The sequence below is a fragment of the Geotrypetes seraphini genome, chromosome 15, assembly GCF_902459505.1.
Source record: "Geotrypetes seraphini chromosome 15, aGeoSer1.1, whole genome shotgun sequence".
NCBI classification, from domain to species: Eukaryota; Metazoa; Chordata; class Amphibia; order Gymnophiona; family Dermophiidae; genus Geotrypetes; species Geotrypetes seraphini.
The window spans coordinates 36,719,332-36,845,196 of record NC_047098.1 but is presented as its reverse complement, the minus strand read 5'-3'; the positions used below and the strand labels follow the sequence as shown (position 1 = coordinate 36,845,196).

Here is a 125,865-nt window from a genome sequence, read left to right as displayed (position 1 = left end):
GTTACTGTTGATGAAACATGGTTACGCCACTATGATCCTGAGACAAAACAACAGTCATTGCAATGGCAGCATTCTGGTTTTCCAAGGCTAAGGAAATTCAAGACCCAAATGTCAGCAGGAAAGGCCAGGGCCACAGTGTTTTGGGATCAGGAAGGTATTGTAATGACTATCTTCCAAGGGGCCAAATAGTTAATGCAGAATACCACTGTAACTGGCTGTGCCGATTAAAGGAGGCATTGAAAGAAAAGAGAAGCTGCAGAAAGGAGTTCTTGTTTTACAAGACAATGCACCTGCTCACAAGGCTGGCAAAACGATGGATGTTTTGAGGCAGATGCAGTTTCAGTTCATAGACCATCCACTTTAATCACCGATCTTGCTCCATTTGACTATTTTCTATTTACAAATCTTAAAAAGAGTTTGAAAGGGTGATCATTTTTGAGTGAGGTGTTTGCAGCAGCAGAGCAGTATTTCAATGACCAAACATAAGAGTATTTTTTTGGAAGGGTTACAGAAACTTCAGACATGATATGCCAAGTGTGTTGAACTTAGGGGTGAATATGTGGAATAATTTGTAAGTTTCATGGCTTCACATCATTCCCTTCATGCTTATTTATCCATTATCCTTGGCATGATCATGGCAGCTTGAGAGTCCCACACATGATAGTATTTCTGCTTGTCCTCAGAGAAAAAAAAAGATACTTACCTGCAGCAAGTGTTCTTTGAGGACAGCAGAAAAAATATTCTCACAATCCACCCACCTCCTCTTTTACTTCTGGCAGAACTAGTCTGCAAAAATTTTTTGAAAATTCTAAAAAGTTTATTTGTAGTGTTTTGTATAGAATTTCCCCCCCCTGTTCCCTCTCTCACTCCAACTGCAGTTTTGTCTCCCTCAGCACTAAGAATCTTTTCCTCTTTACCCCCCACTTAAAGACTCAGCATCTATCTTCCCTCCAGCATCCATGTCCCTTCCTCTCCCCCCCCCCCCACCTTTGGTCCAATATCCATGTTCTGTCCTCTCTCCACCCCCAATTGCAATCCATCATCCATCTCCCTACCCCCTTCTATGGATCTCCCCTCACCCCCCCCCCCCCCCCCAATGGCATCTCACTGCCATTCTGCTTCTGACCTGACAACCCCTCTTCCTCCCTGCATGGTTCTGGCCTCTGATCGACCTCCTCACATGTGGAGCCGGTATCTCTTGCCCATGGGCCCTCCCAAAGCAGCAGCAGCAGCAATCATCCAGCAGAAGTAGTGCTGTAAACAGGCTGCTTGCGGCCAGCTCTGTCAGGGTCTTTCCTCTGCCACTTCAGAAGTGACTTGGCAGAAGAAAGGTCCAGGCAGGGCTGGCCACAAGCAGCCTGTTTACAGCACTGCCTCTGCTGGCTGCTGTTTTGGGAGGGCCTGTAGGAAAGAAAAATTGGTTCCACACAAGGAGGTTGTCGGGTCGAGAGCAGGACCAGGGGCCTACTGCGCAAATTCTGCACTGCACAATAGCACAGAATTCTAGCAGGAATAAGGCTTTGTTACTGAACTGATGGTCAGCGTTGAGTGGAAGGACACCAGCACTCACGCATTATGAGCACTGCCTAGAAATGTAAAGTGACAATGCACTTGGTAGTTTCCTTACCAGGTTCCATGGATGACATCACCCACATCTGAGAATATACAGTATACCCCGCTGTCCTCCGAGAACACCTGTTTTCAGGTAAGTGTCTTTGTTTTTTCTCCTATTAATACTGTTAAAGAAATTGTGTCAAAAGAGCAGTGGCCACAGGATGGCAAATTTTTATCAACAGGTATCTAGTTATTCTCAAGCTTTGATAACAAGAATTCCAGGGAATTGCACTAGTAGAGGTAAAAATAGTAAACTTCAGACTATTAACTTTTGAAACTGCATGCCCAATGACCGTTCAAATAAGACCATTTACACCATAGATATTTTTTTTTAAAAATCACAATATGCCTTCATTTTGTATGTAAATAACAGTACATTACAATATCATATGAGTCAAAGTAGCAATTATGACATGTTTAAGCAGAATACTAGACAAAGGAAGTTAAGTCAGAAACATGATTACCATTTACTGTACAAATTCACATTTTTGAAAACCTTCAGCTTATATAGATTCCTGCAGTCCATGTTCTTCCCTATGAGAGCAGACAACCTGTATATATCTACATGCTCATCAGGACATTTTATATCTACTCCATTGTTATATAAATACAGTCAAACCTTGGTTTGTGAGCATAATTTGTTCCGGAAGCATGCTTATATCAAAGCGAATTTCCCCATAGGAAATAATGGAAACTCAAATGATTTGTTCCACAACCCAAAATACTGTCCTGTATAAAATACAGTGCAAAAGATATGCACACTTGTACAGCACGCTTGAACTGCAGGGAAATTAGGTGCGATGCTTTTATTATGTTCAGCTGCGCTCAGCATGAGATGTGCATATGTTGTGCATGCTTGAACTCTTTCTCGGGAGGGAAACCCCCTTGTGTGCACCTTACCATATTTGGTCAACAGTCACAAAGTGTGTGAGATTGTCAAACGTTATTGGCCTATGTTACAAGTGCATCCCCATTTAAGGGGTTTACCCATGTTTGCATTAAGCCGCGCTCAGCAATGCGATGAGAAGTGCGTATATTGTGTGTGCTTAATGTGATGTGCATATACATGCCCTACTGCAAGACAATGCTTGTTTATTGAGTTAAAATTTAATATTTTGCTCATCTTGCAAAACACACACACCACGTTACTCGCTGTCCAAGGTTTGACGGTACTCATCCCAAGCAATATGGGAACTTAGTTATTTTGTTCCTCTAGGGCAGTATTTCTCAACTCGGTCTTGGAGTATCCCCATGCCAGTCAGATTTTAAGGATATCCACAATGAATATGCATGAAAGAAATTTGCATTTAATGGAGGCAGTGTATGCAAATCAAGTTTATGCCTATTCATTGTAGATATCCTTAAAATCTGACTGGCAAGGCGGTATGCCAGGATCAAGTTGAAAAATACTGCCGTAGGGAAAGCAAATTATTGAGCCCCACTCAAATGTGATGGGAGGCACTAAAAATTCAAGATGTCATCCCAATGGCCATAGAAGCATATTATCACTCTAAATTAAAAGATACCACACACATATGTCACCAGGGACACAGCTAAAGCTGGTCTTTTATACCCCTGATGAATGTATGGTTTATGAACCCTGGAGTTTTATGTAATAGTTACAGGGAACAAAAAGCATTAATAAATAAGGTAATTAACTTGTTCTATAGAATAAATTAGACTTTACTGTAGAACTGACTACTTAATTGTAACAGTTGTCTAGTTACAAAGCTCCATTCAGTAGTTCATTCTATATGACACTGTCATTAGTGCTAAAATTCTTCAATTAAATGATGTCTAAATAAAAAATATCCTCTTGGTATTCAGGCATACCAAGATTCTGCCCTCTTTTCATCCTTTAGGAAGTCTCTTGTATGCACTTTTGTGCTTTTAAAAAGCTGATTTGCCTCAGCTGCCACTTTGTCTATTTCTGGATTGGCAACACCAGATTTCAATCCCACAGCAACCATTCTAGTGTTCATTTTTCACTGGTGGCACATTCGGAGTGAATTGGAAAGCATCTAACAGTTGCTTCATCCATCATTCAGTAAAACATGCTGCAGAAGAGAGCTTCAATGCATTTAGTGTCCTGTTGATTTAAGCCCTGTCATTGCTAGTGCAGAAAAGGCATTAGTCATTTGGTGATAAGTGTAGATATGGAAATGTACCTAACCCCACAAAGCAACAGATATAGGGGCTCATTTTCAAAGCACTTAGACACACAAAGTACCATAGGTTACTATGGTACTTTGTGTGTCTAAGTGCTCTGAAAATGAGCCCCATACTATATTAAGTAAAGTTTTCTATATACCTTAAGACATTTTAATGCTGGCAATTCAAAATATGTGCTTATATGTAAGTGAATAGTGTAACATTCTGCATTTTTTTAAACCTTAGTGCAAAATATCTTTAAAAATCCTTCATTATTTCTTTCTCTACATTCGTCTCAGTAAAGCTCCTAAAAAGAAGTGGTTAAGGGGGGCTCAAAAAAATGTCACAGGTTATTCCTACACCACACCTTGACCAAATATTGTAGCAAAGAACTGTGATGGTGACAACAGGATCCATCTCCTTTGAGATTGCTGCTCTTGGCCTGTGGCACTCTCCCTTCTCACTTGCTAGGGCTGTGTATCGTTTAGCATCAACCCCCAGCCCTGGCTAACCTGAGGAGCAGGAGCCCCAAGCTGGGAATAAACTCAGGTTTCCTACTTGTAATGCAGAACACTAGCCACAGGGTTGACCTGTGCAAAATTAATATTAAAAAATTGTAAAAGCAAAATTTAAGTAAAATGAATCATTGGGGAGACTTGTGATGTAATACAAAATGTATTTTCCCAGAGTAGACCAGAAACAAAAGGAAATGTGTTTCAGAACACTTAAATGCCAGGTTTACTTTTCTCTGCTTCAACTGAAGTTCCCCACCTGACATTATCCCAAGTTCTCCTCTACTGTCTATTAACTGGCTCCAGTTAGGAGGTTGTGGTTAGCTACTGTTATCTTTTTTTCTTAGCAGGTACACTGGTCCAGGTACTGGGATATACTTTTTCATGTACACAAAAATCCTTGTTAGCTTGCAAAATGGGACGTGATAATACCCTCCCCTCCTCTTTGTTTTAAATAGCCCCCAAGTTGCATGTTCTTAACAATGAAAACTAAATTGTTGCCTCCTCCCCCCAAATATGAGCCATGATTTAAGATGCGTTGCTTTTTTTCTAAGGGAGCAATTTTCACATTCTCCACACTGGAATAAAGATCATATACATTTTTACCCTTATGTTTGCTTTTAAATGTGCTACAGGTAGAAAAGAAGGTACACATAGGCACTTCCTCTACTTTTTCTGTAGGTAGATTTTTGCTAGAATAGTATGGTGAAAATTTGAAAATGCTATTTACATTTACACTTTTTCCTAGTTTAGAGACCATCTTGCTAGAATCTTTACCTGCACTTAACATGTGAGCTAGATAACTGTTGTGGCACAACCACCAGTGTTGAGTAATGACTATGTCCTCCAAATGCCAAAATTCATCATGCATAGTGTTTTGTAAATATAGTTTCCTTACAGAAAGAACTAGATTCAATAAAAGGTGGTACTACTACATGTTAAGTTGCTACAGGTCCCACTTTATCTGCATTAACACATTTTAGTAAATCTTGCCCAAAGAATGCTGCAAAGGATGGTTTACCATATGACTCCAGAAAAGAGGACAGATTGAGATATCCGGGTTTTACTTCCATGCTTTCAATGGAAGTAAAGCCAGACTTCTCTATCTGTCCTCCTTACTTCCATTGCTTTCAGTGGAAGTTAAACCCAGATGTCTCAATCCATCCTCCTTTTTCTGGAACCATATGGTAACTCTAACTTTATGTAAATCACTCTCATACGCCCTGTGGAAGGCTGCATAGCAAACTTTGCACTAAACATTCATCAGATTCTAATATTTTAGGAAGATGTTGACAGAATCCAAAACAGTTTGTACATCTAGGAAAGCCGAGGACTTTACAAAGTATTAGCAAACAAGTTCCTGACAGGCAATAGGATCCATTCTAAACACTATTCTCCGCTTCAATAAAAACTTTGTGCAATACACAGCCAGCCATCTAGAACTAGAGTCTCAAACTTGGAAAAGAGGCAAAGGGCATCAGTACTGGAATATTAAGGCAATGTATTAGGAAGAGCGCATCACAAGCAGCACTGTGGGAAGCTGATAAACACAACAGAATCAATATTGGGCCTATCACTGGTGAGGTAATACGTCAGTTATAAGTGACTAGGGCAACAATCACAAAATTACATAAGTGGTACCCAATGTATGGCAATAAATCCATCACATTGAAACACAGCCTAAAGCATACAAAACATCTGAGGGAAAGCCGACATGGAGCAAAAACAGACAGTCCAGACTAAATACAGTTAAAGTTATTTGAGCATTAAGTAAAGTTTGAGATTAATAGTGGTTTGATTTTTTTTTTTTTTAACTCTTGTCTGTGGAAATCCTCATTTTGTAATCTTTGAACCCTTTATAATAAAAATGAAATACGAGTGTCCTTAGGACCTTTTGAATGGGTGTACCACCCAACTAATTTTACCGATCTAGTACTAACTAAACAGAAAATTTTAGAATACTGTTCAATACTTCCCTGCCCCCACCTGGCTATTGCTTCAGGCTGGCAAAAATTTCTGGGGCGAATGCTAAAGTATTTGAACAAAACAATGGAAAATATAGTTAACCTGTGCAAGATTCTCCCTAATAATGAAATACAAATAGCATGACATAGACCAAGGCTCATTTTAAATCCTTAGGCTGAAGGCTTTTTTCTTTTCTCTCTCTTTCAAACATAGTAGGACAATGCAGAGATTGAACTGGCAAATCTGGCTGTATGACTATTGATATCTGTCTTGTGGAGATACACCTGCAATAGGACCCATTTATGATTGTAATTACACCAGAGCATAAAACGAGAGATCAAACTAGCCATATATTCTTAAGTAACTTGCTGATGGTAGAAGTCCGACAATTGTTGGACTCAAAGGTTACAAACTGGACACTCACCTACACCTACCACTCCTCCACAGACAATGTTATTTTTTAAATATAATGCGTTTCAGATTTTATCTCTGATATTTAATTGCACAAATCAGAAATCTGCAATGTTATCTAAATAGTTCTGTTATAAAGATATTATTCATTTGCCATGGTAGATGGTCTCTCGAATCAACAAGGATAACAGATGAATATGTACATTTACAAGGAGAGGCACATGGGGTAAATTTTTTCTGTAAAATAAACTGAATGACCAAGTGTGTGCTGATGCCCTTTGCCCTTCTTGGCATCACAAAAATGTATTGCTTGTGGCTACACTGCTGATGTGCAGTTCTTTGCCTGGGTTGCCATTGGTATTAGGGCACTTTGAGAAATTGTCTGCTTTGCAAATAATGTACTTGTAAAGGATTTTACGGAATGTGTAGCGAAAGTCTCTTATCTTGTAAGCATAAATGATAGGATTAACCACAGAGTTAGCATGGGACAGAATGATAGCCATGTTCATCAACCATTCATGTTTTGTAGTGGAATGTGGCCAGCCAAAGAGAGTAATGCAGTTTAGGATGTGAACTGGCAGCCAGCAAAAAGCAAAGAGTCCCACAATAATAGCTAATGATTTGGCAGCAGTCACCTCTTTCTGCAGGGTGGTTCTGGAGTTATCCACATTAATACACTTCATCTCAATCTGCCGCAGCTGTTTTCGGGCCACCATGAAGATTTTAATGTATATCCCAAGCATGATGAACAGTGGTGGCAAAACGCAGCAAAAGAAGTTAAAATATACCATGTACTTCATGTTCACTACGGTCTCAAACAAGCATTGGACAGAGCAGCTTTGGTTGTCCATATAGGCAGTCATGTTGGCTGTTCTGTTCCTGTAACAAGCTTGGTCTTGACCATTCCAGCCCATAAGTGGTGTTAGTCCAATCAGAAATGAGAGGATCCAGAAGATGGTAATCGTTGTTCTTGCTCGTTTTCCTGTCACCAAACTTTTGTATCTACAAGGACAAAACCAACAAGAAAAAATAAAGCATGAGATACCCAGAATGTAAAAATCTTCAGAAAATCTTGATAGCCAAGCTTGTCAGTAAAAGTACACTTACTATATTACTTGCACAATTAAGTTTTTCACGTTTCAAAAGTATCAGCTAACTACTAATGCAGCCTATTTTGCCATGAGGTGGATTTTGGAAGACTTACAAACTAGAATTGACACATCTCAGGTTCAACTAATAGTTTAGAAAGGTTCTGCCGACATAGAGTGTTTGTTTGCTTACAAGTTGTTGATATACTGTGAAGGCTAAAACAATAGTGTCTACACAATTTACAATGCTAAACCAACCAAACAGAGAAGCAGCAAGAAAGGAGAATATCTGCCTGCTGTCCCCAGATAACACCTGTTACGGTAAGTAACTGTGCTATATAATTGGATTGTGTTCTGAAAACAACTGCCTCTTCTTTGTTCTAAGTAGAAGTAAAATTGGAGTTTTGGATTTACCTACAGTGTGGTCTGCATTATTCTGAGAAGAGAGTGAAAGTCTGGTGCTTGCTTGTTCTGGGATCCAGTTCCATGAGTGGGTCCCAGCTCTAGTCCTAACAAATAAATGATATTTGTGTGCCTCTTCCCAGCATCCAAGTAAGCAAGGGATTACACAAGTAACAATCTAAACTTGCCAAACCATAAGAGTTCAATTTAAAAATCTCTAGAATAATTTTGTCTTGAGAATTTCATCAATCATCTTTTGAGATATCTCACATCTAACAGAGAGAGGAAAACCATTTCACACATCTATAGCTTTGTGGGAAAATGCTAATTTGAGTAATCCTTAAAAGAGGGAAACATCAATGTTAAGGTGGACTGTATCTTTAATGTTCTTCCAAATGGGATTTGAATTAATTTTGTCACACTTTCTAGTGCTAGACCACATAGTATCTTAAACGTCAGACATACTGACTTATGCATTATATAAGCTTTTCCTGGAAGCACAATGCAGAATTGCATCAGTTGCACAGAATTCCCTTTTCCCATGCAGCATCAGCAGCAATTCCCAGTGGCTAACCTGGATGTCTCAGCGACAGAGAATGACGTGACAATTTGGATACCATCCCCATATCATTCTTTAAGAAGAGAGGAGAGAATCTGAGTATGAATGAACACAACCACTAACCCTAAAGCCTTGCATTGAAGAATGCTGGTGTAGAAGGACTGGAGTTGAGATAGACACTAAAGAATGACATGGGATGGTTTCCTATGGGGACGGTGACAAATTCTGTCACCGTGTCATTCTCTAGAGGGGAGGCTTCTGCGTTAGCAGCAGGCAGCATGTGAGAGTTGCTGCCGATACCATGACCTGAAGAAGCAAGCCTTGGAGGATAGAAACAAAAGTTGTTGACACAGGAGGAGGGAAGAGGTGAGAGGAAGGAAATTAGATGGCACAGGGGGGCGGGGAGGATGAGAAGAAAGATGCTGGCACAGGGAGGAGAGGGAGACACACATGGAGAGAGGATGAAATTGCACATAATGGAGGGAAGGAAGGGAAAGATTTACACATGGCACAAGAAAGGGAGAGAGATGTTGGACATGGGGTGGATGAGAGGGAGGGAGAGATACGCATGAGGGTGAGAGGAGGGAGATGTTGGGTCTAAGAGCAGAGTGGAGTGATGCCTGGAAATGGAGTGAAGGAAGAGAGTGGGAAAAATGCTGGACCATGAGGGAGTACAGCAGGGAAGAGATAGGGAGATGTCAAGCTTTGAGGGTGGGGAGGGAAGGGAGAGAGCAAGCAGATACTGGGCTATAAGGGTGAAGGAAGGAAGGCGCTGAGAATGGTAGAATACGGGGGAGGAGAGGGTGACAAAGAAACAGATGAGAGGATAAATATAACGGTAGAAATTTGGTAATGGAGGTGCATTGACGATGAAAGGGAATGGAGGGCTGAGGAAGGAATGAGATGGGGAATGGAAGAAACAATAGAAATTTGATAGGTAGCTGAAAAATGTAAAAGGAGAAGGCAGAAAAGAACTAAAAAGAATGATCAATATATCTTAGGCAGGTGTAATAAAGGAATAGACAGGAGAGAGTAGAAAAGACAAATGAATAGCTGTCACTTTCCCCTCCCACCTACACTCTCCCCTCTTTTCTCTCCCTTTCCTCTCCCACCTACCTATTACACCTCCCCTCTCCCTCGCTTCCTCTCCTTACAATCGCCTTGAGCCTTTATAGGTATGCAGGGATCTCAAAGTCCCTCCTTGAGGGCCGCAATCCAGTCGGGTTTTCAGGATTTCCCCAATGAATATGCATTGAAAGCAGTGCATGCACATAGATCTCATGCATATTCATTGGGGAAATCTTGAAAACCCGACTGGATTGCGGCCCTCAAGGAGGGACTTTGAGACCCCTGGGTATGAGCGACGCACAAATAGAAGATTAGATTAGAATTAGCAGACAATAGGAAAATGAAACTGGAACCAATATGATAGAAAAATAAAACATCCAAACAAAGGTAGAAGAAAAATGAAATATTGATAATAGCAAAAATATTGTTTAAATTTTGACAAACTTTGCAGAATTTGCTAATTGTGCAGAAATTTGAAATTTTTTTCACAGAATTTTAAATTTTTTGTGTGTAGAATTCCACCAGGAGTAGTGGATGCACTTTTCAAGTAACGGACTCACCATGTTACCTGCAGTGGCAGAAAGTAGGAGTGCTCCTACACTGTCTATCCTGCAGGTAACATGCTGCCTGTGCAACAAGTGTCTTGTCGTGTGGTAATGCAGGGCTGTTCTGGGCACAACCCCTGTATGTACTGCACAGACTGTAGGTTTTTATATCAATTTTATGTTACCACAAACTTGTATGCATGTTCCAGCATTTTACAAGTGTTGGTTTCTTTTGCGGTCCTTTTTCCGCATTGTGTGATAGCAATTATTTGGAGTGTAGCATTGTTATTGGTGTATCCATTACAAAGCTCTTTATGTGTATGTACAATCTGACACATTATATGACTTGAATTGGACTCCTGATGAAGGCAATTGGCCGAAACACTCCATGTGTTGAGTCCATTATGTGAAAAAGCCATAATAAAGAGCATTTTTATCTAATCACCTCTGCATGTGCTTTGCCTTGACTTCCACTTGTCTCTTACAAAAGAAAGCATTACTAAATATAGAACTTATACTGTTCATACTTTACTTGAGAAATACAAGGCTTGTATAGATTTCATAGAGAACAAGTGATGAGGAGTGCACTGTTGAGCAGAAGATACCAGTAAGTAAAGAACATTACAATGCATACTAGAGAATGACACAGTGAGAAAGTTTGTTCCTGTCCCCACAGACACTGTCCTCATCCCGTCCCCACAGGCCCCATCTCCATCCTCATCCTGTCCCTGCGAGCTCTGTCCCCATTTGCACAAGTCTCGAACACTTATGATTTTATAGTTAAATCTTTTTATTAAAAGTATATAAAGTATGAAACTCTTATTCTGCGTTCCTCTAATCCTAATATCATTCCTAATAAAAGTTTTTAAACATTCTGCTCACTACTGCCACTCGCCTTATAATCTGTAACTGGAAGGATAATAGCTTAATTTTAGTGAGTGGTGGAGTTTTGTGTGTTCTATACGAAAATATGAAAGTATCGCTTTAAAATCTTGTAAAATAATACACTTTCATAAAACTTGGGCGCCCTTTGATAATTTCTGTTGGTTTTAATTTCTGTTGCTTTTTTTGCCTTGTGTATAGTTTGCAGCTTGACTGCATATTTAAGTAACTATCTATATAACATATATTGCTTGTAAATATGTTTATGTGCTTCTATTATTAATTTTAAAAATGCAATAAAATTATTTTTTTTTTAAATATAGAAAGGGACAATATTCTGTACAACTGTTTATAAATCACAAATAGAGCCTTCCATTTCTATCTGGTTTTGGTACAAAGATTCAGTTGCCTATGTTTTTACATCACCTGGGAAGGTAATTGGATTGTCTTTCAGACATGGGTGTAGAAGAACACCTAAAATGTGCAGTGGATGAACAGGAAAATAAGTGTTTATTAAATGTTCCTTGATGCCACTAACGATGGATGAATCTGTTGCAGTATCAGTAAGATGCTTGAGCAGTTGGACACATAATGGAAGGACACTGCAGATGACAGACAATATACAAATGATGTCATTTAACAGTAATTCATTGAAATCCAAAAGCAGCTTCTGCAGTGGTTTTTTTTTAAATCATTTCATTGAATTGCCAGTTGCCTAAGATGTGTTGTCTCAAGTTTCTAGAGAATGATACAGGGACAAAGTTTGTCGTGCCGACTCTGTCCTCGTCCTCATGTCATTTTCTAATGCATGCAGTGCCCTGCAGACCTCTGTAGTCTTTGGTTGAGAAATGTTAAGTTGGTCACTCACACACTGAAGTGCACAATGGAGTGTTAAGGTTTCTCTTCAAACTGAATAACATGAACTATTGTTCTCTACCTCTTTTTGGCTGAGATCTAAAAATCTGAGCTTTGAGTGGAAAATCTATATAACGTGGGAGCTGAAAGCTTAATGTGCCATCTGATCCCACTGGGGATCTGAAAAACATTTTCATAACAGGATTAAGGTATTTTGCAATAAAGGGAACCACAAGCACTTAATGTATCCTTTTGTGTGTTAAAGGCATGATCTTAGTCAACAGGGTTTTTCGTTTGTGCCACATAATTACAAACAAAAGTAGTTAATAAATACAATGGGCACCATTTTAGGTATAGGTGGTGCTTGACCAGCAGGAAAATTCAACTAGCCAGACTTAAAAAGAAATGATGCCATAATAAATAATGAATGCAATCCAATTACTTTCTAAACCATAAGTTTTCTGTTGGGGGAAGGGGGTGATTTTTCAATTGCAAATGTCAATTCAGTTGTTTTTCCAATGCTATAGATAGGACATTTTAGACCAGACATGTCAAACTCTGGCCCGAGGTGTAATAAAATTTGGCCTGCCAAACAATTACAAATTTGCACTTAAGCTGGCCCACTGTAGGTTCACACGGCTTCCTGGTCTCACATTAAAGTAGTCTGAGGATCGCCGGTCGGCCGTAGCGATCCTAGCAGGCTTCTGTAGCCTCCGCAGCACATTCCCTCTGCCGCAGTCCTGTACGTCAGAGGAGGGGCAGGACTGCGGCAGAGGGAACATGCGGAAGCCGACAGCAGCCTGCTAGGATCGCTACAGCTGATTGGCGATCCTCTGCAGGCTGCTTTAATGTGAGGCCAGGATGGAGGGAGGGAAGGAACAGAGGGCCAAATCTTGGGACAAAAGAAAATATGCCAGACCTTCAGGGGAGGAAGGGAAACGGAGACCCTGATAAGCGAGTTATCAGAAGACAACCAGAGCCTGGGATCACAACATGAATAATGATCAGACAACAAAAGATAGGAAAAAATCATTTTATTTTCTGTTTTGCGATTACAATATGTCAGATTTGAAATATGTATCCTGCCAGAGCTAGTGTTAGACAGCATGTGTGAACGAGGACCTAAAAGAGAGAGAGGAAAAGTCTTTTTTTTATTTATTTTTTTTACATCACAGAGCCGGCGTGAGGTTGGAGGGGTTGTAACCCTATACTAAGACTAAGGGGTCCTTTTAATAAGGTGCGCATTTAGCGCTCACTAAATCGGCTAGCCTACCTTAATAAAAGGATCCCTAAGTATCTTAATAAAAAATTCAGGCCACGACTTAGCCTATGTTTTAGATTTCAGCCCCTTATGTGATTGAGTTTGACACCACTGTTCTAGACCGATAGGTAGTGTCCCCATGGCCATGTGCCAACTACAGAAGGAATCCATTCACTCTGGATTTTTCCTTTTGCCTCTGCTGCATTTCACTGGGCTGCTTAGTTCCACCTGCAGTTCTTCCCTTCTGCGCGCATGCCTGCAGGAGTGTTTCTTCTCTCCTCACTTTATTATATATATGGGGGTTTGGCAAAGCTGCTAGTTCTGTGCAGCTGGCTGAGGGCATTCCGCAGCCTAAGAAACGCAAAGTTAAGTCATCAGAGACTCCAAGGCGTCTCTTAGTGGTGTTGCTCTTTTGGATACATCTTTGGCTCAACCAGTTGCTGTTCTTGCGCTGCCTGGTCCTGATCTGGGGGGTCCTAATGATGACCAGCTTGCTGACCCCTTATTTACAGGCACAGAGCTTCCCGGGATGGGAGATCAGGGACTGTGTGCTGGATCTGCGGATCCCTCTGGGGTTTTGGAACCTGGGGATGATCTCATGGTTCTGTGTTTATTTAATTTCTGAGTCTTTGCAGGAGTTGAATTTAGTCATTCAGCCTGCTCCGTCCACATCTTCTTCCTGCTTTGTGGTGTGCACTCGCAGTCTGCCACATTTCCCTGGCACCCTGATATGAGCATTCTGGTCTCGGAGCAGTATGACCCCTCTGGAAGGTGCTCTTAAGATAGCAAGAGCTAGGTCACACTTGTATCCTCTGGCACAGGAGTGTCAGCATCTTTTAGGTCAGCCCAGGATGAATTCTATAGTTGCACAGGTGACTAAATGCAGCTGCTTTAGGCATCAAAGCTGTTCTCCTCAACTTCTTTTGGCTGGGACAGATTATATTGCTAACGCATTGTAAGACCTTATGTGAGTTTTGGCAAAGGTGTCAGCGTACTCCATCTCTGCTCACAGGATGCTCTGGATCAGACAATGGGCTGGTGATTCCACTTCCAAGGTTACTTTGTCTAGATTTCCCTTTAAGGGGCAGTTATTGTTTGGCAAAGGCCTGGACAACCTCATGGACTCTGGATGGACTGTCACTCTAAGACTCGGCCTGATAGCAGACCCAGGACCTCTAGAGGATCTGGTCATTCTAATTTTTGTGGCTCCTGGCAATCCCACCCCTATGCAAGTGCCATGTCGCAGAGATTTTCCTAGTGCTCCTGACGATATGCTGATTACAGGCGATCCCAACCTTCCACCTCCCGTTATGTGCCCGCTGCCATAAAAGCACAATGATGCCAGGCTGAGCGATACTCCTCTACAGATAGGGGGCAAGCACTCAGCATTTCTTCCTGCCTCGATTCGCATTTTGTCCAACCACTGGTCTTGGACTTTATTTGGTTGAGTTACAAGCTGGATTTACCTGGCCTCTGACAGATTGGTTTGTGGACTCTCCCACAGGTTGTCCGGACAAAGTGCTCAAGGTTCAAACCACCATTCTGCACTTGCTGGATATTCAACCTATACAGCTGGTGCCACCTGAATGCTCAGGCAGATACTCTATATACTTTATTATGCCAAAGACGAGGCCTATTCTGGATCTTCAGCATGTGAATGCAGCTCTCAAGGTTCCACACTTTCGCATAGAGACCGTGCACTCAGTCATTGCAACAATGGCCCCGGGAGAGTCTAGAATGTCTCACCTATCTACTGGAAAAGAGCTTACCAGGGTAAGTACATAATCTCTTTATAACTCTAACTGTAAAATGGAACTAACAAAAACACACTTAAAACCAGATTACAAAGTTCATTTTGTATTATAACAGAAACAGAACTCACTCCCACCTAGGCAGAAAAAGGCCACTTTTAATAAGCAAGAATAAAATCCCTTTAGAACAGCAGAGCTCTTCCAATGTGCTTTTTGCTACGAGCTAGACATGATTTGTTGCCTGCTAGTCTCTGAGGTAACAATTTCTGTAGCCATTCATTTCTTCATTCTGTCATAACTTTCTAAGTTTGACAGGTTTCCCTGTAGCCTTCTGTGTCATCTACCACATAAATTCAGATCTTGGATTTTAAATAGTTGCTGCCACTACATTACTTTTCAGCCATAAAAAAAATAACTGATCCTAAATCATAAACCCATCTTAGCCTGTTATTTAATAATAAACTGTTCTCTAGCCTGGCTGAGAAGACAAACTGCTTGTGCATTGTGCTGTATTATACCACTAAGGGCTGACTCACATTCTGCTGAACATGTGAAATGTCAGGTTTGGATTAGAATTAGTAATTTCGATTACAAAGAAATGGGTATTGATTCTCGGTATGTATCACATTAGGATAAAAACTTATATTGAAAAATTTGCACTGTAACTGACAAATTTAACCTGTAAACTGCATATTTAATTAATTAATTTGTTTTCTATCCCATTGTCCTCAGAACGGGTTACAGGTTTAACATACAATACATAATTTCCGTACAAATTTTTATCCTAACTTGATAACATACTAGGGTCTAATATTAGTATACATAATATGGAGTTTACTGGTTACAGTTTGCTATAGTTATCCTTACGGTGCAAAGTTTTCAGTACAAGTTATATCCTAATTTGACACACAGAAAGTTACAGTATATGATACAAATTATCCTTAAGTGACACATACTGGTTCTGATACCAATATACATTTCTTTGTAGTCTAGGGTCAAGGGCAGGGATTTAGGTGAAGAGATGTTTTTATTGCTTTTCTAATGCCGAAAAGTCCTTCAAAGGATCTGATCTGCACGGGCAGTCGATTTCAGTGGCTCGGTATGAAGTAGGAGTAGGACCGTTGCTTTGCGGATTGCAGTTGAAGGGCATGACCAGGTGGCATTTTATGTATATTGGTTTTCAAGTTTATTAAAATTTTGATGAAACGCAAATCAAGATTTCTAAGCGTTTTACAATTTGTATTAAAAAGGGGAAAAACAATGAACAAATAAGTACCAACTAAACCTGAAACAATAGGAAAGTGGGGAGAGCTACAATTTAAAAGTAAAGCGAACAAGAAGGAGCTGTACTGGAAAAAACTTGTACTGTAACTATGGCAAATTATAACCTATTAATTGTGTATTATGTATGTTAGCCTGTTACTCATTCTGAGCTCTTTGGGGAGGACGTGATGAAAAACTAAATAAATAACTTAAGTACCTTATTGATTTTGGAGGGAGAAGTGACAAGGGTGCATTTGTAAAAATTTCTTTCCATTTTAAAGGACTGTTCATGGTTCAATACATGGAATGTTGCTACTCCTTGGGTTTTGGCCAGGTACTAGGGACATGGATTGGCCACGAGAATATGCTACTGGGCTTGATGGATCATTGGTCTGACCCAATAAGGCTATTCTTATGTTCTCAAGTCTCCATAAATTCTGTATAAAGTGACTTAATTTGTACACAGAAATTTTTCTGCAAAACGTAATAGGCCTAATTGGCACTGATAATTGGCAATTATACCTAATTACTACTAGATATGATAAGACAAATTTAAATACCTACATAGCATAAATGCGCATGAGACAACTTTGGAATGAGAGGGCACAGGATGACGTTAAGAGGTTACTCCTGAGCCTATCACCTAAGGAAATACCATTTTACAGAAAGGGTGATAGATGCATGGAATAGTCTCCCGGTAGAGGTGGTGGAGACAAAGACTGTGTCTGAATTCAAGAAAGCATGAGAAGGGCACATGGGATCTCTTAGGGAAAGAAGGAGAAGCTGCGGATAAGCTGACTGACTGGGCCATTTGGCCTGAAAAGACAGCCTGAAAAGTCAGCCATTCCCTCCCTTATGTATCATGCTCTACTATCCTATAATATTGTAGTTCACCTCCCTACTCAGTCACCATGTCTGACCTACCCCCTTTCTCTATCTGCTTTTTGTATATTTAGATTGTGAGCCACCTGTCTTTTGTACAATGGGTGGGATATAAATCCCAACAAGCAATTGGGCATGATATTATTTTATCACTGCACACTTCAATCTATTCTCTTCTATTGGGAAGAGGTAGCATAATATCAATATCCAAAATTGGAGAAAAAAATAGTTTACAACTATTAAGGAGCTCATCATAACAGCTAAGACTGAAAGCCAGTAAGCTCACTTTTCATCATAAGTCATAGAAAAAAACTCCACAAGAATCAAAACTGGAAATGCTCCTCCTTGACCAATAGGCCAAAGACACACATCAATATATATTAAATCAGTTCATCCAAATATATTGCAAAATATGGGATTCTGAAGAATACAGTACATTTAGTCCGTATGGTTCAAAAGAGTATTGTCTCTGGACAGATTAAATTCATATACTTACCTCTAATCTGGCAGTTCTTCATTATGAATAAATCTTCCTCACACATACCAATTCTAGGCTTTCAAGAGAATCTTGAAGAGGGCAGGAGCTGGAAGGTCTTGAGCATGCACAGATGCTCTAGGCCCCACAGCGGCCCAGCACAGAACATTGGCGGCAGGCTCTTTCAGCACCAGCACGCCTATGGTTAGCACAGTAGTCAGTGGGAGAAGGTGGGCAGCAACACTGATCATTTTGTTCACGAAAGGAGGAGAGCAGCGCTGGTGGCCTTGGGGGGGGGGCAATTTGCAATAGAGGATAGCAGCATTGGTGACCTCGGGGAGGGGGGATTTGGATTTGAGGGTAGCAGTGCTGGTGGTCTTGGGGAGAAGGTTTGGAGTGGAGGGTAGCAGTAGTAAAGAGGGGATTTTTTTTTTCCAGTTGCTTGAGAATTCCAGTTAACTGGGATTCTACTGTGATTGAGGTGGAAATCAGACACAACCTTAGGCAAAAATTTAGGATGGGTGTGAAGAACCACCTTGTCATGATGAAACAGTAAAAGGTGGATCCGCAACCAAAGCCTGCAGCTCACTAATCCGGCGAGCGGACGTGAGCGCAAGCAAAAAGACCACCTTCCAAGTGAGAAACTTAAGATGAGATTTGTCGATAGGCTCAAAAGGAGGCTTCATCAGTTGAGCTAAGACCACATTAAGATCCCAAACTACAGGAGGAGGTTTCAGAGGAGGGTGAACATTCACGAGACCCCTCATGAAACGAGTTACCAGAGGATGAAGAGAAAGAGACCGACCCTCGAGATGCCGATGGAACGCCGCAATGGCACTGAGATGCACCCGAATGGAAGTCGTCTTCAGCCCAGACTTAGACAGATGGAACAAATATTCCAGCACCGAAGACACCGGAACTGAACTCGGGTCCAGATGGTTCGAGGAACACCAGGATGAAAATCTGGTCCACTTCTGGGAATAACAAAGCCTAGTCGAGACCTTGTGCGAGGCTTCCAAAATCTCCCTCACCGACTGAGAAACAGGAACCGAAGTCAAGGGGAAAGGAACCAAGCGGTCAGATGTAAAGACTGAAGATTGGGATGTAACAGCGACCCCCGACTCTGAGACAGCAGAGAGGGAAAAACAGGCAGAAGCAGAGGCTCCCTGACACTGAGTTGAAGGAGCAGGGAGAACCAGGGTTGACGAGGCCAACGAGGCGCAATGAGAATCATAGTGGCTCTGGTCAATTTGAGATGTACCAACGTTCTCAAGATCAGAGGAAAAGGAGGGAACGCATAAAGGAACCTCCCCCCCCAGTCAAGAAGGAAGGCATCGGCCTCGAGACGGTCCCGGGAGTACATCCGAGAACAATAGAGGGGCAGTTTGCGAGTCTCCGGGGAGGCAAACAGATCCACCTGAGGAGTCCCCCAGCGGTCGAAGATCTCGCATAGAACCCAGGAGTTCAGCGACCACTCGTGCAGCTGGAGAAGACGACTGAGTTTGTCTGCCAGACAGTTCCTTTCTCCCTCAATGTAAACCGCGCGTAGGAAGATGTTCTGGGAGACCGCCCATTCCCAAAGGCGGAGGGCTTCCCGGCACAGGGACCAAGAGCCCGTTCCCCCCTGCTTGTTCACATAATACATTGCCACCTGATTGTCCGTCCGCACGAGGACTACCTGATCGTGTAGTAAGTGGCAGAAGGCTCGAGCCGCCAGAAAAATGGCCCGAAGCTCCAACACATTGATGTGACAAAGACGGTCCTCTGCCGACCATAGACCCTGAGTCCGCAGACCGTCGCGCAAAAGAGCAAACCCCCTGAAAGATTGGAAGAGTTGGTCCACCAACGGAGCAAGCGTCTCAAAGAAGGAGTCACCGTTATCGGACAAGAGACTGAGTCGCGATCCTGACGCCACTGCGAGGCCAAAGTCCACTGAGGAAGCCTCAGATGCAACCGGGAGAACGGAGTGACGTGGACCGTTGATGCCATGTGGCCCAGGAGCCTCATCATGCGCTGAGCCGATACTGCGGGCATCAGTGAAACATGGCGACTCAATCGAAGTAGGGCCTCCAACCAAGGAGGAGGGAGGAACGAACGGAGGCGAACCGTGTCCAGCACGGCTCCGATAAACTGAAGGGATTGAGCCGGGCACAACTGAGATTTGGGAAAATTCACTTCGAACCCCAGACGTTGAAGGAAGGTGATAGTCTGTCGGGTCGCTGAGATAACTCCCTCCCTGGTCGATGCCTTGATCAGCCAATCGTCCAGGTAGGGAAAGATCTGTAGCCCCCGAGATCGCAGGGCTGCAGCGACTACTACCATACACTTCGTGAAGACTCGAGGGGACGAAGCCATTCCGAAGGGGAGGACCCGATATTGAAGGTGCAACTCCCCCACCTGAAACCGTAAGAATTTTCGGAAGGCGGAATTTTCGGAAGGCGAGGAGCCCCCGGAGGACCTCGAGGAAGAGGACGTGGAAGAGATCCTCCTAACCCGACGCACCTTGTCCCGAGGCCTGACACTTCTCTCAGGCTGGTCAACCGAGGTCGAGGTCGAGGGCAAGGTCGGGGTCGAGGTCGGCAGACCCCCGGGGGCCGAAGCCGAGGGCACAGAGACCGAGGCCGCCGACGCCGGGGCAGTTGAGGCCGGAGCAGTCGAGGCCGAAGCCTGCTGTAGGTGCGCTAGGGCCCCGGACAGCTCCGAGGCAATCAGCGCTCGGAGCAAGTCCTGGAAGGCCGGAACCCCCATCATGGCTGGCAGGTCCGGGGCCGAGGGGTGCTCCCTGGAGGGCGACCTCGGTCTCAAATATTCCCTCGGGGCACTAGGCTTTGCCACTCGGGGCGGGGCCCAGGACGACCCACCCACAGTCGAGGAGCTCGAGGATGGCTTCTTTGCCGACCCTGGAGTCGAGGATGGAAGGGAGGACTTACCCGAAGCAGGCTTGGTCGAGGCCGCAGGCTTGGAGGAAGTCGAGGGTTGCGGCGAGGTTGAAGGACCGGAGGCCGAGGCCGGGGCCGAAGCCAAGGCTGACGTCGAGGCCTTCCCCGCCGCGGGGTCTGCAGAGAAGAGCTCCGCCATCTGGGCACGGCGTCGGCGGAGCGCTCTAGTCTGAAAAGTTGAGCACCTTTCACAGGAGTCCGTAGGATGCTCAGGACCCAAACAAAGCAAGCACCACCGGTGAGGATCGGTAATCGAAAGCAACCGATCACACCGGGTGCACTTTTTAAAGCCCGTCAAGGGACGGGACATGAAAGCCGAAAAGGCCGGGAATGAGCGATGTCCCGCGGCCGCGGCACCCGGGAGCCCCCGGAGCCGAACGGAAGAAAAATAAAAGTTTTTTGTTTTTTTTTAACGACAAACGGCCGACTAAGAAAGAAAATAATCAGAAAAGCACAGCGACCGAGCGAAAAGACCCAGACGCGGTGTCAGAAGGCCAAAAAATACGAGCACAATTTCCACAGGGCTTCTGGCTCCGCAGAAAAAACTGAACTGAGGACCACGAGGTGGGGATGCGCCCTCTAGTGGGCAGGAAGGCTAGCACATGCGTGGTGCAGTGTGCAAACTTGAAACTTCAATCAAGTTTGCTTGAAAAGCTGTCCGCGCTGGGGCTCCGTAGATGACGTCACCCACATGTGAGAATATCATGCCTGCTTGTCCTGGGATAACTGTGATTTTGGCTTTGGGCACATGTCTTTAAAGAGCGGAAGGTAGATGATGTCCTCCAACACTGGCTTCCTCTTAGTGTACCCTGGAGCATGAGCAGGCTTCTTAATCTGTCCCTGGTGTGAAATGCAGGCCATATGAAGACTCGCTTCCATTAGATGGGGGAATAGTTCCCAGGGGACATATAAAAAGTACCATATAAATGATTTTTTTTAAAAATTAAGAATGTGGATAATTATTTATAAGTCACTCGCTGTTAGTTGTCCTCTACAGATCAACTATAAAATGTAGAAACTAAGCCTGGGAGGCCATGAGAGGCATGAGAACAGCAGGACCACAATTGTTGTCACATGAACTTGGCCTGACCCATCAATTCTTAAATTAATTCCTCCTTGAGAAATTCTGATGGCTGCTTGAGTAAACATCATCCAACCTTGAGGGTCACACTGATCCTCAGTATGCTGACCCTATCGCTAATGACATCAGGACTGACAGATGGACTGAAATATCTGATATATATATAGTATGTTTTCTGATCTTGATCACATAATAAAATCTTCAAGATCTTGAGTGAGGCTTGAGAAGAAAGGGATGAACACACTGTTTATCCACTGCCACTTGCAGTCACAAAACAAAATATCAAATACTTAAGCAAGGGCTTCTATCTCCTAAGACAAGGAACAAGCCTTTTCAGCTACTTTGTTCTTTTGATTCTGAATGATCTGAAAAAGAATGAAGGGACTGAAAAGAAGCAGCTAGACAAGATGATTATTCTGTGATGCACAGTTCAGGCATATGCTTGAATGAGTTGTCTCAGCAGCTCGTACTTCCCCCATATTTCCACTCTATGACTAGGGTAGTATTTAAATAAATTATACTCAGCAATTCAGGTTTACATAAGAAAAAATAAAACATTTTATTAAAGCAGACAAGCATAGCAAGGACAAAATGCTAGACTTATTATAAATAACAAAATTATTAAACATAGGCATAGATTAATAGTTCAAAACCAACATTGGTTTGGTCAAGGGGAGTCTCACCTCACCAACCTGCTATATTATTTTGAAGGGATGAATAAAATATTTGAATAAGGGTGAGCCAGTTGATATTATGTATCTGGATTTTCAGAAAGCATTTGACAGAATACCTCATGAACTATTCTTGTAGAAATTACATCATTGGAAAGGAAGCAATGTGAAACCCTCAGCTCAATGTGCGGCAGCGGCTAAGAAAGCAAATAGAATGTTAGGAATTATGAGGAAAGGAATGGAAAACAGAGATGAAAATTTTATAAGCCCTTGTATCACTCTATGGTACAGCTGTACCTCGAATACTGTGTGCAGTTCTGGTTGCCGTATCTCAAAAAGATATAGCACAATTAGAAAAGGTACAGAGAAGGGCGACAAAAATTATAAAAGGGATGGATCGACTTCCCTTTGAGGAAAGGCTAAAGCAACTAGGGCTCTTCAGCTTGGAGAAGAAATGGCTCAGGGGTAATATGATAGAGGTCTATAAAATAATGAGTGGAAAGGGTAGATGTGAATCACTTATTCACTCTCTAAAAATACTAGGACTAGGGGGCATGCAATGAAGCTACTAAGTAGTAGATTTAAAACAAACTGGAGAAAATATTTCTTCACACAATGAGTAATTAAACTCTGGAATTTGTTGCCAGAGAATGTGAAATCAGTTAGCCTAGTGGGTTTTAAAAAAGGTTTGTATGATTTCCTAAAAGAGAAGTCCACAGGCCATTATTGAGATGGCTTGGGGAAATCCACTGCTTATTCCTAGGATAAGCAGCATAAAAAGCACAGTTACTTACCGTAACAGGTGTTATCCAGGGACAGCAGGCAGATATTCTTAACACATGGGTGACGTCACCGACGGAGCCCTCGGTACGGACCTTTTAACTAGAAGTTTCTAGTTGGCCGCACCGCGCGTGCGCGAGTGCCTTCCCGCCCGACGGAGGAGTGCGTGGTCCCCAGTTAGGATAAGCCAGCTAAGAAGCCAACCCGGGGAGGTGGGTGGGACTTAAGAATATCTGCCTGCTGTCCCTGGATAACACCTGTTACGGTAAGTAACTGTGCTTTATCCCAGGACAAGCAGGCAGCATATTCTTAACACATGGGTGACCTCCAAGCTAACAAAGAGGGAGGAGGGATGGTTGGCCATTAGGAAAATAAATTTTGTAACACAGATTGGCCGAAGTGTCCATCCCGTCTGGAGAACGCATCCAGACAGTAGTGAGTAGTGAACGTGTGAACTGAGGACCAAGTGGCCGCCTTGCAGATTTCCTCGATGGGCGTGGAACGGAGGAAAGCCACAGAAGCAGCCATAGCTCGGACTCTGTGGGCCGTGACAGATCCTTCCAGTGAGAGACCGGCCCGAGCATAACAGAAGGCAATACAGGCAGCAAGCCAATTTGAAAGTGTCCGTTTGGAGACAGGACGGCCCAAACGGTTGGGATCGAAAGACAAAAAGAGCTGAGGGGATGTTCGGTGAGCTCTGGTACGATCAAGGTAGTAAGCAAGGGCACGCTTACAATCCAGCGTGTGCAACGCCTGTTCTCCAGGATGCGAGTGAGGCTTAGGGAAGAAGACGGGAAGCACAATGGACTGGTTGAGGTGAAAAGCTGAGACCACCTTGGGAAGGAATTTAGGGTGGGTACGCAGAACAACCTTGTCATGGTGAAAAACAGTGAACGGGGGGTCGGCAACCAGTGCATGCAGTTCGCTAACCCTCCTGGCAGAGGTGATGGCAATTAGGAAAAGCACCTTCCAGGTAAGAAGCCTGAATGAAGCTGTGGCAAGAGGCTCAAACGGAGGTTTCATGAGAGCAGAGAGAACCACATTCAGGTCCCAGACGACGGGAGGAGGCTTGAGAGGCGGTTTGATGTTGAAGAGCCCTCTCATAAATCTTGAAACCAGAGGATGAGCCGTGAGGGGTTTTCCGAGAATAGGCTCATGAAACGCAGTGATGGCACTGAGGTGGACTCTGATGGAGGTGGTTTTGAGGCCAGCGTTGGACAGCGAGAGCAAATAGTCCAAGACAGTTTCCACCGCCAAAGAGGTGGGTTCTTGATGATGCCGGAGACACCACGAGGAGAATCTGGTCCACTTCTGATGGTAACATTGGAGAGTGGCCGGTTTCCTGGAGGCGTCCAAAATGAGGCGGACCGGATGAGATAGATTCTCCGGAGAGGTCAGCCCGAGAGAAACCAAGCTGTCAGGTGGAGGGAAGACAGGTTGGGATGTAGTAGAGACTGATTCTGCTGTGTAAGTAGAGTAGGAAACACAGGAAGAGGAATGGGCTCCCTGGAGCTGAGTTGAAGCAGAAGGGAGAACCAGTGTTGACGAGGCCACCGAGGGGCGATGAGGATCATGGTGGCATTGTCCTTGCGGAGTTTGGACAAGGTCCGCAACATCAAAGGAAGTGGAGGGAAGGCATAGAGGAACCGATCCCTCCAGTTGAGCAGGAATGCATCCGGGGCCAGACGGTGAGGAGAGAAGAGTCTGGAACAGAATTGGGGCAGCTGATGGTTGTGAGGTGCTGCAAAGAGGTCCACCTGTGGAGTGCCCCATCGAGCAAAGATGGAGAGTAGAGTCGGAGGGTCCAACGTCCACTCGTGAGGTTGAAGGATGCGGCTGAGATTGTCGGCCAGAGAGTTCTGTTCGCCCTGGATATAGACCGCCCTGAGAAAGAGATTGCGGTCCGTGGCCCAGGTCCAGATGCGCAGAGCCTCCAGACAAAGGGGGCGAGATCCGGTGCCGCCTTGCTTGTTTATGTAGTACATGGCGACTTGATTGTCTGTGCATAGGAGGAGGACTTGAGGACAGAGAAGATGTTGGAAAGCCTTGAGGGCGTAGAACATGGCTCTGAGTTCCAGGAAATTGATGTGATGACGACGCTCCTGAGGGGTCCAAAGTCCCTGGGTGCGTAGATCTCCCAGGTGAGCTCCCCACGCGTAGGGGGACGCATCTGTGGTGATGATCATAGAGTGGGGGGGCAGATGGAAAAGAAGACCCCTGGAAAGATTTGAGGAGTTCAACCACCATTGGAGAGATTGCTGAAGAGATGATGTCACAGAGATGGGATGAGAAAGAAGATCCGTAGTCTGTGACCACTGGTTGGCGAGCGTCCACTGAGGTGTACGAAGGTGGAGACGAGCCAGAGGAAGGACATGCACTGTCGAGGCCATGTGACCCAGGAGGACCATCATCTGTCGAGCAGGAATGGAGGGATGCATGAGTACCTGACGGCAGAGATGGAGCAGGGTCTGCTTGCGATCGGAGGGGAGAAAAGCCCTCATTAGCGTGGTGTCCAGAACTGCTCCAATGAATTGAAGTCGCTGGGTGGGAAGCAGATGCGACTTGGGGTAGTTGATCTCGAACCCCAGGAGGTGGAGGAGAGAGATGGTGTGATGAGTAGCCTGAAGCACAAGTGGAGACGTAGGTGCTTTCACCAACCAATCGTCCAAATAGGGGAACACCTGGAGGTTGTGAGACCTGAGGAAGGCCGCTACCACTATAAGGCACTTGGTGAAGACCCTGGGTGAGGAGGCGAGGCCGAACGGTAGCACCTTGTACTGATAGTGGTGGTGCAGTACCTGGAACCGCAGGTAGCGGCGAGAATGTTGATTGATGGAGATGTGAGTGTAGGCCTCTTTGAGGTCCAGGGAACATAGCCAGTCGTGTTGAGAAAGAAGAGGGTAGAGCGTGGCAAGGGAGAGCATTCTGAACTTCTCCTTGACCAGACACTTGTTGAGGTCCCTGAGATCGAGAATGGGACGGAGGTCTCCCGTCTTTTTGGGTACCAGGAAGTAGCGGGAGTAGAATCCCTGCCCCCTTTGATCTGGAGGTACTTCTTCGATGGCGTTGAGAAGGAGGAGGGATTGAACCTCCCTCAGGAGGAGGGGGGTTTGAGATGAGTTTGAAGCAGACTCTACGGGAAGGTTGTCCGGAGGCAGAGTCTGGAAGTTGAGAGAGTAGCCGTGGCGGATGATGTTGAGGACCCACTGGTCCGACGTGATGACTTCCCAACGGCTTGAGAAAATGGTGAGACGACCCCCGATAGGTTGTGGAAGAGGCAGCGAGGGTGGATGACTGGCTATGCCCTGGAGAGAAGAGTCAAAAGGGCTGAGATTGTTTAGCAGGCTGAGGAGGCTTGGAGGGTTGAGTGGCCTGAGACCGAGCCTGGGCATGGTGCTGCTGTTGACGGGGTCGCCGAGATTGTTGGGGAGGCGGATTGAGTGGCCTGGCTGAGAACCTCCGCTGGTAAGATGATTGAGGCCGATAGGGTCGAGCAGGCGGAGCCTTCTTTTTCGGCTTGATCAGGGTGTCCCACCTGGTCTCATGGGCAGAGAGTTTCTGGGTGGTGGAATCCAGTGACTCTCCAAAAAGCTCATCCCCGAGACAGGGGGCGTTGGCCAGGCGGTCCTGGTGGTTGATGTCCAGGTCGGAGACTCTGAGCCAGGCCAAGCGACGCATGGCTACAGCCATGGCAGAGGCCCGAGAGGTGAGCTCGAAGGAGTCGTATATCGAGCGGACCATATACTTGCGCATTTGGAGAAGGCCAGATATGTGCTGCTGGAATAGCGGGACCTTGCGCTCAGGTAGGTACTTCTGGAGGGCAGACAGCTGTTGGACCAAGTGTTTGAGATAAAAGGAAAAATGGAAGGAATAGTTGTTTGCCCTGTTGGCAAGCATGGCATTTTGGTAAAGTCTCTTGCCAAACTTGTCCATGGTCTTACCTTCTCTGCCAGGAGGGGTAGAGGCATAGACACTGGAGCCCTGAGTCTTTTTTAAAGTGGATTCCACCAGAAGGGACTCATGGGGTAATTGAGATTTGTCGAATCCTGGAATAGGGATGACACGGTAAAGGTTGTCCAGTTTACGGGGAGCTCCCGGTACCGTGAGGGGATTTTCCAAGTTTTTGTAGAATGTCTCCCGTAAGATGTCATGTACGGGAAGCTTGAGGAACTCTTTAGGAGGTTGCTCAAAGTCTAAGGCTTCTAAAAAGGCTTGGGACTTTTTGGAGTCAGATTCAAGGGGAAGTGACAGAGCAGCAGACATTTCCCTCAGAAATTTAGAAAAAGAGGACTGCTCAGGTTTAGAGGTGGCATCAGGTGCCGATGGTTCCTCATCAGATGAGGAGGGATCCTCCTCGGTACCGAGAGGAGTCTCCTCCCATAAATCAGGATCCCTGACCTCTGGTGCGTGTCGGGACACCGGGGTGGAGGGTGCGGTGTGGCGAGTCTTGGACAAAGATTTACCAGAGCGCACCGAAACGGTACCAGGGGAGGACGATCGGCGTCGTTCTCGGTCCCGAGAAGAGTGCCGTACCGCCTGGTGCCGAGCAGGGTCCACTGTGGGTTGAGAATGAACCACAGGATCATCAGGAAGTTGTTGGGCCGAAAGGATCGGCATCGAGATGTTTACCGGTACCGAAGGAGTGGACACCGGGGGCTCGGTGCGGGGCTCGGGCCGGTCTGGTACCGGAAGGAGCGGTGCCAGGATAGAGGGTAGCAGTTGTTCAAGTTGTTTCTTTAACTGCTCCTGAAGCTGAGTTTGTAGAATGGCCGAGATACGGTCATCTAGGGGTGGCATCGGAACCGCTTTCTTTTTCTTCGGTTCCTTGGATGCCGCTCCACGCCCCGGCGATGAGGAGGCCGATGACGAGGCACTCACCGTTATCGGGGCGGAGCGTTTACGGGACCGGTGCGATGCCGGTATGGACGGTGTCGTCACCGTAGCTGGAGGGCGCTCGAGGGAAGAGGAAGGCTTCTTAGCCGGCTTACCTGGCGCCAGTGGCGCCGATGCGGGATCGGTCGGTGTCGAGCTGGACGGTGCCGATTTCTGCGGTACCGCCGTTGAAGGTGATGAATCCATCGCCGACTCGGAGCCGAAGAGCAGGGTTTGCTGGATTCTTCGGTTTTTAAGAGTACGTTTTTGTAAAGTGGCACAGCGGGTGCAGGAATCTGCCCGATGCTCCGGACCCAGGCACTGCAAACACCAATTGTGTGGGTCAGAAACGGAGATCGGGCGTGCACACCGCTGGCACTTCTTAAAACCGACCTGCGGGGGCATGAAGGGGAAGATAGCCTCCGCAAAATCGAAGTCCGAGGCCTGTATAATGGCAACAGGCCCCGCCGGGGCAAAAACGAAAGAAACAATAAAAATCAAAGTTTTTTTTTTTTTTTTTTTTTTTTTTTTTGCAATTCAAAGAAAAAAGAAAACCCGAAGGTAGAGGAAGAAAAAAAATAGAACAAAAGCGCGAGCGGGAAGGCAAAAAGTGATTTCAACGGCCGTTGAAAAAATACACGCGTCTTCTTCGCTCCGCGGAAACGAAGAAACTGGGGACCACGCACTCCTCCGTCGGGCGGGAAGGCACTCGCGCACGCGCGGTGCGGCCAACTAGAAACTTCTAGTTAAAAGGTCCGTACCGAGGGCTCCGTCGGTGACGTCACCCATGTGTTAAGAATATGCTGCCTGCTTGTCCTGGGATAATATGTTTTACTACTTGGGATCTAGCTAGGTTTTTTGGATCTGGGTTGGCCACTGTTGGAAACAATATTTTGGTGTTGATGGAGCTTTGGTCCCAGTATGGCAATTGTTAAGTTCTTACTGTAGATTAAGGACTGGTTAAGATAGAACGCAGAAATTAGGGTTAAATGGTAATTCTCAGTGGAGAAGGGCAAATAGAGGTGTTCTCCAGGGATATATCCTGGGACCATTGCTTTTTAACAAATTTATAAATGACCTGGAAACAGGAATAATGAGCGAGGTGATCAAATTTGCTGATGACACAAAGTAGTTCAAAGTTATTAAATCATAAGAAGATTGTGAGAAATTGCAAGAGAACTTTACAAAACTGGGAGACAGGGCATCCAATGAAATTGAAATTTAATGGAAGCAAAAGCAAAGGAGATAGCTATAAGATACAAGGTTCCACATTAGGAGTCACCACCCAGGAAAAGGATCTAGGTGTCATCGTTAATGCATTGAAATTCTCTGCTCATTGTACAGTGACAGCAAAGAAAGTAAACAGAATGTTAAGACAGAAATGGAAAAAAATGATTAGAATAATTCCTCCATGATACTACTGCACCTCGCTGGTCAATACAATGAGGGGCTCATTTTCAAAGTTCTATAGAATACAATGGAACTTTGTAAGTCTAAGGGCTAGATTCTCAAAACTTTGCGTTAAAAAACGATGGGCTGCTGTTGCAGCCATTATTGTAGCAATTTCAAAAATGCATTCCCCCAAAAGCATGCATGCAAATGAGATTGGTGGAGAGTAGTGAAGTTTCACTAAATTTGCACGTGCCCATTGCTGATAGCGATCGGCACATGTGCAGAATAAAAGCACAGAAAAAAACAAAAAAAATCAAATATCAGCAGGAGGGATGCCCATTCCTCACGTCGAAATCAAGCAACCCCACCCCCCCTCACACACACACACACAGCAGCAAGAGAGATGTCAATTCCCTCCTGCCACCAAGCAATTCACCTCCCCCCACTCCCCCCAGCAGCAGTAGAGATGCCCACTCCCGCCACCAAAGTCAAGCAACCCCCCCCCAACAGCTACAGGAAAGATATCCACTCCCACCCATCGCCAAACAATGCCCCCCCCCAACACTCCCCTCAGCAGCAGAAGAAATGCCCACTCCTGCTGCCATGCAACTCCCGACACCCCCCTGCTTCCAAGCCTCTCCCCCTTATTTACGATGGCTGGCTGGAAGAATGCCTATTCCCTCCAGCCAACAGGCCCACCTTTTCAAAATGGTGGACCTTCCCCTTCCCCGGTACATCCTGAAGGTTGTCAGAGGCATGGGGGTGTCAGGGGTTGCATGGTGTGGGAGGAAGTGGGCATCTCTTCCGCTGCTGGGGGGGGGCTGCTTGACGGCAGCAAAATTTTCTGACATGTATGAGCTATCAAGCCTTACTTTCCTGTCAGTGCCTGAGTCAATCAGCGCTCAGGCACTGATCAGACAGTAAAGCAACAACAACTCAGACCTGTCGGCAAATTTTGGCCACAAATGTGGCACAAGGTGAAAATTTACCTTGGTGGAACAGAGAAGGGTCATAATGGAGATGGAACAGCGTCCCTATTAGGAAAGGTTAAATAGGTTAGGGTGCTTCAGCTTGTAGAAGAGAAGGCTGAGGAGAGAGAAGATAAGAGGTCTCTAACATCATGAATAGACTGAGAGCAGGTAGACATGAATCACCTAGGTTCCTTCTAATCGGAGCACACGAGCAATCACTCAGAAATTTTAGATGGTCACTGACAAAAATAGTGACCTAACCCAACTTGCAAACCAAATTAACCTCCTCCTTTACAAAGCTGCACTAGCATTTTTAGCACCAGCCGCCGCGGTATCAGCTCCAATGCTCATATAATTTCTATGAGTGTCCGAGCTGTTACCACTGCGAAAGCACTAAAAACGCTAGCATGGCTTTGTAAAGGAGGGGGTGAACTATAAAAATTTAATTAAACTAAATCGATTGCCTTATGCTTGATGGCTTTTTGGTGCTATATACAGAAATGCATTGCTAATACCGAGATCAAAAATTGTTGGTTTTTAAGAACATGTTGCTCACTTGCAAAAAACTTTGCATGCACCCAGCAACTCCTTAGAGGGAGACTTGGAGGTCACGTGAATACATTTTGAAGAAATATTTTTTCCAATTTGTTCTCTCAACATGTAATTAAGCTCTGGAATTTGATGCAGAGAATGTGATAAAAGCGGTTCATTTATATAAGATTTGGACAAGTTCCTAAATGATTTGGGATGAAGGTGGATTTGGGAAAATTCATTACTTATTCTTCCAACGAGCAGCATGAAATCTGTTTTATTCTTTGGGATCCTGCCAGGTACATGTAACCTGGATTGGCCACTGTTAGAAACATAATACTGGGTTTGATGGACCTTTGGTCTGTTTCAGTACAGTGATGCTTATATAGTTATGTAATCTGTCCAATTTCTTGGGGCAATGTTATAAACTAAACCTTAAATTTATAGACCGGGTCATCATAAAAAAAAAGAAAAAAAAAATGAAGCTCGACTCATTTAACAATCATAAAGTGAGCCAATAATAATAAAACAACAAAAAAATCAAGTAAACCCAAATATACAAGTAAAAAAAAAATGAAATTTTAACAGAGCAAGTTGCTAAATGCTTAGAAAATAAAAAGGTTTTTAATGCTTTACGAAATAATTGAAGGGAGTTCAGGTCTCTTATCATAGATGGGATTGAATTCCAAACTTCCGTTAATTTAAACAAGTAAGAATTCATCAATTTTTCTTAAACTAAACTATAGATCCCTAAATTGATCTATGGCTTCTCTTTCATGCTTATTCCAGGCTTTCCTGAATTAGACTATCGTTGCCTGCATTTTGTCTGCTTCATGCATCCACTACTTTCTGTGAAGAAATTTTCCAGTGTTGCTCCTGATTTAGCCTTCAACGTCAATAAAAGTTTTATTTTTTTCTTATGTAAACCTGAAGTGCTGAGTATACAGCATATTATCTAAACAGTGCCCTAGCTACAGAATGGAAATACCTTTTGTAAATCTTCTATCTAGTTCACAAAGCTTATTTTTAGGTGTCCTATCATTTTTAGCCTCTCACACTGTTCTCTACATGCTAACGAGGGTTCTGAGATCTTTAGACTCCAACCGTTTGGTTTTACCGTCCCCTCTAGGCAGGTACATTTGGAATCAAGCAGACATGCTGCATTTTATGTTCTTGCCCCAAAACTATGGAATGATTTGCTGCCTTCCATTCACTTGGAGATGTCATGTCAAAAATTGCAAGTATATTAAAAATGCACTATTTTCAAACTGGACATATTCCAAACACTAGAATTAAAATAAAATGATTTCTTCTCTATTTGTTGTCTGGTGACTTTGTTTTGTTGATCATCTTAGTCCCAGTCTCTAATCTGTCTTCTTAACTCTCTTTCCAGGGCCTCCTATCCATTTATTATTTCTTTACTCTCCCCCTTTCATCACTACTTTCTGCCCTACGTCAGTCTTTGGCACTGACCTTTCAGCTTCTGCTTTATTCCATTTTTCTGTCCCTTTCTCAATTCTAGATTTCTAGCTTTTTCCTTCACCCCATGTGTGGCATATCAAGTTTCAAGATTATTAAAAGTTTGTTGTACTCCCCAAGTTCCACCAAGCTAGTATTAACTTTTTCAATTTTTTTCAATTGGTTCTTCATCAGATAATGAAGCTTGAGCAGTCATTTTGGTGTTTATCTCATATGATCACAAGGCCAAGGGTCTGAAAGGGATCTTGGTGTATGTTCTAGGGCTCATTGCAATATCATTTTCCTAAGTATATGCTTGTGTGAGTTTGGAAGTTGGTGCTCTTATGAAATAGATTTGCTCAGTAAGCCCGAGTAGCTTTTGGAAAAAAAAAGAAAAAGAAATGCACTATTTTACACAGCTATTTGGTTAGTCCATTGCCTATAGGATTGCCAGATTTACAATCGGAAAATCCAGACCCCCCCCCTAGACCCACCCCCAGGCTTGTCCAGTTCCGTTCTCACTGCCTGCTCTTGTATGGCAGGGAAGTCCACGCATGCACGGATGCCATACGATGACAGCACATGCACATGCATCCACACATGCACAGACTTCCTCCCTGCCCAATGCGATTTGAGGAGGCTTTTCAAAACCCAGACAAAGAGTCCAGGGAAATACAGACATCTAGTAATCCTAATTGCCTACCTAAAGATTTTCCTAATCTATTTTGTTATGTATTGGATGAGTGATCAAATGCTTTTACCTGTCCTCTTTCCTATTTTATGCTTTTTCTGTAATCCACCTAGCCCAATTCTCTAGATTAAGCGTGCATGTATTATCTTTAAGCTTCTCTATGGAATATTTGATCCTTTAGTTCCCTTATACTGGAACCCCTTCAGATCTTGCCATTTGAGGAATAGCTTGTGAAAAACCCTCTTCCATTAATACTATAGCATCTATTTCACTCCATATATTCAAACAGTGGGAGGCAGCCCAGCTAAGTCAATGCTGGGCCATTGCCATTGACCAGCACTGAATATCTGGGATGGTTGGGCCGTTATTAACTGGCTAAGTCAATATTCACCACTAGTCAGTTAATAATGGCCACTAAACTTAGCGATCGAGCCCTTGAATATTTGTGGGTATCCAGCTAAGTCATGTACCATAGGCTGCTAGCAGCTAGATACTAATTGTGAATATTAGTGGTTATCTGGCCAAAGGTTATTTAGCTGGCTAGGAGCCATTCCTAGCTGAATATCGTGTTTAGTGTCTAGTCCTTCCACTTTGATTTCTTATCAGCTTCCATACAATCTCTCTTCCAGCTACTATGAGGTAATGGAAGAGAACTTGGATCTGGAATATGCTTGGTTCCTTCTCCCTCGTCATAACATAAGAGTAGCCATACTGGGTCAGACCAAGTGTCTATCTAGCCCAATATGCTGTTTCCCACAGTGTCCAAACCAGGTCACAAGTACCTGGAAAACCCCCAAATAGTAGCAACATTCCATGGTATGGATCCAGGGCAAGCATAATGTACATTTCTTCCTCATGCTCAGTCATGTTTTCTACACACCTCCTCCTGTAAGTCAAGTCATAATTTATCTTTATCTGTTATCCACAACACTTACATTAGGGGTTCTTAACCAGTCAGGTTTTCAGGATATCCACAATGAATATGCATGAGAAATTTGCATGTACTACCTCAATCAATGCAAATGTATCTATGCAAATATTCATTTTGGATATCCTGAAAATCTGACTGGCTAGGTATTTCCCCAAGGGCTGTGTTGAGAACCCTAACTTACATCGATTAAAATTTTTAAAAAGGTGGGGGGAGGAGGAAAGAGGCATAATTCAAATTCAAAGTACAAATCTAATCTAATCTAATCTAAATCTTGGGTTTATATACCGCATCATCTCCGCAGATGGAGCTCGACACGGTTTACATGGTTAGGGAAGGAACGGAACTCCAGTGGAATTATATAAGTATGAGAGAAGAGAGGTTGGTGTGAGAGTGCCAGGAGCGGGACGGGGTTACGTTCTGGAGAAGAGCCAGGTCTTCAGATGCTTACGGAATGGTAGAAGGGGGCTCAAATTGCGGAGAGGGGAAGGGAGACTGTTCCAGAGCTGAGTGATTCTGAAAGGGAGGGAAGAGCCAAGTTTACCAACAAGGGAGATGCCTTTTAAGGAGGGGTAGGATAGTTTTAATTTTTGAGTGGATCTAGTGGAGGTTGGATTTGAGGAATTCCAGGATAGAGGGATAAAAGGAGGAAGGATACCGTGGAGGATCTTGAAGGTTAGGCAGGCACATTTAAAGTAGACCCTGGAAATAACGGGAAGCCAGTGGAGTTTGGATAGGAGCGGTGTGACATGGTCAAATTTACTTTTTGAGAAGATAAGTTTGGCCGCGGTGTTCTGGATTAGTTGGAGTCTGTGGAGGCTTTTCTTTGTTAAGCTTAGGTAAATGGAATTGCAATAATCCAATCTGGAGAGGATAATGGATTGTACGAGGACGGCAAAGTGTTTTTGGTGGAAGCAGGATCTCACTTTCCTCAGCATGTGAAGGCTGCAAAAGCATTTTTTTATCAGGGAGTTGAGGTGGTCGTTGAAGGATAATGATGAATCTATGGTGATGCCCAGAACTTTGCTAGAGAATTCCAGCTGTAGAGAGGAGCCTGTGGGCAGTGGGATGGAAGTGGGTAATTGATCAAGTTTAGGGCCGAGCCAAAGTAGTTTAGTTTTGGACTCGTTCAATTTCATTTGTACAGTGTGAGCCCAGGATTGAAGTTTGGTTATGCAAGAAGAAATGTTAGCTGCGAGATTGGTGAGGTTCGCGTCGGTCTCGATGAGGACCAGGATATCGTCGGCGTAAGTGTAGAGTGTTTCTAGGGGGGATAGGTGGAGAAGATTCAGGGAGGACATATAAATGTTGAAGAGGATGGGAGAAAGGGGGGAGCCTTGTGGGACTCCACAAGTCGGTTTCCATGGGGAGGAAGAGGAACCATGTTTGGTGACGGTGTAAGAGCGAGAACGTAAGAAGTTCGAGAACCAGTCAAGGACTGTAGAACTAATGCCTATCTCGGAGAGTAGGAAGATTAGAATGTCATGGTGGACAACGTCAAAGGCAGCAGAGAGGTCGAATTGAAGGAGAACGGCAAATTTTTTGTGAGAGTGAAATTGTTGGATCTTCGAGATTAGGGAGGCCAGGAGGGTTTCGGTACTGAAGTTGGGTCTGAAGCCGTATTGATAGGGTAGGAGGACAGAGAATCTTTCCAGGTAGGCTGAGAGTTGGGAGGAGACGATGGACTCTAGCAATTTGGTTAGGAGCGGAATGTTTGCTATTGGGCGATAATTGGATGGGGAGGAGGGGTCTAGGTCAGTTTTCTTCAGTAGAGGGGTCAGTGCAATGCGTCCCATTTCAGGGGAGAAGAGGCCCGATGATAGGGCAGAATTTATGAGTATGGTGAGAGAAGAGATGGCCTGTGTGGGTATTTTCTCAAATAGATAGGATGGGAATGGATCCAAGGTGCAGTTACAGGATTTCAGTTTCAGGCAGAGTTTGAGGACCTGCGAATCGGATACTTGCTCAAAGGTAGTCCAGGATCTGTTGACTGGGACGGGGGTGGGGACCTTTGTAGTAGAATCGGGGGAGGTGGGCACCAGAGGATTGTAGGAGACTACGGGAGGGAAGGAGCTTCTCAAGGCGGTGACCTTTTCATTGAAAAAGTTTGCTAGTAGGTCCACTGATGGGGAGGAGGGAGGTATAGAAGGGTTGGTGTTGGGAGTTAAGGAGCGCCAGATATTGAACAGCATACTGTTCTGGTTTTTTGAACTGGAGATCTTGTCACCATAGAAATTTTTCCTAGCTCTTTTGAGTGTATTGTTGTAGAGTTTAATGTTGACTCTCCAGATTTGTTTATCTGCGGGGGATTTAGATTTTTTCCAGATGCGTTCCAGGGATCGACATTTTTGTTTTAGCATCCTGTGTTGTGGGAGGTACCAGGGGGCCTTACGGGAGTAGGAGATGGTTTTGGTGGACAGCGGGGCGAGAGATTGGTAGGTGGATTCTGAGAGAGTGGTCCAATTGTGCCAGTTGGTTGCAGAATCTGATGGCTTAGGATTGGATGAAAGAGTGTCAAGAAATTTGGACCAGAACTGATCACTTGAAATTTTCTTGCGGAAAGTAATGGACTTAGAGGGCTGAGGAGAGGTTCCAAGGTGAGACATGAAGATGGGGAGACAGAAGGTTCCTAGGTAGTGGTCGGACCAGGGAACGTGGTCCCAACGGATGTCATCGGTTGAAGTTTTGTAATCCGTGAGATCGAGGAAGCTGATGAGGTCTAGTGTGTGGCCTTTTTCATGGGTTGGAGAGGGGGCAGGGGGGGAGAGGCCGAGAGAGATGAGGAAATTATTGAAATCGGATGCATCTTTGCTGGAGGTGTCATCAAGGTGGAGATTGATATCTCCGATGATCAGTAGTCTTTGGAACTTAAGGAATGCGTTAGATATGGTCTCGTAAACAAGTTCGGAGGAATTGCTCCAGGGGGTGGGCGGGCGATAGAGTAATAAGATACCTAGTGGGTGTAGATGGAGCTCATCATTGATTGAGGCTAGCATATATTCTAGTGAGTGGTGGCTGCCTTTTTCGAGAAGTTCAACATTGAAGAAAGATTTGTAGAGGAGTGCCAATCCGCCTCCTTTTCGGTTTAGTCTAGGAGAAAAGAGGCCTTGGTAGCCCTGGGGGCAAATCTCGTTTTGTGTAAAATAATCATCTTTTTTGATCCAGGACTCTGTGATACAGAAGAATCCAGGATCGGAATCTGTGAGGAGATCTTTCATAATTTGGGTCTTGTTACATACGGATCTGGCGTTGCAGTAAAGTATCGGGACTGGGGTTAGAGAGTCAGGGGCATGGTTGGGAAGGTTGGCGGGGGGCACAGGCTTTAAATAGGCGAGGTTGGCTTTGCGGGGTTTATGTTTGTGAGAGTGATTTCTAGTGCGCAACAGCGTGGGGATTTTGAGGCTGGGGCAGGTATTAGTGACATTTGGGGAGTCTGGTAGATTGGGGGAAGGGGGTTTCAAGCAGAGGGTGATCTTAAGAGAAGAGCAGAGAAGGAGAAATAGGAGCCAAAAGGGAGGCTTCATGTTTGAGCTTGGGGAGCCTTTTTTGCTGGGAGGCAGGGCTTGTTTGAATCGTGTGTGAAACAGTTTGCTAAGTAGGGAGAGTCTTTTTTTTTTTTTTTTTTGGATAACACTGGGGGGAAAGAGTGGTTAAACCCGAATCCCAGCAGTGAGAGCGGATTTACCTCTGAAACTATTTATCTTTTGGAACCTGAGCAATGGGGTATTCCATGCGGAATCGTATGCAGAGGGGGCTTAATCGGAGGGGTTTAGCAAGGGGAGGCTGCACTATCGGGAAGCCAGGACTGGGCGGGGACTTAAATGAGTTAGTGGGAGGAAGGGTGAGCGGGGAGGGGGTTCAGGTACTGATCACGGAAGGAGTACAGTTTAGCATCTAACAGTTTCCAGTAAAATACAGTACAGTTTAGCATCTAAACAATTTCCAATAAAATATAATGAAATACAATGAGTTCCAATGAAATACAACTTTGGTGGTTGAACGGTATAACGCTAAGGCAGGAACAAAGGGAAGAATACAGTTCGGTATAGTGGCTAGCTATTAATGTGAAGGGGACGGGCAAGGATCACAGTAATGGGTGCAATATAAGAACAGACGATTTGAGTCTAACAAAATTCAGAGAGGGAGGGGGGAGGAGGAACTTAGAGCAATGAGGAGGGAGGGGGAGCAAGAAGATGGAAAGCTATCTCTTTCCTCTGTTTTTGTAAAGTCGCTGGGGGAGGAGAGATTGTTCGGCGGACCTTGGGGGTTGAAGGAAAAGGTCAGGCGCAGTGGCAGGCAGATCCGCCCGAACCGAAACTGTAAAGGCAGGAAGGCTTTCGACGGTCACGCAGTGGGTTGGAAGGGCGCCTTCGTCGGCACGCCGAATTATACAAATCAAGGTATAAGTAATTAAACAACTAAAACATCCAACCCTCCCCCCCCCCAAAAAAAAAATAGGATACAAAACAAGACAGTAAAGCAGAACAGACAAATGCTGTAAAGATGCCAAAAGATCAGCTCCAACAAGGATAGCTAAAAGCATTCCAAGGGGAATGCTTATGTAAAACTGTATGTCTTCAATACAGCTTTAGTGACTACGGAGTCTTGGAATGAATATAACTGAGTAAAGCATTGCAAAGTGTTGACAATGCTAAAGAAGGTGATGTGTCCAATCCTAACACACTTTTATTAATGATTATTGGAAACTGCCTACCTAGCATTTCAAGCTATTAATACATTTGAATCCAGCCACTGTTCTTTCTTCTGTCACTGTCACACATGACAGAGGCAGATGCAGCATCCTTGCATTACAGCTGTGCACTAAAGCTCAGCACATGATTTACTAACGCAAGTATAAAGAAAAAACTTTATTCTCCAATGCAATAATCAAATAGTAGGCAAATGAGTTGTGTGCTACAATGTGCACTAGTATGGGAGAGCATACCAGAAAGATGTGCACTAGCAGCAGTTATAAAGTAAGTTGTGTACATAAGAAGTTACATCAGCACTCATGCACATGTGCTGGAATGACATTCTGGAATAATATTCTACACATAGATATTGTTAAGTGTTTTGCATAGGGTTTTATTGCACATATGCTGGAATGCTATCTTGTGCATAAACATTAATACCATTCTATGCAGAAATATTATTGCATTGGGTTTATTTAGTTATTTAAAACATTTATAGACCGCTCTATATCTAAGCGGATTCCAGCAGCAAACACACATAAAAATTTACCATAAGACATTAACATAGAAGACCAACATTCTCAAAATCTCATCTTATAATGATCGGCAGTCTAGCTAGTTTCTGCTTGTTCCAGCACTCCTTTTCCTCAGCCTTTTTTTTTTTTTTTTTTTACTCAGAAATAAGCTAAGGGTAACTTCATCCTTTCAGGAAAGAGAACAGGTATGAGATCCTCATTAACACTGACCTTAGAATAGTCATTTTGGTTTTGGTAGGTCAGTTTATGTTTAGGTTACAAATACGAAAAGATGAATGCTGATATGTTGAGGACATAGCAAATTATTTAAATTTGTTTGGGGTCCGTTGACATCCTTTGTTACTTCAACATAGTTGTCTTTGTTTAAATTTTTTGTTTATTTTTATACATATCCAGGACGGGGTGGGGGGTGGATATCTTTCTGGTTTAAATTGTTGGATGGGAGGGGAGGGATATTTTTCTTCTGTATTGTTATTGATGGAATTTAAGTGCTTATTTTGTTATTAATGTCTGTATAATTCCTGGCACTTTGTATTAGCTTTGAAAATTAATAAAGAAAAAGAAGAGCAAGCTAACCTTTTACTCCTCCTCAGACCTGGCATTAAACAAGCCCTATGCTCAGCCTTCTGCACACTCAGTGCATCTGGGTTGGGTTTAATAACTATTAGCTTCATTTCTATGGCATTTAAATGAGCCACGCACTGATGTCATATGAAAAACACCTTTTTTCACTGCAGTTGCAGTAGTGCAGAAAACTGCTGGATTCTGCACAAAGCCTCCCATACCTTATCCTACAATGTCTTGTCTCTTCTTTCTTGCCAAGACTTTTCTTTTCAAGGCACTTTTGCCATTCTGCCCACCTTCTCTCCTCTCAGCGTTACTACACTATTCTTCCGTCCTCCTGATATTTCGTGCAGTTCAGATCTTTTTTGACTGTAGGTTTTTAGGTTGTCTCTTTGGAAAACTATACTGGGTCTTTTACCTACTACTTTCCTAACAAAGATTTGTGGTTCTTTCTATACCTTTTTTCTTGTTAGTTTAGTCCTTTGTTCTACTTCAGGGGAAAAAAAAGGGTCAAACAAAACAAATTTAGGAGCTTCGGTTATTGAACAAACTTTTTCGTTAATCTTTGAGCATTAACACTCCCTCAATTCAGTGCAAAGAATACTCCATCCTATCAGAACTCTGCAAGATATACCCCATTTTAATAATTATTTTGGCTCTTTAAATAAACCATCCTTTAATATTGGAGTGCTACCCTTCCCCTTTTTCTGCCCAGCGTGTCCATTCTGAAAAAATTATAGCCCAGAAGGCCTATATCCCAGCCATTAGACCCACTGAACAATGTTTGTGGCTATCATAATATCTAGATCTGCCTCTACCATTAAGGCTTGTGAGACTGAAATCCTATTGCCTAGATGATTAGCTTATGCACCCTTCTGCAAGTATTCCTCCTTTTCTTGTCCTCCACCTACATATCCTTATTCTTGTCCACTTTTATATATGGTGACTAAAGTTGCATGTGCAAATGGCCATTCTGCCTAAACGCACATGCAACCTAATTGTTTAATGAGCCACTCAGTGCTGATGTTGGCCACTAAAAAGCAATTACTGGCGCTAATTGAAACCAATTAGAATTTATACAAGCAAATTTCTAAGCGTATTCTATAAAGTGGTGTGCGCAAATTCTAATGCATGGATCTGAAAAGTGGGCATGGCCACAGGAGGGGCAGGGGTGGGCCATAAGCATTCCTAAAAATTACATGCACCATTATAGAATATGCCCAATCCACGCTGAATTTAGGCATGAGTATTTCCACCAGGTTTTAGCTGGTACAAAAGGTTGCATCTAAATTTTAGCCGCAGGGCTGACCACTACATGTGTTCTATAAATCATGCCTAACTTTAGGTGCGGTTTATAAAATAGCGCTAAGCGTATTTTTTTCTGTGCCAATTTTTTTGGCCCAGATTCTGTAAATGGCGCCATTATCAGGCAGTGCCTCCAAACACGGTGCCATTTGCATGCTGATTATGCAACAGCACCTTTTGCAGAATTGCAACTACTTGAAAGGTTGGCGTCGGACATGTAGGCCAAGGTTTTAAAGGCTTACACTTTCATGAGAATTGCATCTAGAACGGCACCTAAGGCCACACCCAGCATTAACCACACCCATTGTGGCCTTAGGCGCTGCAAGGCGCCTCCTTGGACGGAAGAGTGGGACTGGGTTTGGAGGCACCCTTAGGTGCCTCCACTTTTTTTAAACACTGTTTTAATTGGTTTTTAATGAACGCAGTCAATTACTGCACAAATTGAATCAATTAAAACAATTAAGTTTAGGTGGCATTAAGACACCTACTACCACCTAACTTACAGCGCCATTATTAGAATCTGGCCCTTATAGATGTTGTCTTGAAAGACATTCAGTTTTGCACAAATAGAACAAATAAAATTGATATTAGAACACACTAGAGCAGTGGCCTCAAACTCAAACCCTTTGCAGGGCCACATTTTGGATTTGTAGGTAGGTAGGGCCTCAGGAAAAAATAGATAATATCTTATTAAAGAAATGACAATTTTGCATGAGGTCAAACTTTATAGATAATAAATCTTTCCTTTTGGCTAAATCTTAATAATAATATTGTAATTTATAGCTAAAGAGACATATGATCAAGAAATTGTTGTATATTACTTTTGTGATTATGATAAACATACCAAGGGTCTCAAAATAGTATCTGGTGGGCCGCATGTGGCCCCCGGCCTGCAAGTTTGAGATCACTGCACTAGAGTGTATTAGCAACGATCAGTGCACTGTATATATCAGGTGCAATATTGGTTTATAAAGGTTCAAGAACACACAGATAACATATAGACAATACAGTGCACTAAAAATATTTAAACATTCTGGCCATCGGTCTTTAATAAAGGAATAAAATAAGACCACTTGATCACTTATGTTTGTTTTCTTTGGTATAGGCTTCCCAAGCCTGCCTTTTTCTTCCTTCTATTTGTGAGCTTGTATCAGCTCAGAAACTGGTAAATTGATTTTGTGCAATCTGAGCTGTGAAAAGTAGACTAAGCACAGTTGGATATGATACTTCCATCAAGAGAATCAGATCTGGAATCTGGTGTGTGTGTATGTTTGAGGGGGGGACTCAGGTTCTGACAGCCCAAGAAATACTGGAGCTAGAGGAAGGGATATGTACATGAGGGGGGGTAAGTGTGAGAGGTATAGAATACTGGAGTGCACCTATCCAGTCCTGGTTTGGGTTTTTCTCCGGGGGGGGGGGGGGGGCTTCAGCTGCCTCATTTCCCGTTTAATGTGAATTTACAGCTTGTTCTGAACTCAAGCATTGTTAAAGCTGTCATGTCCCTGCTTATTATGTCGTAACTAACCAACCACTGGAGAACTGGCACAAATAACATGTTTGACAAAATTCACAAGGCTCACATTTTCTCAGCAGGTCATAAACATCTCGTCAGGGCTCAGTGCAATCAAGAGCAGTTCTATTCACAGGGCCCAGTCTTAACAGACAATATGCCTTTACACATTTATGGGACCAGAGACTGCCAGGAGCATGTAGCAAACACATCAGAGACTTGCTTGCTAGGCTCAAGATCAACATTCGCTACTTCCTCCATTTTGTATTTGTATTTAGTTTGTTTCAATCACATATCTGCATTTACTTTGCCCAGACATCAACACTTGAAGCCAAATAAATTTTCTGTGGGCTTCACCTACATAGATAAATTCACTCTGACACTATATTTAAAAAATCCAAACCTGCTACAACTACTCTTTCAAATTTCCCAAAAGGCTGCAATCACAACACACTGGTTTCTAACTCTCAAAGAAAAACTACCTCCAACTACACAACCGAGGCGAATCAATCAATGGACTACTACATAGGGAAGGAAGTCCTGGCTGTAGAGGAATGGGCTGGGCTTCGACCATCCCCTTCATCTTTGTGTGCAACATAACTAAAGAAACTAAAGCAGCAGGTAAACCAAAATATCCAAATGCCAACCAACTTCATGCAGCCATCTTGACTCTACCCCTCCTTTTTGCAGCTTCCGATATCATTGACCACACAATTCTAATTAAGCAACTAAAAACTACTGGACTGAGCGGAACTGTTCTGAATTTGTTTTTTGCGTTTCTTCAAGATAGACAATGTTGTGTTAGTAGGAATTCTGACATATCTGAGGATGTTTATTCATTGACAAGTGTTAGAACATAAGAATTGTCATACTGGGACAGACTGAAGGTTCATCAAGCCTAGTATCCTATTTCCAATAGTGACCAACCCAGGTCCCAAGTACCTAGTTAGAACCCAAGTACTAAAACAGATTTTATGCTGCTTATCCTAGGAATAAGCAGCAGATTTCCCCAAGCCATCTCAATAAAGACCTATGGACTTCTCTTTTAGGAAATTTCACAGCCTTTTTTAAACCCCGCCAAGCTAACTGATTTTACCATATTCTCCGGCAACAAATTCCAGAATTTAATTACACATTCTTATGTTATGTTCTTAAAGACTAATTTACCGGGTGCTTTTCTTGCAACTGGAGGCTTTGTCTGTACTTGGTATACCACATTTGCAATCCAAGGTGCCAAATGGCACAAAAATAAATTGAATTACTACAAGCTTGAATAATGTCAACAATACCATTGTTAAGGTTTCAGCTCTTTACAATTGGTGCAAAACTTACAAGTTTTTATCAGAGATGCCAAGTTACCCAGTTCCAGGGGGGAAACTTTTTATCCAGTCCTGATTTTGATCCCCAGGGATCTTATTTTTCAGCTATTCTGATTAATATTTTTCTTTTCACTTTGAGATTGCTAAATTGCTTAAATGTACAGTTCAAAATATACGTATGCTGATGATATTCAGTTTTTAATTCCAATTACTAAATAAGTTAAAGCAACCTTGGATGAATTAAGCCTATACTTGCAATCAATTCAATATTAGATGAAAGCCGAACATCTAAATGTGATTATAGCTAAAATTCAGATTCTGATCTTTTCTGATTCCCTTTTATTACAGCCTCTTACAAATTTGAAACTGATACTGAATGATGTGTTATCTGATGGGAAGATGCTTGACTTTTCACGACTGCAACAATCATTTGGTATTGCAAAATCTCAAGTATTTAAGTGGTTGCAGTTGAAGCAGGCCATTCAGAAGGGGTTCCCTGATTGGCAAAATTTAAAAACTCAGTATAGTTTGCCGGGCCTGTGCTTCCAGACCGATTTATTAGGGCAAAAGGCCGCCAAGTGGTATAAATTAATTTTGGAATATTGCAATAAGAAACAAAAAACTAGTCTATGAGACATTTGGAGCATTGAGACAAAGCAGCAAACTTCTGCTACTCAATGGCCACGAATTTAGACTTGGAGGATGAGATGCACAGCATCAGCATCTATGAGACAAACCTGGTTATTTTTGTTATATAGTATTTTTTGGACCCCTGTCCGGCTAAAAAAGGTAGATAATTCTAAGTCTAATAGATGCTGGCATTGTCATCTGGATATAGGGACATTGGATTATTTGCTTTTCTTTTGTCAATCTTGGCAATCCATTTGGAATCAAAGTAATAAGATACTGGAAGTCCCAATGGCAATGGCATTGACATACAATGCAGTATTGTTTGGGACGTTATTAATGCCCAAGAGTCTGATAACTCCAAATAACAATAAATTATTTCTCATTATGACAGGAGTTGCCATACAACTTATCATGAAGAATTGGAAAAACTGGGACCGGTTAAACTATTGCTTCTGGTGGGAAACCTTATGCCAAACCTATAGGTTTGAACATATGAATTCAATGCATATGGGACATTATAAGAAGTTCAAGGAAATTTGGGACCCATTAACAAAATTTTGCAAGAAGTGAATATTAGTCTGAAAGAAAGTTATACACATCCAGGATGAGTGAGTGGGAGGGGGGGGGAGAATATGTACTTATTTTGTCATACGATTGTTATTTTATATGCCCTGATCATTTGTATTATCCTTTGATCTGTATGACTGTTTTAACACTCTCGGGAAGGGTAGGAGGAGATGTACGTACATTTGATGAATTTGAGTGCTGTTTATTCTGTTAACTGTATGATAATATGTTGTACTTTGTTTTGGCTTTAAAAATGAATAAAGATTTAACAACACAGAAACTGATACTATTCCCTTTGTAGATAGAATTAAAAATTTAGGGGTAATTGCGGATTCATCGATTAGTATGAAATTTTGTATTCAGAAAATTAAGGATGTATTTTTCAAATTAAGAATAAGATGACAACTGAAGGATTTGTTAAAGCATGATAGTTTTCTAATGGTTGTTCAGGACTATAATATTACCTTTCTTCGACTACTATAATAGTTTTTCAAATCTCTATCAACTCTATCTTAGAGTTCTTCATGTGATGCAAAATTTGGTTGCTGGGTGTTAATCTTACAGGTTGTAATCGACATAAGCACATCTCTCCTGTGCTGAAGGAATGTCCCATTGACTACAGGATAAGATTTAAGGTTTAACTGGTTTAAGACTATTTGAACAGGTCAAATACCTGCAATTTATTGCTGCAAAGCTCTATATTTTCCAACCATCATGAGCTCTGAGATCAGCTAATAAATCTTTATTATTAGTTCCATCATATCATACCATCAAAGTGGAGGAATACTGTATATCTATATTTTATATTGTTGGGCCCTATCTTTGGAATTTACTGCCAATAAAAATGAGGAAGATGCAAAATTTGAGAGAATTCAAAAAGAGCTCAAAACAATCTATTTAACCAGCATATGAAAGAATATAAGAGAATAATGAGATGAGTTATAAAATATGGAAGAGTTTTATAAAGGAGTTGAAAATAGTGGTAGGAGCAAGATTACCAATTGATGAAGTTTAGAGACCATGAGGGCATTTTCACAAAAAAGTCTTCAGTCAAAAAAAAATTTTAAAACATCCTGCTCATAACATCCAAAAAAAGAGCATCTAACAGCCATAATCAAACAGGAAAAACATCTAGATTTCCTGTTTGATTATAGTTGTGAGATGAACATTTTTACACTGAAATGAGCCAATTCTACAAATGGTGATTTAAGTTACGCGGCAGTTGGTGTTGTTCTGCCACCTAACTTAAGTGACCCGCATCCTTAAAACCTACTTAAAAGCCCATTTATAAACAAAACTGTAGTCGCCTACCTGTGCCTCCCAAAGTATCGCTGTAATTGCAGCTATGGAAGTGCCTATTGGCGCCTACGGCCAAAGTAGGCAGGCCGATGCCATTAAATGCCAGTAGGCACCTCTGTAGACGAGATTCGCGTGAAAGGTAGGAGCCAGAAATGTAGGCCTTCCAAAACCCTGGCCTACATTTCCGGTGCCTACTTTTCAAGCAAGTCGCGATTTTGCAAATGGCACTGTCATGTGATTGGCATTCAATCGGCAGCACTTTTGTAGGTGGTCGCCAATAGCGGCACTATTTGACGAATCTAACCCAAAATATCCAAAATGAATAGCCATTTTTCAAAGTGAAATGTCCAAATTTTGACTGACAAAACAACAGAAACATGAATGTTTATCTAGCATCATTTTCAAAAATATGGTCACATAAGACATCCCTGCAGAGCAGAGAAGCAGTGTAGTGGTTAGTACAGTGGATTGTAAATCACGGGGCACAGGTTCAAACCCCACTATAATTCTGTTATTGTATGTGATCCCTCCAGGACCTGAAAAATACCTTCTGATGCAAAGGACATAGAGTCCTGACAATAGGTGACTATCCCATACTTGCAAGTTGATTGCAGAAGGACAAAATTTACAATCTTCAGCTACGCCTCTTTCTCCAGTGCTATAGAGCCCCCTTCAGTTTTTTTTCCTTCTGCAAGCGAGTTGAGAAGGTGCGATTCCAATCTGCTCTGATAATATTTTGGGAGTTTGAGGCTTTTTTTTAGTGCTGAAGAGGTTCCCGGTGATCCAGAGCCAGCCTGGGAGAGGATGCAAACTCTGGGTCAGACATCTTCAGCTGGCAAGGCAACCCTGGGGTTCCTGTTTGGCCAGCCTGCATTAGAACTTGCAGAGCTCGGGGTTCATTCCCCTTGAAGCTAGCTCACATCCTGATTTATCAGGTGTTTGAGTGCAGGCTGTTTGACCCTGGTTTTGTTCCAGCAGGGCTTAACGGCTGCTGGCTGCATAAATTGCTACCCTCACTCATGCATGGATCCACGGTGGTTGAAGCCACTGTTGGGCTTTAAGTTCGACTGGCAGCCTAAAGATCCCAGTTCATGGAACTGGTGTGCTGTGAGGGAAATAAGTTACACTCTTTATGTATACTATTTACTCAAATTAGTAGCATTAGTATTGCTTCAAGAAGTCACCAAGTCACATATTACTTACCTCTTAATAGAAAACACTTTTTATTCTAAATTAGTGCTTTAACCCTTCCATGTATATTATGTAGACAGTCTTCCTGAGCAGTTTTTATATTTTATTTGAGAATTTAAGAATTTAGTTATTGTTTATTGCTATGTATTTATTTACTTAATTGTTTATGTGATTGAGCGTAATCCACCAAGCACATTGGCGATTGTGTGGAACATACACTTTTTAAATAAACACACACACATGCTTTTATATGATGTTGTTCCTGGGGGGGCAGAGGTGTGACGTATGAACATATTTTATAAAATGTATATGTACACGCATAGAGTTTCAAGTTTGTTATACTACCAATGGCAGTGTCATCATGGTGGATTACAGTAAAAATAAAAAGGATTAAAAATTTACACACTTCAAATATAAGGCGTAAAACCTGTTTTAAGTGATTGAAAAGGATGAAGTGGTAGCAAGTTCTAAAGGCTCAGTCTAATAGCGCTAAAAACAGAATCTGTAATAGTGTCTAAACAAATGTGATGGAAAGATGGTACAACCAACTGGTTTTGTTGGGAGGAGCATGGGGTAAAGGGAGTGGAATAAGGTATTAATAATCTAGATAGAAAATCTGGAAAACCAGAGTAACAAACTGTATGAACTAGGGTATGAATATTAAAAGGTGATATGATGTGATGGGTAACCAATGTTCTTTCCATAGTAATGGTGTTAACATGATCAAATTTTCTTGCTCCACTAATATTAAATGCAGTCATTTTGAATGAGTTATAACTGTCTGACATCTATGTTAAATACTTTTAACTAAAGAATTACGGTAGTCTAGATTTGTAAGAACTAAGGAATGAACCAGAGTTTTCCATGCTTTTTGTGATAACGGGGATTGAACAGAACAAATAATTTTCAATTTATAGAAACATTTACAAATTTACACCGTCAGAGCAAGTGTACATTTATGTGCTATTGGGGCTGGCTCTAGGTGCCTATTTTATAAGTGTACAGAGATGCCTAAGGTACATTTATAAAACAAGCGTAAGTAGACATCTTTTTGTTCTCTTCACGTAGGTGTCCTATTATAAAATTACCCCCATGTGCATTGTTAAAATTAATCTCTCTACAGATATGTGGATTCAGCATGACCAGCTTCTATATCACTTCAATATGGATTCTGGTGTGCTGTGCATTCAGTATGTCCTGGGGTATTCTTTGCTAATAGCCTCAAATACAGTGCTTCCATGGAAAAGGGAGGACTTGACCAAGGATTCTCAGTGCATTTGGGGAAATTTCAATCAGCTACAACTGACTTTCTGTATGCCCTGTAGAGTACAGATCAGACAGCTGGAAGCCAAGTGAGAAATGATTAACATGCAGGGGAAAATGTCTGCACCGTACAGCAGAATCTGGTAATACGGTAATTAAGAGCTAAATGAACATGACTTGCAAACATGAGTTGTATTTGCTCTCTCCACAGTATATAACCCAGGACAGCACAGCGTTGATGGCCAAAGACCACTATTATTCATCTAACAGGATGTTAACAATAATTTCACAATATTTCAGTGAGGTCTTGAATCTGATGCAATTACTGTACAAACACAGCAAATAGACACTATTCAGGGTGATATTCAAAAGCACTTTAGTGGTCAGTGGCAGAGCAGCAGCATTGACTACATTACAGCCTTAAGAAAATAGATCCAAGCCAGATCTACATATAACTTTACACACAACGTATCTCTTATAGTTTAGAAAAATACTTAAAACCAGCTATCGATTGATGTGGTTCCCACATGCTCAGAGATGTGAAGCTCTAATGGGGAGTAGTTACTCCCCTTCAATCGATAGCTGGTTTTAAGTATTTTTCTAAACTATAGGAGACATGTTAGCATACAACTCTTGTATGCTGTTTCACAATTCACATCTCCTACGTTTAAATTTATCAGTCCCCTGTTCAAGAACTTGTTGATTATATCTACACTAGTGTTTAAGCCCGTTACATTAACGGGTGCTAGAGTCTGTCTATCTTTTTTTTTTCTTTTTCTCTCTCTCTCCGTGTACGCTGTCTGTCATTCTTTCTGTCTGTTTCTCTCCCTGGCCCCCTGTCTGTTTCTCTCCCTGGCCCCCTGTCTGTCTTTCTGTCTCTGTCTCCCTGGCCCCCTGTCTGCCTGTATTTCTCTGTTATGCCATGCCTGCCTGACTCTCTGTGACCCCTTTCCCATGTCCTTAGTGTCCCATCTTGTCTTTAGTGCTCTCAGTGCCTCCTTCCTATGTCCTTAGTGCCCAAGTGCCACCTTCCTATGTCCTTAGTGTCCCATCCTATGTCCTTAGTGACCTCAGTGCCTCCTTCCTATGTCCTTAGTGCCCCCAGTGCCACCTTCCTATGTCCTTAGTGCCCCCAGTGCCACCTTCCTATGTCCTTAGTGCCTCCAGTGCCTCCTTCCTGTCCTTAGTGTCCCATCCTATGTCCTCAGTGCCTCCTTCCTATGTCCTTAGTGCCCTCAGTGCCTCCTATGTCCTCAGTGCCCCCAGTGCCATCTTCCTATGTCCTTAGTGTCCCATCCTATGTCCTTAGTGCCTTCAGTGCCTCCTTCCTATGTCCTTAGTGCCCCTTCCTATGTCCTTAGTGCTCTCAGTGCCTCCTATGTCCTTAGTGCCCTTAGTGCCTCCTTCCTATACCCTTAGTGCCCTCAGTGCCTCCTATGTCCTTAGTGCCCCCAGTGCCACCTTCCTATGTCCTTAGTGCCCTCAGTGCCCCCCCACCCCCAAAGCCAGCCAGCCTGCCTCCCTCCCAACCCCCCTGTACAGTAGAACCTATCATTTTTCTAACCCTCCCTCCCATTCCCCTGTGCAGTAGAACCCTTGAAAGCAGCATGTTTCCATCTCCCCCCCCCGCCACTACCGCTGAAGTGCAGCCGACCTCACTTACCCTCCCTTCCAACCCTCCCACCGCGAGGCGAACAGAAACCTCCCGGCTCGAGCAGCGGCCGCAGCACTCTTAACAGGCTGCTTCGCGGCCTTCTATTGCCCGCGATTCCCTCTGCCGCGTCACTGGCAGAGCAAATCAGGGCAGTAGAAGGCCCCGAAGCAGCCTGTTTAGAGTGCTGTGGCCGCTGTTAGTCAAGAGGTTTGTTGGGACCTTGAGAAGGGAAGGGAAGGGGGTGGCCAGACCGCAGAGGGTCGGATGGGAGGCTCAATGGGGGATCGGATGCGCCGGGGGGGGGGGTGGGGAGGGGGGGTGAAGACGACGACACTGGAAAGGCTCTGGACCCGAGCTGGGAGGAAGACCGGCGTTTGCTGAGGCTGCAGCTGCCTGGAGACTGCGTTCAGCTGCCCAGGAACCCCGTTGGCCTGCACTGGACACTCCAAAGAGGGGAGCAGAAGGAACGGCGGTGGCGACAGCGGTTTCTTTCTCAGTGAGCGAGGGGGGGAAGCTCTAGAGTGTTCCTTGCCGCTGCGTTCTAAAATAGAATCCGGCCACGGATCACACACCACAGCGGCAGGGAACACGAAACTCTAAGTGCGCATGCGGCGCTTAGAGTTTTATTATGTAGGATATAACTTTGGCAATTTTATTTAGAAAACAGGCAAGTTTTGTGTTTAAAAAGTGGAGTGATTTGAGACAGAGGAGGAGGGGAAGCAAAAATGTTAAACATTCAGCAGCAAGATTTCGCTGCTAAACATATTAGCTGTACGTTTAAATGCCAGTGGGCGAACAGGTAATCTGTTTAAAGTTATACACAAATTATCAATGGTGGCGGCATTTATACATTTGTCATTACTGAAAATTCATGTGTAACTTTAAAATGGAGGTGCCACACCTTCATCCAATGAATATTAATCTCTAATGAAGTTGATACTCAGCCGGTGGCATTAAGCATTTTTTTTTCAGCCTTTGCCAGCATTATTTCCAGATATTTAATGCCGGCATTGAATATTCAGGTTTGTACAACTGGCTCTCTTAAGTGCTATATTCTGTACTTAACTGCCTAAGTGACACCACATAAGTGACTGACTTTTATGCAGTCCAATTTAACAGCTAAACTTAGGTGCCTGTGGACTGCCAATGGACCACCGCCAAAGTAGCCAGCTTTGAGCTTAGCAGTCTGTGATGATATTTAGCAGCATTAACTGGTTATTAGCCCCGAACAAGCAATTTAACTGGGCAGGAAACATTTCTGCCTGGTTAAATTGCTTTAAATATCAATCCCTAATATTTCCAACTTGTAGAGTGTTCAACAAAAATGCCAAAGGGCAGCAAAAGTTAACATCTGGGTCCAGTTCCTTCTCAGTTTCCCATACTAAATTTAAGGTAATTTAAAGAAATAAAACATAAATTAAACATAACCCCCCCCCCCCCCCAAGGAAATACAGTGATACCTTTTTTTATTGGACTAACTGAATGCATTTTATGATGAGCTTTTGAAAGTAACCCTTCTTCTGCAGATCAAAAAAAAGCAAATGTTAACAAATATCTGTATATAAAAGGAAAACATGAAAGCATTTCAGGGATAGGAAGAGAGCGGGGAGCAGTTTTAAATGTTTTTATAGTGGGAAAGAAAGCTCAGATCTCTGTTCATGTTTTCCTTATATATACTGATATTTGTCAACATTTGCTTTTTTTCTGATCTGAAGAAGGGTTACATTCGAAAGCTCATCATAAAATGCATTGAGTAAATCTAATAAAAGGTATTATCTCATTTCCTTTGTTTTTTGTTTTATTTCTTTAAATTACCTTAGAAAGTGGACTAACATGGCTATCACACCATTTCACCCATACTATTTTTAAACTATTGTTGAAGATATATCGTGGAGAGAATTCTGTGTTTAGAATTATTTTAGTTTACAACCAAAAACTCCCCCAAAAACACACACCCCCACCTCCCAAGAAGCCTTGATGCCCAGGCAGGATTGTTTATATATTATCATCACATCTCAAATTATAATTCTTTGGAACTCATTAACACAAGTGCCACTTGAAGGTTAAACAGGGAGTCAGGACAAATAACGCATTGAATCTGATCTAGCTAGGTATTTGGGACCTGGATTGGCCACTGTTGGAAACAGGATGCTGGGCTTGATGGTCCTTCGGTCTATCCCATTATGGCAATTCTTATGTTCTTATTTCTGATGTCTCACTCTCTTCAGTCCCTGAGTGCACCTCAGGCTTTGCTGCTTCTGCCCTATGCACTGGATACTGTATCTGACAATAAAACAGACTGATATTGAGTTAGAATTAAAGAAATATAAGGTAAGGCTTAGTAGACCACTGAAGCTGATATGAGCATTTCCATTTGCTCTGAGATGCCTTGATCCCTATCTGGCTATAAATGTGCCATTCCTGGCACATACATCCATTCAGTGCCTAGTTTGGAAAATTAATCCGGCTTCTCTCATCTTTAGCTTCATAAGTATTATTCTTGTGGGAAAAATCCCAGGTCTACTTGTGCCAAAGGCACAAATCTGTTTTTATCTTTTCTTAACTGTTTGGAATTTACAGAGAATGTTGATTTTATAGGTCCATAACTGAGATCATACATTCATTACTTTAAATAAACAGAGTTTAAAGGAAGATACAAGAGGCAATGAAGTACCCGAGGTAACCAAAAACCAGAGGCTGAGTGACAAGACCCACACATGAAATGACAGGAAAATACCAGTAGTGGTAAACTCAATGATTTCTGGACAGCATGACAGTGCCCCACCATGGCCACATTTTAGTGAACGCCTGCATCAGGAGTATAACGCCAGCAAGTGTATTGAGAAAGAAAACCATTTTCTAAGATCCTCTTTGTTTACACAGGACTTTCCAGTGCCCCTGGTGCAGGTATTCACTGAAACATTGCCACGTTGGGTCATTGCACTGCTCTCATTTTATTCTCAGTAAATCATTAAATTCACCCTACCGGTATTTTGCTGTTGCTTTATCCTTGGATCTCTCTACCCAGCCTCTGAATTTCAATAAATGCAGAGTTTACAAGATTTCCCCCCACCGCTTTCATAAAATAACATTGAATTAAAAGCCACCTTTTTACTGTAGAGAAAATATAAGAGAACATCAAAGCACCATACCAGCTTTCCTTTTGCCACTGAAGAGTATTCTTGTAGGTGGACTGGAGGAATAGAACTGGCATTAAGGCAAGGGGAGGCCAAGGGACATCTCAGTCAAGAGAAAACACTAGTATGAACCACATCAGATTCCTAAATTCTGGTGGCAGAAGGAACCGATTAGCTAGCTTTTGTTTTACTTAGGGTTCTGCATTCTTCACAAACAAGCCAGATTCACTTCAGATGTGTTTTTTCTCCCTAATAATGACCACATGAAACACTTGGCTCAGGAAAATATTGTCCTCTTAAACAATGATGTCAAAAACCAGTCCTCGAGTCCTGCATTCCCCCACCAGCCTCCTAGCCAACTGGGTTTATAGAAAATCCCTAATGAATATATATGTACTGTCTCAATCTAAGCCAATGTATTTCTTGCTTATTCATTAGGGATGTCCTAAAACGCTGCCCGACCGGGAGTGGGAAAGAGTGCTGAGGCCCAGAACGGACTCCACTGAACTAGTAAGACAAGAGATGATCAGTAAAGAAATGCCTAGATCTCAAAGCCCCAATTACATCCAAATAGTAAATGGATCTTGTTTGGTTTTGAAACACCGAAGACAACACACCTGATTGAAAGCTAAAAATTGGATTCCCTGGGCTTTGTGCCACCACTTACCAGACCAACCCAAGAATCACTGAAAAATGTCATGCATCAGCTTTGCAAAATACAGAGATCCGCTTCTACAGGGAAAGTGTTAAAATAAAAGAAATGGCTCATATGGGGCAATAATTAAGGTGACCAAGCAACTGATAGGTATTTGGAGTGAATGACCACTTTTAGTCTGGTTTATTCTTTATACCACCATTCAAACCAACAGGCTCAATAAAGTGGAATAACAAAAATTATACAGAAAAAAGGTAGAAGAGGAAGAGTGGGAAAGAGAAGGAGAAAAGAAAAGATACCCCACCAGCACAATTAACCCTGGCTGGGTCAATCATGCTACATTGTTCCAAATGCCACGGTAAATAAGTGCATATTTAGTGCAGCCTTGAATTTAACCTAATTCAATTCCCCACATGGCTTTGGAGGGTGGGAGGAGAGAAAATTTCAATAATGGGGCCCAGATTGAGAAGCAGGATTGCGGGATCTCAAAGCCACACCAAAGAACACAAATCCTATAAATCAGCAATTCAAATTAAACATAGGAAACAGCATCATACAGCTATAAAGAAAGAGCAGCCATTTCAGATCTCTACAGCAATGTCTAAAAAGTGGAGAAAGACCTCAGAACACATAGTCCCAACGACGCAGTTCAACAGTCCTGTTTAGGGGATAAAGCATAATGATCAATATCTCATCAATACAAAGTGTGAGGGATGAAGGTAAGACCAACTGGTCTAGAGGGTTGACAATTAAGTTTGTGAATTAATCCCAGAAAAAGTGCTACATACTTCATTGCTGAATATCACCATGTTTACCTTTGAAGTACTCCCCTTGGGAAGCTATGCACCGACACCAGCACCTAGACCACCCTTCAAAGCAATTTTGGAACTCTTTTTCTGGAATGCCTATCAGAGTTGTCGTCCTATTACCCTTGATGTCCTGTCATCAAAATGTCTTCCTTTCAATATTTCCTTTATCTTCGGGTAAAGAAAAAAATAATTGGGGGCCAGATCAGGTAAGAAGGGAGGGTGTTTCAATGCAGTTACTTGATTTCTGGCTAAAACATCCCTCACAGACAGTACCATGTGAGCTGGTGCATTGTCATGATGCAAGAGTCTTGAGTTGTTGGCAAAAAGTTCAGGTCATTTTCATCTAAAGTTTTTCACGCAGCATTTGCAACACTTCCAAATAGTAAATTTGATTAACTGTTTGTCCAGTTGGTACAAATTCATAATGAACAATTCCTCTGATATCAGAAAAGGTTAGCAACATCCGTTTTGACTCTTGATTTGGACTGGCGGAACTTTTTTGGCTGTGGAGAATTGACTGCACATTGACGCTTTGTTTCAGGGTCATATTGATACACCCATGTTTCACCACCAGTGATAACAAGGCACAAAACATTGTCTTGCCTCTCCAAAAGATCTTAGCAAACTGACTCTCCTTTGCTTTTGCTCATCGGTGAGTTCCTTTGGGACCATTTTTGCACACACCTTTCTCATGCCAAGATTTTCAGTTAAGATCTTCCTGTTTCTCTATCGATGCTTACTTGGTCTGCCAACAATTATGACACACAATTTAACACATTTTTGCAATGTTTTCATCAGTTCTGCTTGTTACTGGCTGCCCTAACCTTTCTTCATCAACAACGCTTTCTTTCTCTCCCCTCAGAAAAATGTTTAATCAATTTGTACACTGCTGTTTTCTTCAAGGCATTATCCCCATAAACTTGGACTAATGTCCCTGATTTCACTTCCATTCTTGCCAAATTTAACAAGAAATGTAATATTCATTGCTCTAATTCAAACTCTGACAGACATTCTTGCGACGTCAAACAAAAACACATAAAAACAATAATGAACGCCACTCAGCAAGATACCGCCACACGTGGACATGAACACAGCTGTGAGACACTGATATACCAAGGTTATAAAACCTTACTGAATTGTTTGAACAGTGCTGCCAAGGGAAGCACACGGAAGCAAGTTTGCAAACTTAATTGTCAGTCCTCGTATGTATTGCAACTGGGCTGTATGTAAAGAAAAGGTAGAAATAAGCATGTTAGACAAATATAGGAGAAAACCGAAGCAAAATGACTTATGAACAAGTAAAAGAATTTTGTATTGGACATAAGTCACTGGTAGCTAACACAATGACAGAAGTATTTTATTTATTTAAAAAATTTCTTACCCGCTTAAACCGAAAGCGATTTACAAAATACAATCATAATTATAAAGACATACATACATAACGTAACAATTCCAATATCCTCATAAAAATGTCACTGCTCATTTAATATTTTATTTATTTAAAAAGTACTGGCTTAATATAGTCATATTCAGTAAGAACTATGAGACCTGTCAAGGCTTGTGGGACAAGCTGCAAAACAACAAATACTGTTATTGGGGCGACTATGATATAATGAATTGCAATAATCAAGTCTACTTATAAAGATGACCCAACACATTGGGACTGATAATTCAAGCTCCTGGCTATTTGAATTGTTTGTCTGGGGCTAACCAGGCATTTTCAATGGCACTTAACAGAATAGTACCATTGAACATGCCCGATTAGTGTTCAAGCTGAAACCAGTTATTTGGGGGGACATCCTGGAGGCAAGCTGGAACTAGTTAAAATAATCACATAAATAGGACCACATAAAACACAGTCCTATCTTTATCTGTTTCTTCATAATTGGTTAAGTGCCGAATATCACTCTTAACTAGCTATGTTTTTACTGGCTCCCTATACCCAGAAATTCAATGCCAGAGACCAGACATTGCTTCTCATTGAATTTCTGAGATTAACACCAGTGGTGGTCAACAAAACACTGATCACCACCAGCTGGGTGTATTGGGCCTGTGTATTAAGTCAGAAAGACTAAAGTATGGAATGATTTTAGCAAAGGGCAAAGTATGAAAACTCGATGACAGTTGATATTTGGGGACCAAGGGTTTAATGTTTATCAGTGTTGAAGTTGTAGGGGTGTTTCCTTATTTGCACCTGAAGGTTAGGCCTCTCTGACATCATCAAGCCTGAACCATTGTTTGCAAGAAATCATTCCAGCCTAAACCTAGCAAGAAGAGAAAGAAGAACACATCTTTGCTGTTTCTGCCTGATGCCATTCTGAGTATGTACCAGAACTGTATTCTAGTCAAGGACATCCAGCTATGCCTACATGCTCTGCCTATGTGAATCTTGGGGGAGTTATTGCTCCTGTGCTTCTTATCTAACGAAGGCGCCTCTGTTTCACAGCCTGTATGAGACTCTATACAGAAAGGCTATTCATCTAAGTTCTGTTTCTGGATTGGTCCGGAGAGGTCATCTGACGAGATCCAAGTGAAATGTGCTAATTATAATTTAGTCTATGCTGGGATATGAGTGAACTTGCATCTTATCATAGGTTTCTCTGCACTTCTTATATAATAATTAAGACCTGGAGTGAAACCGGATACCTCTGGATTCCATCACATAAAGGAAACCTTGGCTGCCAAACTAAGCTTCTCCAATTGCTGACGGATTGTTCCTAAACAGAAGGATCTCCATATCTGCTAAGCGTAGGAAAGACGTCTTCCATTTCACCCGATTCTGTGCTACGGCCTAATTGGATGGTGAGGATAAGGAATTATATGTCTTTTCAGCTGGGTTAGAGAGGGAATCCTATTGTCTTTAGGATAAGGATTTGTAAAGCTACTCTTGGTGATAAACTGTAATAGTTTGCTGCTAATCGGGAATTATTATTATAAGGAATTATTTAGAGAGTAAGAATTAGTTTTACTTATTTATCTAGCAAGTTTTGTGTGATAATTGTGTACTGAGTTTCATATATGCATGTACAGAGACATTGTGAACAATAATTAGTTATTACTACTGGCTTATGAATTTATTTTTCTATTTTCATAATAAAAGTATTTCATATAGCCTTGGTCTCTATGCTTCTTAGTATAAACTGTCAAAATAACGAACCTTGGGTAAGGAGATTATGGTTTTCCCTAGCATCTGACTAAGACAGGCACGTATTTGTTTATGTAACTGATTAGTCATCCATAAATCTTTCTACAAAGTCTCTAAAGAGAAATAGGACTAACATGCAAAGTAGGAGAGAGCAAAACAATGATCACTCAAGCCCAAGCTCTGAAGCAGAATTGCAAGAGGAGCCAAAAATAAGTTAAACAAAGCAGGATCCAGAATGGTGCCCTGAGGCTCTCCCTGAGGAAGTACAAGTACGTACAAACATTTGAGAACATGAAGGACCCAACTGAACAGCATAGGAACAACCTGAAAGATAATCTGTTAACCAAAGAACGGTCTCTGACATACCATTTGGCCACTGACATGGCTTTGCTTAATTGTGTATTTTTGGAGATCACTTACAGGAATCGAAGTCTTATTTCCAAAAGAATTTAAGGGGGAAAAAAAAGACAATAAAGTAATATCTTGCCAAAACTGCTTGCAAGAAAAAGTTCAAAGACATAGTTAAAGACTTTTTCTTGACCTAACATCTGTGTCTGTTTATTTATTTACATTCTGTGACAACCAACAGGGCTTTAATTGCAGAGAACATGTTTTTGAGCTTCTAATACCCAAAAGGGGATTAGTGGAATTGTTCTGAATCCTCTATTTACTTTAGGACAACACATTGCTGCTTTATAGCAGATAAAAGCAACTTGGTCATTTTTCATTTTGGCATTTCCTCATATGTTACAGCACTTAAGTTATTGTACAGTAGATTACTATATCCCCAGGACTACCAGGTCTAAAGTGTGTGCTATGACTTGTTGTGTCTGGTTTGGCGAGTTCCTTACCCAATACATCCCAAGAACTTAACAAAATGGTTCCAAGCACAGCCAAAGGATTTATTAGCAGGACCTTGCTTCCTCAGTTACATAAAAGCATTTGATAGCTGCCTATTTCTTGCCTGTGCCCTGTCCTTGTTTTTCCCCATAAAATTCAAGAAATCACTCTGGCAAACAGTTAAAACGGAGGCAATTTTTTAAATATATATATATTGTTTGTGAGGTTGCTGGGTTATTTTTGTTGCTTTACAGACAGAGGATTTTAGGAAACATTATTTTCTGACAGGGGTTTTTTTTTTCCCCCTTGCTTTTTTAAAAGTGCAAAACAGGAGGGGGCTAATACCAGTTGAACTCTAGCAAATTTTTTTTTTTTTTTTTTTGCACATGGTCCTTCTATTCTGTCCTTATTGAGTTATGCAAATGAGACCCTATGTCCATCTGGTTATACCATAGGCTCCTCCTGCTCCCTTTTATCTAATCTTTCAATTTTAACTGTATAAATACTCATCAATTAAGGGGTTAGATTAGATAGAATTGCTTGGCATTGGAAGGGAGAAATTAAGTCATATCTGTGTTGTGGAAAAAGAACAGAGGTAAATTTCAAGGAGATCTTGATTAATATAGATCAGTGTGTCGCAAACTTTGTAACGTGCAGCATACTAATCTCGCAGCCACGGCTGGAAGGCACCAGAAATGCATGGATATCAACACGATGACATCACACGCAAGCGTGACATCATTATGTCGATGTCTGCGCATACCCGGATGTCCTCCAGCCGCGGTCCGGAGCCTCCTATTATCGCCGGAAGGGGGTGCTGCAGAAGAAAAGTTGAGAAGGAGCAAAGGCACTGGTGAGGAGAAGAGGCACAGGCACCAATTGACTGACTACAGATGTGCCTCTCGCCACGGCCCATTGGCTGGATACCATCAAGAATGGCATGGGCATGAACATCAAGCAACTGAAAGAAGCCGTGGAAAACAGGGAAGCATGGCGAGGACTGTCCTACAGAGCATCCAAAGGTTGGACACGACTGAATGGATTAAATTCCAGGCTAGTATCAGTGCCGACTCCCACATACTGTAGTTAGGTATGCAAATATAGAACTGCATTTCACTTAACTATATGGAAACAGACACTTTCAACAGAGTGCTTTCAACTCCTAACTCCCCTCACTTCACCCTTATGTCTGTCTATCTTTCCAAGTTAGATTATAAGCTTTTCCAAGCAGGGACTGTCTATAAATGTCAAAATGTACAGCACTGCATATGCCTTTCAGCCCTATATAAGTAATAAGTAGTAGTAGACACTGAATAAGGCCAATGGCCTACTGGCTCCTTCCCTGCTCTTCCCTTGGATCACCCTGCCAATTACTGAACAATGCCACACAGTGATCCGACGGCTTGGTCAGCAGCACTGTCTAGTAAAGTGCCCCTGAATATTTCCTCCTGGCTTGTAGATTGGTGTTTAAGTGGGCAAGAGACTACCCCCTTTGTATTTTTTTCCATATTTGTTTCACAGTGAACGCTGTAATTTTGTCAAAAACAAAAATCACAAGAATCAGTATCTTTGCACAATAATTCAGATTCTCATGCTGATCACTCATTTTCTGTGTTTCCAAAATTTTACTGAAGACTCGGCCAGGATTTCATCTGAAAATTGCACTAGGCACCATCTTTAATCTAGAAATGTGTCCCAGCCATGGTTTATTATATTGTAATTCTAGATCACATTACTATGATCGCCAAAAATCAGAAGGGCGAAAGTTCCCAGTCAGATCTTATGCTGATGTTCCACTAATGCGCATGAATACAGCAGATAGATAAGCTCAGGAGAGGAATCTTCAAAACAATGCAAAATATAAAAAAAATATATTGTGAGAAAATCAAGGAGAACTAATAATAAGACCAAATAGGACCCACCAAAGCCAAGAAACAAACAAAGCAGTATTTTCCGGTTTTCATCTTGAACTAATATGTAATGTTCCAATACATTGGACTGAATATGTTATGTTTACATTAACTGCTGGAAGACATCTGATACTGGGTACTCCATGCGAAGAGGAAAAGAAAAGAGAAGCAAGAGAGACCGTGAGAAAAAAAATAAGATTGTGTGCGGCTGATTCATCCCATTTGTCCGTGGTGAAAACAAAGTTGTTGTTTTTTTTTAGGACAATGGATATTCAATTATTCACCTTACAAGACCAAGTAACTAGTTTATATTGTGCCAGGTATTCAGCTGTCCTTACTCTCAAAAGAGCAGCTATGTCCTTACTACAAATGTTAGGGATATAAAGCAACAGGGTAGTCCCACGAATGAAGCAGATCAAAGCAGAAACAAGTGGGTCAATTGAGATGTTTCCAAATGAAATCTTTATTGATGGAAAGAAGAGGTATAATTCTGCAGAGAATGACTCTACGCTGCAAGCGTTTCACTAGAGCGGACTATACCTTCTTCAGGAGTCTTGGCCACAAAGCTGATGGCATTGATAATGGGCTGATATCTCCTGCAAATCCAATGAAGAACTGGTATATGGAGAGAACTACAATGAGAAAACTCCAGCAACGTAGTTAGCAAATGTGTCAAGAAAAAACAGGGTCAAGTCAACTCTATGGGGGCAAAATGCATTGGGGGCCCTTTCACTAAAGCTTAGCGAGTGCTAGCAGTGTACACTAAGTGCCACGTGGCCAGTGGCCTAGTAAGGGGGGGAGGGGGCAGTCTGCCCCAGGCGCCATTATGGTGAGTGTGCCGGCACCCCCTTGCCCCCCTTCGCTCGTTCTAATTCCTCCGCTCGCCGCACACTCACTTTCACTCATACCTCTTATCTCTTTACTGGCACAAGCAGCAAATCCGTCCCCGATGTCGGCTCTCCCTCTGATGCCTCTTCCGTGTCCCACGCCTAGGAAGTTACATCAGAGGTAGAGCCTCGACACCAATGCAGGCAGCTTGTGCCAGGGAAGTTAAAAGAGGTATAGGGTAAGGAAGGGGTGCATGTGCACAACAGGGGTGGAGGAGTGGGGGCAGAGAAGAGGGTGGGGGAGGGGCACCAGCACCCCGGGCACTTCTCACCCTTGCTACACCACTGCACGTTGCCCATATGTAGATGTGCAGCATTTAGTGCACACTAACCTAAGTGAAGTCGTTTGTTAGATCATGCAGATTTGTACTTATACAACAGACATGCTCCTCCCTTTTTTTTGGGGGGGGGAGGGAGAACAGTTTATTGAAATTTACTCTTTCTGGATCAATGGAAGAATAAAAAATAGAGTCTAACTGGAATAAACAAAGACTTTGGTTCTCTCTCCTCCGTTCACATTTATCCTTCCAGTTACCAAGAGACTAATACGAGGTTTCAAGTCTGTTAATCATCTGTTATCTTGGACAGGGCTGATTTAAAGGTATTTGGGACTCTAACTCTATACCCTCCTTAGTTATCTGTCAGGTCTCTAGCCTTCCACCCCCCCCCCCCCCCCCCTCAGCCTTGATATTTCAACTCAACCACCATCTCCCAAACACCACCACCTCTACTTGCTTGCACCATCTTTGTGGCATTTGCTTTCTCCTGGCTTATGCTCTGAGAAGTCACATAAAAACTTTAAGGCTATGCTAAGAAAATTATTTTTTGAACTAGCATTCAATTCTTCATAAGTTACATTTCTATCGCATGTCGAACTCCTGGTCCCCATCCCTTTTCTGTCCACAACCTTTCTCCTCGTATGTTTGGAGCTTTCCTTTTATGATTGGCCTTCCTTTCCTACTGATGCTTCTATTCCCCCCCCCTTTTTTTTTTTTTATAAAACCATGATAGCAGTTTTTAGCACAGGCCAGCGCGCTGAATGCTCTGCACTGCTCCCAATGCTCATAAAGTAACTGTGAGCGTTGGGAGCAGCGCAGAACAGCACGCCAACCTGCGCTAAAAACTGCTATCACGGTTTTGTAAAAGGGAGGTTTATTTGCAAACCACTTTCTCCTACCTGTTAGTTAAAGCAGTATATCAAGTGATCAATGAACATAAACAAATATTAAACTTTCCTTCATAAAGAGAACTGTTTCTAAAAATTATTTACCAATGTAATGGACTATTTGAAAACTGCTTACCTCCCTATGGGTAAAAGTACACACTGCTGGATCTGTGGTTTTGCTTTGACTGCAGTTTCTTTTTGCTGGCCCCAAAGTTGCTGTCCTAGGCAAAAGCCTAGTTTGCTTAATGGTTAAGGCAGTCCTGATCTCAGTCTTACCTTTCACAGTTCCTGCTGGTGAAAGGTTGGGTCTCTCTAGCCCTCTCCACATCCTACTCTTTCTTGCCCTTCATCCGCTTTCCACCTGAGAGCAGAGTTGTAAATCATCTTGGAGAATCCAGCAAAAACAGACTGCATAATGTCCCCCAGTCAATATTTAAGCTCTGGGGTGGCATTTAAATAAAATCTGAATATTCAGCACCAATAGTCACAGTGATCAGCACTGAATATTCAGAGTGGCGAGTGGTGATATTGAGTCCACTATTTATTTATTTTAAAATTTTCTTCTAGCTCTGGTCGTGGCCCATCCCAGCACCATCTGAATAGTGGCAAGGTGCTCTGTAAGGATATTTAGAAGCTGTGTTCGGACACTGCCAGTCAGCAGCATTTATCTGGATGAGAACCACTGAATATTGACTTGTTTGTATTGCTGTGATCTATCTTGTGCTGCTGCCCACTGGAAAAGTAGAATATAAATTTTAATATGAAAATCAGCTCAGGATGGCAAGGATATGCCAGTAGCAGTGAATGACAGTTAATGTAGCTGGTTTTAAAAAAGGTTTGGACATATTCCTGGAGGAAAAGTCCACAGTTTGATGTAGAGAAAGACATGGGAGAAGCCATTGTTTGCCCTGGATCGGTGGCATGCTACTATTTGGGTTTTTGCCAGGTACTTGTGATTTGGATTGGCCTCCATGAAGACGGGATACTGGGCTAGACGGACCATAGGTCTGACCTAGTAAGGCTATTCTTATGTTCTTAAGTTTTGTTTTCACCTACCAGTTCTTTGCAACAACTCTTATGAATTAAATGCCAAGAGCCGAGGGAAGGTTTGATGTCTGCTTCTAAGCACTGGCGAGAAAATACTATGTCATAACCAAGAGGCAACAATACAGATTAGGAAACAGTAAAAGAAAAGACTGGATTACCAGTCTATCACAAGATGGTTTCACATCAAAATCACAGTGTACACTCAAAGGAGAAATGTAAAAGCATACATGAAACCCATACAATTAAACTTAGCATTTATTCAAAGAGCAGAAAAACCATAATCATAAACAAATTTGAAAATGTTTGGGTAAGAAACTTACATTCCTCTGCTTAATATGAAAATGAAAATACTTTTGTCTAGGACTCAAGTGGCTATTGATATTCCATAAAGCAGCCACTAAACTGAAGTCTTGAACAATTAACTCACAACACTGATGTTCTAAAGGCATCAAATAGGAATAATTCCACAAGCTGTATAAGACAGGAGTCGGCATACAATGGCCTACGAGCCAAATCTGGCCTGCTACCTCTTTCTTGTACAGCCCGCAAGCTAAGAATGGATTTTACAATTTCAAATTCTTTAAAATTTCAAAGTAGTATTGGGGTGCTATGATATGTCCTGGAGGGGGGGGGTTCAGAGGGTTTTACATGGAAAATTGTATTGAGCACCTCTTGTTCCTGAGACATCTGATCTTGGTTGTGTTTATGACCTTTTCTCTGTATGCCCGGTAGGGTGGTTTTTTCTGGATTGCTGGATGTCCCTTTACTCTGTTATGGTATGTGTATACTGGTTTGCTCAATAAAGAAATATTATATATAAAAAAAAAAAATTCAAAGTACATGCTATAACGTCTGACAGCCGAATTGCAGAGTTGCAAGAAAGAACATAAGAATTGCCGCTGCTGGGTCAGACTAGTGGTCCATCGTGCCCAGCAATTCGCACACGCGGCAGCCCTTGGGTCAAAGACCAGTGCCCCAAGTCTAGCCTTCCTGCATACGTTCTGGTTCAGCAGGAACTTGTCTAACTGTCTTGAATCCCTGAAGGGTGTTTCCCCAATAACAGCCTCCGGAAGAGCATTCCAGTTTTCTATCACTCTCTGGGTGAAGAAGAACTTCCTTATGTTTGTACGGAATCTATCCCCTTTTAACTTTAGAGAGTGCCCTCTTGTTCTCTCTACCTTGGAGAGGGTGAACAACCTGTCTTTATCTACTAAGTCTATTCCCTTCATTATCTTGAATGTTTCCATCATGCCCCCTCTCATTCTCCTCTTTTCAAGGGAAAAGAGACCCATGCGGCGTGGCGCTCCTTTAGCTTCTCATTCTCTGTGGCCTCTGCTGTGACGCCACGTGGCTGCAGTTACAATTCGGCAGCATTTATAGTACGTGAATCACAATTATGCTCGTGCTATTCTATCGTGACTCTGTAATAGTTCTCTATCATTTATCATTCTCGTTTTATGACCAGTGCATATCCAATATTTCATCGTAACACAATTTCTTCACGAAAATGAAAATGAGGCTGCAACTAAAGTAAGTTTAAGAGTATCTCATTTATTAGCCAAGGAAGGAAAGCCATTCTCTGATGGCGAGTTAATTAAATCATATTTAATTGTCACAGCCGAAGAAATATGTCAAGAGAAAATTGATTTATTTAATTTTTTTATTATTATTTTGATTATTATTGTGTATTTTGTTCAATAAATTTGGAAAAACTTGTTTTTTGCTTGTTATTTAAGTAGGCCCATCTACAAAAATATTCTTGAGTTTGCCCTTTGGCCCACAGAAAGTAAAATATTTACTATTTGGCCATTTACAAAATATGTTTGCCGACCCCTGGTATAAGGTATTCTTGGATATGGGCAGTGAACAAAATTAGGCCATCAATATTTTGTAAACTACAGTAGAACAACAAATTGAACATATTACTCCATCACTTGTCATCTTGTATGCTTGTATCATCAGGCATCAGCTCTAAAAACTCTTTGAACAAACATTTGCTCTTTACTTATTTATATGATACAGAAGCGATTAGGAGCACGGGCTTGTAGCATCAGGATGTGTATCTTTATGTTTCTTCTATGATTGATTGTTACAGTCTTGTTTTTAATGGAGTTCTATTTCTATTGCATTGGCTTCCGATAGAATGAACTAAATTAAAAATATTTAACCAGGGACATCGACTCTCTGAGGAAGGGTGGAGCAGGGGGAAAGATTATTCTGTTGGTGTAGAAAGATCCTAACGTGCCATTATTTTGAGCTTGGAGAAATTGTTTACATAACTTAAATGTTACTAGAACTTAGATATGCTAAGTTCACTTCTAAATGGAAAAAACATTTTCTTCAAATTTGGGAAGTTTATATTCAATCATTATCCCCTAGAACTAGAAGTGCTGTCTTGAACTCATTATGAGGAGGTGATATTGAAGGACTGAGCTCCAGTATCCCATAAATTAGCATCAAATAGGGGAAGGAGGAGGAGAGAGGGGTAGCAGGCTTGGGAGAACAGGGAATGGGTAGTTAAGTACCAAATCTGTACAAGTCAAAAGACCAGAGGCTGCCAGAGGTTTCGATTGATAGGAGGGGTTGGGGGGGGGGGGTCTGTTTAGTTAAAATAATGTTCATATTCTGTTTGATGGTCATGGCAATACAGCATCCTTGGACTGGATATTAATTGTGTATTGTATGAATCACACTGTTATTAGAACTTGGTTGTTCATTGTACTTGGTTCTTTCATTCCAATAAAAAAGATTTTAAATACTTTTTTTCACTATTTCTAGCCAGCTAAGTTGCTTTGAATATCGACTCCATTCTCTTTTTGATGGTTTAATCCTCTCTCCAGTCCTAGACCTACAGCAGACTAGTGAAAGTTTCCCTTTAGGATGTGACTGTGCTTTGCACTATCCCTCTTTCCCACAATCTTTACATCTGTCACTGCTGCTGCAAAGCAACCCACAACATACTGCTGCCTCTACCATGTTTTACCACAGGGCTGGTGTTTCAGAATTACATGGTCTCATCAAACCACAAAACCTTCTCCCAAATCCATGCTGTGCTCCTTGACCTTCTCTTCGGAACTCCAACCCCTCCCACTGAATGAGGCACAACAATGACAGCGTCTCTTCATGATATTATTAACTATCATGTAAGGGTTCCCCAGCAATGGATTTCATGCTGCTACTCTCCCCCACACACCACTACTATGGAGCAATCTTATGGTTTATATGAATTTGCTACGCTGCCTTTCTTGTCAAATGTGCCAAAGTGGTTCCCAGTCTACAAGAATCAGAGATAGCAGAAATCTATTGTCTACCTTTCCCCTAATCTCAGCCTCTGTGGTTCTTTGAAAGTAATCTTAGGCCTCACTGGGACTTTCCTTGAAATTTTCTTAACCCACAGTTACTTAATTTGGACAGGCAGCCAGGCTGAGGTAATATCTTAGTGATACCAAACTGTTTCCAGTTAACAATAAGGTATCTGATAATACCCCAAGGGACAGTCAAAAACACTTAAGTTTTTATAGCCTTCCCCTAATCTATACCTTTGAATAACTTTATCCTGCTGTTCTGTGTTCAGCACGTTTAGAACTTTGCTTCAAGCTCACATCATAAAACAAAGAGCTTGATTCTTTATCTAGCAGTATATGAATTAGTGCAACTGCTCTGATTGGACAGGTAGGCTATGTTTAATTTATGGGCCTAGTTGAGGCAATTTTTGGAAATGGAGCCAATCTGGGTTGCTATGACCAAAACCAGTGTCTTAATTACACAATTCTTTCTGAATATTTCATGTTGAAAGTGTAGAGTAGAGAGCTGCACAGGAACAGGGACGACGGGAACCCCGCGGGTTCCCCCTTTGGGTCACGGGGATCCCGTGGGGACACCCCCTAGGGTCGCGGGGTTCCTGCGGAGTTGGATGGCACTCGAGCCGCGAGGCTAGTCTCCTTCTCCTTACCTGCCCTGCCGCAGCACACAGCCGAACGGAAGTCTTCCCGATGTCAGCGCTGACGTTGGAGGAAGGGCTTAAGCAAAGCCCTCCCTTCCTCCGTCAGCGCTGACATCTGGAAGACTTCCGGTCGGCTGTGTGTGGCAGGGCAGGTAGGGAGAAGGCAATGGCGTACCAAAGTGGGGGGCGGTCCGCCCCAAGTGCAGCCATAGGGGGGAGTGTGCACAGCCGGTCAGGTCCCCTTACCTTTGTGGCGCTTCCCCCGACCAACCAACAACAGGCCCGGCAGACAAACCTCCCTGCCCTGTAGCCGCGAATCTAAATTACCTTCTTACAGCAGCTTCAATACTCCAGCTGCTGTAAGAAGGTAATTTAGATTCGCGGCTACAGGGCAGGGAGGTTTGTCCGACCGGGCCTGTTCTGTTGTCGGTCGGGTGGGGAAGCGCCACAAAAGTAAGGGGCAGGGAGGGAGAAAGGGAGGAAAGGTGGAGTGGAGAAGAAAAGACGCTGAAAGGACATGGGGAAGATGGGAGGGGTGGAGAAGGCCGCTGAAAGGACATGGGGAAGACGGGAGGGGTGGAGAAGGCCGCTGAAAGGACATGGGGAAGACGGGAGGGGTGGAGAAGGCCGCTGAAAGGGCATGGGAAAGACGGGAGGGGTGGAGAAGGCCGCTGAAAGGACATGGGAAAGACGGGAGGGGTGGAGAAGGCCGCTGAAAGGACATGGGAAAGACGGGAGGGGTGGAGAAGGCCGCTGAAAGGACATGGGAAAGACGGGAGGGGTGGAGAAGGATGCTGAAAGGACACGGGGAAGATGGGAGGGGTGGAGAAGGACGCTGAAAGGACACCGGGAAGACAAAGGGGTGGAGAAGGACGCTGAAAGGACACGGGGAAGACGGGGGGGAGAAGGACGCTGAAAGGAAATGGGGAAAAGAGAGTGGGGAGAAGACGCTGGCAGGGAAGAAGACAGATGCCAGACTATGGGGGGAGCAGAGGGAAGAAGATAGGTGCCAGACCAATTTGAGAGGGGAGAGAAAGGGAGAGGCACAGTAACAGAGCAAATGGAAGACGCAGAGAGAATAGAGACAGTGGATGGAAGGAATTGAATGAGAACATGAGGAAAGAGGAAAGCAGAAACCAGGCAACAAAGGTAGGAAAAATTTTTTTTTTTTTTTTTTGCTTCAGGATAAAGTAGTATATTAGTTGTGTTGATAAAAATTTATAAACATTAGAGGCTCTGGTAGAAACTCATTTACAAAGTATGTATTCTTCCCAATTAATATTTCCAAATTAATAAAGTCTTTTTGCTTATTTTTAAATGGGTTTCTACCAGAGCCTTTAATTCAGTAGCATAATTAAATGAAATAACTATTTCTGTAGTTTATAGGGACGGGCGGGAACATAGGGGATTCCTCGCAAGGACGGAAAGGATTCCTCGTGGGGATGGGCAGGGACGGAGGGATTCCTCGCGGGGACGGGTGGGACTTTGGCGGGGACGGGTGGGGACGGGAGGGATTTCTGTCTCCGAGCAACTCTCTAGTGTAAAGTGGGCTTAGATTAATGAAACCCCTACTTTAATGTATTTTTAACTGTATTTTTGACAGCATGTGAAAAATGTACAAGGGTGTACAAGACGCTGTTTTTCAGCAGCCTTGGTGCAACAGATCTCTTGCTGTGGCCAATGGCTGGGGTTTTTTTTTCCTTTTACAGAAGATTAAACCACAAAAGATTCATTGTTCCATTTCATCATGCAGCAGGAAACCAAAAATGAACTGAAGCAGAAGAACCAAGGAGGAGTGCCAGAGGTTAATGCTAATCTGTGTTCTCCCCACCTCACACCCCCACAACACTTCATTAAACCAGCACCACCAGCAAGTTCTCTCACTCCCCTTCACCTCTTAGCCACAGTTGCTGCTACATCTAAAGTGCTACTAGACCCTAAAATAAACAGGCAATGGCCACTTTCAAGTTTTTGCTGAGCACTCTCCAGTTTGCCGTGGTCCTGAATTTGGGATTTTATCACTAGAAAAGGTAGCAAAGCTGCAAAGCCCAAGGGGGTTCATTCATACTCCCAATCTCTCCATACACAATCCACACAATCCACAATCCACACAAAGAGTATTTTTTTAAAAACAAAAGCAAGGTATATTGAATCAAGAATGAAAGGCCAGTGAGACAAAAATAGAAAATGCTTTATCAGTAGAAAATGCTTTAAAAGTAGAAAGGCCAATAGACAAAATGAACATACATTTCTTTAAGATGCTTCAGCAATTCTCTTTCAAACTAGAAGGAAGCCCATGAAGGAAAATCCCATTTTATAATGCAGGAAAGTCAATTTGCTACTTCAGAAGCTTAATAAGGCTATCAGATATTAAGAGCTGCCAAAGACAATCTTCCTTAGCCAAAACAGTTCAAATGTGTTATTCTACGTAGACACTGAGGGAAGGAAAGTGTTTATCTATTCAGCTAAAATGTAGATTGTGAATCAAGTATTTTCTGATTAACACATGGGGAGGGAATAGAAGGGTGTGTAATAAATCTTTACAGCCTAAAAAAGCAAAGATACAAGAGGGCAAGGGAGAAAGACAGACGATCATTATTTCCTGCAGAAATGAAATTTTTCCACAACTGACTAGCCAAGCAATCTCAGTACCTCTGTGGGAATACTCCCTTCTCAACGCTCAGGCCCCACTCAAGAGAGTAACTTCACAATGGCACACAGTTTCCTCTAATTCACACACACTGAAGATTCCTAATGTCTGACTAGCCTAAGGTCCATTTTCCAAATCAGTGAAAGTCATTGTGTCTATGCCTCTAAAGAGAGAACGATGGGAACTCGATTCCAGATTCTATCCGTCTGACCTTTGATTTTTTTGGCATTTCGGAAAAGTTTGAAAGCTCATTTTTTTGACTTGCCTTTTCAAATTTGGTTACTTTGTAATCTTGTAATTGCTTAGCTTTTTATTTTAAGGCACATGTGTATGCTGTTGTTTTAATAAACTGCTAAGTTATACCCTCCAAATCACCATAATGACCCTGGCCACAAATCACCAAAATTAAGCTCATTATCAACACACTTAACAATAGCAAAACAGGACTCTCACCAAGGCTCAAACAAAGGAGCACACTAGTCGCACTCCTTTGTCGTTGCAACTGTAATGATGCAGCACCTCCAGCACGCTGAACCTCCGGCTTGCCCTCCCTGCCGCCAATAATGTCACCGTGGGCATAGTCAGCACTAGTCCGGCATTGTGTGTGTGATCAAAGTATTCTGTTAGCATGATTTTTTTATGCAGCATTTTGTAGTAATTTGGCTTGTTCAGTTCTCTTGATAGTGGAGGGGATAATTGTGAGGGAGGGGAGACAGGGGTTTTGTTGATCCTTGTTCTGTATTTGTGATTCATAAAAAGCACAGTTACTTACCGTAACAGGTGTTATCCAGGGACAGCAGGCAGATATTCTTTACGCATGGGTGACGTCACCGACGGAGCCCTCGGTACGGACCTTTTTACTAGAAAGTTCTAGTTGGCCGCACCGCGCATGCGCGAGTGCCTTCCCGCCCGACGGAGGAGTGCGTGGTCCCCAGTTAGTATAAGCCAGCTAAGAAGCCAACCCGGGGAGGAGGGTGGGACGTAAGAATATCTGCCTGCTGTCCCTGGATAACACCTGTTACGGTAAGTAACTGTGCTTTATCCCAGGACAAGCAGGCAGCATATTCTTTACGCATGGGTGACCTCCAAGCTAACAAAGAGGGAGGAGGGATGGTTGGCCATTAGGAAAATAAATTCTGAAGTACAGATTGGCCGAAGTGCCCATCCCGTCTGGAGAAAGCATCCAGACAGTAGTGAGTAGTGAATGTGTGAACTGAGGACCAGGTGGCCGCCTTGCAGATTTCCTCAATGGGTGTGGAACGGAGGAAAGCAACAGAAGCGGCCATAGCTCTCACCCTGTGGGCCATGACAGCACCGTCCAGTGACAGACCGGCCCGAGCATAACAGAACGCGATGCAAGCTGCAAGCCAGTTGGATAGCGTCTGTTTAGAGACCGGTCGACCCAAACGATTCGGGTCGAAGGTCAGGAAGAGCTGAGGGGACAAGCGGTGAGCCCTTGTACGATCAAGATAGTAAGCCAGGGCACGCTTGCAATCAAGACTGTGCAATGCCTGTTCCCCGGGATGTGAATGAGGTTTCGGGAAGAAAACAGGCAACACAATGGACTGGTTGAGGTGAAAAGCTGAGACCACCTTGGGGAGGAACTTTGGATGGGTGCGCAGAACCACCTTGTCATGGTGAAAAATAGTGAACGGTGGATCGGCAACCAGTGCATGAAGCTCACTAACCCTCCTGGCAGAGGTGATGGCAATGAGGAAAAGCACCTTCCATGTCAGAAATTTGAGCGAAGTTGTGGCAAGTGGCTCAAAAGGAGGTTTCATGAGGGCAGACAAAACCACATTCAGGTCCCAGACGACCGGAGGAGGCTTCAGAGGTGGTTTGATGTTGAAGAGGCCCCTCATGAATCGGGAAACCAGAGGGTGAGCCGTGAGAGGTTTTCCTAGGACAGGCTCATGAAATGCCGTGATGGCACTGAGATGGACTCTGATTGAGGTAGACTTGAGGCCTGCGTTGGACAGGGAGAGCAAGTAGTCCAGAACAGTTTCCACCGCTAAAGAGGTGGGATTGTGATGATGACGGAGGCACCAAGAGGAGAACCTGGTCCACTTCTGATGGTAACATTGGAGGGTGGCCGGTTTCCTGGAGGCGTCCAAAATGAGACGGACAGGCTGAGATAGATTTCCTGGAGAGGTCAGCCCGAGAGAAACCAAGCTGTCAGGTGGAGCGAAGACAGATTGGGATGTAGTAGAGACTGATGCTGCTGTGTAAGTAGAGTAGGAAACACAGGTAGAGGAATGGGCTCCCTGGAGCTGAGCTGAAGCAGGAGGGAGAACCAGTGTTGACGAGGCCACCGGGGAGCTATGAGGATCATGGTGGCTCCGTCCCTGCGGAGTTTGGATAAAGTCCGCAACATCAGAGGTAGAGGAGGAAAGGCATAGAGGAACCGATCCGTCCAATCGAGAAGGAATGCATCCGGGGCCAGACGGTGAGGAGAGAAGAGTCTGGAGCAGAACTGGGGCAGCTGATGGTTGTGAGGGGCTGCAAATAGGTCCACTTGCGGAGTGCCCCAGCGAGCAAAAATGGAGAGGAGCGTGGGAGGATCCAAAGTCCACTTGTGAGGTTGCAGGATGCGACTGAGATTGTCGGCCAGGGAGTTCTGTTCGCCCTGGATATAGACAGCCTTGAGGAAGAGACTGCGGGCCGTGGCCCAGGTCCAAATGCGAAGAGCCTCCTGACAAAGGAGGCGAGATCCGGTGCCGCCCTGTTTGTTTATGTAGTACATGGCGACTTGGTTGTCCGTGCACAGGAGCAGAACCTGAGGACAAAGAAGGTGCTGGAAGGCCTTGAGAGCGTAGAACATGGCTCGTAGTTCTAGGAAATTGATGTGATGTAGACGCTCCTGTGGGGTCCAAAGACCTTGGGTGCGTAGGTCTCCCAGGTGAGCTCCCCATGCATAAGGGGAGGCATCCGTGGTGATGATCATGGAATGCGGGGGCAGATGAAAAAGAAGGCCCCTGGAAAGATTTGAGGAGTTCAACCACCATTGTAGAGATCGCTGAAGAGACGATGTCACAGAGATGGGATGAGAAAGAAGATTCGAGGTCTGTGACCACTGGTTGGCCAGAGTCCATTGAGGTGTCCTGAGGTGGAGTCGTGCCAGGGGAAGCACATGCACCGTCGAGGCCATGTGGCCCAGGAGGACCATCATCTGTCTGGCAGAAATGGAGTGATGAAGGAGCACCTGACGACACAGGCGGAGCAGATTCCGCTGACGGTCGGAGGGGAGAAACGCCCTCATTAGTGTGGTGTCGAGAACTGCTCCAATGAACTGAAGGCGCTGTGTGGGAAGCAGATGCGACTTGGGGTAGTTGATCTCGAACCCCAGAAGATGGAGGAGAGAGATGGTATGATGAGTGGCTTGTAGCACAAGTGGAGACGTAGGTGCTTTCACCAACCAATCGTCCAAGTAGGGAAACACCTGGAGGTTGTGAGACCTGAGGAAGGCCGCCGCCACAATGAGGCATTTGGTGAACACCCTGGGTGATGAAGCGAGGCCAAAAGGTAGCACTTTGTACTGATAATGGCGATGGTGCACCTGGAATCGTAGGTAGCGACGTGAAGTTGGATTGATTGGGATGTGAGTGTAGGCCTCTTTGAGGTCCAGGGAACATAGCCAGTCGTTCTGAGAGAGATGAGGGTAAAGCGTGGCAAGGGAGAGCATTCTGAATTTCTCCTTGACTAGACACTTGTTGAGGTCCCTGAGATCGAGAATGGGACGTAGGTCTCCTGTCTTCTTTGGAACTAGAAATTAACGGGAGTAGAATCCCCGGCCTCTTTGTTCCGGAGGTACTTCTTCAATGGCATTGAGAAGAAGGAGGGATTGGACCTCCCTCAGGAGGAGGGGGGTTTGAGTTGAAAGAGAAGCAGACTCTACGGGAGGATTGTCTGGTGGAAGAGTCTGGAAGTTGAGAGAGTAGCCGTGGCGGATGATGTTGAGGACCCACTGGTCCGATGTGATGACCTCCCAACGGCTGATGAAGATGTGGAGCCTGCCTCCGATTGGCTGAGGAAGAGGCACTGAGGGTGGAAGACTGGCTAAGCCCTGGAGAGAGGAGTCAAAAGGGCTGAGAAGGTTTGGCAGGAGGAAGAGGCTTGGCAGGTTGATTAGACTGGGCACGAGCCTGGGTGTGTTGGTGTTGGCGGGCCCGCCTAGGTTGCTGCGAAGGTGGGTTGAGCGGCCTAGCGGAGAACCTGCGCTGATATGAGGTCTGTGGTCTGTAAGAACGAGCAGGAGGAGCCTTTTTCTTTGGTTTAATGAGAGTATCCCATCTGGTCTCATGGGCGGAGAGTTTCTGTGTGGTGGTATCCAGGGACTCTCCGAATAATTCGTCTCCCAGACATGGGGCGTTGGCTAGTCGGTCCTGATGGTTGACGTCCAGATCAGAGACCCTGAGCCAGGCCAGGCGGCGCATAGCCACAGCGATGGCAGATGCACGGGAGGTGAGCTCAAAAGAGTCATAGATAGAGCGCACCATAAATTTTCTCAGTTGAAGCAGGCTGGAGATGTGCTGCTGGAATAGTGGAACCTTGTGCTCCGGCATGTACTTTTGCATGGCGGAGAGTTGCATTACCAGATGTTTCAGGTAGAATGAAAAATGGAAAGAGTAGTTGTTTGCCCTGTTGGCAAGCATGGCATTCTGGTAGAGCCGCTTGCCAAACTTGTCCATAGTTTTGCCCTCTCTGCCAGGAGGGGTGGAGGCATAAACACTAGAGCCCTGAGTCTTTTTTAAAGTGGACTCTACCAGGAGGGATTCATGGGGCAGCTGGGGTTTATCAAATCCCGGGATTGGAATAACCCTGTAAAGGCTATCCAGTTTACGGGGTGCCCCAGGGACAGTCAGCGGATTCTCCCAATTTTTATAAAAAGTTTCCCGTAGGATGTCATGCACGGGCAACTTCAGGAACTCCTTAGGGGGTTGATCGAAATCTAATGCCTCCAGGAAAGCTTGTGACTTCTTAGAGTCAGATTCCAGAGGCAAAGATAAGGCCCCCGATAACTCCCTGAGGAATTTAGAAAAGGAAGATTGCTCAGGTTTAGATGTGGTATCGGGGGCCGAAGGCTCTTCGTCCGACGACGATGCATCCTCCTCGGTACCGAGGGGGGATTCTTCCCAGAGGTCCGGGTCTCTGACATCGGTGTGCGCGTGTCGAGAGACTGGAGTGGAAGGCTCGGTATGGTGAGTTTTAGACCGAGACTTGCCTGAGCGTACCGAGACGGTACCGGGGGATGAAGACCTGTGTCTGTCTCGGTCCCGGGAAGAACGGTGCCGGTCAGGTTCGCGGGAAGACCGGTGCTCCGTTCGGTCCCGAGGAGGATCGGTCGTCGTCAAGGCGACAGTCTCGGCATGGGTATGGAGATGTGACGCCGAGAGAATGGGCATGGAGGAGTCCATAGGTACCGATGGCGTGGATACCGGTTGGACGGTGCGGGGCTCGGGCCGGTCTGGTACCGAAAGCAGCGGTGCCAGGATAGAGGGCAAGAGCTGCTTAAGTTGCTGTTGGAGTTGTTCCTGCAACTTATCCTGGAGGATGGCCGCAATGCGGTCATCCAGGGGTGGCACCGGAACCACTTTTTTCTGCTTTGGTTCCATGGGTGCCGCTCTATGCTCCGGCGATGAGGAGGCCGATGACGAGGCACTCACCGATATCGGAGCGGAGCGCTTTTTGGTTCGGCGTGGAGCCGAAAGGGCTGGTGTCACCACCAAGGTGGGAGGGCGCTCAAGGGTGGAAGGCTTCTTAGCCGGCTTACCTGGCGCCGGTGGCGCCGATGTCGTTTCAGGCGGTGTCGAAGTGGTCGGTGCCGATTTCGACGGTGCCGCAGGTGAAGAAGTCGAGTCCATAGTCGGGCCGGTGCCGAAAAGTAGACTTTGCTGGATTTGACGATTCTTCAAAGTGCGTTTTTTAAGAGTGGCACAGCGGGTGCAGGAGTCCGCCCGATGCTCCGGTCCCAAGCACTGTAAACACCAATTGTGTGGGTCAGTGAGGGAGATCGGGCGTGCACACCGCTGGCACTTCTTAAAACCGGGCTGCGGGGGCATGAATGGAAACACGGCCTCCGCAAAATCAAACCCCGAGGCCTGGATCGTGACAACAGGCCCCGCCGGGGCAGGAACGAAAAACGAAGCAAAAAGAAAATATTTTTTTTATTTTTTTTATTTTTTTTTTTGTAAGTGAAAGAAAAAAGCACCCGAAGGTGAATAAAAACGAAAAAGAACGCGAGCGGGAAGGCAAAAAGAGGATTTCAACGGAGTTGAAAAACGCACGTCTTCTTCGCTCCACGGAAACGAAGAAACTGGGGACCACGCACTCCTCCGTCGGGCGGGAAGGCACGCGCGGTGTGGCCAACTAGAACTTTCTAGTAAAAAGGTCCGTACCGAGGGCTCCGTCGGTGACGTCACCCATGCGTAAAGAATATGCTGCCTGCTTGTCCTGGGATAATGACAGTTGTACAGAATATTGTTTCTTTTTATACTTTAATAAAATTATCTAACATAATAAAACCCATAGCGCACCTGCGCACTTTAATCTCCGTGTTCCGTGCGTCCATGCTTTGTGCTACCGTGCTGCACATGCGCAATACAATAATTCACCTGCCACCGATCACCTGTGCCTGCCTCAGCTGATTTCCTGCCTTCTGATCTCTGATGCTGGCTAAGTTCCTGCCTTCTGCCTACGCTGCTGAGATGCCTCTTCTTTTCACCCCCAGACCAACAATGGCAGCAGCCGCGGTTTCATCAAGACGCCACGGGGCCTTTGCTAGGCCGGCCCACTTCAATAATGTGAGGTGGGCTGGCCTAGCAAAAGCCCCGAGGCTGCCCGGGCTAGCAGATGCTGGACAGGGGGAGCAGGGAAGGGAGAAGGGGTACTACTGGACAGGGGGGAGGTAAAAGTAAGGGAGAAGGGCTACTGCTAGACAGGGGGAGCAGAAAGCAAAGAAAGAAAGAAAGGCCCCAGTGCTCCATTGTGCTAAAAGTTTACACATCTATTCTAGCACCCGTTAATGTAACGGGCTTAAACACTAGTTTTATTATAAAATCCTAACTATTTGAGACTTGTGTGGATTGGATCAAAGTTCAAGGGGATGGGGACAGAGAAACTTTCTCCATGGGTTATTCTCTAATGCACAGCACACATGAGAGCACAGCACATGCATACATTATATGCTATATGTAGGAAGATCCAATAGGCAGATTAATTTGTATTTAAATAAATGACCATAAATCACCTAATAAGGTTTTTTAGGCCATACCTCTCCCTATGCACCCTAGCATACTTCTAGCTTTTGCTGTCACCTTTTCAACCTGTATGGCCACCTTAAGATCATCACATACAATCACACCCAAGTCCCGCTCTTCCATCTTCACCCCCCCCCCCCCACTGCTGTCTTTGCATGTAATTTGAGTATACGGATGACAGACGGCTGCTAAAGGTATGCTCTACTGAATGTTATTTTTCAATTGATCAATAAAGTAGAAGAATTACATCTTAATTTGATGTTCTACTTTTAGGGAAAAAACATGAAGCGAAATATAGACTATGTCAGAGTCTTCCCCTGCACACGAGTACACATACTATAAATTATTTATAAAGTTTTCATAAGATAAAAGTTTAGACAAGATAAGTTTCAACAATAACTGAAAAGATCTTCTGGAATGTTTGAATGGACTGATGAAGATTAGGGTGCATTAGTTTGCATGATATTAGATTGTTTTCCACAGTGGCACCGCTGAGGTCTCTTTAGAGTGATTTAGATGTATTTTATATTATAAAGTACACACATGTACATAATGTAACTAAGAAATGGGAAATGCACCTGTGAGAGCAGAGCAAGTTTAAATGACATGCATATTTATAAAATACGAACAGGCACATACCTTTTGCCATTCCTGTATTTTTGTCATCAATGTACAAATTTAACCCATCTGAAGATAGTGCCCTCAGAAGAAGTAGGCACATATTATGTAACTGCACGTTAATAAAATGAGTCTCATAGCCTGCATAATGCAGAGCTCACTATGACCATGACAAGAACACTCTAGTCTAGACTTGGAAGATTAGCTATAATAAGCTAGACATTCCCAGTCCTCAAGGGTTGCCAACGGATCAAGTTTTCAGGATATTCCTAATGAAATGCATGCGTGAAACATGCATACAATGGATGTAAAAGGCAATCAAATCTCTCTCTCATGCATATTCATTAGGATATCCTAAACACCTGCCCAATGGCGGCCCTCTATGCCTAGGAGTGAAGGCACTGGAGGGTATTTCAATGGACTTTTAATACTAAGGCATGTTCTTCTCCTATTATTGTGCTGCCAACCTGGCACAGCAAAGCAGTATTATAACACTCCCAGTCTCTTGGCACTTCTGATTAACACCCAATACAGGATTTCAGATTCTGTTTTTGCAAAAATATACGAGCCGTGTTTATTCATTCTTTGAAGCATTTACAGGATTAACATGTTTTCTCGGGCAATCAAAGACAAAAGTGACTTCACATGAATAGCATCACAAAACAAAGCTTGTGAGTGATACCTGAGGCCACACATGCAAACACTCAGTAAGTGTCATGGAACATCAACACGCAGGTGGTTATTAAATCCCTATTTAGGTGCAATTAAATCCTGTGTGTAGGCAAATGGCAAACATTCAAGGTAATAGATTATTATTAAGGCCACAGGCTTTCCATATGAATGTGCAGGAAGTACGATAGTGTAGAACTGCCATGTGAAAAATCAGGCGCAAGAGCAAAGAAGAATTATTTCTACACTACATACCGAGGCCTATTAGGGTCAGAAATTAACAGTCCCTGGAAGAAAACAGCAGAAGGAACAAGAATATAGATACATTTCTTAAGGAAAACTATTATAACTTTTGTAGGACTCGGAGAACAAACTTTGCACACCTCAGGCAGTAACTTTATAAAAGGTTTCTGCCCAGGTAAAGGCTGTTGAATAATTATATACAGTTACCCTGAGACCATATGCACAGTGACAAGATAGCACATTACTGTATACATTACATTTCAAGCTTATATTCTACAAAAAACTATAAAGTTCCATATGGATTACAATAATCAAGTAACCATGTTTCTTAAACGTACATGTCTTGTGCTGTTTATACAATATTAAATAATCCTGTAAAGAATGGATTAATGAAGGAAGAGTTCCAAAGGGATGCTGCTCAATATAACAGCAAAAATAGAAATCTAATAAACTGAATAAGTTTCACAGAAGGAAATCCTTCCACCTGTCTATGTAACAATGACTCATTTAATAATGGCAAAAGTTCTACCAAATATAACAGAGTGCTCCCTTAAAGGAACTTAAAAACCAAAGTACATAGCTAAAAATGTATTCTATTTTTGCAGCTACTGGTAGCCTATGAAGTTCATAAAAGTATGGAGTCATCAATTCATCTTTACACAAAGAATTATGTGAGTTACAATCAGTGTTCCCGCTAAGCTGCGCTGGCGTGCGCTGGCGCACAAAATATACATCGCAGCGCACAAGTTTCTCGTCACAGCGCACGGCGTACGGCAGATGGCAGGGCGGCGAGAGGAGAATCGGGCGAGTTGGCTCATAACTTGCTGGCGCCCGATATTTTTAGCTCACAGCGAAAAAAGTTTGCTCACAACACCCGCCCGCTTAGAGGGAGCACTGGTTACAATATATGCACATATTTGACAAAATGTATAATTATGCACAAATAGTTTTACACCTGCTTGATGTACGCGGAGGACTGGAGAAGGGCGAATGTGGTCCCTCTCCACAAAAGTGGAAGTAAGGAAGAAGTAGGGAATTACAGGCCTTTAAGTCTGACTTCTGTGGTAAGCAAATTAATGGAAATGCTTTTAAAACAGAGAATGGTCAATTTCTGGAATCCTGTGGATTCAGGACTGCAGGCGACATGGATTCACTAGAGGAGACAAATCTGATCAATTTCTTTGACTGGGTGACCAGAGAATTGGATAGAGGATGTGCGCTAGATGTGATGTATTTAGATTTTAGCAAAACCTTTGACAGTGTTCTACACAGACGTCTAATAAATAAACTGAGTGCCCTTGGGATGGGTCCCTAAGTGACGGGCTGGGTCAGAAACTGGTTGAGTGGAAGGCGACAGAGGGTAGTGATCAACTTCTTAGAAGCACAAATGCAAATTAAATTATACTCAGGTATGTAAGTCACACACACACAATAAAGGTTGCACTTTAGTAAAAGGAGAACTAAATGTTAAACGGAAACAGAAGAACTAGCCTCACAAGATATGTAAACACTAAAGACAGTGGAGATAATGCAAACATAAAAACAGGACTTGTCACGATTGTGTTTCGGCCTCTTGGCCTGCATTAGGAAACATGTGAGAGCATGCAAATGCCACCAAATCAAATAAATTCAAAGGGATATGAGGGGATGAATCCTGGTCTAACTAACTAAACAAAAATGGAGCTCTTGTTTTAAAAAGCCTGAAGGAAGAGCTCTACAAGGTTATCTCCACAATCGCAGGGAAAACATGACTTAAGTCACCAGAAACAAAAAGAGGCTTTAACGTACTCTGTTAAAGCAAACAATTTGTAGTACAATAGTCCAAACCCCATCTTTTCATGTGAAAAAATAAGTTACAGAAGTTCAAATATATGACTGCTTTGGGACCTGTGGCATGAAAATCAGCCACTCATTTTGGATCCATGCATTTAGACCCTGTTGGATCAAGCAATAAATTCCTTTTGATTGCCCCTAATTTGGATGGTCCTTGGTGCTTTTCGTCGTCTACTTTGTGTTGATGTACTTTGGTCCTCTTCTACACAGATCCATGCATTTAATCATGTTTTCCCAGAGATGGTCACATTTAAAGTACCAGAAGCAGCCGAGAAACTACGCTACTATTAAATAGCTTTCATTCTAATTGGAGGAGATGAAATTTCAAGTTTTGTCCTCTTTTAGCTTCTACAAATAGCCCTAGCTGGGTCTTTCATTCTTGTCTATTTCTTTTCTACTGAACATTTGAGGACTATCGATCTAAATTGATGAGTGATCTTGAAGGCCTTAGCCAAAAAAGCATGACCAATTCAGATTGATACTTCTAATGCCAAAGTTTGAGACTACAGAAAAGAATTATTTAGTTATTGTCCACCGGAGGATTTTCATGTTTTAAAACAGCAAGTGTCAATCATTGGACCACAATTTCTCTCTAAAGGTTATGATATTAAATGGGAGACCAAACCATATGTTTGCCAGAACTCGAAACACAGCATTATGGACCGCAGTAGAAATGGACATGAGAACATAAGAGTTGCCATACTGGGGCAGATCGAAGGTCCATTAAGCCCAGTATCCCGTTTTCAACAGTACTCAACCCAGGTCGCAAGTCCCTGGCAGAAACTCAAAGAGTAGCAACATTCCAGAGCTGAGATTGTGATGTCATAATGCTTCGTTCCACCAATGCCTAAGAGCCAACCTCATCATTGATGTCACAATGGCTTGATAGTTTCCAACAGTGACCAACCCAGGTTCCAAGTACCTGGCAGAAACCCAAAGAGTAAAAAAACTACAAAGGAAAAAAGGTAGGTCATTAATAATGCATTTGAATTTCCAGCTCAAATCAAAACTGCCTCAATAAGAAGTAAGCTGACAAGGGAATATTCTGACTGCAATCTTTGTGAACACTTTCACTAATTTTTCAGTGAGCACAAAACCGTTTTCAATGGGGCAGAAAAGAGGCTCTTCAGACTGGTCATTTAAGCAGCCAGGCAGGCCTTCTGGGAGGAGGATTCCATTTTGAGATACATCCTTCCAAGGCCTCTTCATGCAGAAAAACAGCTTTTCAAACTTCCAATGGGTCTGTCTGCACAAGTAACTCTTGTTACATGAATACACCATTTACAAAGACATATGGTCCCAGTATGCCTCTGTAAGGCTCAAGAAATAGCCCAAGGATATTTTTGTAACAACACACTAGCTACTATCAAACGACTTAGAACAGACATGTTTTCCTTTTCAAATGGACTATAAATCTCTTGTGAACATTCAGCCAATACGATTCATTCCCAGTTGTCATAAAGACTTGGCTAGCTCAGTCACAACTTCATTTAATGCATTTCCCACGAGCTGCTAATCTTGAAGAAATCTGATATATTTGATACTCTGTTGTAACAACATATTTTGGCTGGAATTCTGAGCCCTATGAAAAGAAATTTAATTTGCTACAAGAGCTGAAACAGCTTGCCAATGCTGCATACTTCAGATGGGAGTAGCAGGACCCTCCCCAATCAACTAAATTGATTTTTGTAGCCTGCTGGAGTCAAGGGGACTGAAGTGTTATTCAAATAAGATTCATTTGATAAATCAGCCTGGTCTCTCAGACATGGAGGAGCATTCATAAATGTGATATCAGCAGCTGTTGAATACCTTGGCCAGCAAAGGACCCAAGATGGAAATTCAGTCACAGCTGGCACAAAGTTAGGTGGAAATTTGATAATGGTAGTTTTGAGAAGAACTGCCATTATATAATAGCAAGTCCAAATTCCTGAGCCTAACTTTAGGCGTGAGTATTTATGTCAGCCAAAGGCTGGTGTAGATGCTGCCACTTTAAGTCCCAGCTGTTAGGAATGGTAATGATAGTATTTTATAACGCCTGTCGCAGGAGCATAGCTAGATCTAGGGTGGGCCCAAGATCAAACTGGATGGGCCAAAAATTTTAATTCCATTTCCCCTGCCTCCCCAACCCCCAAAGTAAATGAAATACCTGTGCTTGTGGGGATTGCCAAACTCTGCCAGCTGAAGACCTCCTCCCTGCCGAGTGAGCTTATATTTTGGTCAGCTGCCAGCACTGTCTCTGAGCTTCATTTGCCAGCCTCTGTATATGCTCAGTTTTGTGCATACTGAAAACTAAGCATGCGTGGGTCTGCAGTTGGCCTCAGTGGCTCGGGGACAGTGCTGGTGGCCACCAAAAATATAAGTTCATTTGGCAAGGAGGAAGTCTTAAGTTGGTGGGCTTAGGGATCCCCGCCAGCCACACTAAGGGAAAATTAATTTTGAGTGGGTGGCAAGAAGGGAGGAAGTAGAGATAAAATGCATTGCCCTCCCTCAAATTTACCCCTGGCTATGCTGGGCCCTGACTCCAAACACCAAAACCTTCTCAGGTAGTCCAAATGGCCCACAAACAAGGGATTCTCTCCCCAACCCCCCTGCCTCTCTACCTTGCCATTAAGAAGAAGCAATGACCACTTCTTCCTGTTTTCATCACCACTATCTTCTAAAATAATAATAATAATAATTTTATTTCTTATATACCGCCAAAGCCATAGTAGTTTGAGGCAGTTTACAACGAAGAACGGCTGGACAATCAGCGAAAATGGTACAATGGTACAATCAGAGAAAATAGGTGGCAGAGAAAAAAATGGTACAAACGGAGAACAGTGGTACAATCGGCGAAGAATGGTACAATCAGCGAGATAGGTACAATCATGGCAAAAAAATGGTACAGGGAAGAAGGTCAAGACAATCTGCATAAAGGACATGGTGAGACAGAAGGGGCCAGGGTAGGGCATAGGGGTCTTAGGGTGTGAATCGTGTGAAAAGGTTAGTTTTTAGTAGTTTTCTGAAGTTTAAGTAGGATGAAGTGCGTGAGATGATGTGGGCCAGCCAGTTATTGTGCTGACCTGCTTGGAAGGCAAGAGTTCTATTTAGATATCTTTTGTAACGGCAGGCCTTTAGGGTAGGGTAGCTAAACAGGTGGGTTCTACATGTGAGTTTGGATGGGCGGTCTAGGATAAAATGGAATATCAAGTAAAGGGGGGCCGAGCCAAGGATGGATTTGTAACAGGAACAGGCGAACTTGAATTGCACTCTTGCTTCCAGGGGTAGCCAGTGAAGTTTGTGGTAGTAGGGAGTTAAGTGTTCCCATTTTTTTAGTCCGAAGATCAGTCGGATTGCCGTGTTTTTGATGATTCGCAATCTTTGAGTGGTTTTTTTGAAAGATCCCAGGTAGATGATGTAGCAGTAGTCAAGTAGACTTAAGATGGAGGATTGCACAAGTAGGCGGAATGAGGGAGCGTTGAAGTATTTTCTGATGGATCTTAGCTTCCATAAGGTGGCGAAGCCTATTTTGACCAGAAGGTTGGTGTGAGCTTCGAAGGTAAGGTTGCGGTCGAGAGTCACTCCAAGGATTTTTAAGGAGTTTGTTATGGGAAAGACTTGGCCATTCAGGGTGATTGAGGTGTCTTTGATTTTGTCGTTTGGACTCGCCAGGAAGAATTTGGTTTTATCTGAGTTGAGTTTCAGTTTGAAGTCGGCCATCCATAGTTTGATTTGTGTTAGGATTGAAGCTAGGTGATTATTTATCTCGGGGGTTATGTTGGAGAGGGGGAAGACTAAGGTGATGGCATAGATGTAGAATTTGATCTTCAAGTTTAGCAGTAGATTACCTAGAGCAACCAGGTAGATGTTGAACAGCATGGGGGACAGGGGGGAGCCCTGTGAGACTCCGCAGGTGTTGGCCCAGCTGGCGGAATGGGAGTTGTCACTGTAAACTTGGTAGGAGCGTTGACCTAGGAAACCCTGGAACCATTTTAACACGTTGCCTGAGAGACCGATAGACTCCAAACAGTCCAGAAGAATGGCATGATCAACCAGGTCAAAGGCGCTACTAAGATCTAATTGCAGGACTAGTGCACTTGTGCCTTGGCTGAACAGGTTGTGAAGGTAGTCTACCAGAGAAGCAATGACGGTTTCGGTGCTGTGTCCGGAGCGGAAACCCGATTGGTTGTCGCTTAGAATGTTGAATTTGTCCAGGTAGGTGGTTAAATCTTGGTTGACCAGACCTTCCATCAACTTTGTAAAGAAGGGTATGTTCGCAATGGGTCTGTAGTTGGATATAAGGGAAATGGCAATGCCTGACCCCTAGTGGTACATAGAGATGCACTGCTAAGAGTCAGTCTGAAAAATAAAGGAAATGCTTTATAGCACAGTTACTTACCGTAACAGGTGTTATCCAGGGACAGCAGGCAGATATTCTTGACTGATGGGTGACGGCACCGACGGAGCCCCGGTACGGACAATTTTAGAGTGATTGCACTCTAAGAACTTGGAAAGTTCTGGTAGGCCGCACCGCGCACGCGCGAGTGCCTTCCCGCCCGACAGAGGCGCGCGGTCCCCAGTTAGGATAAGCCAGCTAAGAAGCCAACCCGGGGAGGTGGGAGGGACGCAAGAATATCTGCCTGCTGTCCCTGGATAACACCTGTTACGGTAAGTAACTGTGCTTTATCCCAGGACAAGCAGGCAGCATATTCTTGACTGATGGGTGACCTCCAAGCTAACAAAAAGAGGGATGGAGGGAAGGTTGGCCATTAGGAAAACAAATTTTGCAAAACAGAATGGCCGAAGTGTCCATCCCGTCTGGAGAATGCATCCAGACAATAATGAGATGTAAAAGTATGAACTGAGGACCAAGTAGCAGCCTTGCAGATTTCCTCAATAGGAGTGGAACGGAGGAAAGCTACAGATGCTGCCATTGCTCGGACTCTATGGGCCGTGACAGAACCTTCCAGTGTCAGTCCGGTCTGAGCATAACAGAATGAAATGCACGCTGCCAGCCAATTAGACAACGTACGTTTAGAAACAGGACGTCCCAATTTATTCGGATCAAAGGACAGAAAGAGTTGGGGAACTGATCTGTGGGGTTTCGTACGCTCTAGATAGTAAGCTAGAGCCCTCTTACAATCCAAAGTATGTAGAGCCTGTTCCCCAGAATGAGAATGAGGTTTCGGAAAGAAGACAGGCAGAACAATGGATTGGTTGAGATGGAATTCAGAGACAACCTTAGGGAGAAACTTTGGATGTGTACGCAGAACCACCTTGTCATGATGAAAGACCGTAAAAGGTGGATCTGCAACTAGTGCATGGAGCTCACTGACCCTCCTGGCAGAGGTAAGAGCAATAAGGAAAAGTACCTTCCAAGTTGTGGTCACCACTTTAACCTAGCATAGGCTAGGCAAAGATACAGGTGACTACAAACACAGTTCACTTTTCGTGTGACCCGACATGGAGTCATCCTGCAGGCTGGACTGGAGTTAATATTCAAAATAAAAAAAAACCTTAACCAAATGGGTGAAACAACATTCAGCTTTACTATGGTTCAATATACAGGTAAGCAGTTCATCAGCAGTGATATCAATGTCAGCAGCCAAAAGAACAGTCCAGGAAAAAGGTCCAAAAAATAAGACAAAATCAAGTTCAACATAAACTCAGGCTGAAAATTCAGCTTCTCTTGGTCAGTCTCAAAATTCACTCAAGTCATTTGGGTAGTAGACCAAAACACAGTCCAATGCACTGTTTAACAATACTACAGTGCTTCAAACAAAAATCACGCCTCTGGCAGGTTTGTGACAACTGCCAGGAAATAGGGAGAAAGCCCTAGGTTTTGCAATTTAAAGCTTTACAAATTTCCCTCCCAGCTGGAAGCAAAACCTCTCCCTGCTTCTCCAAGCTTTTCCACAATAATTTCAAACTAGTGATTTAGAGAACAAAACCAAAACACTACCCAAACATTTCACTGGAAATCTCACTCACAGTTTGTGGCAACCGGCTAAATCCACCTGCATTCTTTCAGGGTAATCAATTCCCAAATCAGCACAGACTTCTTCAAACTCCATAGGCTCTTCACTGAGCCTGGATAAGTCTTCGGCTGTGTCAGTCTCACTCCATTCCATAGGGACAGGACAATTGACCCTGTTTGGCTTGGGAAGAACCCTAGGGAGGCAAGGCTCAAACTTCCTCCCCAACCTGTTGCCCTGTTTGAAAGCCACTGTTGGCTTTTCTACTCTCGGGGCGTGGCCTGACCTAGCAGTGTCAGCAGACGACCAGGGACCTCTAGAGCTCCCCTGGTGGTGATTCATATTATCTTCCTCACCTTCATCTTTCAAGATCCTGGACTTTCCCTGCCGGGTTTCTAGTTTAACCCTGGAGGTTTTTACTTTCTCTAGAGCTTTGGTCGGGCTTACATCTGCTGGGTCACAAAGTGAGAAACTTGAAAGGAGTGGTAGCCAAAGGTTCAAATGGAGGCTTCATTAAGGCGGAAAGAACCACATTGAGATCCCAGATAACAGGAGGGGCTTTAAGAGGTGGTTTCACATTGAAAAGACCCCGCATGGACACCAGGGGATGAGCTGAGAGAAGTTTTCCATGGACCGGCTCATGAAAAGCAGCAATGGCACTGAGGTGGACTCTGATGGAAGAAGACTTAAGGCCAGAGTCAGACAAAGAAAGCAAATAATCCAACAATGTCTCAACTGCCAGGGAAGTGGGATCAAGATGATGAAGAAGACACCAGGAAGAAAATCGTGTCCACTTCTGATGGTAACATTGCAGAGTGGCTGGTTTCCTGGAGGCATCTAGAATGGAACGAACAGGCTGAGACAAAAGAGAATCATGAGAGGTCAGCCCGAGAGATACCAAGCTGTCAGGTGCAGAGACTGGAGGTTGGGATGTAGAAGGGTCTCCTGATGCTGTGTAAGCAGAGAAGGAAACAGTGGAAGAAGAAAAGGTTCCCTGGAACTGAGTTGAAGTAGAAGGGAGAACCAATGTTGCCTGGGCCACCTCGGAGCAACCAGAATCATGGTGGCTCGTTCCCTCTTGAGCTTGAACAAGGTTCTCAACATGAGAGGCAGAGGAGGGAAAGCGTACAGGAACAGATTGGACCAGTCGAGGAGAAATGCATCCGCTGCCAGACGGTGAGGAGAGTAGAGTCTGGAGCAGAATAGGGGCAGCTGGTGATTGTGAGGAGCTGCAAAGAGGTCTATCTGAGGAGTGCCCCATTGAGCAAAGATAGACTGTAGAGTGAAAGGATCGAGTGTCCACTCGTGAGGCTGGAGAATTCTGCTGAGCTTGTCCGCTAAGGAATTCTTTTCTCCCTGAATGTAGATAGCTTTCAGGAATAGATGGTGATTTATGGCCCAAGTCCAGATCTTCTGGGCTTCCTGGCACAAAAGGCGAGAGCCCGTCCCACCCTGCTTGTTGATGTAGTACATCGCAACTTGATTGTCTGTGCACAGCAGGAGAACTTGAGGAAAGAGAAGATGTTGGAAGGCCTTGAGGGCATAAAACATCGCTCTGAGTTCCAGGAAATTGATGTGATGCTTCTTTTCCTGGGCTGTCCAAAGGCCTTGAGTTTGGAACTCGTACAAATGAGCTCCCCAGGCATAAGGGGAGGCGTCGGTGGTGATGACTAGTTGATGAGGTAGATGGAGCAGAAGACCTCTGGAGAGATTTGAGGATATCAACCACCATTGTAGAGACTGACGAAGAGATGATGTGACAGATATGTGACGTGAGCAAGGATCCATCGCTTGGGACCACTGAGTAGCTAGGGTCCATTGAGGAGTGCGCAGGTGAAGACGTGCGAAGGGTGTGACATGAACTGTGGAGGCCATGTGACCCAAGAGTATCATCATTTGCTTGGCAGAGATGGAAAGTTGTAGAAGCACCTGCTGACACAGATATTGAAGCGTTTGAAGACGGTTGGATGGCAGGAACGCTCTCATGAGGACTGTGTCCAAGACAGCTCCGATGAATTGAAGTCTCTGAGTGGGGATGAGATGAGATTTGGGTAGATTGATCTCGAACCCCAGAAGTTGAAGAAACATGATGGTTTGGTTGGTGGCCAGGAGAACAGTCTGAGATGAATTGGCCTTGATTAACCAGTCGTCCAGGTAAGGAAAGACCTGAAGGTGGTGAGATCGTAGAAAGGCAGCCACCACAATCAGACATTTGGTGAACACTCTTGGAGAGGAGGCAAGACCGAAGGGAAGCACCTTGTATTGGTAATGACAACGATTGATCATGAAGCGTAGGTACTGTCTGGAGGCCAGATTGACCGGTATATGAGTGTAAGCTTCTTTGAGATCGAGGGAACATAGCCAGTCGCCTTGATTGAGAAGAGGGTAAAGAGTGGCCAGAGAAAGCATTTTGAATTTCTCTTTTACCAAGCATTTGTTGAGATCGCGAAGATCTAGAATGGGTCTTAGATCTCCTGTCTTTTTGGGGACTAGAAAATAACGGGCGTAGAATCCCTGCCCTCTCTGATCTAGAGGAACTTCCTCTATAGCGTTCAGAAGGAGGAGGGATTGAACCTCTTGAAGAAGGAGGGAAGACCGAGGAGTGTTGAAAGCAGACTCTCTTGGCAGACTTTGGGCAGGAGGTGTCTGAAAGTTGAGAGAGTAGCCGTGGCGGATGATGTTGAGGACCCACAGGTCCGAGGTGATGATTTCCCAACGGCTTATGAAATGTATAAGGCGTCCTCCTATGGGCTGTGGAAGATGAGTAGAAGGAGGAAGATTGCCTATGTCCAGGAGAACCAAGTCAAAAGGGTTGAGTAGGTTTTTGTGAAGGGGGAGGTTTCACCTGCTGCTGTTGCTGAGCCTGTCTAGCAGCTGGTCTTTGTTGTCTCTGACGTCTAGGCTGTTGTGTAGTCTGTGGCAGAGGACGAGCCACAAATCTTCGTTGGTAGGCCGAGTGCTGACGAAAAGGCCTGGTAGGTGGAGTTGCTTTCTTAGTTTTAAGAAGAGTGTCCCACCGAGTTTCATGAGCCGAGAGCTTTTGAGTAGTGGAATCCATGGAATCTCCAAACAGCTCATCCCCCAAACAAGGTGCTTTGGCTAGCCGGTCCTGATGATTGACATCGAGTTCGGAAACTCGAAGCCAGGCTAGCCGTCGCATGGCTACTGACATAGCTGTGGCTCTGGAGGTCAGTTCAAAAGTGTCAGATTGATCTGACCATGAACTTACGAAGCTGCAAAAGAGAGGAACAAGTTTGGTGAAAAACAGATTTCTTCCGGTCAGGGAGATATTTCTCGAAAAGAGCCAGATTTTGTATAAGCTGCTTTAGATAGAATGAGAAATGGAATGCGTAATTTCCTGACCAGTTGGCCAACATCGCATTCTGATACAGCCTTTTTCCAAATTTGTCCATGGATTTACCCTCTCTGCCAGGAGGGACTGAAGCGTACACACTAGCCCCCTTAGACTTTTTGAGTGTGGACTCAACTAAAAGGGACTCATGAGGTAGTTGGGGCTTGTCAAACCCAGGAATGGGAATGACTTTTATACAAAGAGTCCAACTTGCGGGGAGCTCCAGGTACAATTAAAGGAGATTCTAAATTTTTATAAAAGGTCTCTCTCAAGATGTCATGGAGAGGTAACTTGAGATATTCCTTTGGAGGCTGGTCAAAATCCAGTGCATCTAGAAAAGCTTTGGATTTCTTTGACTCAGCCTCCAAGGGGATGGAGAGAGAATCACACATTTCCTTCAAAAAGGAAGAAAGAGGACACATCTGGTCTAGAGGAAGGTCCCAAAGCAGAAGGGTCCTCGTCACCAGAGGAGCATTCCCCTTCAGAAAGAAGAGGATCCTCTGAATCACCCCACAAATCAGGATCTCGAACTTGAAAACTCCGGTCCCGAGATTCTGGTGTGGAGGGTTCTAGGTGACGAGATTTGCGAAGCGATTTCCCTGACCTGATCGACTCGGTACCGGGAGATGTTACTGGATGCACCGGAGCCGAAGTCTGTACAGCCTGATGGTGAGCTCTCGGCTCCGGTGCAAGAACCGGCATGGAGACCGAGGAAGCAGATTGTACCGGTACCGACAAAGTGGAAGCGGATAAAATAGGGCGTTCCACTGTCGGTACCGGTGGCTCAGACCAGACCGGGACCGGAAGGCTCGGTGCCAAGAGTGAAGGAAGAAGGTGTTGCAACTGTTCTTTAAGCTGCACTTGCAGAACAGCAGCTATACGCTCTACGAGTGAGGGTACCGGTACCGCCTTTTTCTTCTGCGGTACCTGCGGTGCTGCTCTACGCCCCGAGGATGAGGAACCCGATGTCGAGGGGCTCACCTCTATTGGGGCGGAGCGCTTCCGTGGGGCGCCTCGAGGTCGGCAGGATTGGGCTCGCTGCCACCGAGACCGGAGGACGCTCCAACTCCACGGTATCGCGTGGCGTCGATGAGGTGGGTGCCGACTGCGCCGGAGCCAATGTCGGTGCCGGTGTCGTAGAGTCAGACATTTCGGCACCAAAAAGCAATCTCTGTTGGATTTGACGATTTTTCAGAGTTCGCTTTTTTAAAGTCGCACAGCGGGTGCAGGTAGACGCTCGATGGTCGGGACCAAGACACTGTAGACACCAATTATGTGGGTCAGTGAGTGAAATTGGTCGTGCACACCGCTGGCACTTCTTGAACCCGGGTTGAGGGGGCATGAATGTAAAAACGGCTTCAGCCAAATCGAAGGCCGAGGCCTCGATGGTGGCAAAAGGCCCCGCCGGGGCGAATTCGAAAAAAGAAGAAAAAAACAAATGTTTTTTTTATTTATTTTTTTTTTAAAGAAAAGAAAATAAAGAAAAAAGGAAGGAAACAATATTTCCTTCACAAGTTTACGCGAGCGGGAAGAAACAAAAAGATTTTCTCACAACGGCCGTTGAGAGAAACGCGTCTTCTTAGCTCCGCGGAAACTAAGAAACTGGGGACCACGCGCCTCTGTCGGGCGGGAAGGCACTCGCGCGTGCGCAGTGCGGCCTACCAGAACTTTCCAAGTTTTAGAGTGCAATCACTCTAAAATTGTCCGTACCGGGGCTCCGTCGGTGCCGTCACCCATCAGTCAAGAATATGCTGCCTGCTTGTCCTGGGATAAACGAGTATATATTTATACACAATGAAAGGTAAAAAAATAAAATCCATACATTTTACCTTATGAGTTTCTGTGCACTTACCAAAGTCAGATTTTCAGTAAATGACTGTCCTTTTAAGGATACCTAATTGATCACTAGCCCAGTTCCGTAGAAATTATAACAGTTCAGATTAAAAAATTTTAGTACCCCATACCTTTCGTTTTTTCCTTAATTGTTCTTATCTCTCAACTTATTGTAGCTCTACCCTTTTCCTTTCGTGTCAGTTTAATTTGTGAGACTTTGTACTTGTCTTTATGGATATTAATTAGCTATTAATTTTAATGTGTCTGTATTACCCCGTTTTTGCTTTTTATTGTTGTAAAGCCGCTTTGTAATTTTGAAAAGGCAGGATAATAAATTTTTAATAAACTTGAAACTTGAAAAATGTATTGAAAACAAGTCCATCACAATACAACATCACCACTCTAATGCTGTCATCTCATACCTTGTAAAATACAACACTCAAAGCAATAGCTGTCTAGCAGATACTTAGGTGACCTTTTTGATTAATACCGAACACAGAGCTACTCCTAAAAAGTAAATTGGGTTAATTTCAGTCACAAAAATTGTTCAAAATGTCCCCCCTGAGCAGACAGAGAAGTGTGGAGACTTGTACATTGCTATCTTATTGCACCATTGGTCACATGTTGATCTACCGTATTTTCACGCATATAACGCGCGCGTTATACGCGTTTTTACCTACCGCGCATACCCCTCGCGCGTTATATGCGTGAGCGCGGTATACGAAAGTTTTCAAACATAGTTCCCACCCCGCCCGACGCCCGATTCACCCCCCCAGCAGGACCACTCGCACCCCCACCCCGAACGACCACTCGCACGCGCTCCCACCCGCACCCGCATCCACGATCGGAGCAAGAGGGAGCCCAAGCCCTCTTGCCCGGCCGACTCCCCGACGTCCGATACACCCCCCCCCCCCCGGCAGGACCACTCGCACCCCCACCCCGAAGGACCGCCGACTTCCCGACAATATCGGGCCAGAAGGGAGCCCAAACCCTCCTGGCCACGGCGACCCCCTAACCCTACCCCGCACTACATTACGGGCAGGAGGGATCCCAGGCCCTCCTGCCCTCGACGCAAACCCCCCTCCCCCCCAACGACCGTCCCCCCCCAAGAACCTCCGACCGCCCCCCCAGCCGACCCGCGACCCCCCTGGCCGACCCCCACGACCCCCCCACCCCCCTTCCCCGTACCTTTGGAAGTTGGCCGGACAGACGGGAGCCAAACCCGCCTGTCCGGCAGGCAGCCAACGAAGGAATGAGGCCGGATTGGCCCATCCGTCCTAAAGCTCCGCCTACTGGTTGGGGCCTAAGGCGCGTGGGCCAATCAGAATAGGCCCTGGAGCCTTAGGTCCCACCTGGGGGCGCGGCCTGAGGCACATGGTCGGGTTGGGCCCATGTGCCTCAGGCCGCGCCCCCAGGTGGGACCTAAGGCTCCAGGGCCTATTCTGATTGGCCCACGCGCCTTAGGCCCCACCAGTAGGCGGAGCTTTAGGACGGATGGGCCAATCCGGCCTCATTCCTTCGTTGGCTGCCTGCCGGACAGGCGGGTTGGCTCCCGTCTGTCCGGCCAACTTCCAAAGGTACGGGGAAGGGGGGGGGGGGGGTCGGGGGGGTCGCCAGGGGGGGTCGCGGGTCGGCTGGGGGAGCGGTCGGAGGTTCTTGGGGGGGGCGGTCGTTGGGGGGGAGGGGGGTTTGCGTCGAGGGCAGGAGGGCCTGGGATCCCTCCTGCCCGTAATGTAGTGCGGGGTGGGGGTAGGGGGTCGCCGTGGCCAGGAGGGTTTGGGCTCCCTCCTGGCCCGATATTGTCGGGGAGTCGGCGGTCCTTCGGGGTGGGGGTGCGAATGGTCCTGCCGGGGGGGGGGATGAATCGGACGTCGGGGGGGGGGGTGAACGGAGAGTCGGGACAGCGCACGGAGAGGCGGGGCAGTGCACGGAAGTCAGGGGGGTGAACGGAGAGTCGGGACAGCGCACGGAAAGTCAGGGCAGTGCACGGAAGTCAGGGGGGGTGAACGGAGAGTCGGGACAGCGCACGGAAAGTCAGGGCAGTGCATGGAAGTCAGGGGGGGGTGAACGGAGAGTCGGGCCAGCGCACGGAGAGGCGGGGCAGTGCACGGAAGTCAGGGGGGGTGAACGGAGAGTCGGGACAGCGCACGGAGAGGCGGGGCAGTGCACGGAAGTCAGGGGGGTGAACGGAGAGTCGGGCAGCATGCGCGGTATAATCGTGAGCGCGTTATACCAAAGTTTTTGTGCTTATCATCGTGATTTCTGCGCGCTATACACGTGTGCGCGTTTTATACGGGTGCGTGTTATTTGCGTGAAAATACGGTAGTTCTTCTCATTCTGTTGTACCAGTTTCAACAATCTTTTTCAGATGCTTATTTAAATCCCCCTCAATATCCAAGTATGTCTGAAATTCAGCAATAAGTTGTTTTGCACTGAGAATATTTAGTTTGTCAAAATTACTGAAGAATAGAGTTATTACCAAGGAAACATCATTTTCACAGTATTAACAGTGTTAACTGACACCACTTTTGCACACGGCACTCAAGTGTTTTGACCACCACCAACATTATGCCTGGAAATTCATTGCCTGGCTGTGTCTGGGCTTTGGCATTCAATTTCTGGGTTTGTGGAGTAGCTAAATATTCTGCACTTAACCAGCTATGGGGCATCACAAAAAAAAGACTGACCTTGGCTGGTTAAGTGCTAAGTATCAGCTCTTTACCAGCCAAGTGCTGCCCCCATTTCTGGCCAGTTAAACCACTTTGAATATTGACCTATATATATTAATGTAATTATATACACATACATACATACTTGTACATACACACAGATTTATCTATTACAGGCATATATTTTAGCAAAACTAGAAGGGCAGGGGTCTTTACCCTTTATGCAGCCCTTTGTGTGGACCAAGTAGGACCAAGCTAAAACCTCTGCCTGATTTCATCCATAAGTAACAACAGTCCACAAAGCTGTTTAATTGAGGACCAATGCATTGGAGGAAATCACTCTTCGAATCCACCTTAGAGTTTCAAACCCCAAAATTTGAAACTGCCTCCCAATTTGCTTACGTCAGACCTCCGCCTATCTTCAATTTAGGAAGGTGCTAAAAACGTACTGGTTTTCATTATAGTCTTACTATGATCTATAGTGTCTATGTTGCTAACCTTATTAATCTTATGTAAGCTGCAATGATTCCCAGTTGACATTTGCGGGATATAAGAAATGATATGGTATGGTTTACATAAAAAGCTATCATCCACAGATAAGTGAGTCTTGTCCATCAACTGTAAAGAAAGTAGATAGTATATTTTCATAATTGGTGGTATTTCTGGTGAAACATTCAAAACCTCCCTCATATATCAAGCAACTAGTTCCTCAGAGGAAACAAATTCTAAATGTGGGAAGTTGAGGAGCTTAAGTTACATCCTCTAACAGAGTTTTCTAGAGCCTCTACCTTAGCTTTCAAAATTGCATTCTCTTTTATCAATACAATCTCCAAAGTCTGCACATTAGATAGAGACTCCTCCATATTTTTCTACTTTAACACAGTGAGCTGAGTCACATTATTTTCACACACACACACACACCCCAAAGTGTTGCAAGGACTATATTTTGAGCTTTACCCAGATCTAGGCTAGTGTTCCACATCACTTCAAGGCTAAATGCCTCAGGGCAAGATAAAGAAAATAAGATGATATACCAGCAATACCCAATGGAGAAAGAAGAGTAGGCAGTCCAGGACCCATATTCTAGGTCCTTAGTCTGACTCTAGCAGCCAACTCACTCCATTCACCGGCTCTCTGCAAAACGTCCAATGAGGATATGATGCAAAAACCCTTTTTTACCTTTACTTTTAACCATAGTTCAGAAGAGAAAAAGTGCTTGTGTAGTAATTTTTTTTAATAAAGGTTGTACACTAATGGAAGATTGCATGCTGCATTTGAAAAGATTTAAGTACGGGTCCTTTGAGGCAGCTTTGGCAAAGCACATCAGGACCTTTAAGTTACTCACTCGAGATAAGTGCACATTTCCATTTGCTTCACCAATATAAGAACAGCTTTGAAGTTTTTGGCATATCAAAGTTTGTGCGACGACTGAGAAGTAGCTGAGATTATTATATGTGGGGCAAAACTCCACAATGTGGTCTCACGATTTATACTTCTAAGCACATTTAAAGACAACCACAAAATGTCTAATTTGATATTTAAATGCTAAGGGGCTCATAATCGAAAGAGAAAAACGTCTAAAAACCGGCTTAAGTCAGCACTTGGACGAACATTGTCCAAATACGTCCAAGTGCCAATAATAAAACTGGGTTTTGGATGTATTTCTAAACAACCTAGGCCTTCATAGTGTCACTAAACAACCAAAGCTATATGGCCATTAATTTCCCCCCCCCCCCCCAAAAAAAAAAAAAATAAAAAATAAAAAAAGGAAAATCAGTCATTTTACTGCTGCAGTAAAAATGGTCTTAGCATTTGGAAAAATCACAAGAGTACACTAAGGCCACTTTTTCTTTTTTTTTTTTACTGCAATTTAGTAAAAGGACCCCAAAGATATTTTTTTTGTTCAAAATGTTTATTGACAATTTTCAACAAGACAAAAACCCATACCCAAAAAGGCATCAAAACAAACAAAGTTCTCAACAAACCCCCAAACCCTTTGAAAATTTGGCAAATGGCATTGTTTCTTTCATAGCAGCTACCGCCTCATGCTTTTGTACCAAACAAACAGCATTCCACCGCCGGGCACACTCAGACAAATCAGAACTAGTCTTCTAGCCAGTCAAAATTTGCTGAAGTGCTAACCCCATTAATGCATCAAATAGCTTAGCTTCAGATTTACTCAAAATAGTAGGCAAGGCCACAGACCACAAAACAACAAGCTTATAAGTAAGTGGAACATGAAATTTAAAAATAGCTTCAATTCTTCTCCACACAGACTCCCAAAACAACTGCACGCAAGGACAGGCAAACAGCATATGCCAGAAAGTCCCCACATCCAGGCGACAAGACCAACACATTGCATGACCCCTAAAGAGATTTGATATCCATCTTGCTTCATCTCTCTCTTTGTTTAGTAGAAATTTGATCATGGTTGAAATCAAATAATCTGTCATTAAATCCTCAATTATTGGTTATTAAAAAAATGTATATTCTGATACTCATATTCCATCTGTTATGAAGTTTGAAGATGGTGAGATTCCTATTCAAATTGAGATCTATAAGCTTAGTGTTCTATTTAATTAAAATTTAAAACTGAGACTTCAAGTGAAATTTGTTAAGGATGTTTATCAATTCCATTTGCTTAGGAACTTGAGGACTTTGTTCAATGTAGAAGATTTTCAAATTGCAACACAGTCTATGGTCCTCAAATTTTTATATGTTGCTTTTAATTTTTAATGGTAGATAGGTGTATTATACAAGTACAGTATGTGGGTTTATCCGTAATTATTAACTGGGGCTGTGAGACCAAGAATACAGGTACTATATATTGGCTGTCGGTGAGAAGAAAGTGGAAAGAAGATGAAATATGGGATAGGCTCATGTAATTGGGAATGGTTCAACACCGCAGGCAACACTGGCTGTGTTTGTAAGATGTCTTATTCACAAACCCTCACATTGAAAAGGAGCAAAGAAAAATATGACCTGGAGGTAGTTGGTAACCTTACTTGTGTGCAAGACAAGCCATTAAAAAGGAACACAAAGGAAAAAAAAAGTGGTGATGTCTTAATTTGCACTGGAATCAGAAATACATATGAGGGAGATAATGGGAAGACGGTGAGATGAGAACTATTTTAGAGATACCCTATCAGAGAGTGATTGAAACCACAGTCTGCCGTAGTAATGCAATGGTGTTCCCTGAATAACCAAGCCCTGTTTCTGCCAGGGAGAAAGTGGGTGCTCTTAGGGCCACAATGACTAGAAGAGATTAGGCTTTTTCTGAATCAATCTCCCCCCCCAAAAAACAAAGACATGAAAGTGAGTGTGAGAGTTATGTCGCCCCCCACCCCATCCCACCCAAGAGCTCCACTCAGCTGGTAAGTCCCTCTTATCTGTGCTCTCCTCTGCCAAGTCCAGAATCCATCCCTTCTATCTTGCTATACCATATGCCTGGAACAAACTGCCCGAGTCCCTATGGCAGGCTCGATCTCTGGCAGTGTTCAAGGCCAAGTTAAAAGTCCACCTCTTCAAGACTGCTTTCAACTTCTAACTTCCTCTCATCTTGGGTTCTGCATCCCCAACTCTATGTGTATTACAAAAAAAAAAAAAAACCCCAAAAACACAACAACAAGGCAAACAACCCCACGACAGATATGCAACAGAGAGAAAGTGGGGAAGGAACCGTACACATCAACCCGAGATAAAGTACAGTCAACTCTTAAAATACAAAACATGTGCAATGAACAGTCTATCTTGCAAACACTTGTAGACCTGACACGGTCTGTTTCGGCTCCTAAACAGAAGCCTGCCTCAGAGGTACAGGTGATGATCCAATAGAAGATGTTCAAGCACTTCAAAATCAAACGTTCAACAATGCTAAATGTTGAATTGTAGAAAAAAAAAAAACCTCTGGTAAGGATATAGCGTATCACTCAAGAGCTCCATAGCTGCGCTTATATGAACAGCATGAACTATAGAGCTCTTGAGCGATATGCTATATCTTTACCAGAACGTTTGATTTTGAAGTGCTTGAGCCGTCATCGGATCTACAAGTGTTTGCAAGACAGACTGATCATTGCACATGTTTTGTATTTTAATAGTTGATTCTACTTTAGCTCAGGTTGATGTGTACGGTTCTCTCTGTTGAATGTCTGTCATGAATGTCACTTATATAGCCTTTCAGCACTATATAAGTGATAAGTAGTAGCAGCAGCAGCAAGCGTGAGTGTGTGTCTCTCAGTTTTCAGACAGCCTCATCCGGGTGCATTTTCAGAGTCTCAGTGCTGGTTTCAATGGGAAGAATCAGAAAGCACAAATACCATGTTGCTAAAGGGTGTAAGTTTAAAACCAGGATTTGCAAAAAAAAAAAGTCTCCCTGCTGTACCAGGTAAATTGGAAATTCTGAAAATAAGTAAAGGAAAACAAAGTAAGGTAGAACCTTTTCACTGAACTAAATACACTTCTGGACTAGCTTCTGAGAGATGTGGTTGGGGGAGGTATTGGAGGTTGTTTGGTGATCAGATGTTACCAAGTTTCTTTATTCTTCGATATACCTTTTATCAAACAGGTACCTAAACGGTTTACAATGGAATAAGTCTAAAATATATATATATATATATATATATATATCATATCTAAAATAAATAAATAAAAGGTAAGAAAATAACAAAAGAGGGATGCATAACAGACTGACATAGTGGAAACAAAAGGGGTAGCGGGACATGGTAAGTTAATAAATATATCAAAATTAAAAATAAAAATAAAGGGAAGAAAGTGGTGGAAGGGGTAAATACAATATGGTAGAGCTCACTTCAAAAGAAGTGTTTTTGCAAAGTCCATAAAGGAGCTACGTGGATTTTATTTGAAAGAAATTAGATCAGATGGCAAAGAGCAATAGGATTTCATGGCTCATAAGGAGAAAAAAAAACAAATCTTTGTCCAGTCCTCTCTGGGTGTCTGATCATTTAAACGTAAAAGTCTTATGTTGTTTGGAAGAGTGAGACAGTGACAGAAATGACTATTTTGATTCAAGTCATCTCAGTTTATTGTAAGAGTTGTTAATTATTGTATCTATGTCATGTGTGTGACTTACACAGATATAATAGTTCTTGCTGTAAGCTTATAAGAAAAAATGAATAAAACATGGTACAAAACATTTTATTTTGCTTATCCTAATCAAAAGATCATTACTGAGTAGTCTGGTCTTGAAAAGTACTTTCACACAGAGATGCCACCTTGGTCTGCCCTGTGACATATGAAGCACAAGCCATGCCCAGGACAACAATCCCTAACACAAGAACCTCTATGCTAGAATGCAATTGGCTGTCAGTGGTCTAGTACTAGGTGTTGATTGGTTCTCAATATCCTTATGTTGAAACACAAACTTAAGAATTAAATATTTCTGCAATCTATATGCAAATCCTAAAGCACAATGTTTATTAAAATACTTGCCTGGCCAGCAAACATGAACAAGTAGAATTTCTCCAATTTTCAAAGTTTCGATAAGCAGCAATTTTACAAGAGCACTCTATTCTTTTTGCTTCTTGGAAAATGTAAATGTTTATGGAAATTAAAAAGAAAAACCTCCAGATGAAGTAAACTGAATGCCTGCTTCGTGAGGGAAGATTAATCTCTCTCACTAATGATACCTTTGCTGGTGGTTTCAATGTTGTTGGGGTTTGTTTTTCTTTTTGTGGCAATTTAAAGTCAGAAATGCAGAAGACAAGATCGGCAAAGGCAGTTGAGAGTGCTCTGTAATTACTGAACAATTAGAGGGTTATTTGTGTCTGGGGGGATGGAATGGAAATGATGTGCTAGATAACTCACTTCCCTAGCCCAGTCCTGCAAATCACAGAAAGCCAGGATTGGATCTTCATGCTGACAAGGAGTTATTAGTACATGGCCATACACTGGATACACTCCTTGCCTGCAAAGCCAGGATAACAGCTAAGTGAGAAGCTGATGCAGAAAGCTACCCCAGGCAGAAGCACATGGTTAATGAGAAGTCTATGTGCATGTTATCGGGGGCACAGTACAGAAGATAACTCACATGGTAGACACTGGGGTATGTCACATTAAAAGTGTCCCAACCAGTCCAGGATCCGGGACAATGAGTGATCCAACTTAGGAATGAAGGCGTCTATTGCAAGTGTCACCACTTGGAATAGAGACGCCATCACGTCTACATATTGTCCCCTGAGGAAGACGACTTCAGTTGCCGAAACCCGGATCCTGGTTGGGACTTCTTTAGGATTCCTAAGTTGGATCATGCATGGTCTTTTTTTAAGACCTAGGACTTCATTTATGTTTTTATTTGTGTTTCAATAAATGTAACTGTTTGGCTGCATTAGACATCTCTCTAGCCTCTTGTTTTGTACTGTGGGATAAGTATGTCAAATAAGGGAATTTCTCCCTTATTTAGTAGCTGGGGGTGGAAACTACCAAATAAGGGTACTCTTCCCTTATATGACAGATTGACTCAAAGGATGCCGCCATTTTCAAAAGATAACAACACAGAGGCGGGAATGGGAATCAGTCCTGCCTCTTCTTGAAGGTATGCCAGGAAGGGGGTGGAATCATGGAGGGGTTGGGATCATGGATGGACTGAGAGTGCACTAAACAGGAATATTTTGAGGAGGATTAGAGAGCGGAATCACTAGAGACTAGGGGCTCCTTTTATCAAGCCGTGCTAGCGGTTTATCAAGCCGTGCTAGCGGTTTAAGGTGCATAATAGTGTGCGTTAAACCGCTGGCCGCACTAGCCGCTAACGCCTGCCTTGAGCAGGTGGTAATTTTTTAGCCAGCGCGGGGGTTAGCACGTGATTAAAAGTCACACGCACTAACCCCGCTAGCGTGGCTTGATAAAAGGAGCCCTAGGGATATTTATTTTGAAGGTTGGGGAAATTCAGGGATCAGATGAACAGGGGGTTTAACTTAGGGCAGTGGGGGATTTGGGGGAGGGCAGTGTATTTATTAACTTACCGTGTCCCTCCACCCATTTTGTTTCCAGTATGTCAGTCTGTTATGCATCCCTCATTATTTTCTTACCTTTTATTTCTTTTTTTAGATATGTTTTTATTTTAAATTTTTTTTTTTTTTTAGATTTATTTCATTGTAAACCACTTAGGTACCTGAATAAATTCATGTAATCCATTCTGAACTCACCTGGGAGAACAGTATAGAAAAATGAATAAATCAATCAATAAATCATTGGTATTATAGTTTGCTGTTCCTGTGATTCTGATATAATACTTCAGTTCTTTTCTTTAGCTCACTGTAATCACAAGACGGATACTGATATAGCAACCAGATTTCAGTTGGCTACTGTCCAGATTGAAGAAACCAAGTGTAATATTTTTCTTCCACATGTTTCTTGAACTTTCTGGACATTCTGTTACATATATTCAGTATATTGGTAACATGTATGTTTGTTCCTGTTTTGTTAATAAAAAGATCTGAACTAAAAAGCTGCAGATAATTGTGGTCTCTTGTATCACAATAGGAAATAATTGGGGCTGACCAGCTGTGCCTTACGCTCCTGCTCTGCTTCTAGATCTTATTTTCCTACTGGAAGGCAGCCATACAATGTTTGTGGAAGGAAGTAGCATTTGTATCTCATCCATCCCTGTCCCGTGCCAGCTCTCGCTAGGCCCCTTCTACCCCTACCTTTATCTCATACCTTCGGCTTGTGCTGGGCAGTCCAACTGTCAAGAGTTGTTTGAGGCTCAGAAGATGGAGCAGTCTTCAGCAACAAGGGCAAACAGCCAATGCAGCAGTTTTCTTCCACAGCATTATTCTGGATATGTTATTCCACGCATTTTATTTTTAAAATAAGAATGCTCCATCTAGCCCAGTATCCTATTTTCATGGTGGCCAATCCAGGTCATAAGTACTTGGAAAATACCCAAATAGTAGCAACATTCCTCGATACCAATCCAGAACAAGCAGTAGCTTCCCCCATGTCTGTCTCAATAGCAGACTATGGACATTTCCTCCAGGAACTTGTCCAAACCTGTTTTAAAACCAGCTATATATATATTTTTTTTTTAATTTATTTGTTTATTATTTTAACAATTTAGACAAGAAAATAAACTTCTTGTACAGAAAATGAATAAGATATGGATTCCAATATCACAACAACAAAAATTTTTAAAGTAAAATTATCAACTTAATCAATCTTTAAAGTCCCATAATAGAGCGATCCAAAATTCAAGTGAGTGAATCAATAAAGAAAGGGAATAACATATCCTGTTGAAGAAAAGCAGACAACTTTCAGTGAGTACAGGAAAAAATTATTTTCTCTTATTCAATTGCAGTTGTTATCGCATTTCCCCCCTCAAGACGTTTCATGGTTAGAAATCCCGACAGCTGAGAGGGTTCAAAGAATATATAGTTAGAAGATTTATATTTTACTAAACATTTACATGGATATCGTAAAAGAAAAGTTGCACCCATTGCAATTACTCCTGGTTTCAACAACAGAAATTTTTTTCTTCGCTTCTGAGTTTCTTTTGTCACATCCGGAAATATTTGGATTTTTTGACCTAGAAATTCTTTGTGTCTGTTCTTGAAGAATAGTTTTAATATCCAGTTTTTATCTGGCAGCAATACTACATTGGCCAACAATGTAGCTGGTCTAAAACCAGCTATATTAACTGCTCTTACCACAAACTCTGGCAACACGTTCCACAGCTTAACTATTCTCAGAGTCAAAAAATATTTCCTCCTATAACTATTTCCTCCTGTAAATTCATAAAGTGTCCCCTAGTCTTTGTAAATCTTCATGCAGTAAAAAATCAATCCACTTATATCCGTTCTACACCAGTCAGGATTTTGTAGACTTCGATCACATCTCCCCTCAGATGTTTCTTTTCCAAGTTGAAGAGCCCTATCCTCTTTAGTTTTTTTCTCATACAAGAGGAGTTCCCATCCCTTTTATCATCTCGGTCGCTCTTTTTTGAAATAAGGCGACCAGAATTGAATGCAGTATTCAAGGTAAGGTTGCACCATGGAGCAATATAGAGGTATTATAACATTCTTAGTCTTGCTTACCATCTTTTTCCTAATAATTCCTAGCATCTTGTTTGCTTTTTTGGCCGCTGCCGCACATTGGGCAGAAGGTTCAGCATATTGTCTAAAAGGATACCCAGATATTTTTTTTTCTTGGGTCCTACCCTAAGGTGGATGTATTTTAAAATACAGATTTTCTGTTCTGATTTAAGTATAATTTTAAAATGGATGCATTCTATTTTTTATTTTTTTTAAAATTCTTTATTTTGAAATTTGAAAAAAATATTACGAGCAATTTCACTTGTTACATGAAAAGCAAAAAGTAAATTAACACTGGGAATATTTAAACTATCAGGAAATATCTTCATTAATTTCTTCTTAGACCCCAATTCTCAATTGTGAGGAGGGCGGCCTGGAAAATACTGGAACCTAGATACACCAAATGACTCTATAATAGGAATAGCTACAACGGACAACTCCTCTTTTCTTATTTTCCATTATCCCGTGGAGATCTTAAGTTCAGGAATGCTCTAAGTCAGGGGTGTCAAAGTCCTTCCTCGAGGGCCGAAATCCAGTAGGGTTTTCAGGATTTCCCCAATGAATATGCATGAAATCTATTTGCATGCACTGCTTTCATTGTATGCTAATAGATCTCATGTATATTCATTGGGGGAATCCTGAAAACCCAACTGGATTGCGGCCCTCGAGGAGGGACTTTGATACCTCTGCTCTAAGTTGTCCAGAACATAAAACACATATTTCACTCCAATAAATCTAACAAGGATAAGTAAGAAGGAAAGAGGCTCCTAGATCTTTAGTTTCCTGCAGCATGGCAAGAAAGAGCTTTCTTCTTTCCTGTGTCTCCTTGTTAAAATCAGGAAAAATCCACAACCGGTATCCCAGATAAGGTGTCTGAGCATTATGAAACGGATGCATTCTGTTACTATAGCTTTGATTAAAATACAAAAAATAAAATCATGTAATAAATGTTATTTTTTGAACCACTTCAGTATTATTAGGTTCTTCTGTCCAAAGTGAATGAATTTCACAGCAGAGATCCTTAAGGCAACTGTGAACTATCTAGCCCAGCCCTGGCCATTAACAAGCATAAGCCAAAGCTATTTGTTTAAAACTATTTTAATGATTTATTTATTGGGATTTATTAACCATCTTTATGAAAAGAGATTCACTCAAGGCACTGTTTGGCATAAAAGTTACAATTTTGTTAACAGCATAACAACAGTAAAATGACCAAATATAAACATAATTAATGAAGTAAACTTGGAAACGGCAACTGAATCCTACTAATAGGACTACCATAATACATTATCAGAAATATAAACATTTAGTAGCACTGTAAAATAATCTAAAATATAAGATATTGTCAGAATATGAATGATACCATAAGTATGAAAGAACATTCATATAATAGACATGATGATACGTTTGATGTCACTACAACACAAAACGAAACATCCCAAAAGAACATTCAGATAACAGATATAATGCCAACACTGTCCACACAATACAATGAAACATCTTATGTAACTAAGATAAATAAACAGGACAAGCTGAAGATAAAAATCACATGTACAGCTGAATAAGATATGAGGAATTTAGTCTAAGTAACAGGGTGTGCAATAAGCTAACCCAGAAGTGGAGAGGAGACTGAGGGCCGGATTCTGTATAGGACCCCCGGTCTCAGAAGCCACCCAAACGGCTTTTGGGAATCGCACATGGGTGTCCTATACAGACGCCCGTGTACAGGGGATTTTCCGGCAGGAGGAATTGGGCACGCCTCCTGCCATGGACATTCGGGGATGGGGATATTTGTGAAGGGGAGGGAAGACAGGGGGTTTGTTGATCCTTGCTGAGTATTATTTGTGTTTATAAAATGACAAATAGTACAGAACATTGGTTCTTTTTATACTTTTAATAAAATTAATTCATTATAAAAATCATAACTATTTGAGGTTTGTGCAGATGGGATCAGATGCTTGTGGGGATGGGGTGGGGACCGATTTTGTGGGGACGAGGACTGAGCTGGCGGGGACGGGGTGGGGACAGGGACAAATGTTTTCCACGCATCATTCTCTAGTCAATGTGTTATATAGATGGATTGGTTACTTTGGTTGTATATTTTGTAGGGTCCCTGACCAGGAGAGGGACCTAGGAGTGATAGTGTCTGAGGATCTCAAGGGGGTGAAATAATGCAGCAAGGCAGTGATGCTCAGCTGCAAAGAGAGGTAAAACCAGCAGAAGAGTGTTAAAGCCCTTACTTGGGGCATTGTGTTCCATTTTGGAGGCTGCATGGACTTGATGCACTTCAGAGGAAAGTGACAAAAATGGCAAAGGAGCTTGTGCCAAAAAACGTACGAGAAAAGACTTTAAAGACCTGAATATGCCTAACCTAGAACAGTGCTTCTCAACCAGTGTGACCAAGTAGTATGAGGAGTGTCAAAAGATTTGGGGCTCCTTTTACTAAGCTGCGCTAGCGGTTTTAGCACCCGCACTGCACGCTAACGCCTCCATAGAGCCGGTGTTAATAGCCGGTGTTTTTATGTAGCGCGGGGTCAGTGCGCGCTAATCTTTAGCGCACGCTAAAAACGCTAGCGCAGCTTGGTGTAGAAAGGACGCCTGTGCTTTCCTTAACAACCATCTGTGCCTGTAAGTTGGAGAGACCAGAGATCCTGACAATCAGGTTTTCGCACTCCCCACAACTGGTCCCTGTTTCTGCTTCCCTACTACACCCAATGATAATTGCTGCCACCAGCTCTAACTGAAAATGTTGCAGATTTGCTTTCCATAGGCTCCGTTTACTATATAGTTCTTGAGGCCCATATTCTCAGGGGTTTGTGTTAGTTCACACTATCTGGCAATAGGGGAATGTTACGTTGTTGTTACTGAAGTGACTCCAGAATCTGAATATTTATTTGTTTTGTATGACAAGATTATGTGCAGACTTAATCTTTAAAGACCGGTCTCTTTGTAAGAGCATTTTATAAACGAGGAGATGTCAATATTCTTTTTCCTATCAGGACTGAATTTCAAAGGGGAGTTTGATGTACTTTAATGCCTTGGGGTTTTTTCTGTTGGATTTGCAGAATTGCAAATTGCATGCAGTTTTTATTCTTTTACGTATGTCGACATTGTAACCCATTTAGGATATAAGCGGGATAGAAATGTTTAAAATAAATAAAGAAGGCTAAGACAAATGTGTTACATGCTATTTTTTTATTTGGAACTGAATGGTAGGAAAACTCACACTAAACTTACTGTCAACAATTAAAAATTTAGGAGAATTTTTGTCCAGCTGTGAATTTTAGTGTTCAGTATGTCACATACACAAACATTGTTTATCAGATGTGTCACAACAGAAGAAAGGTCTCCGAGCACCACTGCCCTAGAGGAAAGGAGGAACAGGGGAAACATTAAACACTTGAAACCTAATATGCAAACCAGTCTTTTTCAGAGATGGGGGGAAGTGGTGAAACTAGTGGTCTTGAACTTAGGTCGCAAGGTTACATCAGGAAATACGTTTTTCACAGAAAGGGAAGGTTGATATCCTATACAGAAAGAGGATGGGATCAAAGCAAACCTTTCATTGATCTTCACACTTTAAACAGGGGAATGTAACCTACACAGAGTGGCAGGTACAAGGGGTGGTCTAGTGGTCAGAGCCGGTATCTCAGCACCCTGAGGTTGTGAATTCCGTTCCCACCGCAGCTCCTTGTGGCTCTGGGTACATCACTTAACTGCTTTGATTGTGTGTAAATTCCACAGAGAAAGCAGTATATCCCCATCCCCTTTACAACTCTGGCCACCTTTTTGAACAGACTGGACACACTGAACACAATTCACAGCTGTACAATAAAAAAATCTCAAATATTTCAGGGAGATATAAAATATTTTCAATTTACTTCAATTTTAACCATTTATAAAACAAAAGATTTGATCTTCATTTTATCCATAAGAAATCTGAAAATCTGGCTCTGATGCGTAGCATACAGTTTTTCCATACGAGTTTATACAGTAGGCAAATTCATAATAACCTTACGGTCAAGTCAAGGAACTTTTTATTCATTCTAGAGTTTGTACAGCTCATCGTACAAAAAAAAAATATTTTCAAATTCTGGTTTCGCCTCAGTAACAGCAACACAACATCCCTCTACTGTCAGATACTGTCAATACACAAACTATGGAGCAAACAGAACATATGGACAGCAGACCTGCAGCATTTTTATTTGGGAATGATGGCAGCAGGGTAGTCAAAGAAGCAGAAATAAAGGACCAGTTATGAATATTTCAAGGCACTTCTTGGGGACACACTGGCTGAGACCACTGGGTCAAAACAACGGTCCATCAAGCCTGATGTATGTATGTACTGTTTCCTGATGTATGTACGTACTGTTTCGAATCACAGCTAATCCAGTTCATATATGTCTGGCATAATCCCAGGAAGTAGGCAGATTTCATGCTACTTACCCCCAGGGATAAACAGTGGCTTTCCTCAGGCCAATGTTGCCCCCCCCCCCCCCACACACACACAGCACCATCACCTTTTTATGTGGCCACATTAGGCTTTTTTTATTTTATTTTTAAATCTCTGGCCACAGTGGTAAAAGCTCCGATGCTGATAGAATTCCTATGAGCTTCGGAGCCAATACCGCCACGACTGGCAATAAAAAAGCCTAATGCGGCTTCATAAAAGGGGGCCATAATAATTTACAGACTTTTCTACCAGGAACTTGCCCATACCTTTTTTTCTAAGCCCAGATATATTAACTGCTTTTACCACACCCTCCATAAACAAATTCCAGGGCTTAATTATGCACTAACTTAAAAAATATATATATTTTCTCTTATTTGTCTATGGCCCAAAAATATCAAAGAAGAGAAGTTAATTTAATCACGTATTTTTAATGGGTATAATTAATGGGCAGACTGGATGGACCGTTCAGGTCTTTATCTGCCATCATTTACTATGCTATACTATGCATGTCTTTGTACTTTTTGAATGAGTAAACTGTTTTCTATCATATCCCTCCCTCAGCTGAATCTTCTCTGAGCTAAAGAGCTCTAACCTCTTTAGCCTTTCCTCATATGAGAGCATAGTTTCAAATTTGTGCTGGAAAAGGATAAGGCTAAGGTGCTGGATAAGGCTAAGGAGTTTGTTCAAAACTGGGGGGCTAGCTCCTATGTCCTTCTATCTCTTATTAAACTGTCAAATAAGGCAAAAATTATCTTACTTGGTGGTGTGTCACAGGTGCCACTATTTTGGAAGATGATGGTTTGGAAGCAGGTGTGAGTGGCCATCACCTCTACCTCCCAGCTTAAAGGTATACTGGAGGGAAGGCTATGGAGGCCAGTGTACACTAGATCAGTGGTTCCCAACCCTGTCCTGGTGGACCAACAGGCCAATCGGGTTTTCAGGATAGCCCTAATGAATATGCATGGAGCAGATTTGCATGCCTGTCACATCCATTATATGCAAATCTCTCTCATGCATATTTATTAGGGCTAGCTGTCCCAACCCTGTCCTGGTGGTCCTCCAGGACAGGGTTGGAAACCACTGCACTAGATCGCCATAGATTTCTTTTAGGGGTGTAAAACCCAGATGTCTCAATCCGTCCTCCTTTTTCTGGAGCCATACGGTAACCCTATGGGAGGGTAATCTCTAGGATCAGGGGACTGGAGATCAGAGAGTCCAGTACATCCCCCAGGGATTGTTTGTTTTTTTGGAGGAGGGAGGAAGGAGACCTGCAGGGGAGGAAGAGGGATTTTTTTTTTTTTTAAATCTCCCTTCCTCACAGTAAATGAGCCAATCCCCACTGACAGGAAGGGAAACATTTTACTTTTCAGTGCAACAATTATCTGCATTTACTGCAGAGGTATGCGCTGATTTATCTAGCAGCATGTACTTTTAATACAATGGGAATGTGCATGTTAATTGCTTACTGCATTAAAGAGCTAAAGGTTTGCATTAGACTTGCATTAAGAAGCTGTGGGCCCATCAATACTTGGCTCTAAAGCACATTTAGTGCAAGAGTCCTTCATTTTCCAGGGACTAATCAAGGAAGCAGAGCTCTGGAAGCCTAAACAAATAAATAGGCAGTTAATCCAATCCAGAAAACTTCGCCTATTTGTTGATTTTTATCTCTACATGTGCAAAGTAAGGCTTGAGTGTTGATTTTATGTTCTCTAAACCCCGCCTTTAGATGTATGACAATGTGAAGCTGCAGGTCACCATGCACCACACCCCAAGCAGGCTATCAGCATACTCTACCTTCACTTCAATGTGTATCTCCCAAAGACCACATCTGATCTGTAGCAGCTTAATAAGTGAAGGGAGGGATTGACTGTTGATAAAGGATCTGGAGACCAGAAACTAGCTTTAGAAAAGATGCTTAGATGTATGTGTGGGAAATCAGTGCATTTTAGAATGGGTGGGAAAATGGCCTTAGACAGTTAACTGCCCCCTGGCTTCTTCCTACAATTTAAACACTAATAACATCTTTCTACCCAGCTCCTATGAAACTAGGCAGAACCACATTACCTAAGTTTTATAATACAATGACCTCACTCGAGCAAGGATAACTGTGATAAAAAATCTTACACTTATCCAAAAATAATGAAGTCAGCCTAGTCAGGGAAGTACTTGCAGATATAGCACTGTGCTTGAAAACTCATCGATTCAGAAAAATAATCACCGATTATTAGAATTTGGTTTAAATTGAACGGTTCTTTTTCCTGACTATCTGAGCCAGAAGCTGACACTGTAGTGGAAAGTGAGGACCTTTATTTTGGGATTCCTACATTTTAAGGATCACTCCTTTCCTCAGGGTCACCAGAGCCATGACCCCTCCTGAACATGGCTTCTATTTTCTGCTTCTCAGATTTTAATGTTTTTTTCAGTGCAGTTTCCAGGATGCAACCGTTCAAGTTTATTATTTCTTTGATATACTGTCCATCAAAATTTATCTAGACGGTTTACAGTCAATAAAAATATATACTATATAAGCTTTAGCTTGACAGTTGCTTCTCCTCTTGAGGTAAGGGACTGCCTTCAAAATCATAGCCAGGTGGGGGAGGAGAGTGGAGGAGGAGAAATCTCCCTCCCAAACCATATGCATTAGGCACGACCATCACAGAATAATATTTCCAACAAAGACTTAACAATGTCATTTTCTATTAAATTCCGAGACAAAAAATAAAAACCAATGAGAAAAAAAAGAAGGAAAACCCATGTACTCAAATTTTACCCACCAAGAAAGTATTCATCACACAAGAAATATTTTTTTCACTCGGAGAATAGTTAAGCTCTGGAATGTGGTATGAGCAGTTAATGTAACTGGTTTTGAAAAAGGTTTGGACAAGTTCCTGGAGTTACTATCAAGCCGCTTCAGAGACTTTTCTATCTCTTAAATTTGTTTTATTTAATTTTTTTATCTTATTTCATTATTTCTATTTCTTTGCTCTTGGAAATATATTACATATTTTTATTTTAATCAGGTACTTTAGCTAGATTGTGAGCCTTCGGGACAGATAGGGTAGTTTTTCTCAAGTACCTAATTTCATTTTAGTTTAATACTTTGTAAACCGCTTAGGTCAGTAAAATGCAGGAGCAGTAAATCAAATCTTAAATAAACAAACAAAAACTGCTGTTGAGACAGACATGGGAGAAGCCACCACTTGCTCTGGATCAGTGGCATGGAATGCTGCTACTATTTGGGTTTTTGCCAGGTACTTGTGACTTGGATTGGCCTCCGTGAAGATGGGATACTGGGCTAAACGGACCATTGATCTGACTCAATAAGGCTATTCTTAAGTTCTTAACTGTATTTAAAGTATAAACAAATTTTTTCATATATCCAGACATCTTTTTGCTCCATTTGTTAGAAGCAGCAATCAATTAATTTGTTTATATGTTTCTTTTTCTTTCTCTTAGTGTTTTTTTATTTTTTGGTTTTAAAATTTAATTGCTAAAGGATTATTTACCCCCCCCCCCTTTTTACAAAGCCACGTTAGGCTGTTTTTATCGTCGGCTGCAGCAGTAACTAATACCGCCAGAAACTAATACCGCCATGGCTGATGATAAAAAAGGGAGGGGGGGGTAATGATTTAGGCTAGGTTTTCTTTTCTATTTTGTGCAGCATCACAAAATAATGACAGGCACATGCAGGAAGTATCATTTCTGACAGCTGGGTGACTCTCTCCCACCTCCCCAAGAATTGTCTACCCCGTGCCTCTCAATCCTCAAACTGGTCTTAACAACTGATATTCCACCCTTATGAAGTCTTCCCTCCAGTGCATCCTTTTTGGCAGTTTTCTGTATTTGGATTTATTTATTTAGATTTTTATTAACTGCCATTTCAAGAAGAGATTCGCCCAAAACGGTTTACAATACACCGACTAGTAATGAGATACTCTTTAGTATTTTCCCCATCTGTCCCAGCATTCTCACATTCTAACTGTGGTACCTGGGGCAATGAAGTGTTAAGTGACTTGCCCAGAGTCACAAGGAGCAGGCTGGGATCAAACTCACAACCTCAGGGTGCTGAGGCAGCAGCTCTAATCACTAGGCCACCCATATCTAAATTTGATGACCACGTACAAACATCATTCCAATATTCTGGTCAATATAGAGGATGCCCTTATGTGAAAGTATCATTTCTAAGTATTCTTCTGTGGTTTCATGGATATTAAACTAAACCAGTTGTATTAGAGGTTTGGTTTAGAGCAGGAGTGTCCAACCTCAGCCCTCACCAGGTTGGCTTTTCAGGTTTCCCCAATGAATATGTACGAGATCTATTTGTATAAAATGGAAGCAGTGCTTACAAACAGATCTCTTGCAAATTCATTGGGGAAATCCTGAAAACTTGGCTGGATTGTGGCCTTTGAGGAACAACGTTGGACAACCCTGCTGTAGAGGTTAAAAGTTATGTTCGTTATTGGGCACACAGCCCAGTGTTCCTTCAGTCACAAACTTTTACCCCATAGTTTTGGAGATGGAATGAACTACTATTAATTATTTCTAGAGCGCTACCAGATATTAAGCTCAACATCTATCCCTGGTTTCTTCTGAATCCTCTAGTAACTATTACTAAATTGTGAGAGGGAATCCTGGCTGAAACCAATCTTTTCAAACGCTTTCCTACAGAGTTTATACTGCTGCTTATTTAGGTGGAGGGACATCCTTTTTTGTTTCTGGACTGTACCTGATTTACTGTAACAGCAATTACTGATGTAATGAGAGCACCACCTGCTGGATGTTGATTACATCCCTGAGGCAGGCTACAACACCGAAACACGGACCGTGTCGGGTCCACAACACACAGTGAATATATGATAGAAACTGCTACATTAATATCTCAATAAATATTTGAAGTATCCCTGGTTGATGTGTACAATTCCATCCCCACTTGTACAATTGCTATTGTTCTCTCATGGGGCTCATTTCCTTGCTTTTTTAAAACCAATCTTAATCGCTCTGGAGCATCCCAACCCTGGGCCCCCAGCTACAGTGTGTCCAGGGAGCAAGAGCCACAGAAGAGCTGTCGCTGCCCACAGCGATCCACAGATCTGGATGTATAAGAAGCATGGAAGAAAGGGATGTTGGCTTTAGCTCAAGTCTTTTTTTCCCTCAATTATAGTTTCAAGTTTCAAGTTTATTAGGATTTTATATACCGCCTATCAAGGTTATCTAAGCGGTTTTTACAATCAGGTACTCAAGCATTTTCCCTATCTGTCCCGGTGGGCTCACAATCTATCTAACGTACCTGGGGCTATGGAGGATTAAGTGACTTGCCCAGGGTCACAAGGAGCAGCGCGGGGTTTGAACCCACAACCCCAGGGTGCTGAGGCTGTAGATCCAACCACTGCGCCACACACTCCTCACTTCACGGAGGAGTTCACGGAGAGTTACATTCAGGTGTGGGTTTTTCATGTTCGCAGAGGACTTACAATCAAAGGGGCCCTTTGTACTAAGCCATGTTAAATATGGGGGGGAAAAAGACTTACTGCAAACTCGCTAAAGTGCTTTGCGGTAATTTTCCTGTGGGTGCAAGATAAGAGAAGGCATGTCATGGGCGTGGATTTTGCAGCTAGGGTGTTCACATTAGCACACGCTAACATGACTAATGCAGAGTTAACATGGGAGCACTTAGAAGGGAATTCATCAAGCAGCATTAGAGTTTAACACACCTTAAAGTGTGTTAAGGAATTAGCAGCACTAAATGCTAAAAGTCCATAGGTATAAAATGGGCTTTAGGAATTTAATACACATATTAAGCTCTTATACTGCTTGATGAATTCCCCCCCCCTCCCTTTAGTGCCTCCTTAATAGGAGTAGGTAAATGTTCTCACATTAATATTTTCATAGGATGTTTTTGCTAATGGAAAATTAGCATGAAACCTGCAAAAAAAAATGTGCATGGGACTGTCCTGAGGCAAGGAGGGTTAAGTGACTTGCCCAAGGTCACAAGGAGCAGTATTAGTATTTGAACTAGGCTTCCTCTTTTTAATACTTATTTTTAAAATTTAACATTTATTATTATTAACCATTGGAAGGCTCTTGCAGTGGCCATAGTAAGGGGGAGGGTCCACTCCGGGTGCTGTTTTGGTGGGGGTGTTGGCACCCCTCTCTCCCCGTCCCCTCGCTCCTTCCCACTGGTGCGAGCAGAAACTCCAACCTTCTGCTCATTACAGCGTCAGCTCTCCCTCTGACATCACTTCCGGGTCCTGCGCCTAGGAAGTGATATCAGAGGAGAACTGGCGTGGACTGCAAGTTGGTGATGCAACTCGAGCTGGGAAAGATAAAGAGGTACGGGGGAAAGGGAAAAGGAGGGGCATGGAGGAGAGGGAAGGGGAGGGGCGCCACCCGCCCCAGGCACCTATCACCCTCACTACGCCACTGGGCTCATCCACTTCATATGGGGTGAAAAGTGAGCCCCTTCCACTATTGGCATTACTTTCAGGATGTTATCAAGTGTCAGGTTAATAAACAGACATACTAAATATTTCTGGACAATTACAGATAATAATAATAATTTTATTCTTACATACTGCCATACCAAAAAAGTTCTAGGCGGTTCACAACAAGGTGAGCTAATACATGGGATTCAGATAAAATACAAATTAGAATAATGGACTTAGAAACAGATAAAGACAGAAAGCATTTACAATGGCAGGGAAAGAAGTAATACATAGAACAGATAAAATACATCAAGTTGAATATGAGGAACTTGATTGAAAAAATGGAGCAGAATGCATTACGATACCAGCCTATCAAAGAGTTGAGTCTTTAACAATTTTCTGAAATCAAGATAGGAAGAGACCTCTAACATAATTTTTCCAAGCCATACATTCAAATTAGCGGCTTCTACACTGTTAGTTGCCTAACCACCTCTCACAGGTGAACAGCCTGGATAAAACTTTTACACAAGAAATGTCCAAGAAAGAGGGAGAGAGGAAAAGCAACAGGATTAACTGATGTTCCAATATAAAGCTGCTGTCATTTGTGTCATTATAGATTTGAATTTTCCCCAAACTTTATTTAGTGCAAGTTTACTGAGGGAACACTAGCAGCTGAGTGTCGGTTCTTGAAATGAAATTTTGAGACCTGAAACGTGTCTTGATTGTTCTGAGCACATTTTTTCACTAAAAGCTCCATCTTTAAATGTAAATGTATACTATGAGGGTTGTTTTTTTGTTTTCTGGGGGGGGGAGTTTTGGGGGGGTGTTTGTTTTGCTTTCTACAGGGGGAGCAGGCCGAGGAAAACCTTTTTTTATTATTATTACACAAGTCATGCAATTTATTAAATGTCACAACAAACTCGACCTAGTAAGTCAAGTGATCCTTAAAGTCTGTCAGGCAATACTGTAATTCGTCTCCCTATATCTCTAGAGAAACCAGGAGGAGTTTTCAAGTTTTCAAGTTTTTATTAGGATTTGATATACCGCTTATCAAGGTTATCTAAGCGGTTTTTACAATCAGGTACTCAAGCATTTTCCCTATCTGTTCCGGTGGTCTCACAATCTATCTAATGTACCTGGGGCTATAGAGGACTGAGTGACTTGCCCAGAGTCACAAGGAGCAGCGCGGGGTTTGAACCCACAACCCCAGGGTGCTGAGGCTGTAGATCCAACCACTGCGCCACATTGTCCTCAATGGCCACCTCTCTTTTCCTATGTCTCAGCTCAAACTTGCTCATCTACACTTCTCCCTCCGTATTTGCGATTTCAGCATTTGCAGTTTCAATTATTCACGGTTTTTAGCTTGCTGGCTCCTCCCCACAAATTATATCAGCTTGCATAGAGAAATTGCTGATTCCAAGCATTTACAGAGACAATCACCGATTCCCAGCACTTTCTTCACTGTGTTTTGCCTCTCCTTCAGGAACAGACCAGGTCTCCCACCATGTTATTCACGGTTTCACTATATTCACAATGGTTTTTAATAGAAAACAGTGAATAACATAAGAAAAAGTTATTTGCGGTTTTTCTGTATTTGCGGTTATGTTAATCCCCTATCACAGTGAATATGGAGGGAGAAGTGTAATCTATCTTTTTTATGCTAGTTTGTGCCTATCTGGGTACAGAAGGGGAAGGATTTAGCCCACGCCTTTTTTCAGTACTATCGCGAGATGAGTTGAACTTTCAGGTACTCTTAAATCTTAAGTATACGTGAGGCTATGGCGGATTAAGAAACAAACATACTCAAGATCACAAAGAGTGGAATTTGAACCCCAGTCCTCTCCTCTAACCATTAGGCTTCTTCCCCCTTGCTCTAAGCCCTGACAAGTCACACGTGGCAACTGTTTCATTCATTTCATGTATTTTAACATGTGGCTAAATATGGGATGGGCACTGCCACGTTTTTGCTCTCCCAACCCACCAGGAGGTTTCTGCCTCTTACCTGAGTGGTATTTTGATGGCTAGGTATCTGTCAATCGCTACTGCCAGCAGACTGAAGATGGAGCTTTGGGTCAGCACCAGCACAAAACAAGCCAAGAAGAGGCAGCTGTGGAAGTCAGTCTGGAAGCCAATGCTGATGGTGATGGCGAAGGGGATGGCCAGCAACCCCACTGCAATGTCAGCCACGGCCAGAGACACCAGGAAATAATTGGTGGCATTCTTCAAAGTGCTGTTGATGGCCACAGCCCAGCAGACTAGGATGTTGCCCACAATGGCGAGTACAGCTATGAACACCTCCAGGGATATATAGACGGGGCTCAGTGTCATTTCCAGCGCTTAAGGAAACAGAAGAAAGGTTGTTTTTGGGGAGGGGAAGGGAGAGGAGAGGGGGGAGAGCTTCTTTGCCTTCACATCACTTGAAAGGTTCAAGAGAAAGGCCTCCTCTCATCACTTAAGCTCTACAAAACATAAATCAATTTGCAATTGCGTAAAAATGCCCAGCACAATCCACGCCATGTGGGGCAAAAACTTCCTCTTCAAAAGAAGTGGGCGAACTCCAGCTTGCTTTCCCAAAATCTTTAAAAACAGCAACCAAAAAAGGGGTCGCAAAGAAATACAAATTCGGCCGCCCCGCTCCGAGGTGGGTCAGTCCTGCACAGCGAGAGGAAGGAGGAGGAATGGGTCGGTGGCATCCGCTTCCCCCGCTCGCGAAGTTTCTTTGCCTGAATGAACTTTTCTGCTCCCCCACCCGCTCGGAGGCGCCGTTTCGGCGCGAATCCCTCTCGCCCCTCTTCTTATTTGCTCCGAGTTCCTTCCGACGGCTCCTCACCTGGATGCTCCAAGCGGTCGCACTTTCTAGGAACAGGAAGGGACCCAGCTATATCCCCCTGGGCAGCTTCTGCCTTCCCCTACATCTCCCGCTCAGGCACTCCTTTTGCTTCGTAGGCAACTCAGTTGTTGTTTTTTTCTGCGCTCTTCTTTCAATTATTTTTACTCTGAGGTGCGGAAATAAGCTTTCAAAGGTTTCCTTCTTCACGACAGCTCTCCGCTCCGACTCCTCCGAAGCTAAGTATTACTTTGACTGAGGCTCCGTCCGCAGAGAGTACAACTTTGCAGCCTTACAAGTTTCCGAACCGCTTTCGTGGGTCCCTATTGGCCGGACTCTGCATTAGGAGCGGAGCCGGAGCTGCTCTTATTTATAACCGCGGTGACCCCGCTTGGAGGTACGCCTCGCTCGCGCGCGCGCGCGCCTCCTTTACCGTAATACACCACCTACGGGCCCCACGCGTCCCTGTTGAGGCGAGGAAGCGTGGGAGGGGATGAGGCTGCACGAAAGCGAAGAAGCGGGAAAGGGGGCTCGCGCATGCAAATAAGCTCTGTCCATTCTGCCCAGTCCTTCTTTTTGAAGTCTATCCCCGTCGGTGCATTGTGGTAGTTGTAGTCCTGTGGCTTCACATCAGAAAACCAGACATCGACATGCATAAGAGGCGTCAAAAAACAGGACTGGCTTAAAGTCTGCCTAGATACTGGATTACTTTTCCAAAGTCTAAAACGGTGGTTCCCAACCCACCTTATTGCACACACTGAATGGGCGATGAGCTACAGTCATCCATTATACAAAGGAGCCAGCTCCATGGGTGTTGAGCACCTCAATATTTGAGGGAAGCTCCTTTATAATTTCCAGGAAGGGCCTGTTGTGTTTTAGACCAGTGGTTCCCAACCCTGTCCTGGAGGACCACCAGGCCAGTTGGGTTTTGGGGATATCCCTAATGAATATGCATGGAGCAGATTTGCATGCCTGTCACCTCCATTATATGCAAATCTCTCTCATGCATATTCATTAGGGCTATCCCCAAAACACAACTGGCCTAGTGGTCCTCCAGGACAGGGTTGGGAACCACTGGTCTAAAACACAACAGGCCCTTCCTGGAAATTATAAAGGAGCTTCCCTCAAATATTGAGGTGCTCAACACCCATGGAGCTGGCTCCTTTGTATAATGGATGACTGCAGCTCATCGCCCATTCAGTGTGTGCAATAAGGTGGGTAGGGTCTGCTAGATAATGCAGGCTACTTTCCTCCTGCCTTTGAAGTTAGGGTAGTACCCACTGGGCAGTACAGGTTACTTCCCCTATGTTTATGATTTTAGGGTGGATCCTGCACATTGCAGGTTACTTCTCCCAATCTCCCATGGTTCCTTAGAAAAAATGATTTAAAATCACAGCTGTTTTGAGGGTAAATGTTCTATGGTTGAAACTTTCCTTCTTCTCACCTATTATGTACGTTAATACACTCTTTCCTTTATCCCATATCACATAGATTTTTACCATTAGTTTGTAACTTTCACAAAGAAGTGATGCAAATATATTTATTTATTTACAGCAAAGTGAATAAATACAATGCAGCAATGCATTGTGGACAGGGAATGTGATAGTTAAAAGGTATCATCCAAATTATATACAGGATGAGAAAGAACATATATTAATTTCAAAAAAGGGCGAAGGGACTAGCGCAGAGACAGCAGGAAATATTGAATAACAACGATTTCACTGCCTATTTTCAACAACACCCTGCCCAGGATCTAAAAGTTAAGTCCTTGTTTAAAAACCATAAGTTTAAGAACTAAAAGTGTTTTTGAGGGGAGCATGAGCCAGTGAGGTTAATTCCCTTTCTGGTGTGCTTGTGAAACATATACAACACACGGGGATCTGAGACTCATCCCCTTAGATAGTAACTAAAAGGAATTAAGTTTATGAGCTATTCATAGTGGATTTACACCTCTAGATAACTTGGACTAAGAAAATTGAAATGACATTTGAGAAGGGTATTTTTTTTTTAATAGTTAAAAGGTATCCCATAAAGATGATAAATGTTAAAGTTGATGTGTATGATATTCCCGGGACTCTCGATAAACAGATGTCCTCAGGGCTTACATTACACAGATTCCACAGTGGAACAAAACAAGGCCATAAGTAACAGAAGGGGTGAGGAATGCTGAACTGAGACAAAAGTGACAAAGAACTAGAGGACATAATTACAGGTGAGGGGTTAGAAAAGGGAGGGAGGGTGAGGCACCAGGAAGGCAGAACCATCTCTTTGGAGAGACCTCCCTGTGAGGCACAGGCAGGACAGAGCTGGAGATTAATTATAACTGAATGATTTTCATAATGAGTTTATACAAACCTTTGACCACACTGTTGTGCCTCTTCCTTCAGGGTATGTTAAATCTTATTAGCAAGGATATTAAGGTAATGCAGTGTTCTGCTAGTTCCGAGCTACCGGAGAAAACTGAGCTCTTTCCAGGCACCAACATAATTATTCAAAGTTGAGTTTGCACAAGAATGTATAGTAGAACAGAGATTTCTGCTGTAGAGCTCTTTAGATCTCTAAAAGAGTACCCTTTGCTATAGTCTGCTGTTTTCTTGTATTTAATTTCTCTTTATTGGTGCTTTATTTTTCTTTACCTGGTTTCTTGGGTTCCAGACCAGGACAGAAAATTAGGAGAGGTGCACAGCAAATGCCAGGCATTTTAAAGTTCTGTTGTAGTGGTATCACATGTTCATTTCACTGAGGAAACCCTGAGCAATTGCTTTACTGTCTTCCACCTCCCAATCAGCCCTGTTTCAGGCTGTTTTCTATCCTAAAAAAAAGAGCTTTAGATTACATTAGAGGCAGGCAGGTATAATAAGAAAGGATAATGGAGTGACAAGGTGATGTGTATATCAGATGAAGATAAAGCAGACCTGAATTTGGAAATTGACAAGAGAATAAAAGACCTGAAAAGATGCTGTAAAGATTTCTATTTACCTTTGGTAGCCATGTAATGTAATAGACTGAAATGTAGAAAAGTTACATTAAAAAAAAATAAGTTACCTCTATCTTGGGATCTGCAGCAGTGATGCATTTGGACTGTAGTAAACATAAGAACATAAGAATTGCCACTGCTGGTTCAGACCCAGGGTCCATCATGCCCAGCAATCCGCTCACGCGGTGGCCCTCTGGTCAAAGACCAGCGCCCTTAGACTAGCCCTACCTGCGTACGTTCTGGTTCAGCAGGAACTTGTCTAACTTAGTCTTGAACCCTGAAGGGTGTTTTCCCCTATGACAGACTCCGGAAGAGCATTCCAGTTTTCCACCATTCTCTGGGTGAAGAAGAACTTCCTTATGTTCGTACGGAATCTATCCCCTTTCAATTTTAGAGAGTGCCCTCTCGTTCTCCCTACCTTGGAGAGGGTGAACAACCTGTCCTTATCTACTAAGTCTATTTCCTTCAGTACCTTGAATGTTTCGATAATGTCCCTTCTCAATCTCCTCTGTTCAAGGGAGAAGAAGCCCAGTTTCGCTAATCTTTCGCTGTACGGCAACTCCTCCAGCCCCTTAACCATCTTAGTCGCTATTCTAAACTATACAGAAATGCTGGTATACACCATACAGGCAGCTGCTTTTCAGCTGCAAAAATTAATTTAGTTGGTAGTTACACATAAGAACATAAGAATTGCCGTTGCTGGGTCAGACCAGTGGTCCATCGTGCCCAACAGTCTGCTCATGCGGCAGCCCTCTGGTCAAAAACCAGGGCCCCAACTGAAACTAGCCCTAACTGCGTACGTTCTGGTTCATCAGGAACTTGTCTATCTTTGTCTTGAATCCCTGGAGGGTGTTTTCCCCTATGACAGACTCCTGAAGAGTGTTCCAGTTTTCTACCACTCTCTGGGTGAAGAAGAACTTCCTTATGTTCGTAAGGAATCTATTCCTATGCTCCTATCAAAATCATTAAGACCCCCTCCCCCATTACATTTGGGCTTCTATCTTACTCCTGGTGAAACTCTACACAGTACAAATGCAGAATTTTCACAATTCTGTGCAGAATTTAAAGGTATGGGTTGGGGGGGGTTGTTTTTTTGGGGTTTTTTTGCAAAGAGACCCAGGAGTAATGCCTAAGGAGGTCTAATGTCTAAGGGTTTTATATAGCATCTTCTGCTTGGTTACTTCCATAACCATCATATAAACTCCCTAATCAAAAGAGGGTTTTTCACTCTCTGGAAACTTAGGTCCATCAAGGCGTACTTCCACACTTCAGCTTTCAGAATTCTAGTACAATCCCTATTACTGAGCCATCTGGATTATTGTAACATCACCCATCTGACAATCCCCCAGAAGCAAAAGAAAAGACTACAACTGATACAAAATGCAGCAGTCAGGATGATTTTCGGGCTAAAAAAATCCGACCACATAACCCCTTCCTACAGACTCCTACACTGGCTGCCGATGGAGGCACGCACGAAGTTCAAACTAGGATGTCTCTGCTTCAAAGTACTAAATGGGCTAACCCCTAAATACATCACAGACCTCTTCTCATTCCCAACCAACAGACACGAAAGAAAAACACACCTGAAATTTGTCTCCCCACCGGCCAGAGGATGCAAATATAAAAGATATCATCAACAATTGCTATCGTATCAAGCAGCAACATGGGGTAAAGACCTAGAAAAACTAATTGCACACACGAACAACTATGGAGAATTTAGGAAACACCTAAAAACTTACCTGTTCCTGAAATACCTAGACAACGAACCAGGCCATCAACCCCCCTTGTAACATCATCATATACCAGAACTTGTAAAATGTTAACCCTAACCCTACACACAAACTGTTGGTACTATTATTAATGATGACATTATCAGATGCACACTGTTATTCTCTTCAATTCGTTGTATGTACAGCTCTATTCATTGTATCTACAGCTATTATTTATTGTATTTACAGTTTCTATTTAATGTAAACCGCCTAGAAGTCGCAAGATTGCTGGCGGTATATAAGAATAAAGTTATTATTATTATTATTATTATGGATCTGAAGAGGTGGGAATACTGCCGTTCAGAAAGCCCAAAGCAAGCCCAGCTCTTATGCTTAGATTTTCTAAAAGGCACTGAGGGCCATTTTCGATAGAACTTCTAACTATGGATGTTTCCCATAAGATGTCCAAAGTCGGAGGTGGAGAAATGGCCATTTTTTAAAAACCAGCAACACCGCAAGATATCCACTATTATACTAGCTGCCAGACATTTGACCCTTAGGATGTCCAACTTTATTTTTCATTTTCTACCATGTAACCGTCAAAGTTCAAAAACATCCTATCCAGACCATTTGAACGTGGGAGGGATCAGACTTGTAATAGGCTGGCCCCATAGACATACCAATAGAGCAGTGGGGCACCTTAGAGCAGTGTTCTTCAACCTTTTTACACCCGTGGACCGGCAGAAATAAAATAATTATTTTGTGGACCGGCAAACTAATAGGACTAAAATTTTAAAACCCCGTTTACGCTCCATCTCCGCGAGCTCGGTCCCCGCAAACCATCTGATCCCATCTGCACAAGCCGCAATTATGATTTTATATTGAACATATTTTATTAAAGTATAAAAAGAAACAATATTCTGAACAATTGTGATTTTATAAATACAAATATACAGAGCACGGACCAACAAAACCCCTGTCTCCCCTCCCCTTCACATATATCCCCTCTACTATCAAGAAAACTGAACAAGCCAAGTTCATAGAAATATCATGCTAACAGAATACTGCAGTCCCCAGTTATATCTCTAGCAGGATATATATTTCAAATCTGATATATTCTAATCACAAAATAGAAATAAAATTATTTGTTTCTACCTTTTGTTGTCTCTGGTTTCTGCTTTCATCTTCTTTTCACTCTCTTCCTTCCAGCGTCTGCCCTCTCTGTCTCTTCAATCCAGCATCTGCCCCTTCCATCTACTGTCTGACCTCTCCCCCTTCCATATGGTATTTGTCTTCTTTCTATGCCCCTCTCCCCTTTCCATCCAGCCTTTGCCCCTCTCTCCTTTTTACACAATTCACTCCAGCTTCACTGCTCTCTTCATTTTTATCTCTCCTACACCAGATCTATCATCTTTGTCCCTCTCAATTTCTCTGCTGACCCCCCTTCCCATCTCATTCCTATCTCTCCCCTTCCCTTCCTCTAATCTCCCTGCAAGCTGTTTCCTTCCTTTTTTCTTCTCCCTTCCCTCCTCCCCCTGTCCAGCAGTAACTCTCTTCCTTTTCCTTTCCCTCCTCCCCTCCCAGCAGCATCTCTCCTTCTCCCTCCCTCCAGGTCCAGTAGCAGCTGTCCCTTTTCCCCCCTTGCCCAGCAGCTTCCCAGATTCCTTTCCCTCCTCCCCTCCCAGAAGCATCTCTCCTTCTCCCTCTCCAGGTCCAGTAGCAGCTGTCCCTTTTTCCCCCTTACCCAGCAGCTTCCCAGATTCCTTTCCCTCATCCCCTCCCAGCAGCATCTCTCCTTCTCCCTCTCCAGGTCCAGTAGCAGCTGTCCCTTTTTTTTTTTTTCACCATGCCCAGCAGCTTTCTCCCCTCCCAGCAACTCTCCTTACTTGCCAGCGCTGCGATTCAGTAAGGCAGCCTCGGGTCCTTTGTTGGGTCGCACCGCCTCTGAGGAAAGCGGAAGTTGCATCATCAGAGGCGGCCCGACTCAGCAAAAGCACCAAGGCTTCCTTCCTGAATCACTGCGCTTGTAAGGAGAGCCGCTGGGAGGGAAGAAAGCACAGTCTGAGGCTCCCCATTATTTCTCCGGCCCTGTGCTCCTCGATCTTGCCGGTCCTGCGCGGACCGGCAGGAATTTTCTGTGGACCGGCACCGGTCCGCAGACCGGCAGTTGAAGAACTATGCCTTAGAGGACACTGCTGTGAACTTCACGTAAAAGGTGTCAGAAGTACATTTCACTATAACCCCCTTCTAATGTATGGTGAACTCTCCAAAACTTCTTCAAAACCTACTATACCCATCGGTCTACTACCCCATTAACCCTTATTGCTGCAGGTGGCACCTATATGGCAGTATAGTAAGATTTTAGTGAGTGTTGGTGGCCTCACACTTTCCACAATAAGTGTAGTAATTAGAGTGGCTTATGGGCCTTGGTCCCCCTCTCTATGGCTCACTAGCCCACCCACCAGGCTATTTAAGAACTCTGTGATGCCCATGATCTAATAGGATTTTCCAAAGCAGGTACTGCTTTTCTAGATACAGGTATGTACTGTTTAATTCCAATTTTTGGGGGGTGGGAGGGGGTCAGTAACCATTGGGGGGAGTGTGTGGGGGGTCATAACTTAAGTAGTCATCTGGTACCTTTTTGGCACTTAGGTGCTTTTAAAACAGATCTAGCTCACAATGTCTAAGTTCTGTTCAGAATGTCATGGGAAAGGCTTGATTATTACTGCAAGACATCCAAGTCTAAGCCCGCCCAAAGCCCACCAAGAACACCATGGTCCCCTTTAGTTCTGGATGCACAGCAGCTAAGACGCCTCACAAGATGTCGAGAAAGACTGTTTTGAAAATCGGCACTTGGATGTTTTGGTGAGAAAAACGTCCAAGTGCCAATTTATGCCTTGTTTTGGATGTCTTAATGTTTTGAAAATGCCCCTACTTCATCAACACACATTATTTACCACAGCTCCCCTTTTTGTGCAGTGGGACCAATTTACTAATGAGACAAAAAAACAGGAGAAAGACCTCCACAGCAAAGTCGAGAACAAACAAAAACAGCAAAGGTCGTGTTGTGATTCAATTACATCAGACAAATTATCACAGTTTTGTTAACAGAGGCTCCTGAGGCAGACTGTAGAGGCCGAAACACGTGCGTGTCAAGCCATTGAACAAGTTTTAGTGATTTGATGAATAAAATTGTACTCCAACACCATCTTGGACCTTTGCTGTTTTTTGTTTGTACCAATTTACTAATAACAAATGTTAATGGCATTAACACATGTTAATGTGGTAGCT

At 43.3% G+C, this 125,865-nt stretch overlaps 1 protein-coding gene across 1 annotated transcript; it reads right to left on the bottom strand.

Moving 5' to 3' along the window:
• Positions 1-4,427: 4,427 nt before the first annotated feature.
• On the bottom strand, positions 4,428-118,401 carry ADORA2B (adenosine A2b receptor). Its single transcript, XM_033921831.1, has 2 exons — positions 117,064-118,401; positions 4,428-7,655 (listed from the first exon to the last, which is right to left on the bottom strand). Exons 1-2 carry the CDS (start codon positions 117,387-117,389, stop codon positions 6,947-6,949), a joined length of 1,035 nt encoding a protein of 344 aa, XP_033777722.1. The 5' UTR covers positions 117,390-118,401; the 3' UTR covers positions 4,428-6,946.
• Positions 118,402-125,865: the final 7,464 nt, after the last annotated feature.

Bases quoted from the DNA above. Each gene is read 5' to 3' on its own strand.
- ADORA2B (XM_033921831.1), bottom strand. From the start codon at position 117,389: ATGACACTGAGCCCCGTCTATATATCCCTGGAGGTGTTCATAGCTGTA. The intron at 7,656-117,063 runs GTAAGAGGCAGA...TTGTCCTTGTAG, and splicing joins GCCATCAAAATACCACTCAG to ATACAAAAGTTTGGTGACAG.